The 130,354-nt window shown below is 42.4% G+C and overlaps 5 protein-coding genes across 9 annotated transcripts; 2 read left to right on the forward strand and 3 right to left on the reverse strand.

The window, feature by feature from the left end:
• Positions 1 to 55,249: 55,249 nt before the first annotated feature.
• On the reverse strand, positions 55,250 to 91,132 carry snx19b (sorting nexin 19b). 3 transcript variants are annotated; one of them, XM_052078856.1, is made up of 14 exons: positions 91,020 to 91,132; positions 88,266 to 88,505; positions 85,460 to 85,654; positions 83,559 to 84,764; positions 82,619 to 82,817; positions 82,367 to 82,467; positions 82,142 to 82,261; positions 81,120 to 81,244; positions 80,129 to 80,222; positions 79,854 to 80,013; positions 78,878 to 79,010; positions 61,490 to 61,674; positions 59,075 to 59,162; positions 55,250 to 56,034 (listed from the first exon to the last, which is right to left on the reverse strand). In XM_052078856.1, the coding sequence occupies exons 1-14, from the start codon at positions 91,125 to 91,127 to the stop codon at positions 55,911 to 55,913; spliced, it is 3,078 nt and encodes a 1,025-aa protein (XP_051934816.1). In that variant the 5' UTR covers positions 91,128 to 91,132; the 3' UTR covers positions 55,250 to 55,910. The 3 variants fall into 3 exon arrangements, with proteins under 3 accessions (XP_051934816.1, XP_051934814.1, XP_051934817.1); XM_052078854.1 differs by having other exon boundaries at positions 78,878 to 79,019; XM_052078857.1 differs by lacking the exon at positions 91,020 to 91,132 and adding an exon at positions 89,388 to 89,542 and having other exon boundaries at positions 78,878 to 79,019.
• A 2,096-nt stretch (positions 91,133 to 93,228) lies between these two features.
• il4i1 (interleukin 4 induced 1) lies at positions 93,229 to 98,007 on the forward strand. Its single transcript, XM_052078962.1, has 7 exons — positions 93,229 to 94,530; positions 94,615 to 94,829; positions 94,944 to 95,056; positions 95,648 to 95,849; positions 96,082 to 96,150; positions 96,259 to 96,395; positions 96,575 to 98,007. Exons 1-7 carry the CDS (start codon positions 94,500 to 94,502, stop codon positions 97,344 to 97,346), a joined length of 1,539 nt encoding a protein of 512 aa, XP_051934922.1. The 5' UTR covers positions 93,229 to 94,499; the 3' UTR covers positions 97,347 to 98,007.
• On the reverse strand, positions 97,829 to 99,694 carry timm8b (translocase of inner mitochondrial membrane 8 homolog B (yeast)). The gene is made up of 3 exons (XM_052079126.1): positions 99,555 to 99,694; positions 99,368 to 99,487; positions 97,829 to 98,212 (listed from the first exon to the last, which is right to left on the reverse strand). Exons 1-3 carry the CDS (start codon positions 99,663 to 99,665, stop codon positions 98,045 to 98,047), a joined length of 399 nt encoding a protein of 132 aa, XP_051935086.1. The 5' UTR covers positions 99,666 to 99,694; the 3' UTR covers positions 97,829 to 98,044.
• A 262-nt stretch (positions 99,695 to 99,956) lies between these two features.
• On the forward strand, positions 99,957 to 108,790 carry sdhdb (succinate dehydrogenase complex, subunit D, integral membrane protein b). The gene is made up of 4 exons (XM_052079118.1): positions 99,957 to 100,070; positions 100,766 to 100,876; positions 102,033 to 102,183; positions 108,008 to 108,790. Exons 1-4 carry the CDS (start codon positions 100,022 to 100,024, stop codon positions 108,171 to 108,173), a joined length of 477 nt encoding a protein of 158 aa, XP_051935078.1. The 5' UTR covers positions 99,957 to 100,021; the 3' UTR covers positions 108,174 to 108,790.
• Positions 108,791 to 109,582: 792 nt separating this feature from the next.
• Positions 109,583 to 119,350, reverse strand: LOC127609264 (uncharacterized). 3 transcript variants are annotated; one of them, XM_052079108.1, is made up of 7 exons: positions 119,206 to 119,350; positions 119,067 to 119,113; positions 113,013 to 113,088; positions 112,854 to 112,877; positions 111,594 to 111,740; positions 110,062 to 110,204; positions 109,583 to 109,965 (listed from the first exon to the last, which is right to left on the reverse strand). In XM_052079108.1, exons 2-7 carry the CDS (start codon positions 119,070 to 119,072, stop codon positions 109,753 to 109,755), a joined length of 609 nt encoding a protein of 202 aa, XP_051935068.1. In that variant the 5' UTR covers positions 119,073 to 119,113; positions 119,206 to 119,350; the 3' UTR covers positions 109,583 to 109,752. The 3 variants fall into 3 exon arrangements, with proteins under 3 accessions (XP_051935068.1, XP_051935067.1, XP_051935069.1); XM_052079107.1 differs by lacking the exon at positions 119,067 to 119,113 and having other exon boundaries at positions 119,174 to 119,314; XM_052079109.1 differs by lacking the exons at positions 119,067 to 119,113; positions 119,206 to 119,350 and adding an exon at positions 114,374 to 114,737.
• Between the last annotated feature and the right edge of the window lie 11,004 nt (positions 119,351 to 130,354).

Here is a 130,354-nt window from a genome sequence, read left to right on the forward strand (position 1 = left end):
AAGGAGTACCCGATTGCAAAATATAGATATAAAAACATAATAAAACACAAGGTAAAAAAATTAACTGTTTTGATAATGTGTATGTATGTATGTTGTTGTGCAGTGTCCTTGGGTGTCTTGAAAGGCGCTTATAAATAAAATGTATTATTATTATTATTATTAAAGTGTACCTTTAAGGGGTGTGGCTTAATGAGTGATATCAGCAGCCTGGATGGCCATTATCCACGGTTAATTTGGTGTGGGAGTCTCCTCCAGGCTCTTTGGAAGTGTTTACACCACCGCACCATTCTTTTTCTCCATCAACAGCGGTTTTTCTGTTACCGTCTTTTATTGCAAAGAGTCACCCAGTGAGACATGAGCCAATAAGTGGAAAAAGGTCAACTGGGTTTTGGTTTTTGGTTCTTCATAAAATATGAAAATGAACATGAATGAAAACAAAAGGCACAGGAACCAAAAATAAACATGGGAACAGACTAAAAAATGGCATTTGCCAAATCCCAAAAAAACCTTTTTGATATGGTTGGAACAACCGGTGCAGAAGAATTGGACCCAGAAGCAGACTCGGATAGGTTTTAGAGACAACTTATGGGTTGGGTGATGTGTACTGGAGCTTGTAAAGGAAGGACATGTGAATGTGTTAAGCCCGTCAGTGGTATTGCAGGTTTCACAAAGGTTTACAACTCAAAAATGGCCAATTTACTACTTTGCAAGGCTAACAATCTGGCTGAGTGGACCCCGGATAGTTAACCAGAAGTGGATGATCAGGTGACATTGCAGGTTTGAATGTGCAGGGAGAGAGCTCCAGCCAAAGAGAAGTGAAAAGGCGCAAAGAAGCAAGGATGAAAACAAAACAAGACAAATGTTGTCCCATCACCACAGATGAATCCTGACCAAGCTCTGATGGACCTCCAAACCTCTCTAACACAGCGCAGGTGAACTGCTGAGCGATTTGTGGACATACCGGTATTCCATCAAGGGTAGGAGAAAACAGTAGGAAACAAGCATGGTGATGTGTTGTGCTGTCATGCAGCAAAGAGCTTCTTTGGCACCCTTGTTTGCCTGTTTGGTGTGGATTTTTGTTTTCGTCAGTGCTTTGTCAAGCGCTTTCTACATGTTCGAAGAAAACTGCTCAAGAACAAAATCCATGACAATAACATGCAGTTGGAAGATTTGATGTATCAGCAACTGTGCGTTTTTTGAAGACCGATTGGAATTTGGGTAATAGAACATAGTGATTTTTTTTGAGAGCCGGCCAATATTGATTGTTACTGTCAGAGGGTAGAAATCCACTGCAATGTGAGACCAGGAATGGCTAGCGAGGGATGGGTCGCGGGCGCAGCAAACCAACAGGGAGTTGGTGTGATACCTTACCACTGGTACAGTCATCAACATTGTGATGTGTCTTGTGCATGCTGGCTTCAGGATGACAGGTAATTCTTGAGGAATATCCTCAGTGCGGGCAAACAGTTTGTTGGGATTGCCACTTCAAGTATTTGGTTCAGTCCTGTAGGCCACTTTCCTGTCACAATCGTCTCGATCTTGCAAGAAGCAGAAACAACAAAATAGTTGGCTGGGATAACAACGTAAGGATCCTGTGTACTGGCAGCAAGTGATTCATGAGCCTGGTGTTCTGGTAGCTAAGAGCCTTTTTTTGGGGTGAGGGGGGGGGGCATTTTTGAAGGATTGTGAGGCCCCACTTGCACTGTCTGTATTTATACTGAAACTCAATATGAAGCAGTAATGTTTCCCTCAACAGACACTCTTCTTTCCATCTTAACTTGACACTAGTGCAATTAATGATGTTCTTTTAGCCTTGATACAGCTCTTATGTTTTGCTCGTGTAATTTGTCATGGAGGTTGACATGGGTCATGCACGCTTGTCAGTGAAGGCTCCCTGAATGATGATCTCGTCTTCGGCCATTACAGAAGTGCCACATGAGAACTTCTGAGCAAAAAACAGCTGTGCCTCTTTCACCTCAATGTCAAATATCGCCAGGCTGTTATGATGGACTGCAAGCTGGTACTGGTGAATCATTGTGTGGGGAGCTGCAAAAGCTCAGGCTCTATAGCTGTGGGCTGTATAGCTGAGTATTGCAGATCCAGACCTCTTATAAAAATCCAACCTGAATAGACGTATGCGTCATCTGGCCAAGGCCACGCATCATGCCGTCTTGGGCTGAGGCATGGTTTTCCCCAAAATTATCAGAGCGGTAAATTTCTTGATGTTTATCTTTCACAAACACTTCCAAGCCCATCACCTCAACCTTCATTTTGCTTTTAAAATGTTCCTTCAGGCAGACTCAACCAGTTACACTTGTTGCCAAAAGTGTTCACAATATGGTAGAGTGAGTGAGCACAAAATTTAGTGCTGGCCCTTTGGAATTTTTTGAAAATCACACCCCTATTACATTAGTAAGCCCAAAAGGGCGTCAGAGGGCAATCAAAATCAGTGCTGGTACATGCGTGCTGCCAAGAAAGCGCAACCACCAAGCACAGATTCTTCTCCTTTCATGAATGTCATGGCCAATACGCTGAAAACAGTCCACATCGGTTCCACACGAAGGACAACAAACACCATATAAAACAAAAGACAAAAACAAGACAAGGCAAAGCTCTTGCAAAGTTCTTGCTGACAGCTGCCAACTACAACGCCATCTTGGATGTATTTGGAAGGCAGAACAACCTGGCAGTTTGGTAGAGTCAAACATGGTATTTTGGTGGATTTAATCCAGGTGCAGGCAGGCACATTCTGCGTTCCGCTGATAGGTGAGGTGGATGCAATTGTATTTCATTTAAAAAAATGACATCAGCGAGCATCAAACCTTCTGAATCTTTGGCGAAATCAATGCATTATTATTATTATTTATATCATCTCCAATATGGCAGCACGGGGGTTTACTGGTTAGTATGTCCACCTCACAGTGCAGAGGTCATGGGTTTGAGTGGTATTTGATTGACAGTTGATAGTTCTGCGGGGCATGTTTACAGCACATTCACCGGACCTGCCCACAGGATTTGAGAAAGTAGAGGAAGAGCTTGATTTTCAAAAATGTTGTATGCCTCATTTCAAATACTGTACTGTACTTGAAAACAAATTTTGCAGGTTTTAGAAGACATTTATTTTCTCGCTTCAATGACTTAAAATCAAGGAAGTGCCTGACAAATGTTTCTTCAGGTGAATTGCTATTCACATTCTGAGCTCATCCGCTCCTACACACCTGCCTGGCGCCTCAGGTCTGTGGACCAGACTTTGTTAGAAATACCAAGAACTAAACTGAGGCTCAGAGGGGATCGAGCCTTTTCTGTTTCTGGTCCCTCTCTCTGGAATGACCTCCCACTGAACATTCGGCAAGCCTCCTCGCTGCCCATCTTCAAAGCCCTCCTCAAAACTCACTGGTATTCTTTGGCATTCGACTCAGCATGACTTAGATTTGTTCTTGATTTTACTGTCTGGTGCTTTCTAACGCCTTTTATTACCGATTTGCCTTACTGTTTATTGTGCATGTTAAATTGCTCCATGTCCAGCACTTTGTATGCAGCAATGGCTGTTTGAAAGTGCTCTATAAATACTGTTGACTTGACTTGTTGACATTGTTAAACACATTGAATATATTTAATTGCTACTTGTAAATCTCTTGTAATTAACCTACAAGTAAGTTTGTTGAAATACAGCCCAGACTTGATCCAGCCAGACAGCCTGCCTGCCTGCATATTTGTCATGTACCGGTAATACATCGAGTTCAGCTCTTATTAACTATACTCGATAAGTGGCACACACTCTTATGCAGTCGGGAGAGCACCTGGTCAAGATTGAATGTAGATTTGAACATTTCATGTATAATTAATGAGCGACTCACGTCTGGACTCATCTGCTGTGCGAGTAAACTGCAGGGGGGAGCTTAGCTGTCGACTTTTAAAACTACCACCTGCCCTTGTCCATGACGGAGGTAGACTGCATGTTGTCAGAATAAAAATTCTAGTTTTAGGTTCTGTCAATCTGTCAATCAATCTATCTATTGATCAATCTATCGATCTATCTATCTATCTGCTTGCCTGCCACTAACCATCCATCCATCCATTAGGCTCTCTGCTTGGCTGCCAGTTAGCCTAAACAGAGAAATCAGCTATTCAATGGCAGCGCAAACCAGAAGTCATCGAAATGTACTAGTTAGTGACATACGTTCACAATAACACACACATACACACACACACGTACACGCACACGCACAAGTATAGTGTCATGTCTTGATCTGTTTTTGCGTTTGGTTTTCAGCTCCAGCTGGAGTGGAGGGCGTTCCCTTCAGCGATGCAGCTGTTTTGCATTCTGTAATCAAGCTCTTAGACTACTTAAGGACTGCCTTGCGCTCATGTCACTTGTCAGATTATCCGCCTTGCTCTCATTCTTCATACCAAGTGCAATTCTCTATTTTTGCTATAGTCTTGGTTAGTTATTGTTATTCTTCTATTTTAGGTTCTTATTTACAGTGTAGTTCGTTTTGTGGTTCATTCGCCAATGGATTTACTTGTCCTTTTGACAAGGAATTTACGTTGTTTTTTTTTTTGTTCTTGTCTTGGGCATGTACTTTTTGCTATCCGCCATTTTCCTGGCACTGCTGGCCAGCAATCTCATTTGTACTTTGTGACCTTTGTTGTAAATAACACTTTTTGTCAAAAATGATTTTTTTATCCTTGTCTACATTTTGGGATCCAAACCTTTCTGGATTATTCAGGAAGGTGACGGAGAGAAAATACAGAGCAGTTAAAAATGTCAAAGGTGGTATTTGATGCCCGTCGAACATTTAAAAACAATAACTGTTGTCGATGGTCTGTGGAGTACTAAGGACTTTACCTGCATTTAGATCAAGAGTGGGAAAAATTTTGTGATCACGGGATTTTTTTTAGTTTATATTTAAATGGGAAGATAGGCCACATAATTAATAAATGTGGCAAAAATAATTAGTAAAAACTCAGATTTGTTTGTGAAATTTTATACCCAATAAAAAAAATATATATATATATTCTCTCAAAATTAATTCATTCATTCATTTATTTTCCGAACCGCTTCATCCTCACTCGGGTCGCAGGGGGTGCTGAAGCCTATCCCAGCTGTCATCTGTCAAGTCAGTCATCATAATAAAACTGACAAAAAGTGTTTGCCATCAAAAATAAAGAAATATATATAAGATAAAATAAGATATCCTTTATTTGTCCCACACTGGGGAAATTTACAGTCTACAGCAGCAAAATTGTAAGTAGAAAGAAGAAAAACAAAGTGTTTGCATTCACAAAATAAATGTTAGTTTTATACATATATATATATATATATATATATATATATATAGCGGCTGGATAGCTCAGTTGGTAAGGCATACGGGAGACGGTGGTTCGAATCCCGCTTGGGGCAAAAATGAGCACATAACACCATCCAGTGTGGGTCCTTGGGCAAGATCCTTCACGCTAATGCCTACCTCATACAATGATGAGAGACAATAAAACGAATGACATGCCGGCTCAGACGTCGCCCGGCCAAACAAGGTCTGCATCAGGTGCTGGGGAACCAGAGCACCTTGATGAAAAATGGGCTACTGGAACAAAGCGGAGATGGGCGAGAGGCGATATCATGGCTCTGTTGGAATGCTACTACTCAAGCAACCCTAGTCAGAGGGGTTACATGCAGAGAATGTGGGCTAAATGGTTACTTCGAAACCCACAGTCACAGTTGACCACGAAACAACTAGTATCTCAGTGTTCCAACATCCACAAACGGCAAATGCTGTCACATGAGATTGATGAGGTACAACGCAGGTTCCATGGTGAAGGGCCCCAGGCTGCCAGATCAGAGGAGGAGGTCATACAAGAGATAGGGAGGCAATCCCCAATGAATGCAGATGATGAGATTGGGTGGCCAGCCCCAATGAATGAAATGCTGAGCGAGGCAGCAATTGACCTGAAAGCTAAGATCATGGCGAGAATGAAAGCTGGGCAACCTAGAAACCGATTACAACGGCTATGTGAAGTACCATCTGAAAGTCTCATAGAAAGTGTGAATGCAGCACTGAGGGCGTAACGATCACAGAAACCAATGAGCTGATATACGCTTCAGCATCAGTGATCCTGGAGACTCTGGGCTATAAGAGCAACCATGGAAGCCATGAGATACGTTACCCACCATGGAAAAGACGGTTGGAGGCTAAGATCAAGGCGGCCCGGAAAGATGTGAGTCAATTGACGCAGGCCCAGAGAGGTGTGATGAAAAGGCCTATACCCGAGAGGTACATCCAGATGACCATACCTGAAGCACTCGAAACTGCCAAACAAAGGCTCCAAGCCTTGTCCAGTCGCCTAAAGCGGTACACGAAAGAGAATGAGGCCAGACGAATAAACAGGCTGTTCGCAACACAACCTGCGAAAGTGTACGCTCAGTGGCAGGGTCCTAACAACAGAGCTGACCCACCAAGACTGGAAACTGAAAGGTACTGGAAAGGCATATGGGAGAAGGAGGTTGCACATAATAGCAGTGCACAATGGCTGGTGACCCTGAGAGAGGAGCAAAGCAACCTCCCTGAACAGAACCCAGTTACTATAACAGTGGCAGACATACAGGAAAGAGTCTCAGATATGAAGAACTGGACAGCACCAGGCCCGGACATGGTCCACACCTTCTGGCTAAAGAAACTCACAGCACTCCATGAGCGCCTAGCAGTACAAATGAACCAGCTGCTGAGGGATGGGACTCACCCAGAATGGCTAACCGAAGGGTGAACGATCCTGATTATGAAGGATCCCTCGAAGGGTGCAGCCCCATCCAACTATCGGCCAATAACCTGTCTCTCCACAACATGGAAGCTCATGTCAGGCATCAATGCGGCTAAGATAAGTGGACACATGGATCAATACATGAACGAAGCACAGAAGGGCATTGGTAGAGATACTAGAAACATCAACTCCTGGTTGACAGAACAGTCGCACAAGACTGCAGGTCCCGACGTACCAACCTGTGCACAGCTTGGATTGATTACAAGAAAGCCTATGACTCGATGCCACATACATGGATCACTGAATGCTTGGAGTTGTATAAGGTGAATAGGAAGGACCCTAAGAGCCTTCGTTGCGAACTCGATGAGGATGTGGAAAACCACACTTGAAGCCAATGGCAAGCCACTTACCCAAGTGTCCATCAAATGTGGCATATACCAAGGTGATGCACTCTCCCCACTGGTGTTCTGCATAGGACTGAACCCCCTAAGCCAAGTAATCACCAAGACAGGCTATGGATCCCGCCTCAGAAATGGAGCTACAATCAGTCACCTCCTCTACATGGATGACATAAAGCTGTATGCTAAGAGCGAAAGGGACATAGATTCCCTGATCCACACAACCAGGATATACAGCAGCGACATCGGGATGTCATTCGGGCTTGAGAAATGTAGTCGGATGGTGACTAAGAGAGGAAAGGTAGTCCGCACTGAAGGGGTCTCACTCCCTGAAGGAACAATAGCAGACATTGAGGACAGCTAAAAGTACCTCGGTATACCACAAGCCAATGGCAACCTCGAACTGGCAACAAGGAAAGCGGCTACGGCCAAATACCTCCAGCGAGTGAGGCAAGTCCTAAGAAGCCAGCTCAATGGCAAGAATAAGACCCGGGCAATAAACAGCTATGCCCTGCCAGTGATCAGATACCCTGCAGGAAAGGAAGAGACTCAGACCACGGACGTTCAGACCCGAAAGCTCCTAACCATGCATGGAGGGTTCCATCCCAAATCCAGCACCCTGAGACTGTACGCAAGCCGAAAGGAAGGAGGCCGGGGACTAGTGAGTGTGAGAGCCACTGTCCAGGATGAAACATCCAAGCTCCATGAATACATCAAGGAGAAGGCTCCAACGGATGACGTACTCAGAGAATGTCTCAGACAATGGGGAACAGAAGATGAGGCGCTGGAAGAGGGACCATCATGGGAGGACAAGCCCCTATACGGGATGTACCACCGGACCATAACTGAAGTGGCTGATCTCAAGAAGTCCTATCAGTGGCTAGAGAGGGCTGGCCTGAAGGACAGCACAGAGGCACTCATCCTGGCTGCTCAGGAGCAGGCCTTGAGCACCAGAGCCATCGAGGCCCAGATATACCACACCAGACAAGACCCAAGGTGTAGGTTGTGCAAAGAGGCACTTGAGACGATTCAACACATAACTGCAGGGTGTAAGATGCTGGCAGGGAAAGCCTACATGAAACGCCATAACCAGGTGGCTGGCATAGTCTACCGAAACATCTGTGCGGAGTATGTACTGGAAACCCCAAGGTCAAAATGGGAAACACCTCCGAAGGTGGTGGAGAATGACAGAGCGAAGATCCTGTGGGACTTCCAGATCCAGACTGACAAGATGGTAATGGCGAACCAACCAGATATCGTGATCATAGATAAAGGGCAGAGGAAAGCCGTTGTAGTGGATGTAGCGGTCCCAAGTGATGGAAACATCAGGAAGAAGGAACATGAGAAACTCGAGAAATACCAAGGGCTCAGAGAGGAGCTGGAGAGAGCCTGGACGGTAGAGGTGACAGTCGTGCCTGTGGTGATCGGAGCACTCGGGGCAGTGACCCCCAAACTAGATGAGTGGTTGCAACAGATCCCGGGAACAACATCGGACATCTCAGTCCAGAAATGTGCAGTGCTGGGAACAGCAAGGATACTGCGCAGAACCCTCAAGCCTCAAGCTTCCTGGCCTCTGGTAGAGGACCCGAGCTGAATGAGGGACGGACACCACCCGAGGGGTGAGATGAGGATTTTTTTTTTATATATAATCCATCCATCCATTTTCCGATCCGCTTTATCCTCACAAGGGTCACAGGGGGTGCTGGAGCCTATCCCAGCTGTCTTCGGGCAGGAGGCGGGGGACACCCTGAACCGGTTGCCAGCCAATCGCAGGGCACACAGAAACGAACAATAATACGCGCTCACACTCACATCTAGGGATAATTTAGAGTGTTCAATCAGCCAGGTTGGCCCTCATTTTACAGAGAACGAACCGACTTCGAAGGAAACAAAAAGGTGTTGTATTGCTTGACTTCCTTGCTGTCTATCTAAAGAAAGGCAGCTCTCAACTTGCTCGCTGACTCAACTCGACTGGTGACAATGCAGAGGCCCACTTCAAGCAAACCCTCAACAAGAGATAACATCTTGTATGAAAATAACCTCAGAGAATTGAAAGGATTGTTCTTACATACTGTACAGTCATGTTTCTGGCACATCAATTGCTTTTCTGTTAATATATTTAATTACATATTATTATCTGCTTATACAAAGATTATCTGGCATAGAAAGTAAAACAATTCTTGGAAATGTTACCGAGCGAGCAATATTATTCTAACTCGACCCTTCCAGGAATGAGATTTGCAAAAGGAAGACAGAGGCACATGTTTGATTGGGATTCAAAGATACAATGAAAAACAACATAATATATGTATTTTTCGGATCATTTGAATCAGATATATTGGAGGAGAGAAACATCGAAAACATGCATGAAATGGGTGACGCTTGATCTAGGAACTCTTAGTACACAAAATGTACATTCACACCTTTCAAAATGTACTAATTGTCTCCTAAAAAGGTTGGGCTACGTCATTCATGTTTTTTCACGCAAGAGTGTAAAGCAGGTTCTGACTGAAGGATAGGGATTGACAAGAATGTAAATTATTTAAAAAAAAAAAAAACAGCAGCTGCCAGCTGTGTAAGATCAGGCAGGATCACGTTGCAGACGAAGAAGTAGAAGTGAGCATGGTAAAGTCGCGTGCAGAAGGCGTAAAAGAACATGCAAGCAGTAGAGATGGATAACCTTTTTTTGTTTGTTTTTGTTGCTGTTGTTTTAAAAAAAAAAGAAAAAAAGCTTCCTCGATTGAGTGTCTATGGTGGAGCGAATGACGCCTCGTCTCAGAAAACGCAGTGGGCAGCCATCAAGCGAGGTTGCACGTGACTCGCGCGGCTTCAGTGCATTCTGTCTGAGACTTCTTGGGACGATAGCGAAAGATTAGTCAAAAATCATCTGAAATAGCTGGTGGTGAAGCGGGCTTCTTTTGAAAAACGTCTGGGATTGAAAGATTTTATACTGTCAAATTAAAACGAGACACAGACATGCCATGTTAAGCAATTACCCAGTGATAATGATAATTGGATGACATTTGGAGTTAGCATTAATCAGTTCTAAATTATTTTCTTGTCATTCATGGTACATAGTAACATAACAGTTGTGGTTTTGTTTGGTGATCCGTAATTTAGACAAATGCCAGGTTGAATTTTGAAGTTGAATCATGCAAAAACCATGGGACAGATAATCGAATGGAATGCGCACATCCGAAATATTTGTTGAAAAGCAAAAGATAAATGAAAGAGAGTTGACAGCAACAAATAACTTTTAAGGCCTGTTTTCTTTCCTGTGATGGAATGTGCTGTCAAAACCACAGCTCAATACTTCACGTTGTGTCTTTGAAAGCCTGTAACTATCCTCAATTGAAATGAAAGGGTGGCATGATAAATGATGTCCCAGAGGGATACGTAGCCAAGTGCAAAACCTTTTTGCATGAAGTGGCGGGGTAAACAGTGGAACAGTGGACCAGCTCTACACCCTTAGCAGGGTCCTTGAGGGTATGTGGGAATTCGCCCAACCGGTCTACATGTGTTTTGTGGACTTGGAGAAGGCGTTTGACTTTGTCCCTCGGGGAGTTCTGTGGGGGGTGCTTCGTGGGTATGGGGTACCGAACCCCCTGATACGGGCTGTTCGGTCACTATACCACCGATGTCAGAGTTTGGTTCGCATTGCCGGCAGTAAGTCGGAATCGTTTCCAGTGGAGGTAGGACTCCGCCAAGGCTGCCCTTTGTCGCCGATTCTGTTCATAACCTTTATGGACAGAATTTCTAGGCGCAGCCGAAGCGTTGAGGGGGTCCGTTTTGGGGGCCTCAGTATTTCATCCCTGCTTTTTGCAGATGATGTGGTGCTGTTGGCTCCTTCAAATGGGGCTCTCCAACTCTCACTGGAGCATTTTGCAGCCGAGTGTGAAGCGGTTGGGATGAAAATCAGCACCTCCAAATCTGAAATCATGGTCCTCAGTCGGAAAAGGGTGGAGTGCCCCCTCCGGGTCGGGGAGGAGATCTTACCCCAAGTGGAGGAGTTCAAGTATCTTGAGGTCTTGTTCACGAGTGGGGGTAGGAGGGAGCGGGAGATCGACAGGCGGATCGGTGCAGCGTCTGCTGTGATGCGGACGTTGTATCGGTCTGTCGTGGTGAAGAAGGAGCTGAGCCAAAAGGCGAAGCTCTCAATTTACCGGTCGATCTACGTCCCAACCCTCACCTATGGTCACGAGCTATGGGTCGTGACCGAAAGAACGAGATCCCGGATACAAGCGGCTGAAATGAGTTTTCTCCGCAGGGTGTCCGGGCTCTCCCTTAGAGATAAGGTGAGAAGCTCAGTCATCCGGGAGGGGCTCAGAGTCGAGCCGCTTCTCCTCCACATCGAGAGGAGCCAGATGAGGTGGCTTGGGCATCTGATTCGGATGCCTCCTGAGCGCCTCCCCGGTGAGGTGTTCCGGTCATGTCCCACCGGGAGGAGACCCAGAGGAAGACCCAGGACACGCTGGAGAGACTATGTCACCCAGCTGGCCTGGGAACGACTCGGGATCCCCCGGGGAGAGCTGGAAGAAGTAGCTAGGGAGAGGGAAGTCTGGGCTTCCCTGCTAAAGCTGTTGCCCCCGCGACCCGGCCCCGGATAAGCGGTAGATGATGGATGGATGGATGGATGGATGGCGGGGTAAATGATATGAGGTCATTGCGCTCTGAGCAAAATAGCTCAACACTGATGGAACTGAGTAAAACTAACCCTACTGTGTCGATTGATGCTATCTGTCGGAGGGTTTGAGCAAAGTGGTCTGTTGTTTTGAATCTCCATTCAGATCTTGCTCTTTGGAGTTCTCTTTGTGTCTGGGGCACTCCAGGGCTTCTGCGACAGTCCAAAAGCATGCATGTTCATTGCAGATAGTTATTTTGCTGTGTTTTGGTTCAAGTGTGTATGTGGTTTGCTTCTGGTATTTAGAAACTGTCAGCGCACATCACGTATTTACGTTTTAAGTCATTTTCGTGGCTGGCCCATGCTGTCACACAGTATGAGGCCAACGTTGCTCGCGGCACAATCCTATAGTAGCAAATGGTGATTTTGGAGATTTTTACGACATTGTACATTATGTAATGTGATGTGTGGTTTATTTCTGTCACAAATTACAGTTTTAAGTTTTCTATTTATTCCTTTGCATGTTTAAAGAACCTGCAGCAGACGAGTGGGCTTAATACCGACCACAGAAGTGCAACCATAACCCAATTCAGCTATTACAGTATGTTCCGTCAAATTTAATGACATCACTGTTTTGTCAGTTTTAAACGTGTATATGTGTGTAATGAGCACAAGTTCCATGGTTCTCCTTGGTGCGTGGTCAGCTGTTGGCTTGCTCAGACTGCATGATTGATGGCTTGCAGAGGGATTGGCAGAGGTTTCCACAGCTGCAGTACACAGTGCCTCACTTCTGCCAAGGCAGGCACTTGATATTGCTCCCAGAAAGGGAGAAATGAAGTTGTATGCTTCTGAAGACTCACGCAATAAAGTGGCTATATGTTGACATGAACTTTCACGTGATTGTCAATCTCACACACCCATGTACAGTATATTACATACTTTTTTCTGATGAACTAATTAGCAAAATGCTCACATTATATCTGGATTATTTTGAGAAAAAAAATACGTGTACTGGACCTGCACATTTCCCCTGGACAGAACAGGACTACACTTATGTTTTAAAACACTCCATTGGGTCAGTTTTCTTTTCTGTTGCTTGTCCCTCTCTCTGGAATGACCTCCCACTGAACATTCGGCAAGCCTCCTTGCTGCCCATCCTCAGAGCCCTCCTCAAAACTCACTTGTATTCTTTGGCGTTCGACTCAGCATGACTTAGATTTGTTCTTGATTTTACTGTTTGGTGCTTTCTACCGCCTTTATTACCGATTTGTCTTACTGTTTATTGTGCATGTTGAATTGCTCCATGTACAGCACTTTGTATGCAGTGATGGCTGTTTGAAAGTGCTCTATAAATACTGTTGACTTGACTTCTTCCGAACCGCTTGATCCTCACTAGGGTCGCGGGGGGTGCTGGAGCCTATCCCAGCTGTCTCCGGGCAGTAGGCGGGGGACACCCTGAATTGTTTGCCAGCCAATCGCAAGGCACACAGAGACGAACAACCATCCACGCTCACACTCACACCTTGGCACAGTTCAATCAGCCTGCCACGCATGTTTTTGGAATGTGGGAGGAAACCGGAGCACCCGGAGAAAACCCACGCAGGCCGGGGGAGAACATGCAAACTCCACACAGGGAGGCCGGAGCTTGAATCGAACCCGGTACCTCTGCACTGTGAAGCCGACGTGCTAACCACTGGACTACCGGGCCGCCTCAGTTTGAACCTTTCTCTTATATATCAATAATGGCTATGGAAAAACAGCAGAAAAAGGTTTATTTTCCTCCCCTCAAAGGACGACATGTATATCTGTTTTCAAATTGTTTATCAAAATGCAATCCTGTACATCACTGTTTTTTTCTTATAAATCAAGACATGTTTTTAAATGTGTTTGTATTTGCTTGTATACGAATAGTTGGACCCCTGGAGTGCCTGCCCTATGAATCAGATGGGAAATTACCATACCAAATTTTGAATTTGGGGTGTGATCATTCTGTTTTTGTGTTTCTCCAGCAGGTGGCAGAGGAGGGCCTTTCCCTCCGGCTTGCACAACTGCTGCCAATCATAATCCACTTTGTATTTAAGGACTTCCAAGATGCCATGACTTCGTCGGATTATTCACCTTGCTCACGACTCTGTCATCAAGTTTGAATCTTCTAGACGTCTCATGTTTTTGCGCACAACACTCTTGTCTCGTCGGCCATTGTACCGCAATCAGGCCATTGTCGATTATCCGCGACGCACAGCGCCGGCATACCAAGTAGGACAAAAGGTGCGGCTGTCAACCGCCAGGTTTGAGGAAGTCTTCATGATCTTAAAGGTGTAGCTAATGGATATGGAGGTGTGGTTACATGTGGTCTGCAGTTGATTTACTGTTGGATTTACAGTCCTGCCAAATTCTCTAAAACGCTTTTTTGAGATGTTTTACATTAGATAACTCGACATTCAATTCACAGGCAATAGCTCATATTGACATCCCTGCAATCAGCATGCAAAGTTCAGATTCCCTCAAAACTTGAAACACCTGTAACATTGCACTATGTGATAAAACTTCACATTTTAGAGTGGCCTTTAATTGTGGACACACCTACGCAATAATCATGCTGTATAAATCAGCATCCTTATATGCCCCACCCGCAGGGCTCCACTAGCTACATCGTGTACATGCCAGATGCTTAGTGGGCCGGTGTCTTTTGAGTGTAAGCTGAGCTATTTCATTTTCATTTTACTACATTTTACAACAAGAGACCATCCCACAATTTGGAGAGAGCAACTGATAAATCAATTTACAGTCTCACCATAAAACTGAACCAATCAGCATTAGTGGCAGAGCAACGTGGTATCCAGAGGGGGGCAGAAGTCGAAACAGTGAGTCTCAGTCAAAATGCCAGGGCTGATTTTTTTTGTTGTTCTGTCAGTCCAACCATGCTGAGCTGTAAGGTGGATGGACTCTCTCAGAAAAGGATAAGTGCTCATTAAAACAAATGCAGAAAGATTTTTGAAGAATCTATTCTTCCATTCGTCCATTCTCTGGATCGCATGTCCTTAATGGGATTGCAGATTCAAACCCCCAACCTCAGAACTGTGAGTGAGGCAGATATGCTGGCCAGTCAGCAACCGTGCCTCTGTGTGAGCAATATTTGAGGAAATATAGGCATATTGCTCGCATAGAAAAAATCGTAGGCCTTTGCGTTATCATAAGAAATCTTTTCGTTCCGCTGTATGATGCGCTTTTGAATGACTTCACAGAACAGCTACAGAATACATGTAGCTTTCGATTAAAACCTCTCTGACCGAGTCGATCAAAGCTGACCAATTTTGAGGTTCGTAAAGCTCTTTTGTATTCAATTTCAGGAGAATTTGCAAGTGGTCATAATCTTGTGGCTGGCCATTGTGAGTCGGAGGTTAATGTAAGCCAAAGATTTAAGTGGGGTATTGAGCTAGTGGGACGAGGTCTTTTCCAACAAGTTCCTAATACATACTAATCTTGCCAGTTCAGTGAGTCAGTGGAACATTTATTACATAAGTACAGTATATGGCTTTGAAAGTCAAACCATATATGGCTCCAGTAAATCAGATTAGGATTTCATATCCAGCATGTGAAGGTTCCAAAGTGTCCTTTTCAACTTGATGTGTATGCAGTCGAAATTGTGAGCGGTTATCACCACACAGAATAAATCCTTCTTCTGCTGTTACATTAAATATTTCAACTAATGGAGTCATGAGAGCCCCTCTAAGAATCAACTTCACTGTTTGCATCGACCATTCGGGGTATATTATTTCAGGATTGTGAATTGTGACTCACAGATGTTCGGTTTACATTTCACAGAGAATTTTTCTCGATGTGCTTTGCTCTCAGTTCATTGTTGATGGATCTGACAGATGAATCTTTGAGTTGCACTCAAATAAACTTGATCCATCCATCCAATTTCTCATCCGTTTATCCTCACTAGGATGGCGGGTGTGCTGGAGCCCAACCTGTCTGTCTTCGGGCAGTAGGCGGGGTACACCCTAAACTGGTTGCCAGCCCCAATCGTAAGGCATATTTCGATGAACAACCATTTGCACTTCCAATCACATCTGGGGATAATTGTGTGTGTTCCATTATCTTGCTATGGATGATTTTTGGAATGTGGGAGGAAACCGGTGTACCCCGAGAATACCCACGCAGGCAAGGAAGAACATGCAAACTCCACACAGGCTCGCCGCAGCCGGATTCAAACCCTGCAATTCTGGCATATTTATATTATATTATTTCACTTGTTGTATGTTGTCTTGTGAGGGAAGAAATGTCATTTGTGCTGCAGATACAGCACATTTGACAATAAAGTTGTACTTGATACCAAAGCAATATGCATGTTGCGCTTCTCCCAGACTTATTGGTACGTACTCAGTGGCACTTTGGCCGTAGAGACAGAAAATAACATGAAAACGCCGTGGAGAAATCAACGTATTCAAGTTAGGTCAGCTTCACCAGTAAGGTATGGTAAGGTAAGGTAAGGTAAGGTAAGTTAAGATGGACGCCTTAATGGAGACATCTGCTATAGATGACGTCACATCATTGTTGGACCTGGTAAATAAAGTGTATGCGTGGCTGAATTACTTAGGTTTTAGGTGGGATTAAATTTAAGTCAAATGTCTAGACAACAAATGTAACTTTGTAGATTCACAAACGATGTAAGTGGTCTACCAAGCAGCTACTATCCCGCCCTCACGGAGGAAATATTGGCCTTTTCATGGTGTATAGGTATATTTGTGCGGATGAGTTTCCATACTGCTGACACATGGCATACATGTCCATTTTATATCCACATACAAAAGAGGTCTAGGTCAAATTTGAAAAACAAAATCTAAATTTTACAGTTCACACTTCATGAAAAAAGTGTGTTGCATACATTTGCAACCCCCACCGCCACAAAAACAACCTTAATTGGGCTGCAATGTGAGCGTAGCTTTAGGCTTCAAGCTTTGCACAACCCTTATTGCAAAAAAATAATAAATTTTAAAAAGATGGATGATTTCATGGAAGAAGCAACATTTCGAATTGACAAAATCAAACCCTATACTTAACCAGAAAATAAAAACACATTGAGACAGAGGTCTCTTTCTAGCGTCATCTGGCCAAGAAGGTGAAGCAACTGGAACTGGAAGATGGTAGACATTTTCTTTTGTTGAAAAGTTAGTAACAAATGTTGAATGCGCATTAATCAACTACATACGTCAAAGCCACCACTTAAAAGACTGGCCTGGAAGACTAGTTGATTAACAACAGGAAGAAAGAATGACAAAGGGCTACTGTCATCTGCATTGCGCAAGAAGAGTCAAACAGCTCCTATTTCGACAACGTGACTCTTTCTGATTAATGATTATTATGTCAGTGTTTATGTAATCTCACATTCATTCGGATGTCTTTTTCTTCATGATTCTTCTGTCCATTTCATACACCTGTTCCCCCCCAAAAATCTATCAAAATTCACATTGAAATGCGATGATGTTTTCTTTCATGTGGTTCCTTTTCACAGACTTAATACAGATTCAATTACTATTAGGAAAACCCAGTCAACCAACGTTTTTACTAAAATAGGAGCAAGCATCGTAGCATTCTGAGTCATTGCTAGCACATGAAAGCTCTTTTTCACGTTATGAATCAATTTTACTAGGCTTGAAAAAATATATATATATTTACCCACACCTCTAACAGCTCCAGTTTTAGCATTAAAAAATCCACGGGATCGGTCAGAACATGTTCAACAAAAGATAATACAGTGATCTCTCGCTATTTTGCGGTTCGTTTATCGCGGCTTCAGTGCATCGCTGATTTTTTTCAAACAAATTCTAGAAGAAAAAAAATACATATATATATATATATATTATATATTTTTTTTTAATCATATACATGCCGTACAGTACTGTATATGTTGCTCTATGTGACTCCCTGTTGTTTTAATGACTTTTGCAGCTTATCGCGGACATAAAAAAGGGGGTTTTGTTACTATGTTAATTGGTCGCTTCATCGCGGATTTTCGTTTTTTCGCGGATGGTTTTGGTCCCCATTCACAGTGATAAACGAGGAATTACTGTAGTGTCTGTACACAATGAATGAGACATGGCGAACGGATTGACTGGGCTTTCATTGTGTTTTACACAAGAATATACAATCAGTTTATTAATCAAAGATGACTAAAAGGTCGCACGTAAGAACAGAGAGGAGGGACAAGGTCGTGTGACACACATGCAACAGGAAGCTGCACGTGTTTGGAAACTGTCATTCAAAACACACACAAATACACACACAAATGCACGTGAACACATACATGCTCCACAAACACACACACACACACACACACAAAAGGATCTCAGCTATAATAATAAATAGAACCATTTTCTGGGAAATTACTAAACCTCTGAATAGTAACCAGGTGTGCCCGCAAGGAGCGTAAGCTTTTGATTTTAAAGATCAGCACAAATTCATTTTTCCTAGCTGATATGAATTCTGAATAGAAATGATCAAGGTTTGAAATAGTGAAACTTGAGTTAAGAAATGTGTCACAGTGCTTACAACTGTTTTTTTTAAACTCTATTTTAATCCAGTGCGTGTGGCTCAGTATTGTATTCAAAACTTTGGTATTGGAATAAAAACATAAATTTCACCAAGCATGGTGGAGGGGCGGGTGAGGATTACATTGGCCAAGATGGAGTCCGGAACATTTTGGGGCAGAAGATCAATTTTGTCTCATAAAACAAAGCTTGCCTTGAGTTCTCCATCCCCCTTTTCATGTTTATGGAAGTTAAACCTGTCCAAGTGGAACTCCCAGTGAAGACCTTGGGACAATTGTGACTCACAACCTCCAGTCAAAGACAGCACGAGCATCTTTTTTAGACAAAGATCAGCCAATTTCTGAGAATGTCTGAAGTCGGTTGGTTTCGGCGTCGCGAGCATGAAGTAACTCAATTTGGCTCACTGTGGTGCATCCAGGAAACGTTGCCATCATTTTTCTTTTTTTTCCCACAAAGGTGCTACGAAGTGGACTTGTTGGCATAGTGTCATGTCAGCTTACTGCACAGCGGTGGACAATCATGAAGGACTGAGTCATGTGTATGTGTGGGGTAAAAACATGTCCTGGCATGCAACGTATGTCAGTTTCAAGGTAACTCTCAAGTGGATTGATTTTTCTGTCCTTGGCGCTCCATCAAAATGTGTTTGGGTTTTGTTTTTTTGTTTTTTTGTTTTTTTAACCTGTCAGTCTGTTAGGTACTCGGGTAAACCGAGTTAGGGAGGGGGATCCAAAAAACGTAGACAAAAACAAGGTCTCCGAAGTAAGACAATTTAATGTCCAAACCGAACCGAAAAAAAGCGGGAACATAAAGCGCTGGTCCACAATGAGGACCAGGAGGTAAATCAAAAACGACTAACAAAAGGTGCTTGCACAAAAGAGCAAGAAAAGGAAAGTAAAGCCCACAAACTACGAACGAAAAACAATGTAACACTTTGTACACGCAAGAAAAGCCAGATCATCAAAACAAAATGGTACTTACACACAAACTTGGTACCGAGACTACACGCGAAAACACGACGAGGTCAAAAGCCACTAGTCAATGAGCAATGAGGTAAGCAATGCCAAAAACAATACTCCCACAACAAGTGTAGAACGTAGGAGTCCTTAAATAGTGTCTCTATGATTAATGATTGCCAGCAGGTGTGCTAGAGAGAGCGCTCCTGCCACCTGCTGGCCAGACCGAAAAACCGAAATGTGACACAGTCTTGAAATATTTTGCATTTGTTTGAAACCTTTTTGAAACTCAAACCCCAAACATCAAGTTATTTTCAGTGAAGAATGTCTTCCTGTCCGGGATAAACTGTTATTAATTATTATTTTTTCTTTTTGTTTTGTTTTGGGTGGGGGGGCACTAAGTTATGTTTTTAACTTTTAAATTCTGAAGGATTCCTAAAATATGTAAAAAATGATTTTACGTTTTTTTTCATGAAACTTTCTTTTTCCAACAATGATTCAACAAAACTGTTTGCTGGTGGCAATACACTGATTTATTTGCATTTTTACTCCTAAAAAAATCAACAACAACAAAAACACTATTTCAGTTTATGGTCGACAAAGATTCTAAAGATCTGCTCTTATTAAATGCTTTCTTGATTACAGTAGACCAACAGAATAGTGATTCGTATTTTTTAACCCTCATGCCACACGGGGGTCCTTTGATGAGCACAGCATCAACAATATATCACCTGGCATGTCGTGCCACAGTCTACCTCTTGCATGTTAAGCAAGCGCGAGCGTGATGAGCTTGATGTTGATTAAATTACAAAGTCACACACATTGTAATGACTCTGCTGTAAATGTTACAAGCTGTGTGTGCCATGCCCATTGGATTTGTAATTCAAATAACCTTGGAGATGCAAGCTATGTTTGATGCATGGAATGGTGGGTGACTAAGCACGCTGAGCCCGCCCTGGAGTTTGTTATGGTGATGTTATACGGAGAGTGGCCAGCTCTGACTGTAGGGAGTTCACAGCAGCAATCCAGTGCATGTTCAACTCTTTATTATTTTGCAACCTAATCAATGGGAGATGAGTTTCTCTCTCATGTTACCAGTTTGCTACTTTGTTTTACCGTGTATGCCTTATTGCAGCTACATGGTATATATCCCAAGTGTCTTTATATCAAGTGCAAGGTGTTGATCATCATCCATTTCAACACCGATTATCCTGAAAAGGGTCGCAGGGAGTTGCTGGAGCCTATCACAGCTGACTTCGGGCAGAAGGCGGACTACATCCTGAACTAGTCACAGCCAGTCACAAACGACCATTCACACCCAGATCCACACCGTCACTTAGCGGGAACTGATCCCACGCTGCCCTGGCACAAGTTAGGTGAGTGTACCACTACACCATCAGCGGCAGATCATCAACAGGAACTGAAATACTAAACAGACGACAGTATAAGCAGGTCTATTTTTTTGCCCATGCATGTGAAATTTTGAAATTTGAAGAAAGTGAAGGCTCATAACTCATTGTGGGTAATCACTGCTGCATTAAGTTTTTACTAATGTTTTCAGTGAAAAAAAATAAATAAAAGTTGTCACTCACAGGATTGGCTGGCAACTGATTCAGGGTGTACCCCGCCTACTGCCCGAAGACTGCTGGGATAGGCTCAGGCACCCCCTCGCAACACTAGTGAGGATCAAGCGGCTCGGAAGATGAATGAATGAATGAATGTCAGTCACAGTGGCAACGTAAGATGGCCGGCCTCTGGTTTTGGCCATGCAAGGGGCCGATTGATATGCTGCATTTGAGGAAGGTGGGAAGTCTAACTTTTCCGACCTCTGGCCAGGACAAGTGCACTTGAAGGCCCCTTTGAACTGGGAGCTCGGAGTTGCGAAGTCAGGAGGAAAAAAAGGACGCCAACTTCACAGAACGGTTTCAATATGATGTCACTCAAGAATGGCGAGAATCGTGGAGACACAGATTGTGGCTGTGTCCAAATTCACAGGCTACAACCTCCACAGGCCGAATGTTTGGCCAGATGACATCATTCCGGCACCACTCGAGAGCACGTGGTTTCAAAATTCACATTAAGCTTATCCAAAATCACCACGGTTTATGCGGTCCACGGAGACTACTTAGGGAGGATCCTTTGAAAATGTCAAAGGATCCAGCCCGCGAATTGTCTTTCTTGAATTTAAAAACAACTGCGGCCAATCTGTGACATCATGCATAAAAATAAATAAACAAATAAATGCAGCCTGTGAATTTGGATACAGCCTGTGAATGGCAAAACATAATTTACCCGACTATAAATGAAGGAAATGCTTTCAAGATAAGATTTTTTATTATATATATATATATATATATAATGTCGGTCATGGCAGTATAACTGTGAAGGACTTTGATCAAAATTTGATTGAGACAAATACAGCTGAGTGATAGCAGATTGTGAATTGTGGCTTTTCTTTTTTCCCTCTTCTCACTATTATATAATATATAATAATAATACATTATTGACTCAGTTAATTCCCTGTCGTAGTGCTTCATGGAATGTACAAACATGACATTATGACGAAGACAACGACACTGTTTCTCCTCAGTGTATCTCAGTACCATGGTAACTCCTTGCATGGGGGCAAGACGACTACGTCCCTGGCGGAGAAAAAGGTTTTCTGTCTGCTGACGGATACTGTCTGGCAAAGGTGGTGGTTTCTGTGGTGAGTCCAATATGTGCGAGACATCAGCACATGTATGCACACATGCACCTGCCCACTTACTCACTGCTTCAGAGGAAAAATAATCCTTTATCTCCCGATGACATCAACAAGGAATTCCCCCTCACCCTTTTTTTTAAGTTTATCTCATCTACATGACTGTTAAGCCACATTGACTCTTGAGAACTTTATTCAGCAGACTGTGAAATACGTTGTTTCATGCCAAGTTCGCGTCATGTTCTCATGGGGTCAAACACAGTTGTTGGTTCAATGTGTTCAGGTACACTCCATGCATGGACAAATATATTGGCACATGTACACAAACTATAAATAGAAGAAAATGAGAGTTGCGCGCCTTTTGCTACAGTTCCAGTAAAGTTGGGATGTTGTGCAAAACGTTAATAAAAAACAGACTGATATCATTTCTCAATGAACAATTCCAAGGAATTCATTATCTACAGTCCAAAAGATTCCGACAATCTGACAAACCCTCCGCACGTAAACGCCAAATCTGGAAACTAACATTGAATACCCGTGACCTTTGATCCCTCAGGAGGCACTGCATTGAACCGCTTCCCGCGGCATTTCAGACACTAATTGATTCTTTTTGGTTTCATGCAGATAATAGACAAGATCATCACCATGACGGCAATCAAGCTACAACAGTCGGAATATTAGTTCTATTTAGTCAGAGTTTAAGGGCCCACCAATCTATTGTAACGGCTTCTCAAGGTTTCTCATTTTCCACTGATGTTTTTTTTTTTTTTTTTTTTTTACTTTTTCCTTGCCCTCTGGGGAGTTAAGGTCTGGGGATTTAGTGAATACTTGTCAACTGTGGGCATGTGAAAGCTCTTTGAGAGTGAAGGGCGATATATATAAAGTGACTTGACTTGAGTTTACAAATGACTATCAACCTGTGATAATTGCCTCCTGACACGATCATGGGCAGAACATTAAAAATGTCTTGACCTACCTAAAAACGTCAGTGCTGTACACATCCGTGATTTAGTTCAAACATTTTTAAATAATCTAAACGGGCGTAAACGATGAAGATGTATAAGCTACATACAAATGGTGCCAAATTGGTGCAGGCAAAACGAGTGGTGCGGAAGACCTCATGCAATTTTTGAAACTCCAAAACAAACACAATAAAAATGATCACATCGTCTCTTCACAAATGTATTTTTTTTTCCACTTCTGAATGAGTGCTGACACATTGACATTTGGTACTGGCTTCTCCCAGAGCAGTTTTGTGGTTTGTGCAATCCCAAAAATGTATTTTATGCTTCCTCAAAAAGTAATCGAAGTGATCAATTTATGGTCATTAACTCAGAAAACGTTTTTTTTTATCTTCCATTAACATTTCCAATTCCATCACTTGAATATGGCGTTCGCCACCTTTTCCACACTTCTGTTGGCAATCTGTTGGAGTGAATGAAATCGGGCCCTTTGTGTCCATAGATATCATCGTTCATCATCATGTGTCTTTGGGCTAATCATGCAAAAATATATCATCACATGAGAGCGACAAACTTGTGTTCTTTCTTTGCTATGCTTTGTGGAAAACAAAGCATAGCCAGAAGCATTTTTTTTCTTGAACTGACATCACCCATCTGGCATGTTTTTAATGAGATGTAGAACTTGAGAGGCCACCTCAGTTCAACATATGGCTGAAATTCTCTCTTCATGTCATACCCCATGAAACACTGTGTAATCTTTAGCAGAAATGTTAACCGGCGGGCAAACATGTCACTGGAAAAGACAACATTCCACTAATAGCGTTATGTCATAGGGTGCATGGGTATATGTTGGATGGAGTGAACGAAAACACACTAAAACAGAATGTATTGTTTGAGCTGTAATGTCACACTAAGCCATCAAATAGCTAATCAGAAAATTTGCCAAAATTTAGGTCGAAAGAAAACAGCATCGTATGTCTGTATAAAGTCCGACTGTCTCATTAGCATTGTATTGTAGCTGCGTGCAGGTGGCTCCCTCCCTTGAAGCAACGTCAAGCAAATGATATTATAACTAATCAAGATGACCAAATATGACAAGTTCAAGACTTTATGTTGCACTCATGACTTGTAAACTGTTTGGATAGTCAGCCTACTCTCTATAAGAGGACATATATATATACTGTATATACAAATACAAATTCAAAAAGATATACTGTAGCTGGGACTATGAGTGGCTGCCCAGCCATTACATATGAAAACAAATAACCATATAATTATTGATCTGAAAATGGGTGTGTGAGGGAGATGATTATCAGGTTTCTCCACCCATTACATGACCACTGAAGCAAAGATCCAGAACAACTTTTAAGCGGCTGTCTGAAAAACGATCATGCTGAAGCAACGTCATGCAGAAACAAGCATACTCGGGGTGTGCATAAAAGACAAATTGATATGTATCTAAGTACATGGAGTAAGACAAGATTCAAGAACTGTATTTTTTTTCAAGTGAAACAATACCGTTTGGTTTGATTCAGTGGAATTATGATTCAATTTGATATGGTACATGTCATGATTCAGTTTGGGACCAACAGGTGGCACTGTAGAGCTCTCCCTGCAGCTGCACACCCTTTGGTCATTATGTAATTAGTGCTTTAAAAGGACTCCCAGCCCGAACACTCAGTGTCGGGTCATTGTTTGTTCTTGGCTAGTGTCATGTTTGTTTGTTGCTTTTTGCTTGCTGCTGTCATGTTTTTGTTCCTGTAAGTTTTTTGTTTGATACTTTGGACTTTGTTTGTTTAGGATTTAGTTTTCTCTGTTTTAATACAATCCGTCACCCTGCTCCTCTCTCCTGCCTGCTTTTTGAGTCTACCACAATCACGCAACGTGACAGTACAGATGTAATTTTTGTCACCTTTTTTTAATATGTGACCTGTAAAAGCATTCCAAAGCCCAAACTATTTTCTGAACCGCTTTATCCTTACAAGGGTCGCAGGGCGTGCTGGAGCCTATCCCAGCCGTCTTCGAGCAATAAGTACCTGAACCAGTTGCCAGCCAATCACAGGGCACACACAGACGAACAACCATCCGCGCTCACACTCACACCTAGGGACAATTTAGAGTGTTCAATCAGCCTGGAATGCATGTTTTGGGAATATGGGTGGAAACCAGAGTACACGGAGAAAACCCACGCAGGCGCAGGGAGAACGTGCAAACACCACAGAGGGAGGTTGGAGCTGGAATACCTCTGCACCGTGAGGTCCACGCGCTAACCACTGGACCGCCGGGCCGCCACCCCAAACTATTCAAGTTAATTAGATTCAAAGAACCAAGTCATCATCAATATCAAACTGATTTATATCGACTTATACCTGGTGTGCATCTCTCATAGAAGATGATTCGATACATATCTTGATAAGTGAGGTGCAATACGATTCATGGACGATACTTTTGAAAATTGGCTTGGTTTTCGGATTTTTGTTACACTCCAAAAGGCCTTGTCAAAATACAAAACTTTTTTTGTCATTGCGATTGTGAATTGTCCCAGATGCCTCATGACCAATCGTTGATTATGTCATACTACACGGGCTATAACGCATCAAGGCAACTTAAAATCAGCGATGAGACACTACAAACGTCTGTGACATGTCTGTCGGCTCCAAATCGGGCTACATTCATGCTCAGTGCATGAATGTAGCCCGATCAGTATAACCCATACCTTACTGAGTGCAATACAGTATACCTGCTCTCTCATATCAAAACCGAAAGGTAAGCAAAGCTGCATTTAATTTTCTTGGACGTGGATAGAAGCATTAGCCGACAGTGTTAGAATCTAATTCCAGTTTGCCAAAGGAAGTTATCGACACAGCAGTGCCATGTGCACTCAGTGTTATTTATGAAGTGCTCTCTCTACAAGTATTGTAAAATGCTTTAATGGTGTTATAGGCACTTAAGCCTCTAACAGAGAGTCATTGTGTTAGTCACTAAAAGAACTCCAGACACAACATGAACCAATATGTTCATAATTAGAGAAGAGTGGTCCTTAAATGCCCGGCCGGGTCTGTACCTGAAAACACAGCCCAGCTGTTAACAGTCTGAACTATTTATGTATGTGGACACTTTGTTACATGTGTTCATTTTTAGGTGATAGGTCTGTAGATGTTCATGAAACATGAAAATCTCATTTTATATGAACGTTTTTTAAAAAACTCTATCTGGTATGTCATGAAGTTAGCCTGCCTTTTCTGAAGTTGCTTAGTTCTGTAAACACGATAAAATAACGTGAGACAGTGCATTCATTCATTCATTCATTCATCTTCCGAGCCGCTCGATCCTCACTAGGGTCGCGGGGGGTGCTGGAGCCTATCCCAGCTGTCTTCGGACAGTCGGCGGGGGACACCCTGAATCGGTTGCCAGCCAATCGCAGGGCACACAGAAACGAACAACCATTCGCACTCACACTCACACCTAGGGACAATTTAGAGTGTTCAATCAGCCTGCCATGCATGTTTTTGGAATGTGGGAGGAAACCGGAGCACCCGGAGAAAACCCACGCAGGCCCGGGGAGAACATGCAGACTCCACACAGGGAGGCCGAAGCTGGAATTAAACCCGGTACCTCTGCACTGTGAAGCCGACGTGCTAACCACTGGACTACCGGGCCGCCCGTGAGACAGTGCACACGGCTATAAATGTTGTTTAATACAACATACACCCCCGCCTGCTGCCCGAAGACAGCTGGGATAGGCTCCAGCACCCCCCGCGACCCTAGTGAGGATCAAGCGGCTCGGAAGATGAATGAATGAATGAATGAATACAACATACAGACTTAGTTAGATGGTAATTTGTCCATTCAAAGGGATGATGTAATTTAAAACAGGTTAGGTTCTGGTAAGACTGGGAAAAATGTTCTCATAAATGTATCAATGCAATGTACTAGCAAACATGCCTAACACTCTTTAATGAGTCATCATTCTGTGGTGCGGTTATTGTAGCTGGACTGGGAATATCACTGACACCTTTAATACAACAGAATAGCTCTGGAACAAAAAAGCGCACACAAACGTGCAGAACACAATCTGCCATCGGCATGATGTCATGCAGAAGGGGAGAGAAAAAGCTGAAAAACATATCGCGTGTCTATCAAGGTGTGGATGCGTGAGGGAGGGGCCGGTGTGTGACTTTCATCTCCTCGGAGACAAAAAAAAAAAAAAAAGAACCATTGATGAAAGACAGTGGGCCCTATTTTGATAGACTGGCGTTGTGTGCTCAGCATCAAAATGGGTCAAGTCTAACATGTGTGGGGTCGTGTAGCACCTCTCTGGGAGTTCTGGCACATGGGGTTGCCTCGCCACTGACTCAGCTGATAATTTGGTAACAGTAAGTAGTCTGTGTACTGCATAAAAGCAGGCACATTGTCATTTTCGTGCCAGGGCAAGGGCCTAGTTCAGCATGCTTTTGGTAAAAGCGCTACCAATCACTGCCGGTTCCTACCACGCCACCCCGGCGCATCTGCAAATTTGGTTCCAAAAAGTAGACTTGATTCTTGATTCAGGATTTTAGATTCTCACTCTCCCTCTTGCTCTCTTACTATCCTTTTTTTTCGTGATGAAGTCGGCTGCTCCGTCACAAAATTTTGTGAAAACATTTATCCTTATCCTGCAGATCGTATTTTATGCTTCGTTATCATAACCAGACAATGTGATCAGAAATTTCCATACACGTGTGCTACAAACTCAAAAGGTTTTTCGAGCGATTTATAAGTCCTTCAACCAGTGATGCATTAATGTGCAAGCTCGGATGAGTTTGATGTAAAGCAGGGGTGTCAAACCCATTTTTGTCACGGGCCTCGTTGTCGTTACCGTTTCTCTTGGAGCACCATTATGACTGTGAAACCATATAAAGAAGTCAAGAATAATCATTTCCTCAACGATTAAAGTTACTGTAATGAGTGGTTTGGTCAAAAGAAAATGCCTACAAACATTTCTGTCATCTATTACATATGAGAATTGGAAATTTTGGTCCAGATATTAGGAAGCATGATGGAAGTTGTTTGATTTGCTTTTGCGGACCACATAAAATGATTTGGCGGGCCAGATTTCTTGCCCGGGCCTTGAGTTTGACACCTGTGATGTAGATGAACTTTACACATTACATTGCTAAATTCATTGTGTCTGAGCCTTGACACCATGGTGTCAAACTCAAGGCCTATGGGCCAGATTCGGCTTGGGTACATTTTTTCATGTGTCCCCCAAAGGCAAATTTCATGTGCATTAGTTTCATGTTTCTTGCTAAGTGCAAAATTGCAAAGTGTCATCACCTTTAATAATGTTAAGGTATTGCAAACATTTTTTGTTACCAATCCCCCTTTTGAAATAAATTGAACATTTTTATTTGTATTTTTTTACTGCCATCAGATTTAAAAATTAGTTATTGTGAATATGTAATATGAGGCGATCATAGATTCATTTTGGGTCGCAGACATAAAGGCCCTCTGAGGGAAACTACAATCTGATCAATTTTGACAAACATGAGTTTGACGCAATTCACTTTGGGCTGCTAAATGTGGTTGAGGTCCTCAGATGAACACAGCAAAAATGAAAAACACTCTAATAAAGTCAAGTCAAGTAAAGTACAACTTTATTGTCAAATCTTTTTGGCTTTTAAGATTTTAAGACCAAACATGACCTTCATTTTGGAATGTTTTGACTGAATTTTCTGATGCGTGGATATTCATGATTAAAATGTTGTCAATGTTTATCACGTGCCTGGCCCGAGTCATTTTCCGATGGGTTACCATTTAGATGTTGCCTTTTTTCACCTCCACATATCAACACTTTGCTCTGTGTGTGGTTTTGTGCGATGCGATCTCGTGTTCATCTCAGAATTAAAAAGGAAATGAGTGACAGAGAACCAGAGAAATCCCCTCCCCTTGACGCCAGAACCAGCACACTTGTTACTAGCCACGCAGCATGTTGGCCAGCGCTAACAGCTGCATCGCTTCAATGATTTTGATGATCACACACCATCATCCAACCACCACACCCAAAGTCGCCCAAAAATCCCCTTTCACTCCCCCTCCCTTTCCTTGTCATTCTTTCTCACTCCATCTCAATCCAATTCTTGTGATTCACGTTCCAAAAACACAAGACTAACAAGACACACATGGACTGCAGCAAGGCGATCATTTTGCTGCCCCGTCACTCAGCACAAACTCTATCATTCTCATTTTCTGTCACAGCTTTGACATTTGGCCTTCCAAATATAGGTGCTCTTTGCGCTCTTTTGTTTTCACAAAGTTAATTACATGATGTGTTTTGTTTGTTTGTTTGTTTGTTTGTTTTTAATGATCAATTTTGAGCTGACCGCATGACCTGGACAAATTATAACAACTGGGTGGACTTGGTGGATGCGCTGTGCGATGAACATCGCTCATTATGTTTCACTGATGCTTCTTTGGCAGTCTTCCGTTATATTACATACTGTAACTGTTGGGATTACATCGACCCACTTTTTCTGCTCAATATGAATGCCTTTAATAATTCATAAGACATATCACGCAGACAAACACTGTTACATAATATTCATGTTTCTTCACAAATAAATACAGCTGGCAATTTGCTGTATGGCCCGGACGTCTTCTCCTGCTTTGACAAGTCTTTGCTCTTTAGATGTCTTATTGATCAGAATCTCTGGGGACAATCAAGTGAGACAGAAAAGGAATGTTAATCTCAAGTAAAGTCAATGACCGACAATGACCAATCAGATAATCGGATTAATAGGGGCCAGGAGAGTGTTGCCTTGCATTAGTCGTATCAGTTTGAGCATGAACAAATGTTTGGCGGTTCTTGTCAAAATCATATGCCTCCTCTGCCTTGTTGTCATGTGGCTTGAGCACAAGCATTAGTCAGACCTTCAACGTGTGGCATGGGGAGGGGTTTTTTTTTTGGGGGGGGGGGGCAACTTCGAAACTATAGACCTTTAGAAAATGAGCCGAAGCTATGGTAAGCATGTGTTGAAACTGGGCTGCAGCACAGATTTAAGCACTAACTTCTTCCAAATGTGCAGTGACACAGTGGAAGGTGACATCATCGATGCATAAACCATTTTTGCGTTGAGCTCCGCAGTGGAAAGTCCCTGTGTTTCTGTTTCGAGTGAGATGTGAAAGAAATAAAAACAACGCGACAAAAAAGACTGCTCTGTGACCTTGACCACCTCAAGAGAGGCTGACCAAACATACGGGCAGGTTCCCACCATCCACTGCTGTCTGTGTGGTTAAGTGCGTGCATGTGTGAGAGAGAGGGAGAGAGAGAGAGAGAGAGAGACAGAGACAGAGAGAGAAAATGCGTGTGTGTGTGTGCGTGTGTGTGTGTGTGTGTGTGTGTGTGTGTGTGTGTGTGTGTGTGTGTGTGTGTGTGTGCGTGTGTGTGTGTGTGTGTGTGTGTGTGTGAGCACGCGCACGCGCAAATGCCTACGTGACGTGTTCCCACCGAGCGGTCCCAGTGACTGCAACAGGTGCCACTGATTAACAAATGCCCCTCTCTTCGAGGAATTTTGCGAGGGGGGAAAAAAAACTCGACTCTGCTCCCCTCCCAGTGGGAACATTTGTTTTTAGTCTGTTTGGCAGCAGTCCAGGTGGAATAAAGAGATCGTAGTTCTTTCTGCAAAGACGAGTGTCACGTCAGGCTCAGGCTCTTAAACAGACCCTTACGAAATGGCGAAAATCAAATGAGTACATTTCCCCAAAGCTCAATACATATCTAGGCAATGGCTGTCTATCTTTGCGACGGATGAACACTAATTTGCGACGATAGACAAGCCATGTCTCATGCAAATTGTTACCTCGCTCACCACGCCCTCTTCTACCATACTGTATGCCAACGCGAGTACAGTATAACCTTTTTTCCCATGAGCAAGGTGCAGAGTTAATGGTGGGGTGACTTGCAAGCTCAAAGAAATTATTTGTTGGGTGAACATAATAAAATTACAGATAGGATTTAGCGAGATACAGTTTTGTTGAACCAACTAATTATAAATATGTAGTGGATTTGATGTATAACATGACAGATTTGCAATGTTTGAATCCAATTTAGGGCAGCCCGTTGGATGACTGGTTAGTTCGTCGGCTACACATTGCAGAGGTGCAGGGTTCGATTCTGGCTTCAACCTTCCTGTATGGAATTTGAATGTTCTCACCCAAGCCTGCGTGGGTTTTCTCCGGGGACTCCGGTTTTCTCCCACATTCCAAAAACATGCGTGGCAGGTTCATGCAACACTCTAAATTGTCATGATTCGGTTTAGGGACCAACAGGTGGCACTGTAGGGCTCCCCCGGCAGCTGCACACCTGTTGGTCATTTGGTAATTAGTTGTATAAAAGGACTCCTGCCCAAAAACTCAGTGTCGGGTCATTGTTGCTTCTCGCTACTGTCATGTGTGTTGCTGTTTGCGCTTGTTTTCTGTCATGTTTAGTTCATTGTCAATAGTCAATATGTTTTAGATTTAGTCATGGTTTTTGTTTGATACTTTGGACTTTTGTTTGTTTTGGATTTAGTTTTCTTTGTTTTAAATAGTATTTAAAACCATGAGGCCTCATGAGGCGTGTCGACACACTGACACACTGTGTTGATACTGTGCTGATACTGTGTCACTGACCACTGCCACCTGCTGGACCTTCAAGATCCCTGCAGCCAACCCACTTAACAGACTGAACTGACTGATAAATTTATTTGTATATTGAACATATAAACATACAATTCGGTAATGAATTGGCAAAAAGTGAAGGTAAGATATAAAAAAAGGAAAAGAAAATAGTCATCATCACAAATATGTGTTCAAAGGAGTAGAAAGAAGTAAAAAACCTACCCCGAGTCCTACCCCTTCTTATATATGAATTGATCATTTTTCAAAATAGGAAAGAAAGTCTACATATCAACAAATGATTTTGCCCTTATGTATGCTGTACTTATACATTTTATTTGAAGAATTGTATTTAATAAATACAATTCTTCAAATACACCCCGCTCCTGCCTGTCACGTTCTGCCCGAAGCGATAACAGATCGCTCCGTGCAGAACAAGGAAGTAAAGGGTTGGATCCCCGGAAAGCAGACAACGAAAAAATCTTGTCAAAGAAAAGGGTGTCTTTAATGACAAAAAATCAGAAAGAGCCCGACAGGGAAAAAACGGTAACACAAAACGCTGGTCAAATAAGGACCAGGAATAACAAAGAAGGAAACAACAACTGAAAACGTAGGCGGAAAACAAAAAACGCGAGGAGGGCCTGAATTGGCGGAAATACGAATAATACAAAATCTTAGAGGCTAAACGCGAATAACAAGAGTATCGGCCGTAAGGCAAAAAGGCAACGAGTCAAATAACAAATAGCGAAATAGAGCGCGAGAGCAATATGGCACGGCGTGGAATTCTCCGGCAGTGAGTAAACTGCCGGAGTCTCCTAATAAAGGAAGCATAATCATCCCGAAATGAACAACAGGTGTGCAGTCGGCGGGGAGAAAGCCCGCCCCCTGCAGGCAGGCACGGAACGTGACACTGCCTGCTTTTTGGGGTCCACCACCACCTTGCTACGTGACAGAAATTGTCCCTAGGTGTGAGTGGATGGCTGGTGTGCCCTGTGATTGGCTGGCAACCAGTTCAGGGTGTCCCCCGCCTACTGCCCGAAGACAGCTGGAATAGGCGTGAGCACCCCCCGTGAGGATAAGATGTTCACGTGTTTGTTTGTTTTTAAGATGTACAGGGTTCACACACTATTTTTTACCATGAGCAAATCAGGTATTTTTGTTTTTAAAGAGAGGGGAAAAAAGCAAAAGGAGAAAAGCCCCCATAAGTCTTTAAATGGTGAGTTGGTAAGATGGAAGACAAACTGACACACTGTGATGATCAATCCAATCAAACTAATTGTTTTTAGACTGAACTGCAATAATTGATTCAAACACACCCGCACCTTTGGAGTTTTTGATGAAAAAGAATTGACTGAAATTACAGAGGTGTAGTAATGGGATTCATTGGAGGTACCGGTACATTCAATTTTAATTTATATTATGTCCAAGTGATTTGACACCTGAAGTCACTAAGCAGAGGATACATTCAAGCGATTCAGTTCAACCAGATGCATTTCTATGCTATGTGAAACATCTGGAAGAAAGTTGGTTAGGTTTGTTTTAAAAATAAGCTTCGAGAGGGCTAGCACATTGTTTTACTTGTTAGCTTGCCAGTCTCACAGTTAAAATGTTCTATGAGTTTTCCCTGCACTTGCATGGTTTAATTCTGACTTCTTCCACCATCTCCCTAACATGCAAAGATGATTAATCACTCCGAATTGTCCACTGGTGTGAATGAGAGTGTGGATGATTGTTTAGTGTGTGATGAGTGTGGATATATGTCCTGCAATTGGCAGGCGACCAGTCCGGGGTGTAACCCACCTTTTGCCCAAATTCATCTGGGATAGGCTTCAGCTCACAAGTTCTGGTGAGAACACACAGGATACAAAATGGATGGATGGACTCTGTGCTTCAACTAAAGTCTTTCTGAGAGGCCATTATGGAAGCTTTTAGCAGAGACCAAAGGCTGAGGCCAGCCATTAAGCAGGAGAGGAAACTCTCTGACTTCCAATGATATTCATCATTTCAACTGCCCTTAAAAAACACAGCAGTGCGTGCATGGCAACCGACCATAAATTCTACAGTTGGTGAATAATATTACAACATGACATTCCTTAACAAATATGTGATGTACATGGAAGGAAGTGAATGACGGCTGATAAGCATGAGTCTGGGAAAGACCAGACAAGCTGGGTGCCTGAACATACAACTGGCTGTTAAATTAACCTTCAGACCTGTCATTCATCATGGAAGTTTTGGAGGAGGGTTCCGTTTGTGTTCGCTCCAGCGTCTCCCATCTCCATTCTCCTTCCCCTTTTTTTACAGTCTTCTTTACTCCCTTGGCCGTCCCTTCCTCCCACATCTTTGCAGCTATTACCAGTGGTGATGAAATACCTGACACCAGCTGTGGCTTGTTGTTCCTGACAAAATTGAAATATAATCCACATTGTCCTCTGTGCTTCAGTATTCACATCCGTCTTGTTAAAGCATGTGCCATCTGCCATTCTTCCATTCAAAAAACAGCTTGACAGCAAGCCATCTCGATCGTTTAAAATGATTTGCAGCTTCTTCTTGGGTGTCTTGCTGGTCAAACAAATTGAAAAAAAAAGAAAGATTTTTCAGAAAAGCTCTTGTAAAGTCTGAAAAAGAATATCTACAGTCCAGATGTCACGAGGCGAGATTCCGTCCCCTGCATCATGGCCCATTAAAGCAATGTTGACTTTATGTCCACACTGCACACTTTTTTTTTTCAAATTCGCCATCTTTCGGATGTGGCTATAAAATGGATATGTATGCAATGACTTTGTAGTATGAACACTATGCGTCATCAAATTCAAAAGCGGGAGGGAGAGAGTACTCAGGAGACGACTGACATTGCCCATGAATCTGAAAAATTGCTTTGAGTAACTGTTGCTGTCTTTACATGTGACTTTAATTTAATCCCACTTGAAACATGAAGCATAAAGTGCACATTTGTGGTGAGAGTAGTAATTCTGCCATGCAGACGGTTCATTTATTATGTGACGTCATTTTTAGTAGATGTATCCGTTAAAAGAGGAGTTGGAGGAGCATTGCTGTTTCTGCAACCTCCCGCCGAGCTATTCGGGCGATATAGGATGACCCCCCCCCGACGCACTTGACCCTATTTATTTCCGCAAACACTGCACCACGTTATGTCCTTTTTTCGGTGCAATTGACGTACCAGTACTATCTGCACATGCATGTCACATCACAGACACATGTTTACATTGGAAGTCACATTTACTTTTGTCACGTCTACATAAAATGATGAGATCCATCCATCCATCCATCTTCTACCGCTTATCCGGGACCGGGTCGCAGGGGCAACAGCTTTAGCAGGGAAGCCCAGACGTCCCTCTCCCTAGCTACTTCTTCCAGCTCTCCCCGGGGGATCCCGAGACGTTCCCAGGCCAGCTGGGTGACATAGTCTCTCCAGCGTGTCCTGGGTCTTCCTCGGGGTCTCCTCCCGGTGGGACATGCCCGGAACACCTCACCAGGGAGGCGCTCAGGAGGCATCCGAATCAGATGCCCAAGCCACCTCATCTGGCTCCTCTCGATGTGGAGGAGAAGCGGCTCGACTCTGAGCCCCTCCCGGATGACCGAGCTTCTCACCTTATCTCTAAGGGAGAGCCCGGACACCCTGCGGAGAAAACTCATTTCGGCCGCTTGTATCCGGGATCTCGTTCTTTCGGTCACGACCCATAGCTCGTGACCATAGATGAGGGTTGGAACGTAGATCGACCGGTAAATTGAGAGCTTCGCCCTTTGGCTCAGCTCCTTCTTCACCACGACAGACCGATACAACGTCCGCATCACAGCAGACGCTGCACCGATCCGCCTGTCGATCTCTCGCTCCCTCCTGCCCTCACTCGTGAACAAGACCCCAAGATACTTAAACTCCTCCACTTGGGGCAAGATCTCCCCCCCGACCCGGAGGGGGCACTCCACCCTTTTCCGACTGAGGACCATGGTTTCAGATTTGGAGGTGCTGATTTTCATCCCAACCGCTTCACACTCGGCTGCGAAACGCTCCAGTGAGAGTTGGAGAGCCCTGTTTGAAGGAGCCAACAGCACCACATCATCTGCAAAAAGCAGGGATGCAATACTGAGGCCACCAAAACGGACCCCCTCAACGCTTCGGCTGCGCCTAGCGATTCTGTCCATGAAGGTTATGAACAGAATCGGTGACAAAGGGCAGCCTTGGCGGAGTCCTACCCTCACTGGAAACGATTCCGACTTACTGCCGGCAATGCGAACCAAACTCTGACATCGGTGGTATAGTGACCGAACAGCCCGTATCAGGGGGTTCGGGACTCCATACCCACGAAGCACCCCCCACAGAACTCCCCGAGGGACACGGTCAAACGCCTTCTCCAAGTCCACAAAACACATGTAGACTGGTTGGGCGAATTCCCACATACCCTCGAGAACCCTGCTAAGGGTGTAGAGCTGGTCCACTGTTCCACGGCCGGGACGAAAACCACACTGCTCCTCCTCAATCTGAGGCTCGACTTCCTGACGGACCCTCCTCTCCAGCACCCCTGAATAGACCTTACCAGGGAGGCTGAGGAGTGTGATCCCTCTATAGTTGGAACACACCCTCCGGTCCCCCTTTTTAAAAAGAGGGACTACCACCCCGGTCTGCCAATCCAGAGGCACTCTCCCCGTTGACCACGCGATGTTGCAGAGGCGTGTCAACCAGGACAGCCCCACAACATCCAGAACCTTGAGGAACTCTGGGCGGATCTCATCCACCCCTGGGGCCTTGCCACCGAGGAGCTTTTTAACCACATCGGTGACTTCAACCACAGAGATAGGAGAGCCCACCTCAGAGTCCTCAGGCTCTGCTTCCTCCAAGGAAGGCGTGTTGGTGGCGTTGAGGAGGTCTTCGAAGTACTCTGCCCACCGGTTCACAACGTCCCGAGTCGAAGTCAGCAGCGCCCCATCCCCACTGTATACAGTGTTCGTGGTGCACTGCTTCCCCCTCCTGAGATGTCGGATGGTGGACCAGAATTTCCTCGAAGCCGTCCGGAAGTCGGCTTCCATGGCCTCACCGAACTCTTCCCATGCTCGGGTTTTTGCCTCGGCGACCACCGAAGCTGCGTTCCGCTTGGCCAGTCGGTACCCGTCAGCTGCCTCTGGGGTCCCACAGGCCATAAAGGCTCGATAAGACTCCTTCTTCAGCTTGACGGCATCCCTTACTGCTGGTGTCCACCAGCGAGTACGAGGGTTGCCGCCACGACAGGCACCAACCACCTTACGGCCACAACTCAGATTGGCCGCCTCAACAATAGAGGCACGGAACATGGTCCACTCAGACTCAATGTCCCCCGTCTCCCCCGGAACATGGGAAAAGCTCTGTCGGAGGTGGGAGTTGAAACTCCTTCTGACAGGGGATTCCGCCAGACGCTCCCAACAAACCCTCACAATACGTTTGGGTCTGCCAGGACGGACCGGCATCTTCCCCCACCATCGGAGCCTACTCACCACCAGGTGGTGATCAGTTGACAGCTCCGCCCCTCTCTTCACCCGAGTGTCCAGAACATGCGGCCGCAAATCCGATGACACGACCACAAGGTCGATCATTGAACTACGGCCTAGGGTGTCCTGGTGCCAAGTGCACATGTGGACACCCTTATGTTTGAACAAGGTGTTCGTTATGGACAGTCCGTGACGAGCACAGAAGTCCAATAACAAAACACCACTCGAGTTCTGATCGGGGGGGCCGTTCCTCCCAATCACGCCCCTCCAGGTCTCACTGTCATTGCCCACGTGAGCATTGAAGTCCCCCAGTAGAACAAGGGACTCCCCAGCAGGAGTACTCTCCAGCACACCCTCCAAGGACTCCAAAAACGGTGGGTATGCTGAGCTGCTGTCTGGTGCATATGCACAAACAACAGTCAGGACCCGTCCCCCCACCCGCAGGCGGAGGGATGCAACCCTCTCGTCCACCGGTGTGAACCCCAATGTACAGGCACTGAGCCGGGGGGCAATAAGTATGCCCACACCTGCTCTGCGCCTCTCACCGTGAGCAACTCCAGAGTGAAAGAGAGTCCAATCCCTCTCGAGAGGACTGGTACCAGAACCTAGGCTGTGTGTGGAGGCAAGTCCAACTATATCCAGTCGGAACTTCTCTGCCTCACACACCAGTTCAGGCTCCTTCCCTGCCAGAGAGGTGACATTCCATGTCCCAAGAGCTAGCTTCTGCAGCCGAGGATCGGACCGCCAGGGTCCCCGCCTTTGGCTGCCGCCCAGCTCGCATTGCACCCGACCCCTTTGACCCCTCCCACGGGTGGTGAGACCATGAGAAGGGGGACCCACGTTGTCTCTTCGGGCTGAGCCCGGCCGGGCCCCATGGGTGTAGGCCCGGCCACCAGGCGCTTGCCAACGAGCCCCACCTCCAGGCCTGGCTCCAGAGGGGGGCCCCGGTGACCCGCGTCCGGGCAAGGGAAACTGAGTACCATCGATTTTATTTTTCATAAGGGGCTTTTGTGAGCCGTGCTTTGTCTGGTCCCTCACCTAGGACCTGTTTGCCATGGGTGACCCTGCCAGGGGCATTAAGCCCCAGACAACTTAGCTCCTAGGATCATTGGGACACACAAACCCCTCCACCACGGTAAGGTGATGGCTCACGGAGAGGTAAAATGATGATGATGAGATTTCACATAAAATCTGAAGTGGGCATTATGACCTGCGGTGTGAACATAGCCTGTGTTTCTTGCTATTTAGATTTGTGGCAGAATATCTGTTAGGATATAGAACATTTGCTTCACTTTGAAAAGGTACAATGAATGTTTTTCCCCTCAGCAAGTCACAAAATTGATCTACTTAACATTTGCGCTCCATAATGTTCTATAGCTTGTGATGTGATATTCATTTTGATGTAAACAATATTCAACATTGTATAATAATCATTTGCAAGGGCAATCATGTATATGGCCCAGGCATAACCACCCTGTGAAGGAAACCATAACTCCAACATGGTTCTCGGGTTTGACTGTCGTGCTCGAAAGGATTAACGAAAGCCAGTTACACATATTTTGAAAATCGAGCAGATTTCAAGCCTGATTCTCTCCTTTTGAGCAAAAGCAAAGGCCCAATTATCATACATTTCTAAAAGATCGTCCTGATCAATTATTCTCTGGTGTGGGATATGCAGAGTTCTTTTTGACACCTAAACTGGCATTTATAAATGTTAAACATGTTCAATATTTACAATTCAAAATCCCTTCATATGTTACGTAGTTAGTCAACACCAGACGGTGTGATTGTGATGTCTGAACACTGGTTTGTTAAGAAGCAACTTTACAAACGGAGGAGTAAACGGCCATTTTAAGTGTTTATCCTCACAAGGGTCACAGTGGGTGCTGGAGGCTATCCCAGCTTTCTTCGGATAGTAGGCGGCGGACACCCTGAACGGATTGCCAGCCAATTGTACGGCACACCAAGACAAACAACTATCCGCGCTCACACTCACACCTAGGGACAATTTGGAGTGTTCAATCAGCCTGCTATGCATGTTTTTAGAATGTGGGAGGAAACCAGAGTACCCGGAGAAAACCCACGCAGGGCCCGAGAGAACATGCAAACTCCACACAGGGTGGCCGGAGCCGGGATGGAACCCACGACCTCTGCACTGTGAGGTCGACGCACTAATAATATATATATCCCTCTTCCTCAACTGGCGGACCGCGATCCACGACCGGACCGCCGACCTCCTCAGTCCGGACCGCCGACCTCCTCTGTCAGGACCTCCTCTGTCCGGACCCTCGGCAAATTGTATAAAATAATAATTTATAAAGTGATTTTTAAGTTATACCTTTTATATTTGTGGACTATAATCTGCGCATTACCACGATCGCTTGTTAAAATTATCCGTTGTAGTCTTTGCGTGCACTAACAGATGTAATGCAGAGGACCGCGGCAGCTCGACTTTGTGTGTTATGTTTGACTGACTGGAGACCCTGGTTGAGCAGGGCATGTCGGCGATAACGATGCGCTGATTGGCTCCTCTGAACTGAAGGTGTGTCCATACATAAGCGTCAGCATATACGAGGCGCTGATTGGCTCCTCTAAATTTAAGGTCTGCCCATACATAAGCGTCAGCATGCGTCTATCGACCAGACGAACTGAGGTCCTTGCTGCTGATTTGTCTGGCCAGCTTTGTGATGCAATACAAAATGCAAATTGGGATTGATTTGTTTTGTTAAAGGAAATTGATATTTTGATGTATCTTCTTAGCAGGCACAACTTAACAAAATAAAAGAGTTCCTGTGCCTCAACAAAATACCTCTCATTATTTGCTGTGTACTGGCAGAGTGAATAATTGTTATTTTATATACGGTATGCCCATACTAAATGGGCATATAGCCCTGCTCCCTTTGACCGCCATGCATGGGACCGGAGCTTGGTCTTAATAAAAAAAAAAGTGGACCTCCGGCATTTCTAGTTGAGGACCACTGATATATATATTCCTATAAACAGAACAGACAAAGAAACAGTGAGCTGAGCTTCTTTTAATCCTTTTTCTACTCTTGTCTTTTTTTTCCCCCCATCTGGATGCCCTGTGGCTCCATCCTGCCCTCCACATGGTGCCAATTTGGTACTGTATTATGTCAGAAATCTGGATTGGGAGAGGAGCCTCACAATTGTCTGTGGTGATATTGTTGTGTTTGTGGTGTGCTGGGCTGGTTTGAAGGACTCCATATACTGTAGGAACAGTCAGCACATTGCTGATTTTTTTTTTTTTTTGCTTGCCGTGTGTGGGGTCTGTCACATTTTATAGATCTATTTAGGTGTTAAAACTGTAAATAATAATAAAACATGGCAAAAAGCACTTTTTTCTTTCAGGCAAGGCAATGGCTATGGTTGGGAATGATAAGCCATTCTTGTAAAAATAATCAGTAGCAGACTCAATCGATACAAAGCTCACTAGGAATTCTAAGATACATTGATTTAGAGTTGTGGATCGACTTTTGCAGGCTGGTAATCAGTTGCGTGAGGGATTACAGTTCAAGAGTTCTTGCGTTGTACTCTGTATCTAAGGCCATGCCTGCAAATGACAAATCACATTTTTTCTCCACTGCATCAAATGTAATTGTATCCCTCGCAAACTGAACCACTTTATATTGAATCATTTTGCCCCTAAAGAAATTGTTTATGAACCTACTCTCAATTTGCATATGTATCGAATCAGCCAAATAACAGAAATTCCCAACCCGTGAAATAAAATGACTCAGTGAAGCTCCCACTCATTTCAACATTGTTCTTTGGCCCAAAAAAGTCACATGATGGTGCCAAAGCAACATTTCTAGTCAGACATGGCTTTGACACAAGAAAATAGCACATGGGCCATCTCACCAAATCTATCAATGCCTGCCTTTTTTCAACTCTCCATCTGGTAATACATATTATGAATGACTCACAATGTGCACTGGCCCATCTCAGGGGGCTATAATGTTTTTATTTTCTTGTCCTGAAATTCCTGTTTTGAGTAACAGGACAGGAAGTTAATGGTGTGGGTGTACTGTATCGCACAGAATTAGAAAATGCTTGAAATATAGCTACATTACATTTATGCTAACAGCATGTTAACAAAATGTCATTCAACAAAAATTTAAAAATAAACAAATTACCACCCTGGGACGTGACTTAATGCCCCCCTAGCCTCATCCTCCACTGCTTTGGCCTTCCCAAGGCCTGCAGCTGATTTGAATGATGCAACTTCCTGAGGACCATGTGATTTGTAGACAAATCCAAATTGTTCAGATGTTCTAGGGGAACAGGACTAAGTGAAAATCCAGGGACAGTGCGTATTTCTACTAAGCTGCTTTTTGTTATTTAAAAAACCCAAAAAACTCAAAGTGTAGTTGTATGGAGGAGTAACACAAATAATCCATCCATCAATTTTCCGATCCGCTTCATCCTCACTCGGGTCTCGGGAGGTTGAGAGCCGTCCTCGGGCAATCGGCGGGGGACACCCTGAACTGGTTGCTAGCCAATCGCATGGTACACAGAGACAAACAACCATCCGCGCTCACACTCACACCAAACTCCACGCATATTATTTTGTTATGTTAAGAAACCTGCCTTGGGACGACAGCTGAAAACTAGCATTTATGCTACATCTGGCGCATTTGCATTGTCGCGTTGATTAATGTGCACTGTCCCAAAGAAATCAATGAATAAATAACTAAAATTATATGACTGTGGACACTAGAAGAAAACAGCTTTACATTGAACATTAAAGGAATACTCAAAATTAAAAAGTTGCCCTGTGGAAGAAGAACCATTTATTTTGCATTTAAAGAGGAAGTCAAGCAAAAACATCTCTTTGCTTTAATATATTCGATGTACCACCCTCCTCCCCCAATTGTCTAAAAATGGTATTCTGATTAACATTGTGTGTGTGAAATATTGTAAAAGATTTTATTTTGAATTACGCAGCAAAATCCACCCGTTTTTAATCCGACTCAGGGGGCGGCCATTTTGTCACTCCTCAACTGAAAATGACATCACAGTTGCTCAGTTCTCAGGTCACGATCAATCACTGCTCACTTGTTTTCTGAGTTTGGTCTATGATGTTCGCAAGCTGAACTGGGTTGACTACTCCGATACAGTTGTTTTTGTTTTGTTTTTTAAACATTGAATAACATTAGGGGTTAAATAGACCTCTTGACTCGTGGACTTTACAAGTCCATTACAATGTGTGCAGCATGACTAATCACTTATTTTAGGCTTAAGGAGACCACAAGCAGCTACAAATGAGTCCAATGAATGTAATTCAGGGGTGCCCAAACTTTTTGGATCGAAGATCTACAATTGATCAACTAGCCTCACGGGATCTACCCTTACCGGCGCGCGCACACACACACACACAAATTTAAGATTTACCTGCTTTATTTTATTTTTTAAATATTTTTTTTTGTGAAAATGAGACTGATTAGTGTGCAGTGTATATTAACACAAAAAATATATTACTAACATGTACAAAGACACACAAATGGTTGTTTGTTTTTTTTCTTCTCGACACTCCTCGGATCTACCGTATTTTCACGACTATAAGGCGCCATTAAAAGTCTTAAAGAACTCAGTTCTGCTTTCGTTGCCTTTTTAAAAACGTGTTTTTATCTTATTTGTATGTTTTGGCATGCTACCGTATGCTTCAAGCTAACGTGTTAGAGTGCGCGCATGCATGCCGTATGTTTAAGCTGGCGTATGTTTTACCACTGTAAAACTGCGGCTATTCGTACGATGCGTCCTGTGTATGTGTAAAATACAGAAATGTCACGCATTAATGAGACTGCGGCCATTAGTACGATGCGTCGAATAGTCGTGAAAATACGGTACTTGGGACCTGTCTTAGATCTACCGGTAGATCAGGATCTACCTAATGGGCACCCCTGATGTCAAGTCAAGTCAACAGTATTTATAGAGCACTTTCAAACAGCCATCGCTGCATACAAAGTGCTGTACATGGAGCGATTTAACATATACAATAAACAGTAAGACAAATCAGTAATAAGTAATAAGTAATAAGGCGGTAGAAAGCACCAAGCAGTAAAACCAATAGCAAATCTAAGTCATGCTGAGTCAAACGCCAAAGAATACAAGTGAGTTTTGAGGAGGGCTTTAAAGATGGGCAGCGAGGATGTAATTATTCTGTCAACTTACTTGATTCAAATTGACTTCTATTCGGATGTGTGCCTTTGATGAGTGAAGGAGAACCAGTAGAGAGGAACAAAGCCAGCAGGATTTGAAAAATGATTAGCCCGCACTAATAAAGTGAACGGAGAGCAGGGAATTATCCCACCGCACACAACACCACAATTTCCCACCATTGCTGTGGTGCGTCCAGAACCAGGACAGGTTGCTCTGTTTGGCTCGGTTGTACAAACGTTACCTTGGTTTTCCCAGCAGCACGGACTGTGAGCAAGCACACTACTTCGGAGGAGCCTTGACCCGTTCTTGTGTTCTAACATGTAGCGGGTCGACCTCACAGTGTAGAGGTACCGGGTTCGATTCCAGCTCCTGCCTTCTGTGCAGTTTGCATGTTCTCCCCAAGATTGCGTGGGGTTTCTCTGGGTACTCCGGTTTCCTCCCACCTTCCCAAAACATGCATGTCTGGCTGATTGAATGCTCTAAATCAGGGGTGTCCAAACTTTTTGCTAGGGGGGCCAGATTTTATGTGGTAAAATGTCGGGGGGCCGACCTTGGCTGACATTCTTTACATTGAACAACAATATTGTTCAACAAATTTTAGTAAGTCAGTCTGTTTCACGTTTCCATTTTTATTTTAATTTCAACAATCTTAAGAATTTCTTTTGGTTCATTTGAAACAGGTATATCACATGCAACTGCTTATTCACTTGACTTTTTCTTAAACAGAAGTCTCCTGAGTGCAAATTGATTGATTTGAAACATAAAATGTATCACCATGACTTTTCAATAGTCACAAAACCTTTGACTCGAACAACAGGGAAATGAACAAGCAATACACATATCCACAACTGCAAGGATCATTTGAAATATGACATATCAGTCAATATGTAAGTTGAAGGGTTCGCAGGTTTTAAATGGATTGCTCTACGTTTAGAATGGGCAAAAAGGAGAGGACGACTTCGTTTGAACACAACTCTTTCTCTTTTATTTTTCTCTCCTCAACCGCTCCCCGCTAACGCTCCAACCAACACTCCCCCTTCCGGTAACGACCCGCCTTCCTGTTTTTCTTCTCCAATCACATGTAAGCAACCTAAGAATATTTCAGGACGTATTAAACAGAGTATAATTAAGGTAACTAACATAAAAGAATATAATGCATGAATATAAAATGATAATAATTAACAATTTAACAAAAGCTTACAAATATAAACACGGAGTGATGTCTTGTTAACTCGTGAGTGATGCCCTCTAGTGTCTAAATTCTATTACTCATTTAGTGAATGCTATTACTCATTTAGCCACTAGAGGGAAGCAGTACTCAATGAAACATCACTCACCAGTCTACGAGACCTCAGTCAATGCAACACGTGTTCCATTGCGCCCAACCTGCGGGCCAGACGGCACTGATTTTATGACAGGGGCCGAGGGCCGGATGAAATTCGACCGCGGGCCGGATTTGGCCCCCGGGCCGGACTTTGGACATGCCTGCTCTAAATTGTTCCAATTATGATTGTGTACAAGAATGGTTGTTTGTCTATCTGTGCCCTGCGATTGGCTGGCAACCAGTTCAGGGTGTCCCCGCCTACTGCTCGATGACAGCTGGGACAGGCTCCAGCACGCCCCGCCTTCTGATTATAAAGCGGATCAGAAAATGGATGGATGGATGGATGTTGTGTAATGACTGAGTTGCTTGCTGCATGTTTTTGATTTAGTTGCTCTATGCGTACATTCAGCGCATGAGCTGTCAATGGTGACGAATGGCTTGCTCATAACTGTCTCAAAGTGGTGAATTCTTAAGACCAGGGATGACCCATCAGTAGATCGCGATGAGCCGCTACCCACGGGCTGTTCCGGAGTTGAGGGGCCAAGGGGGAAATGATTTGTGTGTTTCACTTTCACAGAAAAAAAAAAATATTTGAAACATAAATATTATTCGACTGCTTCAACACAACCAGGTGGGAACTCTTCAGCGAGGTTCATGGAACAAATAAACGATATCTTAAATCTTATCTTAAATTAAAAAAAGCAGTGTGACTAAAGAAGCCTTAAAAGAAAGCCTGAATGTATGTTTGTGTGAAGCAAAAACAGAGAATCAGGTTTGCTGTCTATTTATCTCCCAAAATGAATAAAATGTTAGAGAAATCGTTTTGAGGATGATGTACCAAACTTGTTTTGATGTCATATTTGGAAAGGGCGCCGGCACACTAATTGACTCTGAAGACTTCTATTATCAATCCCATGTGTGTCTTGTCATGCTCAGTATTTTTTTGTGATCTGTGCCATGGCCAAGCTGTGTCATACTTAACAGTCGTTTTCTTTTGGCAGTCCTTGATGTTTTGTACATTTCCCCATTTCAGCATGCTGACATTTGATGTGAATCGAACAAAAAATCTCGCAGTCCAAATCAGATTATAAGGAACAAAATGTTTTTTGCTCCGGGTGAAATTCACGTCGTAAACTGTACATTTAATTCCATGCCAAATATCTGAAGCTAAGACCATAAATGAAAATATAAACACAATGTCTCTGCATTTGCTGGACTCTGTTTGGTTTAGAAGGGTTTGAAGGGAGCGGCATACTGATCGACTGGTTCGCACTTGGGCCTCACAGTGCAGAGGTGCAGGGTTCGATTCCGGGCTCCAGCCTTCCTGTGTGGAGTTTGGATGTTCTCCCCGTGCCTGCGGGCGTTTTCTCCGGGTACTCTGGGGACTCCCACAATTACAAAAGTATGCATCGCAGGTTAATGGAACACTCGAAATTGTCCCTAGGTGTGAGTGTGAGCGCGGACGGTTGTTCGTCTATGTGTGCCCTGCAATTGGCTGGGAACCAGGTCGGGGTGTCCCGTGGCCTTTGTGAGGATAAGCGGATGTTTGAAGGGAAAAAAAACGGATGTCCGAAATTCACTGTGCAGATTTTTACGTTCAAATTCTCTTGCAATCCCACATCATTGGACCAACACACCATCGATTTACGCAAAATGGATTAAGGAGGCGCTCCACTTTCTGAAAGTGGTAAAAACTAGGCTCACCGTAGCAGGTAATGCTACAGCATTTGCTAAGCTGTGGAATCTCTTTTTGTCTATTTTAACACCACAAACTGTTGGATCACGTCAAAGTGATACATCTTGATGTTTCCAAATCTTTTCTTTCGTTCTTTCTTCACCCAATTTCCTCATGTACCGGTACTTAAATCCATTCAAACATTGTCAAACTGTATTTTTTTTTCATTGAATTATTCCTTCTACTCGTCTCATGGTGCCCGGTGCAGAGGTGAATATTTGATTGTTGAAGCTACAGTAATCAGAGAAAAATCACACAAGAATATGTAAACTTCACACAAGAAAGCCTCAAATCACCAAAATGTGAGGCAGACTTTGAACTTCCTTACACACGCCCCCAAAAAACTGTACAGTTGCAGTCATGCCCACTAAGGTCTATGAATGCTTTTGCCAATGGTGCGCTGGCATTGGACAGACAAGCGTCAGGAAAAGAAATCAGAAGACAGACAATGGTACCGGTACCTCCAAAGTCAACCATAAAAAATGTGACAGGATGCAAATTTTCACAGATGAAGGAAAATAATGTGTAGTTGCTTTTCGATACATTCAGAGTGATGGCAGAAATACACAGCCCATATGTTAATCAAGTCAAGTTTATTTATATAGCGCTTTCACAACAACCGCAGCTGTAACATGGTTAGAAATAACCAAACAAAATCTTCTCCAGTTACAATGTACTGGATATGGCATTCTTTTTTTATGATCAGAATTGCTGACTTATTCTTGTGGAAACGACATTACATTGAGCAATACTGCAAAGATGTGCGCATAAATTATGGCCTGTTACCAATTATTGGAACTACAGGGCATTCAAAATTGGACGCTCTTCTGTACTCCAAAACAGCCCTGTCAGAACAATAATCATAATTATTGAATGGTAATTTATTTATACACATTAATTTTACAATTATGAACTACTCTGTAGAGACTACAAAACAACTCTTTGTAGCTATTATATGGAGGGGGGAGGGGACTAGACCCCCAGACCAAATACTTGACTGGAACTGCAGAAAATAGTGTGTGCTCCTTAAATCCTCACACACGCACTACATAAACAGATGTTGCGAGTTAGATTGTTGCCTGCATGTGTAAACCTATGTGTTAACCTGCTGCTCCGCTTGTTTCATTCTTGTCTTGATACCATCAACCCCATTTGAGCAGTCACATTAAAGTCACCATCTTTCGAACTGGTATAGCTTGACAAATGGAGACTAATTTCCCAGGCAGATAAATACAATACATACAGCAGAAGTAAATTGTGGCGGGCAGTTAAAGGAGACAGGTTGTGGTTCCAAATAAAAGCTAGCGCACATTGTGTTGAATGTTTAGTTGTATATCTGCACTGGGGACTGTTTTTCATGGGACTCTTTTGACGCAGGACGGAAATTACTACGTATTGAAATTCCAAGATGTGGACATGTTAATAAGGTCTCTAATTTAATTTACCGGTAATCGATTATCAAAAATTATCAATTAATTTGATAACCAATTAGTTGCTGATTAATTGTTGCACATCTATACACTTGCAATTGCTCCAACCAGGACCAAGTTAGGAATCACCTGATTCACCTTGCAAATGCTTAATCCTTGGTCATGCGGAAAAAAATTGTGAGGGATTACATAATTTTGACCTCAGAAAAGTTGTTTTTTTTCCTCAATACTTTTTTTAATGATTACATAGCCTACTTTGTAGTTGAACTCATTAAACGTTTATTATCATGTTGATCGTGTGTCCCTTTTCCCCATATTTTATTGAGTTAGTGGTAATGTTTTAAGTGATAGCATTAAGAGAAGATAGCTATTTTCTCCGGGTACTCCGGTTTCCTCCCACATTCCAAAAACATGCGTGGCAGGCTGAGTGGACGCTCTAAATTGTCCCTAGGTGTGAGTGTGGGCGTGGATGGTTGTTCGTCTCTGTGTGCCCTGCGATTGGCTGGCAACCGGTTCAGGGTGTCCCTCGCCTACTGCCCGAAGACAGCTGGGATAGGCTCCAGTACCCTTGTGAGGATAAAGAGGATCGGAAAATGAACGAATGAATTATTATCATGGCTTTTTTTTTTAATCATAAGTTCAATTTCACCCCAAGGTATTTCACAACTGACCCAGCTTTTTGTGTTGCACGGGCATTTTCCATGCCATTTATTAGTAGACACTTGAAAACAAGTTTGCATCCATCCATCCATTTTCCAAACCGCTGATCTGGAGCTCAAAGTGAAAAACAAATGTCAAACGTCCCCCCTATGTAAAGTCGTTCAAATCAATCAGAAGGGGCAGCGTGAAACGTTTGCACTCCCATTATGACTGATAAATGTAACGGTAAATGTCGCGTCGACGACATTGTGTGGGACTGCGCTGCATCATGCCGTGCCACCGCTGTTTTGATCGTCGACAGCCTCCTTGCGGTGTGAGGGAGAAAGAGCACTGAATCAGCACTTAGGTCGTGTTGCCATCTCGCGGTGGAACGATTCACGTCTCAACCCCCCCCCCCCCCACACACACACACGGAACCCTAATACTAATACTCTATGAGTCTTTAAAATAGTTTTAAATATATTATTTCAGTGTTTTTGCCAAACGATATACTCACATGGGCGATGAGGTGAGCTGTATAATGGCCTATTGCAATATATTTAAAAAGAATGCTGCCTTTCAAGGACAGTAAGTCTCAATTATGAACTTTCATAATTTATCCCAATGTTTATATATATATATATATTTTTTTTTTTTTTGGTTGAAGTATTGCCACTAGTCATTAAACCAAGAGCTGTTTATAATATTTTGGTATAACTATAAGAAACTCCTCAGCATATAAAACTCTCATGATGATCCGAAGCAATGCAAACTACTAATCTCAGAAATATAATGCAGGTTTGGGGTGTAAAGTGTGTATTCCTAGTACAGTAGTTACCTGTAATGAAGTATGATTTCGCAATTCGGTCATTCAGTGAAATCATATTCTCTTTGTCGCCACGCGAGCGCACAGTGGTGAAAAACATGAACCGGACTGTCGTCATGCAATGCATACGCTGTATCGAAGATTTGTATGCAGCACTCAGTGTGTTTGAGGAGAGACACCATCTTCACGACTTGGTTACACATCTCATGTAAATATGTATTGAAATGTAAGCATGTATTTTGAAGAATTTACAGACTCTTTTCCAAGGCCTTGAGTGGAGAATAGTTGAAAAGCTGAAAAACTATTTGTTTTTGTTTTTTTTATATTGAGCCTGGTAGTCATTGACAAGGCGTCTTGCGTCTCGCCATTTGCAGATTCAATTCTGTAATTTCCCTTCTCGGAGACATCAGGAAACACTTTTTAAAGGCTTTCTGCCCAAAGCGTTGTCCTCAAAGGGCAATGCGCACAAACATGCACGTCGTCTGAGGTGCGAGCCAGGAAAAGAGAATGAATTGTTGTGTGTCTTCAGAAAACTATCAGACAGCAAGGCATGTCACACAGACAGTGTGTGCGCAGAGGGCAGCACAAGACGTGTGGAGATTGCATAACCCGTTGAGGATGAAGAACATGTGGTTTCCATATAAATCCCCCAGTGCAGACGGATGCTTGTGTAAAAACAAAACTTTGAAAGCATTTACTTCACACTGTGCAAATGATGTAATGACGCTGATCAGAATTAGGCTTTATTTGAAAGTAACAACTCATCTTATTTGGCTCATAAAATAAAACCCAGGCTCATTTCAAAACTAGCAGTCCCAAAAAGCACAGTGGGTTTTTTGTTTTAGTATTTAGTACCTTCTAATTCCATTTCATCATCTTTGTGAACATGCCTTTGACAATAGCTCCAAAAATATTACAGTTAGCTATAGAATATAAATAATTGCACATAAACATTTTTGTTTGACAGCTCAACAGTATGATGCCGTGACCCCAATCAGACTACCTTCTGAAAGATGACCTTTCGCTTGAATTGGGTCTTCACCACAGGAACATGGCTTTGGCTCGACAGCAGCAGGTGAACGCAGCTCCTCAATTTAATGAACCATTATGACACTCATGCTTACATGTTCCTCACCCCTCATCAAGGTGCAGTTGCTACAGTGACACGGAAAGCCGGGACGTCACTAAGTCTGGCTTGGACCTAAAAGGGCTCCAAACCACTCGGCTGAGTCGCTCATGGGTATAGTGCAGCCCTACCCCACCCCACCCCCACAACCACACAGAAAAAACAAAAAAAAACAATGGGTGTCAGGGACAAAAAGTGCAAGACTGGAACAACTATTAAAATAGCATCTCTGTCAAAAAAGTCTGCGAGAGTGTGCCAGACAGTGTAGGTCATTAATGAATGTACCGTCAGTGACATCAGTCAGGGCCGTTAAGTTCCAGCAGCCCTGACAGAAAACAATAATTCCCTTGTGGATCACGGTGCGGCGACAGACCTCCTGACCTGACAGACACAACGCCATGAATAGTCTTCCTGGAATGGGAGCCTATCACATGCACACCGAGAAACTTTTACCGGCACTGTTGCTCTTTTCAGCTCTCTCTTCTCTATATTAGGCCCACTTGAAGTACTTCCTAATATATAACCATCAGAGCAGATGAAGTAAATCAGCATGCCTGCCAAATAAAACTTAGGTCCTCTGTGAAGATGATCATATTGAACGTGCAAGATATATAATATGTTGCTCTGTCTGATTGTTTTGATTCTCTGCAAGAAATTACTTTTCACGCTCACAGATCAGATCAAAACACTTGGGGCCCTGTTTTGGTTTCCAGTTGAGGTCTTGTGCATAATGTGCGCGTGGGTGGAGTTATCCTTCTTTTGGTATTTTGTTAGACTTTGACCAGGTAGAATTGGACGTAAGGGGACATTTGCACCAATGTGCGTCGTCCGTCGTCAGATGGAAGTAGACTTTTTTTACGGCCAATCCTTGCAGCATCCCTCATTTGCATAAAAATCAGAGCAGTCAGAGCGCAGCACGCCCGACGACACCTGCTTGACATTACGGAAAGAGAAATAGACACCGCCGGGTCTGTCCGTGACATTGGACAATTTGCAAGATCAGTGGTGCCGCCAGAAATTCTTCAGTGGCTGGCCAATGTTGACACAACACCAGGAATGACTGTGTGTGTGTGTGTGTGTGTGTGTGTGTGTGTGTGTGTGTGTGCGCACGCGCATGCGAGAAATGGTATGATGTGGCTCTTTGCAGTAACACGGTAAAAAAATTGTCTCTTCGTCTCTGACTGGTTGGCCACCCCTGGTAAAGAATGATGGACACACACACGCACACACGCACCCGCTTGCACACATGCACACGTGCACACACTAGGGCACCCGCGCACATATCCACGCACATTAAGATGAGCAACAGTCGGAATGAACAAAATCTAAAGATACAAACAAACTGGGACAATTTTCGCGTGTTGAATCAGCCTGCCATGCATGTTTTTGGAATGTTGGAGGAAACCGGAGTACTCGGAGAAACACCACGCAGGCCCAGGGAGAACATGCAAACTCCACACAGGGAGGCCGGAGCTGGAATTGAACCCGGTAACTCTGCACTGTGAAGTCGACGTGCTAACCCCTGGACTACCGGGCCGCCCCCCCCCTCCCTCTCATATATATATATATATATATATATATATATATATATATATATATATATATACACACACACACTCTTGTTACGGATTGTTACAACTTTTACTTCCTCTAGATCAGGCACGTCCAAAGTCCGGCCCGCGGGCCAAATCCGGCCCGCGGTCGAATTTCGTCCGGCCCTCGGCCCCTGTCATAAAATCAGTGCCGTCTGGCCCGCAGGTTGGGCGCAATGGAACACGTGTTGCATTGACTGAGGTCTCGTAGACTGGTGAGTGATGTTTCATAGAGTACTACTTCCCTCTAGTGGCTAAATGAGTAATAGCATTCACTAAATGAGTAATAGCATTTAGACACTAGAGGGCATCACTCACGAGTTAACAAGACATCACTCCGTGTTTATATTGACTGATATGTCATATTTCAAATGATCCTTGCAGTTGTGGATATGTGTATTGCTTGTTCATTTCCCTGTTGTTAGAGTCAAAGTTTTTGTGACTATTGAAAAGTCATTCTGATACATTTTATGTTTCAAATCAATCAATAGGCACTCAGGAGACTTCTGTTTAAGAAAAAGTCAAGTGAATAAGCAGTTGCATGTGATATACCTGTTTCAAATGAACCAAAAGAAATTCTTAAGATTGTTGAAATTAAAATAAAAATGGAAATGTGAAACAGACTGGCTTACTAAAATTTGTTGAACAATATTGTTGTTCAATGTAAAGAATGTCAGCCAAGGTCGGCCCCCCGACATTTTACCACATAAAATCTGGCCCCCTTGGCAAAAAGTTTGGACACCCCTGCTCTAGATAGTCAAGTTTGATCGTCTTCTCGGCGCGCCGCTGCCGGCCCCGGCGGGGCCCATTCGAGGACCTCACTAAACCATCCAATCGGTAGTAGCGACGGGCGGTGTGTACAAAGGGCAGGGACTTAATGCGGGCTTATGACCCGCGCTTACTGGGAATTCTTCGTTGGTGGGAAATAATTGCAGTCCCCAGTCCCTATCACGAGCGGGGTTCAGAGGGTTACCCGCGCCTCTCGGCGCAGGGGAAGGCACACGCTGGTCCGCTCAGTGTGGCGCGCGTGCAGCCCCGGACATCTAAGGGCATCACAGACCTGTTTAATTCCGGTTTAAACAGTAGTGTGTGTGCGTGTTCAATCAGCCTGCCATGCATGTTTTTGGAATGTTGGAGGAGGCATATGTGTGTGTGTGTGTGTGTGTGTGTGTGTGTGTGTGTGTGTGTGTGTGTGTGTGTGTGTGTGTGTGTTCCAAGCAGTAACCAACCAATATTTTTACTGTGTTACTGGAAAGAGCCACACATACGCACGCACGCACACACTCACACACACACACGAGGTAATATCTGAAGAGCCCGACCCGACCTAAAATGTCAATCATTGCTTTGGGTCGGGTCGGGTCACAAATAAAATATGACATTTCGGGTTTGCTTCGGACTCGGTCCTGCAAATCAAGTTTATTGGTCGGGCTTGGGTCGGGTCGGGTCGGGCTATAATACCCGCGGGCCGGGTCGAGTTGGGCAGGATTTTTTGTCCCAATCTTACCTCTAACACACACACACACGACCATGTACTCGGGCTCATATGCATGCACGCCACGACGAGCTACAGCCGGAGTGCCCAAACATAAATAAAACCTAAAGACACAAACCTTTTTTTTTTTGCCCCCCTTTCCTCCTTCCACCACTCGTGGTCGACTTGGGACCAGTCTGCTGTCTCTTGGTTGATTGCGATCGACGTATTGGGCACTCCTGCCCTAAAAACAGAGGTAATTCGCTGACTAGCTTAGCACTTAGCGCCATTGTCTGCGCAGGAGCGGTGATTCAGTCACCTGATTGGTTGCCCTCTATGTCAATCAAGTAACAGGATTGATGATAGGCTGACGTAGTATGTTCTGTGTATTAAGCACATTGTTTGTATGGCAGCACCATCGCCGAGGCCTTTTCGCCAATTGTTGTGTGAAAGTACGGGAGCCGCATGGAACCAGCCAAATAGCCACTTGCGGCTCGCGAGCCGCCGGTTGGCCACCCCTGATATATATACTGGGCCCTTACACTGTTGGATATTATGGACACGTACTGTTGTTGGACATGAGCCATGAGTGCGTGAGGATACAACATGTCATTGCGATGCTCAGAGTGCAGCTATTACTGCAAAGTTACTGGGTAACTTTGTTGTTTTGCTAAATTAAAAATATGCTGCAAAGAAAGCAAACAAGCATACACTGTATTTTAAAACAGTTCACAACATGCAAGCCATACATGATGACACATTTATTTGTATCGTTGAGAAAAAGGGAAGATGGGTTTCAGCTGTATACTGGCATGTCGTTAGCATGGCAACCACGTGCCACAAACATTAACGTTAGGTTTAAGACTCGAAATTTGTCCAAAGTTGTGAATGTGAGTGTGGTTGAAAATTAAGAAGAAAAGAAAAGACAGGTGTGACTTGTACATATCATAGCATCTGAGACAGTTTAACTTTCCATTACATGCTGCACGAGACAAAGTGGCATAAATACATTAAAGCAGGGGTGTCCAAACTTTTTGCCAAGGGGGCCAAATTTTATGTGGTAAAATGTCGGGGGGCCGTCCTTGGCTGACATTCTTTGAACAACAATATTGTTCAGCAAATTTTAGTAAGCCAGTCTGTTTCACATTTCCATTTTTATTTTAATTTCAACAATCTTAAGAATTTCTTTTGGTTCATTTGAAACAGGTATATCACATGCAACTGCTTATTCACTTGACTTTTTCTTAAACAGAAGTCTCCTGAGTGCAAATTGATTGATTTGAAACATAAAAAGTATCACCATGACTTTTCAATAGTCACAAAACCTTTGACTCGAACAACAGGGAAATGAACAACAATATACATATCCACAACTGCAAGGATCATTTGAAATATGACATAACAGTCAATATAAACACGGAGTGATGTCTTGTTAACTCGTGAGTGATGCCCTCTAGTGTCTAAATGCTATTACTCATTTAGCCACTAGAGGGAAGCAGTACTCTATGAAACATCACTCACCAGTCTACGAGACCTCAGTCAATGCAACACGTGTTCCATTGCGCCCAACCTGCGGGCCAGACGGCACTGATTTTATGACAGGGACCGAGGGCCGGATGAAATTCGACCGCGGGCCGGATTTGGCCCGCGGGCCGGACTTTGGACATGACTGCATTAAAGTGTCATGGCATACAACGGCGTGCAATTTGGCATTCAAAAAATGACATCACCTGAGCCAAAACTATGACAAAAAAGGTGTCCACGCCTGTATAGTTCAGGTAGACCTAGACAAACATTTTCTGACAACATAACTACATATACTATTATGATAATCATAATCAGGGTGCCCCATGTTGGTCTTACTTCCTTTGGCTTGAGATGAAACATTTATCACAACAAAATATGCATGAACATAACGTAACATTTTTCATGTCAATCTGTAAACAAGACAATCAGTCACCTTATAACACATTATTAGCAAACACATGATTAGTAGTCACTGGATGAATATGGGCACTTGATGTTTCACCTAAATTAGGGGTTTGCACATGGTTTTAAGGCAAAAAAGGAGGGGGGAAAAAAGCACTTCATCGTGGAAAACATCCAATTCGACATTACTGGCACATTGTAAACTATTTTTCAACCAGTGTTCTAGTGAGCTGTCATGCTTTATCCTTGGGTATTTTCACTAAATGTCAGAGACCATTTTAAGACCCCTGAAAACTGTTTGGTTCATTCATCAAAATATGGTTTATTTTATTTATTTATTTTTGCAGCAGCTTTCAGTGTGTAAAAATCTGTGAACTGTATCACCGATTGTCAAGCAGACACACGTTTGGCAAAATACATTTAGCTAAAGCTTGCTGGATCATTTATTAACTGTTTAAGTACCGTATGTTGACGTTAGGGCAGAACATGATGTTCAGAGCGGTGAAACAAACTTTAAGTGCTCGTCTTGAAATCAGAAGGTTTGAGACACCATGACGGAGGGCATCAATTGTAACAGTTCATTTGGGTCGTCTCCTCAGGCCAAGAGTTTTTCTGGATTCTTGGAGAGGCTCTGCAGCAAACTCCTTTGAAAGCTTTGCTCAGGTAATTCAGGAACCAGGAACTCCAATAAAAGGTCACAAATGCTGTAAACCAGGTGTCTAATAGAAGGGAACATGGGAGTTTAATTCGTGATGGGAACAAAAGCTCGAGTGACTGTACCAAATCACCAGAATCTAGATTGTTAAGCTTAAAAATTCGTTCAACAAACCAATCGGCATTTCATCACGAGAGTCATGATGAGGTCCACGTTTACGTCATGGTCCATAGTGCACAATCACTGGCGAGTTTACTTTGAGTGGTACACATGCAATGAAATCACTTGAGGTGAGTCCTTGTCCTTTATATTTGAAGTTTCAAATATTGTGAACTAGGAAATCACAGCTATAAGTGCAGTAGAGGCACAGAGTTTATAATATTGCAGGTACAAGTACAGTATACGTATTCACTATCCATCCATTTTCTTGCACTTATCAGGGGTCATTTCGAAGGGGCAGCAGCTGCTCTACCAGGGAACCCCAGACTTCCCTCACGCAAGCAACTCTTCCTTCCAGGGAAGGAAGAGTTGCTTTTCCAAGGTGTTCTGTTCGCAGTCCAATCAGGAGACATAAGCCCTCTCTCAACTTGCGTTCTTGTAATACTGCGGAACGTCATCAGTCGTGGCCCAAGTACGATTGCAATTCAAAGCACAAATAAACCTAAAACGCACGGAACACCCGGACGTTGTTCTTGTCAGCTAGCATAAACCAAGGATATATTGGTTGGATACCCGTGAAGGCATGGTGAAGAAAATATCCCACGATGCCTTTCCTCTTGGTATCATGGAAATCAGTCAGTTGGGGGGGAAGCTAACAAGTAGTTAACAAGTACGCAGTCGTTCCAATATCCAAAATACTCACGATCTTATGAAGAACGATCTCGTGTAAATTTTTAAGAAGACATTACTTGGCGAGTTCACAAAACCGTACTCTACGTTCTTCAAATTGAAAAATGGCCATACTCCTCCAGCGTCTTCTCGGACATCACGGGCCCGATCTGGTATCTTGTTCTTTTGGTCAGGGCCCACAGCTCGTGAACACAGGAGAGGGTGGGGACATAGATCGACTGATAAATTGAGAGTCTGCGACACTGATCAACCTGTCAACCTCCCACTCCCATCTTGCCCTGACTTGTAATCAAGACCTCAAGATTCTTGAACGACTTCAATTGGGGCAGGACCTGACCTGGAAAGGGCAGAGCAACCTTTTCTGACTGAGGACCATGGTCTCAGATTTGAAGGTTTTCATTGCAACCGCTTCACACTTGGATATGAACTGCTGCTGTTAAGAGTTGGGGATCGTGGCTGCATGTAGCCAAAAATACCACATCATCTGGAAAAAGCAGAGTTGTAATTCTAAGAAAACCAAACCAGAGCCCCATACTCCTCAGCTGCACCTTGACATTCTGTCCATGAAGGTTATGAACAGAATCGATGACGATCGAGTCCAACCCTCACTGGAAATAAATCTGACTTATTGCCAGCAATGTGGTCCAAACTCTGATACCAGTCGCACAGGGACCAAAAAGACTGTCTTAGGGGGTTTGGTGCCCCATATACTCACAAAGCAACCCCCACAGGATTCCCCAAGGGATACAGTCAAACGCCTTATCCAAGTCCACAAAACTAATGAATGTAAACCACACCGCTCCTCCTGGATCTGAGAGTCACCTTCCCGACTAACCCTCTTTTCAAACTCCCCTGAATAGACATGACTAGGGAGGCTGAGGAGTGTAACCCCCCTGTAGTTGGAACGCACCGATCAGGTCTCTCTTTTTGAGAGGGGGGTTGCAGAGGCTGCCAACCTGAAGGCACTGTCTCAGATGATCATGCAAAGTAGCAGAGGCATCTCTGATGATCTCAATCAGGACAACTCCACAACATCTAGACCAGGGGTACGTCGATCCTGATCTACCGGTAGATCAAAGACAGGTTCCAAGTAGATCCGAGTAGTGTCGAGGAGAAAAACAAACAACCATTTGTGTGTCTTTGTACATATTAGTAATATATATTTTTTGTGTTAATGTACGCTGCACCCTAAAAATCCTATCAGTCTCATTTTAACCCCCCAAAAAAATAAAAAATTAAAAATTAAAAATAAAATAAAGCAGGTAAATCTTGAATTTACAGTGGCACGTGATTACATCACCGGAAGTTGTTTGCGCTCAGCAGTCTGCAATTGTAGCTTGTAATCAGAGCTGTTGCGCTCTATCTTTTATCATCATTATTCTCATTCAGAGTTTGCTTCGTGCACAATTCACCGAGGGCACGGGCAAAGAATAGGAATCTTGGAGGGCCCAGGGAAGCACTTTAAAATGGTACGTGTGAGCTACGATATTTAACAGGCTGCAAAAGTACATCGCATGCATCCGTTTCAGGCTGTTTCTCATCATGGCGTTTGTGTGTGTGTGTGTGTGTGTGTGTGTGTGCGTGTGTGCGTGTGTGTGTGTGTGTGTGTGTGTGTGTGTGTGTGTGTGTGTGTGTGTGTGTGTGTGTGTGTGTGTGTGTGTGTGTGTGTGTGTGTGTGTGTGTGTGTGTGTGCGTGTGTGTGTGCGCGCGCGTGCTCGCGCGTGCCAGTAAGGGTAGATCCCGGGAGGTTAGTTGATTGAAAGGTAGATCTTCGGTCCAAAAAGTTTGGGCACCCCTGATCTAGACCATTAGGAACTCAAGGTGGATCTCATCCACCCCTCGGACCCTGTCACAGAGCAGCTCTTAGACCACCTTGGTCACCTCAAACACAGCTTTTTTGGAATGTGTACCATCCGTAAAATTCAAAGTGCATGATGATTTGCTGAAGCCAATAATGTTTATTCAATATCTTGTCTTTGTCGTGTATTAAATTAAACAGACTGCACATGACGTGCAAATTATTGTATTGTTTTTATTTATGTTTAATCCTTTCAGGGAGAGCGGTTACCACAGTGGACAGCTTATCATCTTATCCCAACTTCATTGGAATTGGTTTTGGATAAACACTTTTTGAAAATGATGTTCTGAGACTGAATAGGCCAGCAGTTGTTTTGTTTTTTTTTAACTGGGGTCTAATCGAAATGTATGCATCTTGAGGGGTAAGAAAAAGAGTGCACAATCGTGGTATGACTTACCTGTTAATGTAGGGGTTTTGGAAGGAATCAAGGACAATCTCCCAACTGAGTTTGTACTTTTCTGAGCTGAGAAAATCAGTGACTACATCTGTGGACACAAAGGCAAGAAAGGCATTTACTGACTAAATCATTTTCACATCAGAGTATGGGAGCACTGTGGTATAAAAGAGTTCCTTATAAACTGGCATTTCAACTTTAACTGTCCTCAACAAAACCCTTAAGAAGAATATTGAGACCTATATTCCCTCTAAGCTGAGCACGTGCACTGTTCACGCCCCATCAGCTCATGGCGCATGTAGCCAGCCAAGTGCAATTTGCGCCAAACGTTACGCCTGCAAAACATCTTAAAAACCACCTCATGAGAGACCAAATATTTTTTGCGATATTGGAGAGGTTTTCAAAATGTGTGTTTCCATCACCAGTGTGCATTTTGTGCATTCCAGAAGGCAATGGAAACACAGCTACAGACAGGCAAACAACCTACATTTGGAGAGGGTTGTGTCCCGCTTTAACGATGTTATAACCTGACCCCTTCTATTTTTAGGTGAGGAAAAGCTGTGTGGTTCTCAAGGGTTTGCGAAGAAAACAGTGGCCAAGACCATTTCAGAGGCTTATTCGTTATGCCAAACTGTCTTCGCCACCACACTGTTTTGGCAGGAGCCACAGTGCTTTTAGTGCTGAAGGTAATGCTGTTCTGACAGGTAGAGATCAGCTTTCTGCTGTTGTCTAACATGACCCCAATACGCTCATCGATGGAGGCTTTCACTGAAATTCCACATGTGCATGCCACAAAGTTAAAAAGTAGTTGGTCTGACACTCTCAGGCCGTTGGAGGCCAAGGGAGCTTGGGTGCAGTTTTTGTCGTGTTCCAAATGATGTCTGAGTAGGAGACAGATTTTATCATGGTGCATGTGAGGGCACCCAGCTGTGCCTGATTCATTGCCGTCAGCTTTTCTATCGAATAAGGGGGAACGAGAAAGAGGAGGCGGCAGCAACTTCATAAAGGATCTCCTCAGTTGTTAGATCAGCAACATATCAAACTACTACGGTATGAAAATGTAGTCAAAGCTGATTTTCATTCGCAGTCTCTTTGCAAACCAAAGTAATCCACATCACATAATGACGATGTAGCATTTAGCATGACACCAAGCCTGAGTCTTAAAGGTAAAATCTCTGCAATCTTCTGCCACAGCACACCCTATGGTGCCAAGGTGAATTTCATCTGTTGTGTTCCACATGAAGCGTGCTTCACTTTGTCCCACTCCGTTTTGGATGTGTAATGAAACAGTTTTATATTTCATGTGGGGTTTTTGTCTATTATTGTACTTATTTTAAAAATGATTGTGAACATGTTCATCGCAAAAATTGATATTGCTGTCTGTGAAGGGGTTTATGGGACAATCCTTTTCCAAAACAGACATAAAACAGCACTCCATTTCTGTGGTAGACTCTAGCAAACAAAATTTGAAGAGGAATGTCGTCTGTCAATGTTTCTTTGTAGTCCGCTTTTCTGTGACATGATATACACTCGTCAGGAGATTGGCAGGTTAAAAAAAAATAAAGAATTCACCCACCAAATCTGAAAAAGACTGATGTCAAAATGTTACTTTAGAAATGTGACAATGTCTGTATGGTGTGACTTTGAATATGAAATTACTAATTATCAACTCCAACAGGGCATTTTAAAGTTAAACATTTGATCCAACCCCGGAGTATCTCACCCGGCGACCGCTAAACAAGAAAAAAAAAATTGAGGCGGGTCATTGTCTAACAACTACAGCGCTATCAAGGAACTTCAGACTCTGAGCATAGCTGCCCACTCTGTTTTCCAGATCTGCCGCTGTTGTGAAAGCGCTATATAAATCAGCATGTATTGTATTGTATTGTATTGTATAAATTAAAAATATGCAAGAGCGCCAATAATTCTTGTTTCATCTGTTTCAAAATGAAGTGCTGGGGATAGTCTAAATACCGTCCGTTCCACATTATAAAGAGCGCCTAGAAGCATTCATTTTTTTCAAAAGTGCGCTTTATAATCCGATTTGCCTTATATATGGATCTTATATTCTGATTTCGTGGACATAGACTTTTAAATGTTCTGAAAAGCATTTTGTTACAGCTGCGGCGGTTGTGAAAGCTCAATATAAATCAAGTGTTGTATTGTATTCCCTTTAGCGTAGCTTCATCTTGTTCATAACACAACCACAGCCACTATTGTAGCTGCGTCTTATAATGTGGTGCGCCCTATGTATGAAAACCATTTTAAAATAGGGCCATTCATTGAAGGTGTGCCTTCTAGTCCAAAAGGCCTTATTGTGCTGTACATGAACAGGGTCAACCACCTACTTGTAGTCCTTGGACAGATTGTGTTGGTCCTTAGAGCTTCCACAACTGCAGTATAAGTCAAATTGTGTACCTGGCAGAAGACTCATCAGACAATGTAAGGCTTGTTTCTTTGTGTCGTCCTTCTGCTGCTGGCTTCGTTCTATTTGCGGTGAAGTGGGCAAAACTCCTCCTGGCCACACAGACTCCTGGATGACCTGAAGGTAATGGACCCAGTATCTGGTACATGTCAGATTGGCCACACTCACATCCAGCCATCTGAAATTTGAAAATAAAAACAGTTTCAGGTTTGAACCATTGAAGAAAAATGGGGTTCCCGGTAATCAGATTTTGTCCATCGATCCATCCATTTTCCGAACCGCTTGATCCTCACTAGGGTCACGGGGGGTGCTGGAGGCTATCCCAGCCGTCTTCGGGCAGTAGGCGGGGGACACCCTGAATCAGTTGCCAGCCAACCGCAGGGTACACAGAGACGAACAACCATCCACGCCCACTCTCACACCTAGGGACAATTTTTAGAGCATCCAATCAGCCTGCCATGCAGGCCTGGGGAGAACATGCAAACACCACACAGGGAGGCCGGAGCTGGAATCGAACCCGGTACCACTGCACTGTGAAGCCGACGTGCTAACCTCTGGACTACCGGGCCGCCTCAGATTTTGTCATAAAAGTTAATATATATTTTCTTCACGTTTTTTTCAGGCTAAGAAAACCAACTCGTTCTTACAAAATGATGTAATATCATAAAAGCGCACATAGACAGTCTGTTGAACCTGCGGTTTCGACAGGTTTACAAAACGGTCATTGAGTTCACAGTATTGTGACCTTGACATTGTACCTGACTTGACTGACACTAAGAAATCATGGCAGACCAGTCAGTTGGTTTTTTTCATCTATTTAATGAAAATGACAATTGGGCTTATTAGAAATTCCAAAACTTTGGGAAAACGAGACAGGTTAATGCTCAGTGATCTTTCTACCGAGCTGCGCACATTATTTGTTTTATTTTATTTTATTTTGCATGTGAGGTCAAACCATTCCATGTAGAATGGCTTGAACCAAATATAAAAAGCCAGAAAATGTCAAATGACAAATATTCAATTTTACACTGTAAAAAATAAACAGAAATTGTAAATATTCTTTCCAATATATTCAATGCAGCTCCGTGACTCTAAACACGGTATTCTGATTAATATTGTGTTTGTGTAATATAAATTAAGCGGCAAATACACCCGTTTTAATCCATCTCAAGCAGTGGCCATTTTGCCACTTGCCGTTGCCTTAAAAGGGCATCAGAGTCGCTCACGGCTCGGGTCACAACCAATCACAGCTCACTCACCCGTTGGTCATGTGACATTCGCTAGCTGAGCCGTGATGGTCGGTACCTGAGCCCCTGAGCGATTGTGATGTCATTTTCAGTCGAAAAGTAAGTGGCAAAATGGCTGGCCCCTGAGATGGATCAAAAAGGGTGGATTTTGCTGCGTAATATACAGTATATTCACTCATGCAATATTAATAAGAATACTGCTACTGGGACTTGCGGGCCTGCATTGAACAGATTGCAAAGACATATTTTTTGGTTGACTTCCCCTTTAATGTAGGAGACTGCACAGTCACACCAAAGCAAATGGGACAACAGTTTGTTATGCTCGTGTACCACACAAGTGTTGAGCTGGGACTTAATCCTGACCTAATTTCTGTAGAATGCATTGTTAGTCCTGGTTCCACTTAAGAGCCTCTTCGTCAGTAAACTTGATTACATCAGAGATAATTGTGAGGACAACAGGAACATCCTGAAAACAGTTTACATTCCCACAGATGAAATCATTCATTTATAGCCTGTGAGCAAAAAGGAAGAAATCCCCAGTCATTATGTGGATGTGGCAGGACCATGACCAAACAACTCCAGGGGAAAAGGAGTTTCTTTTTAAGATCAAAGCCTATTGTTAGAGAGGAGGCACATCAACCTAGAGAACGGCAACCGCTTGGATAGAATGAGAAAAGTCAAGTTGTCCGGCAAAGATTCACTTAAGCAAGTCAAGCAAGATATTTTTGAACATCAACATCCCGAAGAGATAAAAATTGTCTTGAGTAGATAATGATTTTGTACTACCTCGTAGGCCAGAAAGGGGGCAGATGTTTCTTCACTGATTAATATTTGACACAAAACCAAACAAACTTGTAAGGAAAGAGAAGATTGAATGTACGTGTTCTTAAAAACCTGTCCCGTCACAAAATTATCCGAAAAACCCTTGGAATAACATTCCATATCTGCAAGGCATCAAGTCACTTTGGGAACAGTCAGATGTGCTGCAATTTAGTCAGATTTAGTGACTTTCCAGATTCAAAGACATGGGGAGTCATTGTGTGGAAAAATGAAAAAGTGACCCTGTTGATCCAGACTTGTAACTGCTAAAAATAGCCTAAATCTGACATGGTGAATGACGTCACGTCACGTGAGTTGCTACGCATTGCCGAGCGGAAAGAAGGAGCAGCAACAGTAAAGTCAACATTTCTCTCGTGTGAAGCTTTCCTACATTTGAAAGTAAAGAACAGAGCGAAACACGGTGGCAGCGCGTGTGTAGAAATTGGCGACGTGAAGAGGGGGCTGGACGAAACGCTAGCTCGTTAGCACGGAAGCTAACCGCGGACGTTAGCACGGAAGCTAACTGCGAAAAGTCGCTACGCAGCTGGAACCCACGACCAGAGACCAACCAACCAAATGCCAGCGAGCGTGAGGGAGCCGGTAAACCCACTTGCCACGTTAGAAACACCCAGCAGCAAGCCTACTGGACACGTCACAAACTAGCATACAACCGGCTAGCAACGAGACCCGAGAAAATGCCACCCAAACAGAAGCAAGACACAAAGCAGGAAGAGGATTCCCTGACCCTCACTCAAGTAAATGAATTACTCCAGCAACAAAAAGAACTTTTTACGGCACTCTTGCAACAACAACAGGAAAATTTCAAAGGATTTGTCAAGATGATAATAGACTCAACAAACTCACGACTTGACACTTTTACCAGGGAAGTCCAAGAAATAAAAACCAGCATCAACTTTACCCAAAAAGAGGTAGACGACATTAAAAAAAATCTAATCAGTCAAACTGGCCATTCCAAAGACATGCAAACGGAATTCTACAAAGTATGTGACGGCATGCTTGTATTAACAGACAAGGTGGACTACTTGGAAGGACAGTCAAGAAGAAACAACTTAGTAATTGATGGAATTGAGGAAAAACCAGGGGGAAACGTGGACTGAAACAGAGGAAAAAGTTCAAAAAATCCTTAAGGCGAAACTGCTGATACAGGGGCAAATTGAGGTGGAGAGAGCTCACCGCACAGGAAGACAAAACCCTGGAAGACCTCGACCAAGATTCAAGGACAGATCAAGGATCCCACAAAAAGCAAAATACTTAAAAGGCTCCAACATCTACATTAACGAAGACTTTACAGATGCCGTACGACAAAAAAGAAAAGAGCTCCTCCCAAAATTAAAAGCTGCACGTGACAGAGGGGAAACTACCTACTTAAGACATAACAAACTTATTGTCCACCCCCGCACCAGTACTCCAAAACAACAGGCTCGAGTTCAACACCATCAAGCAGCATACTGAGAATTTTTCACCACCCGACAATAAAAACTCTGACCCTACTGAAGCAGGAAATTCACATACCAAAAAACATGGACTTTGAATCCTTTGATGACCCTTCCAACCCTTTGATGACTTCCAACCCTACTGACCACAAGACGTTTGACCCTGAGAACAACTTGGACCCAGACAATAACTTTTTCAAGACCGACAGACCGCGAGGCAGCCAGCGACGACCGACCGTGAGGGAGCCAGTGATGACCGCGAGGAAGCTAGCGACGACTGCAGGGAAGCCAGCGACGGTGAGGAAGCCTGGAGACAACCAGCCTGCGACCACCGTGAGGGAGCCAACGACGACCGCAAGGGAGCCAGAGACGACCGAGAGGAAACCAGCGACGACTGCAAGGGAGCCAGTGACCGCGAGGGAGCCGGGAGACGGCGAGCCTGAGGCAGCCGGGAGACAACCAGCCAGCGCGCGTGAGAGAGCCGGGAGGCAGCCAGCCGGCGAGCGTGAGGGAGTCGGCGACGACCGCATGGGAGCCAGTGACCACGAGGGACCCAGTGATGACGGCGAGAGAGCGAGCAAAGACAGCGAGGGAACCAACGACGGCCGTGAGGGAGCCATCGACGACCGTGTGGGAGCGGAAAATTCACATCCCAAAAACATGAACTTCCAACCCTTTGAAGATATTGACTATAAGTCATTTGATCCCGAGAACAATTTGGACCCAGACAATAACTTCTTCAACAACAAACAAAGGGTAACAAACTCTGACTATTACCTGGATGAACAATTCAACACTAATATAAAATTGGAAAATGCACTTTCGGTAATACACTTAAACAGTAGAAGTCTCTATAAAAACGTCACAAAAATTAAAGAATACCTGACTAAATTCAATAAATTTAAAATAATTGCCATATCAGAAACTTGGCTTAATGAAGATAAAACAACTGAAATGGAAATAGAAGGTTATGAAATGTTTGCAACTAATAGAGAAAACAAAAAAGGAGGGGGGGGGTTGCAATATATGTAGACAAAGCACTTAAATGCAGTAAAATCGAGAGATTGACAAACACAATAGAAAACCTAATGGAATGTCTAACCATTGAAATACACAATAAAAAGGCATCAAATATCATCATAAGTTGCATCTATAGGACACCAGGAACATTTATTGACACATTCAATAAAAAACTAACAGATATGCTCAGTTTCTACAACGATAAGAAAACACGAATAATATGTGGTGACTTTAACATTGACTTATTAAACCTAAATAGACACAAAAAAACAACTGACTTCATAAATACTATGTACAGCAACAGCTTTTTCCCAGTAATCCTGAAACCTGGCAGAATAACAGTTGACACGGCCACATTAATAGATAACATATTTATAAATAAGATTGATCATAAAATGGAAAGTGGACTTCTCATTAATGACATAAGTGACCACCTGCCTGTTTTTGCAGTTTATAAAAATAAACTAGTAAATATTATAAGAACCAGTAAAAGAGATCATTATCATGCACTATTAGAGCAGAATAAAGGTAACACACAAGAAATATGGAAAATACTTAACCAAGTAATCAGAAATAGTCCTAAAAAAATTGATTATCCAGAGTATTTTATCAAAGGCAAAAATACTATTTTGGAAAGAACTGCAGAAATAGCAACTGAATTTAATGAGTATTTTGTCAACATCGGCAGTAACCTAGCAAAACAAATTCCTGATCCAACAAACCTGTTTGAAATAGATAGATACGTAGAAAAAAACTCCTCCATGATGTTCCTTACTGTAGTAAAACAAGAAGAAGTATCAAATATTATAAAAACCTTTAAAAATAAAAAGTCAACTGATTGCTTTAATATTGATATGACAATAATCAAGCAGATTATAGAATATGTAGTGCGACCTTTCACGCACATATGCAACCTGTCATTCAAAGCTGGTATCTTTCCATCAAAAATGAAAATTGCTAAAGTTATTCCAATCTATAAAAGTGGAGAAAAACATCTGTTTACAAATTATAGACCAATATCACTACTACCACAAATTTCAAAAATATTAGAAAAACTATTTTCTAGCAGACTTGATAGTTTTATACAAAAGCATGCGCTGTTAAGTGAGAATCAATATGGCTTCAGGGAAAAACGGACCACCTCAATGGCAGTTATGGAGTTTGTGGAAGCAATAGCCACTAATATAGACAACAAAGAATTTACTGTTGGGGTTTTCCTAGATCTAAAAAAAGCTTTTGACACAATAGATCACAGTATATTTTTGAAAAAAATAGAAAGATATGGCATTAGAGGTGTAGCTTATAAATGGATAAAAAGTTATTTAGAAAACAGATATCAGTACGTGCAATTCAACAATAAAAAAACGAATCAACTGAAAATCACTCACGGAGTTCCTCAGGGGTCAGTGCTTGGTCCAAAACTATTCATCTTATATATAAATGATATCTGCAAGGTCTCAAAACTATTTAAATGTGTCCTATTTGCTGATGATACAACTTTCTACTGTTCTGGAATAAATCTGAAACAGCTCCTGACAACCGTAGAAAACGAATTAAACAAATTAAAAAACTGGTTCGACAGAAATAAATTGTCACTTAACCGGAAAAAATCGAAGTCAATTGTTTTTGGCACAAGACCAATCAAACACCAAGCTAAAATTATGGTAAACTCAATTGAAATAGAAAGAGCGTATGAAACCAAGTTTCTCGGATTAGTAATAGACTCAAAACTATGTTGGAAACCACATATCGATAACATAAAAAGAAAAATAGCCAAGACCGTAGGGATCCTCTACAAAACCAAGGAAGTGCTAAATAAGAGATCTTTGTACACATTATACACTTCATTATTATTACCATACATGACCTACTGTGTGGAAATATGGGGAAATGCCTGCAAAACAAACACACTCCCTATTCTCAAACTACAAAAAAAAGCAATTCAAATTATTAATAGATCAAAATATACGGAACCCACAAATCCACTATTTATCAAATTAAATACGATGAAATTTTATGACCTGGTTGACTTTAAAATCGCCCAATTAATTTACAAAGCACACAATAACCTGCTCTGCCAAAACATTCAGAAGTTTTTTGAAATTCGAGAAAGCAACTATGAATTAAGAGGTACCAACTTATTCAAAAAACTCAAAACAAGAACAAACATCAAGCAAAGAAGTGTATCTAGCAAAGGTGTTAATATGTGGAATAATCTCGAAACGGACCTAAAAATGAGTAAATCGCTTGCTGATTTCAAAAACAAATTCAAAAAAATAGTACAAACAACCTACATCAATCAGAGTTAAAATGATAAATTCTAAACATTAAATATAATGATAAATCAGAACTAAGTTGATAAATAGAGAAAGGTATTGAAATATCCATTATGAATACAAGAGAAAATTGACACAAGAGTGCCAGGGTGAGGATGTATATAATCCCGATACAAACCAAAAGTTGTGAAAATATCACGGTTAAGGGTAAAGTATGAGCCTTAATGGAGACTTCTTCTTACTTTTTCTTTTCTGATTGATATAAAAATGATTTAGTAGATATAAACACATAACGGGGTAGGACTAGATAAGTTTTTTTACTTCATCCTACTCCCTTGAACATAATAACTGTGTTGAATGAAGACTGATTTCTTTCTTTTTACTTTTTTATCTACCTTATTTCTGGCACTTCATGCGGCAGAGAGGAAAATATCACAAAGGCATACACTATCAAACTCAACGATACAGCTGTGAATAATCTACTTGCTTCCAATGCTTCACTTACCATCTTGGCAACAAAAGTAATTGAGCACCAGGTGCTGGGTAAAAACAGCTCGACTCGGAATGAGAGCCAAAAACATAATTCGGAATCGGTCAAGAAGACCAAGTGTTAATTTCCCCACTGTAAAAGTCAGTTAAGTGATGGCGATGGACAACGCTGCAGACTTTCAATACATCTCCAATCTTCCACTTTTGACAGAAAAGGTGTATGCGCGCACACTGTCCATAATATTAGGCATGTGTTTAACCCTTTCGGGCACCCTGTAACCTGATAACATGATAAGCTGTCCATGTGGTAACCGCTGTCCCGAAAGGGTTCAAATCAAATAAGATCGAATATCTGTCTAAAATAAATAAATAAATAAATACATAAAATAGCGCCGCGTGAGTGGCTGCCTTTCCAGCAGCTCTTATATTTTGTTGTTCTACTTCTTCCTTTCATAACTTTGCTGCTGTGAATTGGGAATTTCTCCATTGCGAGACTAATAAAGGTTTTCTAAATTCTAATCTGACTTTAATGCCCTAATAATAATAATACTCAGTTTGGTTTGACAAATGATTACATTCTTTTATAAACCACATTGCATCATATTTCGAGATACAGTGATCTCTCGCTACTTCGTGGTTCACTTATCGCGGTTTCAGTGCATCGCGGATTTTTCAAAGATATTCCGAATTTTTTTTTTTTTCAAATCACGAAAATGCCCCAAAAGGTCGGCGAGAGACCGCGAAAGTCAGCAAAACAACAGCGAGTCACATAGAGCAACATATACAGGACTACATGTTTATATTTACTGTATTTTGTTATTCATACACTAACCTAACAAACAACAAAGCGTATGAGGGAAAAGTGTTGTGTTTATTTTTTACTTTATGTTAACTGTTTTGTAAAGCACTTTGTTACAGCTGCAGCTGTTGTGAAAGCGCTATATAAATCAGGATGTATTGTATTGTATTGTATTGTATTGTATTGTATTGTATTGTATCTCAGTGCATAGCAGGCCTGAGCTCATATGTTATATATATATATATATATATATATATATATATTAGAGCTGTCAAACGATTAAATTACTTAATAACGATTAGATTACTCACACATTTTTTATCGTTTCTGAATTTCCTTTTACATTTTTTGTCCTATTTTTCCCCCATTTTAATGCTCTAATCAACATGGAATCATGAATCAGTTTTCTATGTGCCAAATGCAAATATTTACTGAAATAACAATTTCGATTTTCAATTTTACATAAACATTTTTCACTTGGTGCAGTTATTCACACATAATCTCTCACACAATATTACTGTCCATCAATAACGGTGAAAAGAATATTTTGTCACACAACAGCTGCTTTAACAGTTTTTTTATGAAATCAAAACAGAGCAATATAACATTGTAAAGTGCACATCTAAGGTACACTAGTACTCAGCCTATAGTGGATTTAAACCATTAAGATTAAGATTAAGAAAACCTTTATTAGTCTCGCAATGGAGAAATGGTTGCATACTTAATTTTTCTCAAGTTTGCTTTGAACACAGCAGTCAGTTTCTGTATGTTTGTTGAAGAATAATGAGACACCGGACACCAGTGTTCATTTAAGGGCTGTTCACACGGCAAGATTTGGTCCAGTGCTGCACCGGGGCTGCCCCAGTAGAGCGTTCACACGTGCAAATTAGCTCCGGCGTAGCCCCGGAAAAGAGCTTATACCGGACCAAATTTGACCCACCTTTGCTCCGCAGCAAATGCTCGTTTGCGAAGCAGCAGCGGTGTAAATTTGCATGTGTGCACGCAACTGGGTTAAATTAGCTCCAGAGCAAATGCTTGTGAAGAGTACGTATGGCGAGAATGCGTTGCTTTCGTGCTCTGTCGGACTTCCGTAATGTGTTGATTCATAACGACACAAGACTTGGCTAGTAACATCTTTGCTTTTGTAGGAGACTGGACTGTATCGGAGTTGTTTGTTCCTTTGTTGTTTGTTCACAACCCCCCGCACCCCATGGAATTTATTTTGTGATTTCCTCTCTTGATTTTCTGTTTGGCGCATTAGTGTTAGCTTTTCTGAGTGTCATTGAAGTCATCGTTCATTTACGTTTTCTTGGGCGGTCACTCTCGAGCAGAAGGCACGGAAACCGAGAAGGAGAAGGACGTGCCGGTCCAGTAGTCGCTTGAGTTGTGTATATACAGTACGTTTTAAAAAGAACCAACACGACAGCTCGTTTGTTTTCTGTCGTTTTGCTCCGTTGCAGAAACTGCCGTGTGAACGCAAGTGGGGCAGCCCCGCTCACTGTACCGGGGCTGCCCCGCTCAGCGGCTTTGTACGTGTGAACGCTCCACACAATTTGCTGCGGTTCAAAATATCCCGCAACAAAATATCTCGGTGCAGCACCGGACCAAATGTTATGTGCCGCTGTATTGGAAACTGCCGGCCCTACAAACAAGCACACGCACTTCCCCCGTGCTGCAGGGGCAAACCATTCTGAAAGGGGGGGGGGGGGGGGTCACTCCCCCTAACACAGTCAGGCTATGTTGATTGTATTGGTCCTTCTTGCGCGGAAGTCTCTCTACGGTTTTGTGTAGACCTCATTTCGAATGACTATGACTATATTTGGTTCGATGACAACACTGGAGACATTTCACTTTCGCTAGGTCGCTACCACTGTAGCGCACTGTCACTGTCAGGCGAACACAGAGAAGCTCCACCCGCTCTATTTACATGGACACAGAACACTGTAACATTCCACACAAAATAGTTCCAAACAAGTAACAATCACGTCAGTGGCATACATCGTATACCTGTATGATACAGAGAGAGAGAGAAGAACAGATAACTTTGGTCTTGTCAGTGGAGCAATATGGCAACTTTTTAAAAGTAAACTTTCCATTCATAAACTCATTAAGTATCCGTTTTCGGTGTCTCGTGCTGCCGTGGCTGGCAAAACAGACATGGGCGTGGACTTCTGCAGCGCGCTTGTTGTTTTGTTCTGGTGTATTTATAGAGCAACGTAACATCCGCTTGTGACGTGTGCTGCGTTAATCTCGCGAGAAAAAATGTAATCCCATTAAAATTCATTTAAATTAATGCCAATAAAAACGTGCTAAACTGACAGCTCTAATAGATGGATGGATGGATGGATGGATGGATGGATGGATGGATGGATGGATGGATGGATGGATGGATGGATGGATGGATGGATGGATAGATGGATAGATGGATAGATGGATAGATAGATAGATAGATAGATAGATAGACATAGACATACATACATATACTTATATTATATTATACTTATATTATATATACTCATACACCTATTAACCGCGATAAGTGAGGGATCACTGTACCAGTACTATCTCTTGTACAAGCATTCAAATGTGCAGGTGTACCGAATAAAGTGTCCACTCAACGTACCAGCCAATGCAATTGAAAGTCATTTCTAACAAGCCACTATTGATGTCAGCCATGAGCAAAGTTGTTTTCACTTCGCTGTTGTGACATGTCTACTCCCAGTGAGGCATTCAGCCCGGTCGAGCAATCTGGTTCACGATTATCACTTCACCCGCTTCTAATCAGGACGTGTTGCAAAGTCTGATAGTCGTATACACGTCCGTTCCATTTCAAGATGGCATTTGAATGTGGACACATGCAGTTTGATTGCGACAGTCTCGGACGGCGTCTTGATTCATGCCAAAGTTAAAAAATAAATATGACATCTGATCCATGGCTCAGAATATCACATATAGTACACAGAAGTTTATATGAACACTGTCTTGGTTCAGAACACGTCACATTAATAGTATATAGACTATAAATACCCAGTTGCTACTGGAGCTCTGCCTTTACTACAATAACATTCATCAAATGAAGTTTCTGCTGTCATCACCACTCGAGTCTTATGGCAATCACTGTGGGGATTGATTTCCCACTGGCCCAGGCAAAACCACATGCAATTTTTAGCCAATTAAAGCGAACGGATGCCAAGTAATACTATTTCAGATGTTTCGGTCTGGTGGAGTCTTAAGTCTCGAATGCGTTAGGGCTACGGTAAAAGCCACAAGAGTGGTTTTCCAGCTCAACTGTCAAATAAATATTTGTAAGACGGGAAAAATAAAGAGGAAAATACCACAGGGCCGTCTGTCTTGTCCGTCAACTTGCACAACGGCACAAATAAGTGATTTTTTTTTTCAGTAAAACATCAGAACAGGTTAATCAACTTCTAAGCCGCCCAGTTACAAACAGAGAAGACAAAAAGAACATGCATGTCTTGATTCACCGACAAGCCTGAGGTCCATGCTCCAATCAGCCACAATATAAGGCCCTCCTGGCAGCTGTTTTGATCTGCCAAGCTGTCCAACAACTGTACAAAGTTCCTTTGATTTCTGCTACCATTTAAGGTAAAACCAGTGGCCCCGCTTGAGCTAAAATAAGCCTACAGGTTTTTCAACAGACATGATGTCATTGCACAAGTATGTCTCTGGAGACAGAGGATGAACCGTTACTTTGGAGGCACAGCTCAGGGCCCGGACTCAGGTAAGTGGTCAAAAACAGAAAACAGAAACGTGAGGGCGCTCAGGGGCTGCTGGATGACTTCATCCTGCTACTGTCTTTATTTACAACACAGCATTTAGCCCTCATCAAGGTGATTTCGCAAGCATCCAAGTGGTGTGCCATTACGTCCTACTTGCTTTTCGTGGAACTGAATTAACAGAGTCGATAATTAGCTGTCATACTTACATGTTGCGACATGTTGTGAGTGCAGTGTGTACCTCATAACCTCAACAACTTCACTTACTGGCATATAAATTTTACTTTTCCTTAAATATTTATCACTGTGATCATTTGTATGAAATATGTACTGCGTTCCCAAGGCCGAAAATATTCCAGCTGTTAGCTTTATTGAAAATAAGACATTAGGTGTATATAATTAGTTACTCATTGAATTTGCACATTCAATAATAATAATATGTTGCAGGATTAAGGAATGACTCAGGAGATGTATTCATATAATGACCAACAAGTCAAACAAAGAATCTACATGCACGTGATCTGGTTTTGTCTGGACAACAATCTGGAGCTTATAAAGTATGATTTAAAAAAAAAAAACTCAACAAAGTGACTAAGATTGGGAACCTCACCTTAGCAGGCCTTTTTAAATTATTGTTTTAACTTTGGCCTTCACCGATAAGACACAAACCATCGGACTACAGAAATGTTGCCCGAATTTGAGCCGAGAGAAGTGTCGCAGACAAACGAAGTCATAGCCCGTATAGTGTGAGATACTCAAACTTGGTCGCGAGGCGCCTGGGACGCTTCGCTACTCAAAGACATCGAAAGTCTGGCATGTCAGAATTTTTTGGTTCGTCTTGCCGTATTGGGTGGCATGTCCATTGATCAGTTCTTTGACATTGATTAATATGAAGACGTTGCATTTCAACGCATGCTCTGTTTGCTAACTGCAAATCTTGGGGGTGATTTACAAACGTGGTGTCATTAAACAAACTTGTCACCTCCAGTTTTCTGGGGAAAATAGCTCCCTCCCCATCATCCAGGAACGGGTCCATACTCTCTCTTACTCTCTTTGTCTTTTCTGAGCAGAAAACAAACGCGCATGTCTATATTGCCTCCGTCGACATGACTTTGACAGCTGCTTGTCCCGCCTCCCCGACAAACTTGCACCGGTGGACCGAATCATGACGGAAGCATATGATGATTAGGTGCGGCCTAGTCTGTGACGGACTTTTGAGGTTTCGCCCGATTCAAGACACAAAAATATATTTAATTAGTAGTCTGACAGTGCGAACGTCGTGAACGACAAAAAAGTTCCATCGTTTGAGAGAGCTAGAAAACAGCCTGCTTCACTTTGGGAAGTGTGTCAAGTTATCACCGAGGAACAGCATGTGCAGAGATGTCACACCTCCTCCAGTCTCAGAAAGCTTCGAGATTACACGTCTCATTACGTAACAAGCATCTTTTTATCCAATTCTCCCCTTGTTTCTTCTCATCATTTGCAAATCTGTCACGCATAGCCCACTGGTCAAACAAACCGACATGGAGAGAATTGCTGCTGACAGAAGCATTGAGCTTCCAGCAGTGACTTTATACGCCTCAAAACCGTGTGACGAATCAATATGAGTCAGTCAATACCTTCTTTCCATTATCTGGGCCGTTTATCCAAAAACTAAATATATATTTTTTTAAACTGGCATCAGAATTTACAGTAATAATTACCAAACAATTTCAAATAATAAACATTTTAAACATTTAAAGGGGAACTTACCATTTTACTGAAGGCGGCCAAATGTTGTGTTACCGCATGATGAAAAAAAACCCCAAAAAGAAAGTAGTCTGTCAAGAAGACCATTCCATTTCAAATGCAGTGTCCAAAATAATAAACTCTCAGAACCACTGCTGTTAAATCCCATCTGGAAGAAAGTGAGGCTCTTGAAATTTAACAAATCAGAGGCAATCAAGCCTAAAAACAAATGGCTACTAATCCTGCTAATAAATCAAAACAGATACCTGAGAATAAATATTTTTTGCATGTGGGGAAATTAGTTAAATCTAGATTTTTCCTCAAGTTTTCCAAGTCTGCAGCTGGCTAAACAGTAAAAGATCTGTTCCTGCAAACTGATCTGGTCAACATATGACATTAGCACAGGCCCAGTTGTGTCGAAACTCATTAATATCACACCGTCCTAAAAAAATATATACATATTTATTTTAAAAACAATATTATGGTCATCGACTAACTAATGCAGCAAGACGTCACTTTCATTTAAGCCAACTGAAAATCAAGCAAACACTCAATGCCAGAGAAAGATCCCTCGAATAGTGAAGCAGAAACAGCAACACACACACCAAAAAAACACACTGAAGTAGTGAGGTCATTACCAAAAGGCAGCTGCTGACAGTCTTTGAATCCTCAACTCATCCTCACCTCGAACATCAAGTTGTCATCGAGGACTTGCAGTGCCACTGGAATTGTTTATGTGAGCATTAATATGCTATTTTAGAAAGTAAAAATAAAGAATCACTCAGTCATTGAGAGACAGGTGTAAAAGAGGAGTGTGGGGGCGGGGGGGGGGGGGGGTGTAGCAGCTCCGTTTGGATTTTGGAGGGGAGAATTATGTTGTACTGAGGATAAGCAGTTTGGATAATGGATGGATGTAAAAGAAGCTCACTCGCATCCCAACACAAAGCCAAAGAAGGGTAAATAAATATGCGTCATACGTTCACACCGAAACACTGCATTAGTCCACGATGCAAAAACTAGATCATTGATTGGGCCGTTATGAATGTGGAGGGGAGGGTGTGTGTATGTGTACTGTATCGTGGGGGACTGCAAGAATCTCTACAGTAGGTTGAGACCAAGAGAACTACTTTTAGGTAAGGTAGGTTTGTGCCAGGATTGATCATAACATTTAGGCAAGTGTATCATGTAACCGCAGTCCATACCAAAGTGGGTGCTCTAAAAATCGCCTTGTGAAATTATGATCAGAACAACAACAACCCAGGCTGACTACACAGCTGCAGTCTTCCAAAGCAAGTAAGGGACTTGGGCATGACGCAGTGCCAAGGAACACCATTAGTTGCAAGCTAAAAAATGTTGTTTATGTCTTGAAATGTCTGTCTACTTTAAAAGCAAGTACACAACAGCAATATAATTCCAGTTGCTTTTGACTCCCAAATAGCATTCTGGAGAGGGGAAGATGCTCGTTTGTGCTGCACAAAGATATGACAAATGAGAGGAAAAACTTGCCACACAGAGCTGCCACTGCAATGCTGACAGAATGCTGCCTAATATAGACGAGGTCAAACAAAAGCACAAGGCCTGTCATACTTGGCCGTTGGAACTATTTCAAATAGCAGACGCCTTTGCAAAATGAAGCAACAATATTTTTGCACCGACACCCGAGGGAGCATCGGGTCGCACAACTCGACTTGAAGGCCAGAAGTGGACATCACTGTCGGCATATTAGTTTACTGGCAGCTATTTGACATACCTGTCAGAAGCAAATGTTTGGGTAGTTTATGACGGGACTACTTCTTCAGGGTCACTGGAGTTGTAATGTACAGTATTTCTGCAGTTGGTAGAAGTGTTGTTTTTCAATGTTTTCATTGTATTTTATAACAAATCCATCCAAAATTCAAACCACTTTATATTCACGAGGCTCACGGGCATGATGGAGTTATCCCAGCTGTCGGCCAACATGCGGGGTATACCCTGAACTGGTTGCGAGCCAGTCGCAGGGCCACACGTAGACGAACAACCATCCGCTCTCACACTCACCTAGGGACAATTTCGAGCGTTCAATCAACCTACCATGCATATTTTTAGAATGCGGGAGGAAACGGAGTCGCAGGAGAATACTCCACACAGGAAGGCCGGGGCCCGATTTGAACCTACTACCTCTGCACTGTGAGGCGGATGTGCTAACCAGTCGATCACCGTGCCAGCCTTTCATAACAAACCGAAAACAGAAAATCATCAAACATTTCAAAAATAGAATCAAGCTCCTCTAAAATGGCTTAACTTCGGAAAAACATTGGAGGGCCCAGTTATTCCATTTTCATCAACTGTAAAAATTGCCTCCCAGGTGCAATGTCAAAATCTTCAATGTATTCATATTAAGTCTTGAGAATTGTTGTACTGTATTTTAAAACGTACGCTACATTTGCTGAGGTTTTTTTCTCTGGGTCAAACCATCCTCCCATTGAGGAGAATGGTTGGAGTCCGTTTTTTTTTTCCTACTCTTCCAGATAGATATTGAGGCGCAGTGACCGATCAAGCTTCTCGTTCTGACCCCCCACCCCCACCAGTTATTGCTGTCTTGTCTTTATTCCTCTGAACGGGTTATAACTGGGAAGTAAATTCCTTCTGTGTTTCTTGCATACTTGGCCAATAAATCTGATTTGGATCCTGACGTCTCTTTGGCTCATGAACATCTTCCCTCTCTGTGGAATCTCCACTAGCAAAAACGTGTCTTCATATCCCAAACTGGCCAATTCTACCATCTGAGTTCTAATATGGCTTGCAGCATTTCTTTCTGAAAAAAAAACAACAACTTTAAAAAGCACCTATATAAGTCAAGAGTGATCCAACATATAAGTAAAGTCTAAATACTAGCTGGAATCCGCTATCGCAGGGAAGGGCAACCCCCCCCCCCAAAAAAAACTATTGTGACGAATGGCGGATGCCTCTTTACTGTTCAGGTGTTTTGTTTTGTTTTGTATTTTATATACAGTATACATTTGAAAATTAATATCTAACAGAATAATCTTCTGTATGTTGATTCAATTTAAAAACATGCATATACGCACAATTTGTCCCGATTGAAATAGCATTTTTATCATATGTGTGGTTAGGAAGTTGGCGGTCCTCTTTGGTAGCCCAAATGTGGAACCTTCCAACATTTAAGTTGCTCATGCCAGCTCTTTTAAATGTGTTCTGTTCTCGTATCATGCTGTTAATCTCTAAAAAAGTAACCATTACCACAAGCCATAATAACATTTATGTCCATTTGTATAACAAGCATGACCCTTAATGCATTTTGCTTAAAGTACTTAACCTTAATTGCAACGTGGAAGTTGCTATTAATGTAGCAGATGACCAGTTAAAATCATTACCAGTACATAAATATATGTAAATATGACCCCTGTGAGTTATGACTGTAATCAACTTTCCAGTATTTTAATATACTTTCACCTTGAAATTATGCTGTTGGGTTTTTTTTTGTTTTATTTTGTTTTTAATCCAATTTACTAGCCAAAAATTAAGCAAGAGGAACACTTTAGCTCTTAGCTTTTCTTGCTATCATCAATTGAATTTTCCCTCCTGTGGCATTTTTGGGGATTTACTGGAACTGTGATGTCAAAGATTAGGCGATTTATCAATGCCACTAAATTATATGTAAAAATATATATATAATTATACAGACACTATTATGACACTATGCTGGTAAAGACTCATTTGTCTATTCTACAGTATAATTATAAAATCTGCTTGTTACTCAGTTTGTTTATTGTCTTGATAGCGGCACCTCAACATGCCGATTTTCACATTACCTGTTAATAAGGGTTCCAAAGAGCAGCCTGATGGTCCTTTGAATGTTCTCAGTGCACAGCCAGCTCCACTGCTCTCTCATGAGCAGACACATGATGTTCAAAGCAACATCCGCCAATGCCATCTCAGCTGTACCTGTGCCCGCTGCATAGAAATCATATTGTCACCTTCCTAAATAATGGCACTTTTTTTCCCCACAAAACACAAACAACTGAACAAAATACAGATCACATCATATTTATTTTGGATTTCACACAACTGACTACTGGCACTTTGTTTAACGAAGGAGGGAGACGATTTTAGCATAGGTGGCCAGCACCATGAGATGTTGAAGGCAATAAATATTTCGCATTAAAATATGACTCAGGCCATTATTTTAAGGTAGTGATGATGATGATGTCTGGCATTATTAGTATTATTGCAGTCAAATATAAAAATACTGCTCCGGATATTGAGCATGCCATGAAAACTTAGTATGTACTGTTCAGTGGAGCCATGGTTTCTCCACTTCATCTATTTACTAACACTGCCCTCATGTGCACAAATTCCAAGACTGCATCTCTTTAAGGTTTATCAACGGAATGTGTGGCATAACTCAGGGATCTGTGGAATCTGCTCTGGAATAGTCTATATTAGGGGTGCCCAAGTCCAGTTCTCGAGAGCCCCCATCCAGCCGGTTTAAGACATCTCCATCTTCCGACACACCTCATTCAAATGATCAGCATCATTATCAGGATTCTCAGAGCTTACTGATCATTTGAATCTATCTGGTGTGTTGGAAGGGGAAGACATCTAAAAAAGGTTGGAAAGGGAATCTTGAGGACCGGACTTTGGTAACCCCAGTCTATATTGACAAATGAAGCCCAAATTAGCTAGGAGAATTAGCTAGGACTGGCATGTGCCTGTTAGTGTCCTACTGTGGTCTATTTTATGCACGGTTGTCTGAAGTCTTTCTGAGAACAAAAAAACACGCCTTACCATGTCCGAGTATTTGCTTTCTGACGGCAGAGTCATGCTGGCAATTTCCATCTTGTATAACAATCGTGTCGTTCCCGCACTTTGGCAGTGATGTGAGGGACAGATTCTCTTCTTTATCGATAAAATTTTGCAGGTCCTCCAAAGACATTCCATTAAACACCTGTGAGTGTACAGCCAAGAAAGACGAATACATTACCAAAGACTAAACAGGTTTTGTGGTGTACCAAAACAATGAAACGCCATTGGGGACCAGTCAGAATGGATCAAAAACTTACTGTATGAGTTTGGTCCGAGCTAAACAAGACAGTTGGTCTGACATCAGAGCCATTCATAAATGGAATGCTTTTGCTGGAGAATTTCAGACGTGACCTGAGAGAACGGGGAAAGAAAATCTTTTGTCTTCATGTTTAAAATATCGACAGGTCCACCAAACAGCTAACAGTAAATTAATCCAACGTAAATATAATTTTGACAGTGTCCTGAAAATAAAAAGTGAAGTAAAGTTCACATCTTTGAATGAAAATTGGACGACTTTAACCCATTCATGCACAAATAATAAGAACCTACATCAGGATTTTTTTCTCAAGTGTTTTTATTAGTCTTTGGGCATGGAAAAAAAATAATGGCAAGTGGATGGCAACACACATAAGCGTCCATTGGAGTGGTCGGTTCAAAACTGTGACATTAAAATTCATGAATATAAAAAGAAAACAGCATGTGAATAGCTGTCCACTCTAGTAACCGCTGTCCCCAAAAAGGTAAAATATAGAGTGCAAGCGGCGGTATGCGCAGACTTGAAATAATGTGAGTAGATAACACCGATTCCCAGTCTCTCAATAAAAATAGTCTCTCAACCAAACCAGACTGACAAATCTCTGTCTTCTCATTACTTTTTCTGTTCGTGGCTTTGTCTGTAACTGATGGAGAGGAATAACTCACTTGTGGCCAGGAAGCCACATCTTTTGGATCAAATCCCTTCAAAAATGGGGGTTACTATCATTTGGCATGAAAACCTCAACCACATTTTTTCAGTGCAAAATAACATTTGGGTTATTGCTTGACTCTAACCATACAGACATAGATGACCTGTTGAATTACCCCTTGAGAGATGATAAATAATAGATTACATCTAAAAATCAGACAAATTCAAAAATATGTTTTTCAATCCTCAGCAGTGCAAGGAGGCTGCAAATCTTATGGTACACTTCTCTCCAAAGTGACATTTGTTACGTTGTTGGTCTTAGCCTTCACACCGCAATCACATACCTGCTCTTTTTGTCAGTATCAAGTTTGCCACCGTCCATCTCGCCCTCATTTTCATCAGTTGGGCTCTGAGGCTCTGAACGAGGAAAGGCTGTCTTCAGAGTGTCCACGATTGCATTCACCACAATCTGCGTAAGTATACAATCTTAAAAATTGGCAAATGATGTAGCATGTGCATTCATCCAGCTCTTGATATTGCATTTATGACAATTCACTCGAGTGACAATTAACGTATTGGCCCGAATATAAGATGGCCCTTATTATAAGACAACCCCCTCTTTTTCAAGACTCAAGTTTGAAAAAAGACTTTTTGAACACCAAATTAATCTTTATACAGAAAATAATTACAGTACGTCTGAAACAAATGATTATAACAATATATTTGAGACAAAAAGCATGTTATTTTGCCTCATTCAAATCTCAATATCTGAACATTTAAATGTGTAAACTAAAGTGTAAATTACATAATAACTTCTCCTCAGCTGCTTGACCTAGCCGATCTTAAACCCACTTTTCTCCAGATTGTCGCTACGTTTCTCCATTTTCTGTTATCTCTTCTATTATTTTTTTTCTCTTTTCTTTCTTACCGCTATTTTTTATTTTTCTTCTTCGTGCCACCGCTATTTTTATTTTTATTCTTCGTGACAGGGGTTAATTTTGGCCTAGGGAGTCGAGTTCAGCATTCGCTTAAATGATATCTGGCGCCATCTAGCGTCGTGAATGGATACAATGTCTAAACCACCACTTTGTCAGTCTTATTTCAATTAAAAAAACACCGTCTTATATTCAGGCCAATACAGCATTTCAATGGAAAAAGGCAAAACAAGGCATCTTAATAGCATTTGTCTCATCATGCGGCCATAACAACTACTGTTCAATCTTGTGCATCTATGTCTAGTCAAACTAAAGAACATGAAATAATAATAATAACAATAAAGTTAAAAGAGTACAGAGTCTGTATTATTCATAGTGTGTATATCAACTCTTCAGCTATGGCCACTGCAATGAAATGGCCACCAACAAACCTTGTCAATGCGTGAAACAATAAAAGGTTTCTTGACAAAGGCAATCCGGGCATCTGTATTAAGAGCCAGAAACTCCTGCATCTGTTCACTGTTGGCTATTTCAGGGATCGCACAAAGATGCTGAGGGAAATTTGAAAATAGGTGTTAATGATGAAATACTAGTCGTCATTACATTGGGCCCCAAAATACTTTGGGATTTTAATCCAATTAAACTGTATTACAGACCTTTAGAAATGTCTCCAGCATTCCTTTCCTGGCCTCGATCTTGTCACTGTCCATGTTTCCAAAGGGCATGTCTGGGAATATTTTTTTGGGGCCTTTTACACCTTCAAAAGGTAATAGGACAATTAGGAAATGGTTTATACATACCGACACCATTATCATATTTGCATGATATTTGGAAAGCCGCTGTGCATGTGCACAAACATTTTAAACAACAGCCATTTTTTTCAAAATTGAATACGCTTCGTAACCAACCTTTGATGAGTTTCTTTAATTCTGTTCTCTCTTCAACGCGCGCTTGTAGGTTAAGAAATTCGCTGTATCGTCTGTTGACCATGTGGTAGGCCACTGGGTGAACGGAAGATGGACTTTCAAAACCTAGGTGTGGCGTGTCCCCGTCCTCCGAGCATGGATGGCCGCGCCCAGGGTTCTCACAATCCATTGCCGTCTCATACTGAAAGACAAATAGAGAGTTTAGCATCAACTTGTTTCACACTGTTTCGTCAATGTTCCTCCACATAAGTCACCACAAAATCAGGCGATGAGAAGGCAATTTGTATACTGTAGTTCATTCTGCCCAACTTGTTCAAGCAGCTTATGATCACAAATAAGGTGAGGCAGTCCCTTTTTATGATAATGTGGTGTGCGGCTCATAGTGTCATCTTGTTTATTGCAATTCAGCTACCATTACTTTGTAGTTATTTTGATAGTCTTTTCAGAAAGCTTCTCACAAGAAAAATCTATATCTATATAGATATTTGTTTCTTTTTTTCGCATGTCTTTTCTTTTTTTTTTAATCTGTAAAAAAGATTTAAGATAGCAAATAAATTCAGTTCGACTTCACGATGGTGTTCCACCTGGTGTTGATTCTTCACGAAAAAAAAACTCAATTAGTTCAAGTGGGGGGGCAAATACTTTTGCAAGGCACCATACATACATTCAGTGTGTGTGTGTGAGAGAGAGAGAGAGAGAGAGAGAGAGAGAGAGAGAGAGAGAGAGAGAGAGAGAGAGAGAGCATATGTAGGACAGTGAGCAAAGAAAGTGAGCAAATTAAAAAAAAAACATTCAAACTTTCAAACTTTTAATGTTATAATTGAGCCATACATACGACACATTGTATTTATTCACATCCTATGAACACTGAATATTGAATAGAATAAATGATTTAAAATAATTAAGTAAGTCCAGTTCTTACCTTGATAGTGTAAAGAGTGTAAGGGTGTGAGCCGGTCCCACGGTGTTCCTTCGCTGTGATCGTGCCAGTGATACGAAGATTTTGGATTATTATTGGTCCATCGGGACTACTTAGAGGTTCAAAACTGAATGTAGGCAAGGGGGAAGAACCATGCAATGGGCTGATGACAGTCACTTCGTTGGTGTTCCCAACTGGTTCAACAACCAGAGGAAGCTCCCTTGCTTGGTTTGCTAAAGAGAAACTACTTTCACTCTCCAGGTTCTGAAGGCTGCCGATGGGAGTATTCTCTGTTGTTCTTTCCAATAAGCCATTTGGGTGCTGGGATGTCTCTGAATTCATCGAGACTGTCGGGCAGAAGACATCTAATTGATTGGAACACAGAGCCTCCAAATCTTGACCATTACTACTTTTAATTCCACATTCTTTCTCTTGGTCATCCATACCGTCCTCTTGCCCTCCCATGTCCAAGGAGTCAATGGAATTCAGTTTGTAATCAGCTAACGAAGAGTCCAAGTCAGAATCATTTTCTTGATAAAAGGGATTTGAGTTCATTCCACTCAAAGAGTTTATCACGGTCTGACTTTCCTCTTCTTTAACGTTATTCTGTTGACAATAGACCTCCTCCGAATCTGCTCCATCATGCATAGAGAGTTCCGGCAAGACCATGGCTCCAAAAATGTCCCTTTCTGTTAGAGGTTTTGGAGAAGGGACATCTGCATTACTTTGGTAGGCGTAAGTGGTTTCTTGTGGTAGAGTGAGCTGTAATTTTGCAGAGGGAAGTGGTACTGACAAATCCAGTGTCTTGTCTCCGATCATCTCCCTTGATTTACTACAACTGCCAAATATGTCTATCATGAAAAGGTTTAACCAGTCAGGGTCAGACAATTTCGCAAAAAGGGGGAGCAGGACATTGCAGGTGATGAGTTCTCCAACAACATATCGTCCAGTGCCTGTTTCCAAGTGAGGTGGGGGCACCAAAACATGCAGCAATAAGTCCACTAGAGCTCTTGTGTAATTGATTTGCACTGACTCGCTGGTCATAACACAGTGAGGTGCGCTAACCCTGGAATATGCTTGCCACAACTTTTCCCTGTCATTATTCGCTTTTGTAGGTGGAGACATCTGCTGCTGGGCAACCAGCTCCTTGGCTTGAAGGTAGTCCTGCAGATGGCAGCCAAATATTTCCAAGATCCTCTGGGTCAGCCTCTACAGCAATACAAAAAGCCAATAAATGTGGATGGCAAATTCATGTATCCAAACATTTTCAAAACCACTTATCAGCCAGGGTGTGAGCACTTAAAAAATAATTATAATAAATGAATAATCTGAAAATTTGTCTCCCCAATGTATTGGTATACTTGGCCCTGGCTCTTTCAAATGAGGGTTTTTAACCAATTGTAGATATTAAAGATTTGTACAGTTCAGCCAATAAGGAGGTCACAGTTCAAAATAAACAAAAGACACACATCAGTTTCATAGCCATCAATTTTACTTTCACAGTATTCCATCCATCCATCCATTTTCTGATCCGCTTAATCCTCACAAGGGTCACGGGGGGTGCTGGAGCCTATCCAGTTGTCTTCGGGCAGCAGGCGGGGCACACCCTGAACCGGTTGCGAGCCAATCACAGGGCACCCAGAGACGAACAATCCATGCTCACTCACACCTCGGGACAATTTAGAGTGTTCAATCAGCCTGCCTTGCATGTTTTGGGAATGTGGGAGGAAACCGGAGGACCCAGAGAAAACCCACGCAGACCCGGGGAGAACATGCAAACTCCACACAGGAAGGCCGGAGATAGAATTGAACCCGGTACCTCTGTACTGTGAGGTCGACACGCAAACCACTGGGACCAACGGGCCGCCCTTCACAGAATTCAGGTGTTGAATTAGAAATTGTACCTTTCTGTCGAGTTGCTTTGCACGCATCTTCAGCTCCATGCCCATAGAAATCATGGCCTCTTGAACCTCCTTTTCAAAGGCACTCTCAGAGGACACAGTCTTGTACCAAGAACAAACAAAGTCCCTGATAATCTTCCTCACCGAATTGTGGATTTCTTGGTCCAAGTGATGTTCATCCTCCACAGTGGACGGAATCTGAAAATGTTCAACAAGGAAAGTGCAATTAGGGGTCAAGTATAGAATGCTTGAGTTCAAGATAATCAGTCAACTTTGTGTCAAATTGTGTATACTGTATAAATTGTGTAAATCTGTATACTGTACTGTACTTACTAGTCACAGCATTAAAGTGGGTATAAAAAGTTACCATACCCCTATTCAAATGGTTGGTTTTTGTGACATAAAAAAAAAAAAAAAAAACACAGGACCAAAATTAAAGTGGATACGAAAGTAGACACACACCACTTTCTAATTCCCATGTTGTTTACCTGAGGTTGTGGCTGTGTTGACAATGAGTCACATACATTACTTTTAAACTCAAGTTAAAAGGGAGTCAGCACACAACTGCCATAATTTAACCATTTCACAGCACTTACTACAGTGGACAGCTTATCGTTTGATCACGTTACTGGCTGCCCGAAAGGGTTAATGTGCCAGTGATTCATCGCAAATAAAGTTCAGATGTTATCATGTTAGTTTCGAGCATTTTTGTGGTCGTATATTGCAGCACGAGCCAAGAGAACTTCGTAGTATCAGAGGTATTTTATTGGCGAAAGGAAACACTCGCGTGAAAGATACAAAACCCTTTCCAAGACATTACCGGTAAATATTAAATGAACACAATGGAGACAGTCATCATCAAGTGGAGAAAACAAGGGCACAATAATGCCTAGCGGTCTCTACAAAGTTGATTAAAAGACAGATAAAACTGGTTAGGGAGGCCCCCAAGAGGCCAACAGCAACATTGAAGAAGTTGCAGGAATTTCTGCCAAGTACTGTACTAGCTGTTTAGTGCAAGTGACAACAATCTCACGTCGCCTTCATATGTCTCATATGTCTGGGCTGTTAAGTAAGGTGACAAAACAGAAGCTTTGTCTTACAAAGAAAAGCATCCATGTCTCGCTATATTTGACCAAAACACTCTTGAAATTTCCCCAACCAATGTGGGTAAAATGTGTCAATTGGTCTGATGACACCAACGACTTATATTTTTGTCAGATGAATGCATGATTGAAAATTCAGCAAAAATGGTGTGTGTTCACATCTGACAAATGATTTCTGTCATTTAAGTCAAGATTAAAATGATGCCGACTAAGTAATGTAATTTACCAACATCTTTGTCAGGGTTCTGCGTTAAGCTATTAGCCATGTTGTGGTGGCCCTGCCAAAACTGGCATTGCCCCTCTATATACATGATAGAATACAATAAGCTGCAATGATTATATATTGAGCATCTTTATACGGTGTTTTTTAAGCCTTTCAGAAAATATTTCTTTTGTGTAGTTCTTTTCTGGGTATGTTTTTTTTTGTATCAAATCTAAATCTAATTGATTTTTTAACAATTTCCAATGCCTCTGCCTTATATCTTGCTCAAGCCATTGTTAAGGTAAGGAAGTGCAAAAAATGTTTGCAGAACGGTAAAAGGCACATGATGATCAATCACTTTATTAATAAAACGTAAATTTAACATTTAAAAAAATCAAGAAAGCGTTGATTTATCCATACATTTTCTGATCCGCTGATAGAGAAATCTATGAACAAAATTGTATCATGTTTAAAGTTTCGGTTAATTTGGGCATGTTTGGACATACTCAACGCAGAGGTGTCGGCCGTTTGGGCAGAGGGCCTGTTCTTGAGTAAATACGTCAAAGCAAGGAGGTGGGAATAAATAAATTGGGAACAAAGAGTTGTTGAATACCAAAAGACAGTTTGGGAACAGCTGTCGCGCCCAGGTCGACATTTGTCATCAGCAAAGTCTGTGACTTGTGTATTCGGGTAGATCAGATCACTACCGAGGGGCCGGATCGAGGGGCCAGACCGGGGGGCGCGGCATGCAAATCTCGGGGCAGTGTCTTTCTTGTATTTTGCAATAAAAGTTCGAACCTGCGGAGAGGGAGCCGAGTGTGTGATCATCGGAGCAACTACCGTCGTTCGCTCTCAGAGATCCGCTCGCGCCGATACTGAAGACAATTTTCCTGTGTGCCGAGTCATTTCTTTAACTTTGTCCGAGAAAATCTCTGACATCCGCTTATCCTGACAAAGGTCCCGGGTTATGCTGGAGCCTATCCCAGCTTTCTTTGGGCAGTAGGCGGGGGACACCCTCAACTGGTTGCCTTGCAATTGCAGAGCACACAGAGACGAACAATGGACGCTCACACTCACACCCAGGGACAATTTAGAGTGTTCAATTAACCTGTCATGCATTTTTTGTGGGAGGAAACTTGATTACCTGAAGAAACGCCACGCAGGCACAGGGAGAACATGCAAACTCCACACGGGAAGGGCGAAGCTGGACTTGCACCCTGCACCTCTGCACTGTGAGGCCGACAAGCTAAGCACTGGACCACTGACACTGTTACGCCTTGGCCCCGGGCCACTGTTAATATAGAACCGTGCTCATAGAGTACACTGTAAATTGTGCTTTTATGAATTTGTTCTGTAATCCATGAGTGAGAAAATCCAAAAGAGGGACAGTGGAATATATTGGGGAAATGTCATTTTTAAATGATTGAGGTGAACCACATAAAATGTCTACTCAGTGAATATACCACGATGGCTACTTATTTTAAGTGTGGAAGTGGTGATTTACCTGTTCCAGAGTGATAAACCTCTCTAGGTGAATCACACTGTTGGATTCCAAAATAGCCTGCGACCCCAGCCAGCCCCCAAGTACCACGAGCAGGCTGGTGAACACGCACAGCAGCCAGATATTAACAAGCAGATGGAAAAGAACGAGCCAAGTAAACAGCACGCAAAGGCCCAGCAAGCATTTCTGTCCCAGCACCTCTGCCATGACACCGAGGGGGTGCTTGTCACACCTGCACCAGACCTAGAAAACAAAATAGAGAGTATGAGTTTGGTACATTATTCAAAAGCTAGACTCGTGTGAATATAGCGAAGCTATCAATATGTAAGGATTGTTGGAATTTGGGTGGAAGCATGCATATAATATCCATCCATCCATCCATCCATTTTCTGAACCGCTTAATTCTCACTAGGGTCGCGGGGGGTGCTGGAGCCTATGCATATAATAAGTATGTACAAATAATGAAAATAGGTTTACACTGAAAAGAAAAAAAAAACATCAGCTCAAGTTATATGAGAAGAATCGTATGAGAAGAACACTGACAAATTGTGAAAAAATACATATTAGTAAGATAAATTCACTTCTTGTAGTGCAACTTCTTTCTCACACCCTTTGTACATCTAGTAGGAGTTTTAAGGAACTTGAGCATGAATATGAATTCCAACCATTTTTAGTTCCACTGGAGTTATTTGATTAACTGAATTTAGCTGTTTGACGCCGAACAACACCGTTTGCAAAGTATTACCCACATTTAGGATCATTCTTTGCTTGGACGCTCCTTGGTACTTGAATAAAGTGTCACCGACTAGAAACGTGTTTTGCTCATTTTTAACGTTTTAATATACAAAGGCAAGTCGTCGAAGCAGTTGTGGTAGTGTCCCAAAGAAAATAAAAAATGCGACATATTTGTGCAGACGTTTGGAAACTGTACTTTGCATTTGAAATTCGTTATGTATCTACTTGTCACATGTTTCTAAATGCAATGTTTACATACATGTGTTTATATTTCCTTTATGGCTTGACGCTAGCGAAGAACAAAAATGACGATATCCTGAGGGTGGGGGGGTCGAAAGATAAAATAATGGCAGTTATTGGATGGGTGGGACCGACACAAAGATAGCTTACCTTAGCGCATGGTTACCATCGTTAAAATAATATAAAACATGCAAATCGTTTGGAGCTGATCATCAACGAGACATCTCGTGAGCTGTTTACTTCCTGTATCATGACGTCATCATATGGTTGAAACGCCCACTAAAAAATCCCCAGTAATCGGTGTTTTGATTTAGTGATGGGAATTCCGGCTCCTTTTAGAGAGCCGGCTCATTTATATCGGCTCCCTAAAAAGAGCCGGCTCTTTCGGCTCCCAAATGGCTCCTCAGTTTTTTTGTTGTTTAAATTAATTTAATACCAAAAATAACGTAATATTATGTGTAAAACGAAGTACTAATGCAAAAAAAGACATTATATCAAATATTTATTATTTATATGGCTTTATTTATATTCTTCTGAACATACGCAACATGGAGTGCTACAAAAATAAAAACAAAGTACAAAGACCCATCTCAAAACAAGGTCGTCAAAAAGTTCCAATCTCTGAATGTGTATATTTATAAGCGTTTAACTATTTACAGTAAAACAACATAAGTAAGCTTTGAATAACACACAACAAATTATACATTAAAATTTGTAAAACAAAAAGAAAAAAGCAGCATCCAGGTAAAGGTTTTTGCTTGTCTTTAGCGAAGATTGGCATGAAGAAAAACCAAGTGCCTCAGCTTTGAGGGGTTGATCCTGTTTCTCCTCTCTGTTAATATTTGCCCTGTTTTGGAGAAGATTCTCTCTGAGGGGACAGATGTTGCGACAACACACAGCCAACACAAAATGGATGAAAATCCCTTGCAATCATTTTACCCAGTTCCTCGTCAATTGTGTTCTGTTTTGTTGGTTTTATAGCTTTTTGCATAAAGTGGCTCATAGAGCTCTGGGTTGTACATCTAGGCAGTTGTGACATTGCAGCAGCAGCAACAGTTGCAGACACACTGGCACCTTCATTAATAGCTGGTTCCCTTGCTTGTCTTTTCTCTTCAAATTGTACTGATGGGTGGACATTTCTGATGTGCCTGTGCAGGTTATTTGTGGAGCCTGATCTATGGGATATTTTAACCTTGCACAGTCTACACGCTGCCTTTGAACTATCAATTAAATTGAAATGAGTCCATATTACACTGCGTTTCCTATCCATTTTCTCACCTTTCCACTTTCCACCGGGTTGGTTTTTTTTCACTAACTAGCTCTCTCGTCTCCTCGTCTGTCTTGTTCGCGTGCTGCTCAGTGTGCTGCTGTGTGTGTCTCTTCTCTAACAACCCCCCTTCTCTAAACTGCATCGCGCGCAGTTGTGTGTGCGTGTGTGTGTGCGTGTGTGTGTCCGTGTGTGTGTGTGTGTGCGTGTGTGTGTGTGCGTGTGTGTGTGTGCGTGTGTGCGTGTGCGTGTGTGCGTGTGTGTGTGTGTGCGTGTGTGTGCGTGTGTGTGTGTGTGTGTGTGAGCGTGTGTGTGCGTGTGTGTACGTGTGTGTGTGTGCGTGTGTGTGTGAGTGTGTAACCCGCCCCTTCCGGCTCCCATCGTTCACTTCAAAGAGCCGGCACTGGCAGCCGGCTCGTTCCCGAACGACACATCACTATTTTGATTGTACAGTACCCTAAACTACACCATGGTAACGAAAGACAATGAAACTGAGCAAACACACTCATAGTCACATTCAAAAGAGCCTCCATCAAGGACGCAGCCATCCATTTCCAACACCGTTTATGCACTGCTGTCAAGCCAACCTTCACACACGTAAAGATGAAGTTGAGTACGATCATGAGCCGCCAGCGAGCGGCATTGACCGCCTTCAAAATAAAGTCTTTCTAATTAATGCATGCCCGTCAGTGGTTTGGTTTTAAAATAATGTTATCAAGTAACTTCTCTGCGGTTAGGCAACGATTGGTTCACGCAGGGAGAATGCTAACTGTCTCAGAGTCGCACCAAGAAAGATTCTTAAGTTGAGATGGAAACAGGACTGAATGTTAACTCTGCATCAGTAATTAAAATTACACTTGATTTAAAAAAAAACATTAAAAACTCAATTTTTGTTATGCCGCGACCAGACGAGCTCGAGGGAAACACGATGCCACATCAGGTAACCAACCAGAGTACTTTCATTAGGATCCGATGTTGCATTTAAAAATAAAAATCCTCTTAAATCTGCAATTTTGACCTTTACACCTGGTTTTAAAAAAATCATTACAATTTTCATTTTTGTTATCCCACAACCAGGTATACTGTAGACTAGACTATTGAAGGTATTGAACCTAAGCACATTCATTATGATAAGATGTTATATTTCAAAATGAAAGACCTCTGAAATTTACAATTTTGAACATTACACCTGAATGAAAAAAAATAATTGGTGGTTCAAAATGCAGTGGCACTAAACCTGGATTTACTGAGCTGCAGAACCAGAAGATTTCCTCATACGCATGGAGCAAGAACATGCAAGTGTATTTTCACATTGCCTGTTATTGTTTTTCACTTTTTCATGGACGTTTTTGGAACATGGTAGGAAGCCCAAGCAGGTACAGGAAGAACATGCAAACTCCACACAGGAAGGCCGAAGCCTGAATCGAACCTACAACCTCTGCACTGTGAGGTCGGCGCGCTAAGCAGCCGACCACGTTGCCGCCTCCTATTGTCAGGTAGCAAGGTGGTGGTGGTGGACCCGAAAAAGCAGGCAGGAGGGAGGGAGGAGGAGGGTGAACTTGACGTATTATATTTAATAAAACAGAGAAAACTGAATCCAAAACAAACAAAGTGCTAACAACCAAAACTAATCCAAAGTAGCAAAACAATACCATGACTGTGGCAAAAAAACTAACAGGAACAGAACCATGACAGTTGCAAGAGAACAAACAAAACGCAACGCACAAACATGACAGTAGCCAAGAGCAACAATGACCCGACGATGAGTGATCGGGCTGGGAATCCTTTTAAAGCACTAATTACCTAATGACCAACAGGTGTGCAGCTGCAGGGGGAGCCCTCCAGTGCCACCTGTTGGTCCCAAAACGAATCCTGACACCTATCAGAAAAACCATAATAATCAAACCATTAGTTTTCAAAGTGTTAATAGCATTTACTGTCAACATCAAAACAAACGCATCTCAATACATAACCCCCAACCAGTGTTTTTTTTTTTTACATTTGCATGATATTCTCATCCTCAAGGTGAGAAGCTCGGTCAACCGGGAGGGGCTCAGAGTCGAGCCGCTTCTCCTCCATATCGAGAGGAGCCAGATGAGGTGGCTTGGGCATCTGATTTGGATGCCTCCTGAGCGCCTCCCCGGTGAGGTGTTCCGGTCATGCCCCACCGGGAGGAGACCCCGAGGAAGACCCAGGACACGCTGGAGAGACTATGTCACCCAGCTTGCCTGGGAACGACTCGGGATCCCCCGGGGAGAGCTGGACGAAGTAGCTAGGGAGAGGGAAGTCTGGGCTTCCCTGCTAAAGCTGTTGCCCCCGCGACCCGGCCCCGGATAAGCAGTAGATGATGGATGGATGGATGGATGGATGGATGATATTTGCTCAGCCTGAATTGTCCCTAGGTGTGAATGTGAGCGCAAATGGTTGTTCGTCTAACTGTGCCCTGCGATTTGGCTGGCAACCAATTAAGGGTGTCCTCCGCCTACTGCCCAAAGACAGCTGGGATAAGCTCCAGCACCCCCTGCGACCACTTGTGAGGATAAGTGGATCGGAAAATGAATGAATGAATGAATGATATTTGCTTTATAAAGTAGACACAACACATTCAGAGGCAACAGTTATCTTAAGAACAGTTATTTATTTTTTCTTATCCTCTCATGGTGCGTTCATTTCAAGCTTTCCAAGACCTCAACGCCTCACACACACGACTGTCCATCACAGTGTTGTGGCAAAATGCTACAGACTAGAAAATGTTCCACCCATGTGTTTGTACTGTAACTCACAGCATCTCTACCCAGCGAAAAGGGATTATTTCTTAGACTTGAAATGAACATTATCACTTTTTGGCCGAATAGCAAACTCTCGGCTTCTTACAACATGTCATTGTTTGCGATCAGAAAAAGTGATGCACATTATACATTAACAAAGGATGTGCCCACTCTTCAACGTGCTCTTTTTTTATTGACAACATTGCTCAGTAAAAATATGCCTTTGACCTCAAACTATGCTCTGTTCAGCACCGGATCCACCATACATTGTAAGATAATTTCATAACCTACCGGTACAGTGAAATGTATCATCCACACCACCATAGGCATGTAAAAAATATACTGCAAGTCCCTGTGTAGAGTTTGTTCTGCACCAGCAACGAAGGAGTCCAGGTGCGTAAACTTCAGAATTTCTCTTTGTTATGTATAAAAAAGCAGAGTATGTAATATTTAACTTCACAAAAATCAATTGTGTAGTTGTATTGTACAAGGTATGCTAATGCTTTTTAATCCACACAGCAAGGGCAAGTATAGGATTAAAAAGATTACCTCTCGATACTTATAATAATTCTAAACATAAAGTTTCCAGCTAAAATATGATGTTAAGATGAAATACTGACTTAAAGAAAGCTTGGAAATTGTTGTTAATGTGGTTGGTGCATGTGCGCGCTAAACACTGCTGTCGGACCTGCCAGTATGGAGTGCTTTTAAATCATACCGAATGAGCAGAGTCAAGTATTAAAATGAGTGAAGATGGAGGAAATGGGCTGTGCTGACTAGTATACCCTCACTAATCTTATTTGTTCAGTGTGGTTGACTCTTGAGCTGGTGTGGGAAAATGTTTCTGGAAGACCTTTGAAGCCACAAAGTCCCTCATTAATATACGCAAATTCATACATACCAAACATCCAGGATTTCCAAGGTGCCTTCTTTTAGAGAGCAAAAGTGTTCAGAGTTTAGCTCAGAAGGGACACTTGCACCCTCAGCTATGAATAGGCTGATGACAACTTATGAGACATTACCTTTGTCCAAGGTAAGTGAAATGCACGCTTGGTCTTCACACACAGTTTGATTTTTGTGTCTGTATGTCAAGGACAACTTTGGAACTTACCATCATTTGGATCCATGAACTCAAAATCGATTATATGTTTGCCTTTATAGGCTTCAGTTCCCTCTCACAGTATTCACCAAACAAGGAAATCCAGACTGTGGACATCCATTGCCAAGATGATCACTCACATGTCACTGTGCAAATTTTGTAAGTATTAATCTGTGTCCTAAAGTAAAATGGGTGCTTTATGTATGGGCAAGTGAAAGTGACATGTTCTTTGCCTCTGTCAAGTTCCTTTATTTCTATTGGGAGTTGTGGTGTTTGTAATGAGCGGGATCGCCGGAGACCCCCTGTATGAATGCCTTCAAGACGCCGACTATAGTGAGCTCCTAGATATTGTGGATAAAGGACTCCCCTCCACAAAGACACCTCAACACGTAGCGATTATTGGTGGGGGCATTGCTGGAATAACCGCAGCCAAGATTTTGCAAGATGCCGGCCATAAGGTAGAATGACTCAGCTCTCTTTTGTTTAAATAAATAAATAAATAAATAAATAAAGCTCTCGTGCTTCATGAAAATGTGAGAAAACCGATAATGTGACCTGTTGGACAAAAAAAGGTGACCATAATAGAAGCCAGTCACCGTATTGGAGGACGCATTGAGACCTTTAGGAATACAAGAGAAGGCTGGTACGCAGAGGTGGGCGCCATGCGCATCCCCAGCTTTCATAAGTGAGTACAGTGTCTTTTGACACCATTTTAATTTATTCATTTGTTGTAAATGTTTTTTTGGAAAAAAAAGTCTGAAGCTGAAAAGAAAGAATACATGCTCAGTTCTCTTTGACTGAATTTATTGATGACATGCAGCAACAGCACGGTGAATAGTGGTTAGCATGTCTGCCTCGCAGCCGGAGATTCTCGGGTCCTTCTTTGTGGAGTTGGTGAAGTGAGACCAGAGGAAAGACCGCGAATTTTCCTGAGCTGTTGGATGTGAGCGTGAATTGCTGTTCGTCTGTATTTGCTCTACAATTGACTGGCGACCAGTCCAAAGTCTCCCGCTGTCTCTCTCTGAGAGTCTGCTGGGATTTGCGCCCTTATAAGAACAATCACACTGAACAATGGAGTCGAATTACATCGCTAAAAATTGGTGTTGTTGTTGAAAAACTCATCACAGAGATGAAGAGACGAAAAATCGAGAATTAAAATAACTAATTTTGTACTTCAATTCAAGTGTGAATGTTTGCCTGATTCAACTGCATGCATTTCGTCAAATGTAACTTCTGGTAGACGTTATTTGCAATAACATGCTATATTTTCCCACAGGATTCTGCTCTCCTTTGTCTCCAAATTAAAAATCCCCTTGAACCATTTTGTCCAAGATGACATGAACACCTACTTTTTGCTAAATGGGCAACTTCATAAAAACTTGGCTGTGGCAAACAACCATGATGTGCTGAATTACACCCTGAATGAGGGAGAGAGGGGGAAATCAGCTGCGCAGCTCTTCAGTGAGACTCTGTGGAAGGTTTGTAGACATTCCGGGTTCTCTTCGAGTCAATCTCACTATCCATGTTCTCCTGCACATGATGTGTGGGAAGTTGAAGCCTGTGCGATCTGAGTGATCGCAGTCCATCAATGAGCTGATCAATTGAAATGACCAATCCTGAAGACTCACACTGTATTCATACCCTGCTCTATTTTTCATGTTGAGAATGAGAATATTTTTTTCTATACTAAATATTTCCATCTCTGAGCAGGTGAGAGATGATCTTCAGACAAGTGGCTGTAGTGCAATGTTGGGAAAGTATGACGCCTACACAGTGAAAGTAAGGAAAACACACTACATATCGACTAGGATAGTCTAGGTTGATTGTGACCAAAGAAAGTTTAGAATTACTGTTTCTGATTAGAATTATTGATATGTTTGTCAAAAGGAATACTTGGTGAAAGAGGGCAATCTGAGTCGTGGTGCATTGCGGATGATTGGAGACATCCTGAATGAAAACAGCCTCTTTTACACATCCATGCTAGAGATGCTTTACGTCCAGTCCGACATCAATGATGACACAGAGTGAGAAAATATTGACATACTGTACATGAGTGACATTTTATGTGGAAATGTTTTCTGTTTTCAAATAGACTTAATATAGTCAATATTGTATTCATATCATCATTTTATATATACCTATATATATGTGTGTACACATTCCGGTATATAAAACAAACAAACTCTGGATGCTTTTCTTCCAGGTACTATGAGGTCACCGATGGCTTTGACCACCTCACAACGGCTTTCTACGGCATGTTGAACGCCACAACCCTCCTCAACTCCAGGGTCAAACTCATTAACCAATCAGGAGGCAGAAACGTGACTGTGACATACCAGGACGTGCGTACTCCAGGTTTGATGACGAACCTGACGGTGGACCAGGCACTGGTTACAGCCACAGCCAAGGCAACCCTCCTGATTGACTTCCAGCCAGCACTTTCTGCGGACAAGATGGAAGCCCTGCGCTCAGTTCACTACGCGAGTTCCACCAAAGTGATACTGAGCTTCATGGAGCGCTTTTGGGAGAAAGAGGGCATCAGGGGAGGGAAGAGCATCACAGACCGACCATCACGCTTCATTTATTACCCCAGCCACAGTTTCCCAGGAACAGACGCAGGGGCTCTGCTCGCATCGTACACTTGCTCTGACGATTCCACCCTCTTTCAAGGTGTGAGTGAAGATGAGCTGATGGCTGTGGTCCTGGACGACTTGGTTAGGATCCATGGAGAGGATATCAGGTCTCTATTTACTGGTGGACTGGTGAAGAAGTGGGGCTTGGACCCCTACAGCTTGGGCGCATTTGCCCTTTTCACACCCTACCAGGGCCTTTATGCCAGAGAACTATTCCAGAGCGAGGGACGTGTGCACTTTGCTGGGGAACACACCGCTTTACCTCACGGCTGGATAGAAACTTCCATGAAATCTGCCCTCAGAGCGGCCAAAAATATTAATAGCCTCACAATTCAACCCTAATCAGTTGGGGGTAGAAAATAATTTAAAATCATCACATTTTGTATGTCACAGTCAATTGTATTCCATAGGTATTTAAAGTTGTAATATTTAAACAAGCAATTATATTTAAATATACTAGTGATCACTTTTTAAGTGAATTTGTTATAATGACTCTTTGCCCCATCTTTCTGTTTCAGAAATCTGAGGATTCAATCAACTGGAATATTTCAGCATACAGAATCACATGTTCATTATCGCTTGCGAAGATAAGCGGTTTAGATAATTGCTTGATGTTCTTGCATTTTGCAATTGGGTAACTATTGGTTGCTACTTTCAGTTCAAAATCAACTGAGATAATAATATGAGCTCTACGAATTTACTCAACTCTGATATACTGCATTGTTTATGTTTACGCAAGTATAATTGAATTGTTGAAGCAAACACATTCCACAAGCAAATTAATGTGTTAAAGTGTTCGAAAGAAATCCTAATGAAATCCACACTCCACCAATAACAGCCAGTTTACTTGTGTTCCAATTCGATGATCACACCATTCAAACATGAAATGCTAACAAACATGCTGATCACAGTCGTATATCACAGTAATATTGTCACTCTTCATATCCCTAACCCCAAACATGTTAGGAATCCAAAACAGTTGTGTATAGATATTTTTAATCTGCTAATAAAGTCCAACAAAGGTCTATGCAGTCCATTGTTCAATGAGTGCCTTTCTGCACCATTTGAGTGAAGCGGTTGGTGATGGTCAAGGTGGTGTCAATGAATCGCTCCACACAGCTGACGAGACAAGTTTCTGTCCGGTAGTCAAATTTCGAACCTGGACTGTCCACACACTTGTCCCAGCACACGTCTGTGAAGTTGTGCACCTAGAAATAAGCAGACATGATGGGAATGGAAATGGTATCATGACTAAAATACAGAGATTTCAATCATTTTAACTGCATGTTTTATAGATATTAATAATACTGCATATACAGTATATATATTTTTCTCTCTCCGTGTTTTGTAACTGTGATTTGCTTGTTAATGTTTTCAAATTATGTTGGTAAGAGCGTCATTTCAGTAAATGTTACAGTTTATGTTTACACAGTAGCCTTTTTCATTCAAACCACAGTCAAAAACGGCGAGTGCGGTCAAACTACAGCCCGGGGGCCATTTCAGCGGCCCACAACATGCCATACAGACATATAGTACATACATAAATAAGTAAATGATATTTGACATGGGCAGCAAGGTTAGTTACAAAAGGTCAAGGCGGGCAGAGTGAGAAGTGTGCCAGAAAAATATGTGCCGTTTATACTGAAACATTTGTTTATATACTGTTGAACTTTTCCAGATATTTGAAGATACAAATAAACCATTTATGATGAAAAGAATAACACAATTTATCTTCAAAACACCGTAGCGAATAAAGATAATTACATTTTTAGAGGCAAAAATAGTTTCTTCCACTTTGTGCTCGATGGCTGATTTATGAAGACACCACTTAATGATCCTCAAGAAACTGAAACATGGTCACCTAATTATTTTTTAATAATATTATTATTATTATTAATTATTTTTGTTGTTTTGGTTATGAATGTGGAGCTGGATCTATTCTGTTCGATAGAGGACTGTTGGCCACCCCACAAAATTGGACAAATCCTCAAATATTTGCCCTTAACACCTTAACAGAAAGCTGATGAAATTAATGAGACAATACAAAAAACATATAATTACTGTCTTTACTGACTTTAGCGTCTTTCAAAAAGTTGAAGAATTTTAAAGTGGCCCTTTCATTCAGCCAGTTTTATGGATGTGGCCCTCAAACAAAAAAGTTTGGACTCCTCTGATGTACAGTATTTCAAACTATTTCTCCTTGCAACAAGATCTATCGTTGGATTAACATTGTTTCTGCGTATGTTCCAAACACCATCTTAATGCATTCCATTTGGTATCATTCAAGTGATCAGTCATCAGTCGGCGTGTACAGTACAGTATTAGAATACTCTATGCTGTACGGTCCACGTTGGGGTACAAACCTGGGCCTGAAACTGAGCCTTTTGCTGTTCTATGGCAATCAACCGCTGAAGCTCTGTAGCTTCCGCCTTCTCCGACGCACTGAGATTGTCAAAACCGTCCATTGCGTCTCTTAAACGGATCTTAAATAGACAGAATTGTTTTTTAGTATCAACGGTGATGTGTAGCAGTAAGCGTCGATTAAGTGACCTTCGGTAAAACTGCTTGTGCGAGCGACCGGTGCTTCACGAGTCCGCGTAGACCACCGCGGATATACAAATTATGGGATGTGTGGCTATACATCACTGGCGGCTGTGACATTCGGTTATTCACGTTTGTAAATCAGTTCACTTGTGATGACGTAATAGTGACGCTTTCAAAAGTCATAATGTTTCAAGAAGAAGCGTTGTCGCAAAACAACTTGATATTTCATTATTATAAAGTACATATTTTAAGAAGCACATTAAAAAAATAAAAAAATCATGATTTTTTTCTGTGACCTATATTAATCCGTTTACGGTTGTGGCTTTCGTTGTCATTGATATTTTATTCTGAATAGCGTTTGGTACCATAACATTCGGAGAACTTCATCTTCTCTTAATTAAAAGATCTTTGTAACGGGATGTTTCAGTAACAACTTCCGGGTAAATCGTGACGACCTTGGTTAGTTGACCAACATGGCGGCTATCGTGCGCTTGACTTCTGTTTGTCGCAGAGGAGTCCACCGTAAGAATACAAAACTTTCTCACCGCTTTCTTGTTTTGAATTTGCTCGCAAATTAGGCAGATCATTTGAGAGCTACACCGAGTGTCTTGTTACTGTGTGTGTAAGGCATGCTACGCAGAAAACAGTGGTGCTCATTTGAAGTTAATGACTTTAATCAATAAAGCTAATTTGATTTAATTTGAATTGCTCTAAAAGACAGTTTCCTTGTATAGCAAATGAATGGAATCAACAGTAATCCACTATTATAAGTGATGCGTATGTAGAGGAAGATTCTGGAGAGGAGGCTCCATTGTAAATCTGTCAGGATTGCATATTAGTAAATCCTTATCATGGGTCCCGTTTTAATAGGTCAACATACGCTTTTCAATTCGGCTCATATCGTCGAATCAAATTAACTATACGTTTCTTTGCAAGTGTTGTGTGGTGAGTGTTTAATTAAAAAACCATGGTATACTTGAGGAAACGATTCACAGAATTTCACCTGCTACAGATTATTCTTGAGTACATATTTATCTAACGAGGGAATATTTCCATTTCAGCTTTTGATTCAGGAAATGATAAACTCATTCATATCTGTAGTAGAATATATTTCTGTTCTTTTTTTTTTTTTTTTAGAAGAAGACGATTGTCTCAACAATGTTCACTTTTAATATTGTGATTCTGATATCTGCATGTTGTTGTTTTCTCCCCCCCAGCTCTATTCTACCAAAGCACCTTGCTGGCAAGGCCGTTGATTCTACCACACAAACATCAGGAGCAGACTTACATGCTCACTGCAAGGATTCATGCTTCCCAAGCCCTAAGTGGTCAGTGTTGTCTGTACAGTGAAGCCTTGATTTAATGAACTAAATAGGAAGGAGTAGGTTGTCCATTAAAAGCAGTAGTCGGTTAAATGGAAGTGTGTTTTTCATGGCCCAAAAACCCCCAATACATGACAAAATTGTATTTTACTTTACCTTTTGACTCAGAGCGTGAATAGAGTGCACACGTTTTGGAAATAAAGCGGTTTGAAACGTTTAAAAGTTTACCCAAACTTACAATGCTGGTGCTTGAGGGCCATGCAGCTGGTTGTTTACAAGACCTGCTTTATTTTATTATTTCCACTTTGATTAGCTGCCAAGAGGGGCTTGACAAGAAATAACTGGATACTATACCAAAATCTGTACGGTACAGAATGTTTGCTAGATGCGTACATGACAAGTGCCTGAGTAAACTACAGAGCTGATCATTTGAATCAGGTATGTTGAAGTAGAGAGGAATCTAAAACAGCCAGGATACGGCTTTCGAGGAACCGTAATTTTGAATGCACCTCCCTTCTCATGATCATCGTGAGACATCAGTGTTTACACTCCCGTTCGCGGCTCGCTGTATCTTACAAAGACAGTGTAATCAACTGACAATGTCTTAGCATCCTTAATTAGAGATTGAATATGATTTTGTGATGGCATTGTTGATATTGGTCACAATGTGATGAAATAGCAATAAAAACCTTGTTCAAGGCAAGCTTAGAAAGTTGAAGGGACGAGTCAAGCCAGCTGCTCTCCGCTTCCGCTAAACATGATTTCCGCTAACGCTTTACTATTGCAGTGTTGATTGAACACGCTCTCTAAATTTGAATGCACGCAATTTTTTTTTCCACCCGTCAAACTGCAGACCATGTGTGACCTGAACCGTTGCACATGAACCATACGGATCACAGATGAAAGATGATCCTTTGAACCACAAATTAAAATATGTACTCACGTTCGTGCAATCAAATTTTTACCAGGACACACGATATTCGATCACATTGTACTCACCGTTTTGAGCCCCGATAACCCCAAATCATTATACAGTGAGATTTATACAAATTTCTATAGTTCTACATTTTGCCTCCCTGCAACCCACCCATGATTCTTTGTGGCCACCCATGTTGTCTTGTCCAAGTTAATGTATGTATTGCCTATATCTTATATTTTAAAGCGAGCTCCGGCTCCAAAGCTGCCTCTCTGCACTGGACAGCTGAGCGAGTGTTGAGCATCCTGCTGCTAGCCATGGGGCCTGTTGCCTATTTTCACCCCGGCCCTGCTATCGATTACTCTCTGGCTGCTGCACTCACCCTCCATGGACACTGGTAAGATGCGAGGAGCTGAACGGTCAAAGGTTGACAATTGGGGGTGGGAATCAAATGTTAACTTACAGTGGATATACAGTACTATTAGCAACTGTTTTTTTAGTTTGTTACAAACCTCAAAGAATCCTCAAAAAACAGTGATAAACATTGAAGATGTTTCCCTCAAAAAACCTGTGGAAATTGGGATGAAAATAACTCTGAAATAAATACTGGGGGGGAAAATCTAATAATATGCGACTGCTGGTGCCAAACTGCAAATGTGCAGCAGTTCACTCTTGTTTTAAGTTGTAATATTACCATTCACCATCAGATGGCTTAGTTAGTTATGATCTCCTGTCCTGTACCGCACCGCAACGTGAGTAGGCTCAATACAACTTTGTGGATTTGGAAATGCAGGACATCGTTCCTTAATAATAAATAAATAAATAAATAAATAGTGTTTATTTTGTGACATCCTTAATTGTATTTTTTTGCAAGAAAGCCCTTTGCACTGAGAAAAAAAAATCCAGTATGTGGTTATTTTGTTGAATGCTTCAAACCCTTTTTGTTGGGTTCGAACAGTGTAGCTTTTATTCATGCATTGAATAATATCAAAAGTGAAGTATATTGGGCATGCATTTTGCACATATTTTTTTTGTCCATATTTAAAATAGCATTTTTCTCATTCATCTGGTTCGGAAGTGCGTGGTCTTGTGCGGATCCGAGTTGCATTGATGGGAATATGATGACCTCCCTCCAGCGTTTAAGTTGCCCATCACTGGCATAAATGGAATGCGCGTTTGACTCAAGTAAGGAGTTTAGCACGAGAAAATCATCTCAAGACCTCACCTTCAAATAAGAAACAATACTGCATATTTTTGGGATTGGTAGTTTAAAAGCCACAGCACTCGGTGAGCTGCGCTTTTCTCCCTCCCCCAAGTGTCAGGGAAGACTGAGAGTAAAAGTTCTCGCTCTCCAGCTGGGCATCCGTTATCCACAGCCAGTAGAATAAGGATCTTGAAAGTATTTTGCATACATAGCCGCACATAGACACAATAAAGCAAAGCTTGCTACTCAGGCCAGAAGAAGGAACCCTTTTACTATGGACAAACACATGTCTGACAGTCATCTCGAATTTAATCCCAAATTTGAAGAGTAACAAGCCTGCCTGTGATACATTTAAATGACTGTGATTTATTTCGTGACAAACTTGTTCTTGACGGGTGGTATTTGATGAGCAATTAAAAAAATCTTTTAGTAGATGAGTAGAGTAGAACATATGGCCCAGAGCGGTTGCATAATCACTGCCAATGTCTCTATCAACATAAAGGAATTTGAGAGTTATTACATGATACCGTGTTTTGGCCTTGACCTTTCTGGCAAGACATTCGGCCAGGATCGTGTTTCAGCGTGCTTGGTGAGTGAGGCTCCAGACTCTGTCTGCCTTTTCTAGGTCAAACAAAATGATGAGTAATTAAAGGGGAAACAGAAAAATAGTCTTCTTTGCTGCTTTATATGAAATGAAAAAATTTAAAGAGTTAAGACGTAAATAAGCAGATTGTTGGACAGTCTCCTGAGCGCTGCAACCTTCTTGGACCCACTATGTAAGGGAAACGGTTTTGTTACCGAGGATGAACAGGGTTCCTGCAGATGCTTAAAAAGTATTAAAAGGCATTTCATCCGTGAATTTCATTAAAAAAAATAAGAATTTCAGAAGTCTTTAAATATGTTAACCTAAGGGTCAAAGTAAGCAGTTTTAAATCACAGTTTGCAGGTCAAAATTTTTATTTTGCGCCTCATTGGTACACATTGAAAAGCAAAACTTCGAATCGCAGAGACAATTCTCAAAAGAAGGTAGGAGAAGAATCACTGAAATGGTTCCCAAAAAGCTTGGGCCTACGTGATCTACCGCAGATAGTTGGAGGGCAACACTCTTTAGCGCTATCTAATGGCTCCCTGGAGCTTTATAAAAATGTTTGAAAGTGGAAAAAGATGTGGGAGGAAAATTCATTTTTTTGGTTTTAAATAAGGTTTATGTAGGAGTAAAAACATGACGCAAACATTCTTAATATTTCCTAATGCTGTAAAAATGTGTCGAATAATTATTACATTTCAACGTTTCTGTCAAAGAAGATTTGCATCACAGCCTGCGACACACGTTTCTATTAGCAGTGTGGGATGCAAGGCAGGTGCCTGTTGCAAAAAAATAAAAAATAAAAATAGAATAATTAAAAATAAAACAGAAACGGGGCTTCATGTACAATTACCGAGGGTACTGGCAAAGAGAATCTGGAGGGCCGTGAAAATCATTTTTAAAACGATACAGGTGATCTATGATAGTCAAAAACGCTGCAAAAGTGCGTCCCATGCCTCCGCGTCAGAGCTCCACGAAAGTAGGTAGGCATGCGTCTGTAATTAAGTGTGTTGTGTATGCCCGGGTTGATCGCGGTAGGTTAGTTGAACGAAAAGTAGATCTTCAGTCAAAAAACGTTGGACACCCCTGCTCTACAGAATGCACTGCCCGGAAATAAAAAAAAAAACAATCAATTTAATCATGAAGGCTCATAATAATCGTAATTGCAGATCAAACAATGCAGCTTTGAATGAGAATAAATACCCCTCCTCCCCCGCACATATCTAAACGGCTCGAGCTGCAAGTGACTGCTGACCACGAACAACTTCCTGTGATGCAGGTTATGCACCGCCGTAAGTTAAGTGTGACCTACTTTTTCTTTTTTTTTTTTTACTTTTCATTACTCTTTGTGAGCGTGAGACCTACATGGTGTGTAGGCTGCGGTGTACACTAAAAATGTATTACAAACACACACACACACACACACGCACGCACACCATGATGAGAAACAGCCTGAAAGTGAGGCATGCGATGCACTTTTGCAGCCTGTTGACTATCGTAGCTCACACGTACCGTTTTAAAGTACTTCCCTTGGCCCTCGAGATTCATATTCTTTGCCCGTGCCCTCGGTGAATTGTACACGAAACAAACTCTGATTGAGAATTATGATAAAAGATAGAGCGCAACAGCTCTGATCACAGGCTGGAATTGCAGACTGCTGACCGCTAACAACTTCCGGTGACGTAATCACGCGACATCGTAAATTCAAGAATTACCTGCTTTATTTTATTTTTAAAATTTTTTTTTTTTTTTGTGAAAATGAGACTGATAGGATGATTAGGGTGCAGCGTACATTTAACACAAAAAAAATACTAAAATGTACAAAGACACAAATGTTTGTTTGTTTTTTTTCTCCTCGGATCTACTTGGGACCTGTCTTAGATCTACTGGTAGATCAGGATCGACGTAATGGGCACCCCTGCCCTACACTCTTTGCAGTCGACTTGTGACAAGTCAGCAGTCTGTCAGCCCCGTTGAGCACGCAGTTGTAAATATTCTCAAATCTCAAAATAAAATCCAACGTGACTCTCTTGCTAGCATCACACAATCACAACAGCAGAGCCAACAAAACAGTAATGTGGTTTAAGTTGGGACTCTTAAGAGCAGATGAACGAAATGTACATACTCTTTGGACACTGTGTGCACCTTCTGGGAGTAATGCTGCAAAAGTATTTACTAACCACATTGAAAAAAAAATCTATACGATTCGGGTACGGGGAGTTTGGGTGCCCGTCTGAGCTTGAATTTTAATACACACAATTCGCATCTGAGTAGAAATCGCGGGACCAGCCAAATTATGGAGGAAAAAAAGTGTGACTTAAAGTCTGAAAATGCGGTCTATCCTTTTTAAGAGTAATTCGCTTTCTATGCTCTTGAAATATGTAGAGCTATCACTACAGTGATCACCCAGCTAAAACACAAGCGCACCAACGGTAAGTAGCAGTTGATCCGTGTCATTTATGTTTAATTCATGTCGTGCTGTATATTTTTGGGGTTTGTTTTTTTGTAATGAACCGTGACTGAGGTTGCGTGTTCATAGCACCATCCAATTGAATTTCTTGGACAATTTGCATTGTTTTAAAATGAAGAATTTCTGATGCCGGTGCTTGTGAACTAAAAATTGTTGTTGTTCTAATTAAAATTTGCACAATCTATTGATTGGCTCCGTGAAATAAAACATCGGGGCAAACACAAGCTCGTTCACTCCGGGGTTCTTTGCTGCCATGATGTATTTGTGAGCCCGGAAGCTAATCTATTTTTAGCCTTTTTGTGCGTCTTGTGAGCGGTTGTGTAGTTTTTTATTTTTTGGGGGGGAGAGGGGGGGGGTGGTTTACACCTTTAAAAAGTAAGAACCATTTATGTGAAAAAACAACGATCCACCGTGTGTGTTTTAATGAATTTGAACATCCATTTGATTCAAAATAGGTTTCTTCATTCAACATCAGTTGGTTGACCTTCCGGCCAAGAACGTTCAGCCACTCATAGATGCAACCTGCAGGCAAGCGCGTTGTTTGAACAAATCGCTCCGTTGTTGACGAGACGCGCTAAACTTTTGCAAAACAAGAAGGACATGTTGTAAAACTTGTATGTCACACATGCTATATTTTGTTCCAAATTTTTTGTGGGGACGTCAAAATAATTTTTTCCAATGCATTTTCGCTATGCTCTAGCTTAAATATACAAGTTCTTTAATTACAGGAGATGTATTGCCCCATCTTATGATCAAATAAGCGATTGAGTATTGTTTTTTTGCGTTTATTTTTTTCCTCCAAATTTACTCAACGACCCCAAAAACCTTGATCGTGTCAAGTTAGCCCTATCAAGCTAATGAAAAAAGGGGCAGCCAGCCATTGCACAGCTGTCAGCAGAAATCGGCTAAGTCCAGGTTAGTTCCGGCTGGTTGCAACCTCGTCAAGGTGGCTTGAGCTTTATGTCTGAGCAGTGTGCTGGTCGTTCAGTTAGAACAAACACTAGACAGCCTGGCAGGCGCAGGGCACAAATCTCAGTCATGAGTGGTGATAAATCCTCCTAAGCTGAGGCCTCCAGGCCAGGTGGCTATCTCAGGAGGTCGGGTTGCGTCCTCTTTGACCACAACTGGTGAGACAAATATCCTGATGTCATTTGGGTGGCGGCAGCAGTGCAATGAGGTGGAAAATGAAGTCTAGAAAGTTTCTTGCCATGTGGTCTGTGCCTGATAGGATTAGGAACCTTCAAGCGCCCAAGAATGTTGGCACTGAGCGAGCCCAGTTAAGCTCACTCACTTGGATGGCAGAGGTGTCAAAGTGAGAAGAGTTTAGCCGCTACAACAACTCAGTAATTTCCATTGTCCAAGTCTGATATTGTGACATAGACTGTAACAGAACATTCAAAGTAATCCATCGGCAGCTTTGGGGGAAGATGTACGGAGCCATTATTAAACTTTGCTCTCTTCAAATGCAAGCACCGTATGCATACATTTCGAATACATGGTCTTGGAGATGATCACGATGTTCTCCAACAAAGATTTTTTTGGGGGGGCATGCATTCTCATACACAAAATGGACAAAACCACACAAGTGGCTTTGCCGAGTGATGTTCCCCACATCCTGTTCAGAGTCATCGGTGGAGTTTGAATAAATAGGCTATTTTACGCACTATATGGCGCTTCGGAGTATAAGGTGCACTATCTATTTTAAAACGGTTACATCGATCTCTTCATATCTAGGGTTCATTGCATTATAAGGCGCATGGGACAGAAGCTCCAATAATGGCTGTGGTTGGGCAATGCATCCACTAGATGAAGCTACTCGATACTTTTAGGTGCGCCTTAGAGTGCAGAAAATGCGGTAAACTAACATTTGCTCAGTCCCATATAACAGTCAAATGTTAATGAGATCTGATTACTTTGCAAGTTTAGTTCTAAAATCCCATTTCATATTTTTTGTCTTGCAGGGGTCTAGGGCAGGTTTTGACAGATTATGTTCATGGGGAGACCAAGATCAAGATCGCCAATGCGGGCCTCTTCCTTCTGTCCACGGTCACGTTCGCAGGCCTTAGCTACTTCAACTACAACGATGTGGGCATATGCAAAGCCATTGCCCTGCTTTGGAGCAAATGAACCTGAATGTGAGCTCGGAAGAATGACCTCAATGTGTTTCAGAGAAGTTCTTAGAAATACACGGTCGGCTTTGACAATATTTCCAGTGATTCACGTGTGCGTAATTGTACTTTATATTCATCAGTTGTGCTCAATTTGGTCAGTTGAGTTACTGATGGGCAATTTCCTGGGGGGTGGGGATAAACTTGTCAAAGCTCAGTGTGGGCTGGAATTTAGGATGAAGTAGGCCAATGTCTTTTATAGTCTGTACCATATCATGTTAGTGACTCATCGTAGTTCATTTCGCCATAAAACATTTGTCACATTGTACAGACCAGAATAGTCTTATTTGACCTGTAATTATTATTTTTTGTTGTTTTTTCCACGAGGATTCGAGTTGTTGGATGGATTTTCTTTCACTTATACATACCTTTGATCTTCAATCCATCTGATGTAAGATGTGCTCCATTGGTGTGTTTAAATGTTGCATTTGAGACGCTTCATCTCGGTCAAAGGTTGATAGCTGCCCTCTTGACAACCAAACAGCATGTACTTGTACCTGTCCTTTACTGTATGTCACTCAGCTTTACTGTAACGACCACTTCAGAGTATAAAGTATAAAGAGTATAAGCATTTTACTTCTCCCCGTGCAAGGCAATACCATATATTTTACGGTCTTCGGGTGAGCCCAGCGCAAGCCCCCTCTGCCTGTATTCATTATTTTGTCATTGTTGGTGCGCTTTGTCAGCTTGTTGAAGACAAATCTTGTCGTCATCACGCATAACATCAACAAAGTGAATGGAGGCGCAGACCCTTTGAAATAATTCATCTGAGCTTCACCTGACTTTCAAAACATACGGGTGTCACTTTTTGGAAATGACTGGGGGAAGTCCCTTTTGAGCTCCAGCACGAGTGCTAAGTCTGGCAATGCACAAAGCAAGCAAGGTACATCATTTTGTGCTTGACTGAGTCTGGTGTGGAGAAACTTTGATTTGACAGCCCCCATCAAACAGCCTTGGGACAAACTAGAACAGCGAATGTGAGTCGATCTGTGACTTCACAATTTCAATCGCCAGATTTTTCCACAGACACTCCGGCAGCTTGTAGAACGTCTTATCTGGGAGTGTCAATTCTGCTGCTGCTGAAAAAAACAACAACTTGTCCTTCTCTCTCTGTTTATTTGTACCATGCATCCAGAAAACCTTCACAGCATTTCACTTTTTCCACATTTTATGTGATAGCCAAAACAGATCCCTTTTTATCCTCAGAAGTCTGCAAGTAGCACCCCACGATGAATACAAATTAGAAGTTGGGGAAACAACCACATTCCGGATTTGCCGTAGCATATCAATCCTTTTGTTTTTGAAGAGGTCATTTGCTTTCAACACGCATCAGCCATCCACACACGCACAAAGATGAATCGTGTCAACTTTGAGCTTTTAGATGATCTATAGGTTGAATGTTTATTTCAGTTCAGACAGAAACAAGCAATTGGTCTGTTTCTGATGAGTTTTTACCAATTTCACACATTAAATATGGTTGCACTGAACAAGTGTAATTTAGCTTAATGTGACAAGTTTATATTATAAAACGTGAACATTTAGGAAAGGGTGATCTGACAGCGTTCATCCACTTCGTCAACTTTACGATGCAAGACCAAGGTGAGTTGACAATTATTTTTTGCTGGCTCAAAACCCAAAAATTCATACGGGTAAAGGGAGGACTCTAACATGTATTTTTTTGTTCCTTCAGTTACTGGAGTCATGTAGAATACAGCTTCATGTTTCGTTGCTTCGATCTTCTCTGGAATATCCTGTGGTTGGAAAAAAAATAAAGTGGGTTCCAACTGAACCCATGGAAAATTGTAGAAAGTAGAAATTGTGGAGCTTTACAAATTAGTATGACTCACCATCTCCTTTGGCTGAATTTTTCGCTTGTCATTACAGCAAACCACCATCTTGCGATCATTTTTAATAGCATACAGTATGACAGCAGAGCCCTTCCTGACCTTATGGCCAGATTCATCGTAAAACTGAAAGTTGAATTTGCAATCTGGAGACAAAAAGATCATTGTTTTCGAAATCGCTTTTTGACATGACAGCATCTTTAACCAATACGTGTGGTTGAAATCTGAGATTTGGTGTCTTGTTTTCTTGGAGAGTTTTTTTGTTTTGCTCTTAAGGCTGAAATATTGTATATCTTGGTTTTCGACTCAGTCTCCAGTGTACAGAGTGCTTGAACTGCAAGAAAGGCAATCAGAATCCTTGGCTCTGAAAAGCTTCAGCAGTTTGAAGGGGGCTGGATGTTTGTTTTTTGTGGATGACTCACTGCACCTCTTCAACTGAGTAATAAAAGCCAAAATGACTCTCTTGCAGATAATTTACACTCACATTTGGGATCATTTTTATACTTCAGTGACTTTCTATGTTACAAAAAAAGGATACGACCTTGTACAAAAGTGTATTGCTGCCACACACAACCACAAAAAAATAACACGTAATAAACGTAGCATGATAAATATCACATTTTACTTGGAAAACTTTCACTTTCTAACATGTTACGTTTCACGTAATAACGTGACAAGTTTCATGTTTTTAAGTGATAAATTTGAGTTTCATTTTCAATTTTTTTTAGCGGCTGTAGGCGTTCGTCATGTTGCATTACTGCCATCTGTGGTTTCCTTTGCACTCTTTTTTGAATTTTAATGTTGTCCAATTCATGACGCAAGTTAAATCTTATTTCACGGTATATTGTGTTAAGAGATCTACTTCGCTTGCTGCTCTTTACGTTTTTTCTCAATGTTTTCCAGTTCAGGTCACTGCTGGAAGAGCTTGATGTGCATCTTCATTTTAAATCCTTTTTTTTTTTTTAACGTTTGGCCTTAAAATGTTTTTTTTAAATAATAAAAATATTATCGAAGACCAATGTAGTCACAGAGTAGCGACTTTGATTTATAAGACACAAAAAGGACTTTGCCAGTGAGCTGAACCAGAGAGAATTGCTTTGTTGTTTTTAATACTACAAACGTCTTGAACAAACTCGTATGCAGCAACACACTTGTGTTCTCATCATGATATTGTAGGGAAGAAAATGTTTGAGGGATTACTAGCGCTTACACTCTGACAATGACTTTACATTTAACCCGTTCAGGGACAGCGGTTACTCCAGTGGACAATTTTTCATGTTATCAGGTTGTAGGGGGCATAAAGGTTTCATGATGTCGGCACTTTGAAAGCTGGAACACATTATTTAAATTTCCATTTTTTCATTTGGAATACTTGAAATGTGTTTTAGAAGTAGAACAAATCAAATTAAGTCACAGAATGAATTGCAGCCCCGTTTGAAGGTTCCACTGTTAAAGCCATTTCAAAACAAGAACTTGAAAACTGAAAATCTAAACATCAGAAAGCCACCAATGCAACAAAAAATGTGACTTCTTACCAGGCAAGCATATCTGTTGGATAGTCAAGTTTTGGACTTCAAATTGGCTGTTATCCCCCAAAATCAGATATTTGTTGTCTTTATTATGAATCAAACCACTGTAGCACTGTGGAGTCTTCCTGAAAGAGTCCCCCCTCACAGGTCCATCTGAAAATGGGGGGAAAAAAAAACACTTGAATACTGGATACACACACACACATACCGGTACTTTATACATGTATACACACACACACGCACACACACACACACACATACATTAGAGCTGTCAAACGATTAAAATATTTAATCGAATTAAAAACACAACTGTCAATTAACTCAAAATAACTCATAATCTTGATTACTCACGCATTTTTTTTATCGTTTCTGAATTTCCTTTTATTTTTTTGTCCTATTTTTTCTTGTTTCAATTCTCTCATCAACATGGAATTTTGGATCAGTTTTCTATGTGCAAAATGCAAATACAAGAATGGTTTGCCCCTGCAGCACGGGGGGAAGTACGTGTGCTTGTTTGTACGGCCGGCAGTTTCGAATACAGCGGCACATAATGAACACTGGTGTCCGGTGTGTCGTTATTCTTCAACAAACATACAGAAACAGTCTGCTGTGTTGAAAGCAAACTTGAGAAAAACTAAGTATGCAACCATGGTTTAAATCCACTATAGGCTGAGTACTAATGTACCTTAGATGTGCACTTTATAATGTTGTATTGCTCTTTGTTTTGATTCCATTAAAAAAAGCTGTTAAAGCAGCTGTTGTGTGACAAAATATTTTTTTCACCGTTATTGATGGACAGTAATATTGTGTGAGAGATTGTGTGAATAACTGCACCAAATGAAAAATGTTCATGTAAAATTGAAAATCTAAATTGTTATTTCAGTAAATATTTGCATTTGGCACATAGAAAACTGATTCATGATTCCATGTTGATGAGAGAATTAAAATGGTGAAAAAATAGGACAAAAAATGTAAAAGGAAATTCAGAAACGATAAAAAATGTGTGAGTAATCACGATTAATTTTTTAGTTCATTTGAGTTAATTGTGACAGTTGCATTTTTAATTAAATATTTTAATCGTTTGACAGCTAGCTCTAATATATATATATATATATATATATATATACACACACAGTACGTACATATATGTATATAGTATATTTATTTAAATATACTGTATATTTACATACACACAAATTTTGTATTGAAGGAAATATTTAAACAATACTCATCCATGTATTGTACTATCAATATCAATTTATTTACCTATGTCGTCCACGTCAATGAGGGCTGTAAGACAGATGAAAACGAGAATTCAGACTTCCCATTTCAAAGATGGACAAAAACATTCCAAAAACAACACTAATCGACCGACAGCTAATGTTTTTTTTCATATTTACAGTTGCAATCAGGAATTTAACCAACCTTGGAAATTGAAGCCGTCATCATAGACATCAAGAAACTCAACAGGGAACATGTCATTGGTACACATCAAGTTGACCTATTGTGAAAAAAAAAATTCATTGTTATATTATTATGAGCTCTCCATTTTCTATGGTGCTTGTAATCACATTAGCATAATTTCCACATATCTGCACAAAAAATACCTGCTCACATTTTAGACCACCACATACCCAATTATTATTCTTTCTATATAAAAAAAATTGTCCCTCTCCCACCCATCACATTCTCATTCCATGCATGGTTGAGAATCCATCGACGTATTGATCTATTAATTTAAATGATTCATATTACTCGCTCATGCGAATTAGTGGAACCTTTTCAACTCCTCGGAATATAAAATCAAGCTGACAAACCTGCCAGCGTACAGTACAGAAAAAGGTGAAGGCAGGATCGCCCGTGTATGCTTATGATGGGCATAATCACATGCTAGCGAGACCGTGACCACTTTGTCTAAGCATCACTGCAACTAACAGGGATTTTAATGTTTTGCACACTTGCCACGGTGTTGTGTTATGTCATATTAACAATGGGCAACTTAGTAATGTGACATTTAATTAAGACACACATTCAACAAACACACTTAAACGATAATGATAAACAACCTTATGACTCAGGATGCGTATCTTTCCATTGATCAGTTCTGTTCAGATTCTCTGTACATGGGAATCAATACCGGTATTCAACAGTATCAATTTCAGGTACATTTCTTTTTTTGGGTGGTAATAAATGTTAATTTATTTAACAATCCAAATTTAAAAAAAAAACAATCAAAAGGTTTTTTTCCCCCAATATATAAAGTTTGCCAAAAAAAACATCAAAATAAAGTTCCAACTTTACAATGAATTAAGTATAAAGGAGACAAACGAATCAATGTTCCGAAATATACTGGCGACAAACTTTTGCTCTTTTACCTATGACAAATTATAAACATGGTCACCACGGTGTGAATTGCTGTAAAACACATTCTGTATGTACTGTAAATATGGTAATGCCGCACATCTCCCAGCTTGATTCAATTTGGTAGGGGGAAGACGGACCTCTCGGTGTCAGGCAGATGCAGGGGACTTTTACTACTCTGACTTTTTTTTCTCTATAAACTGCAATCCTCACAACCGAGGTCTTTCCCAAAAAAGCGTTCACATAGACGGAGCGCTTGTTTGTACCCTCACATGCCAACAAAAAGGTTTACCCGTTTCGACCATTTATGTACGTTTTCTAACTATAAACAGTACTGACCTGTAGCTAGGGTTGTAATTGTGAATTCTACAGGATACATTACAAAAATGTGTACCTTGGAGAACAAAAATGGGCTTCTACAGTACCTTTATTTCTGAGAGTGTCCGGTATAAACGAGAAAGCAATGCTTGTTCCTAAAAACACCAAGTGCGAGTAGAAAGCATTTATCTCCCCAGAAGAGCATGCATTTATTTCCGGCCACAGGACGTACAGTGTCAGACGCTTTTGTTTTCACAGTACTCAAAAAAATGTGGTCACACCCGGCCTGAACAGCTCTGACGTTGCCAATACAGTATCTTGAGTTTGCACTCACTAGTAATAGGATTCCTCTGATGCATATGAATAGCTTGTCGAATACAACCCCTTGCCTGAACGTCATGTTAAATTTGTAAGACACATTGGTGTGTAGCTTTTTTCATTCACTTATTTTGGGCGTGGCGAGGTTAAAGGTTCAGCGTGAGCTGAACTTGGCCAACCATTTTTTGAGTAATACTTACCGTTAGGTATTCAGGTTTCATGAGCTTTTTTAATGCAACCCACCCAGGATCAGAGTTAGACCCATAGCAGTGCGCTGAACAACGAAAAGGCTTTCTTTCAACAATAGCCGGCATTTACAGAATGCAGAGTCGCCGGTCAGCCATTGTAATGCATTGTTGACTGTCCCGTAAACTGCCATTTTTATCGAGTTAGTTAGCGAAATGCCTCGGCGTTGTATGGCGATGCACTGTTCACATTCAGGCAAATTTGTTTGAGTGGCCAAAAGAAAAGAATAGGGCACCTCAATGGACCAGAAAACATGGACCGACACATCATCGAAATGCAAACAATAACGCGAGGCGAATAACCGCAGCCTATAAAGTTTACTGTCCTTACAATCCCGATAGGTCTCGTCTGCACTCCATGTCATTCTGGCACAAAATTTTCTGCAGCCGGAGCATATGGCTCGTACACGGATCGTCCAACATACATCTTGCCAACAACCTCCTCTTCTTCCAATTCTTCAAACACACGGATCTCCTCAGATAAGTTTGAACCGTCGCTTTCCAAATCAATTTCTGACTGGCTTCGTACACTTTCCGTAGTGAGCCCTATACTCTAAGTGATGTCACTCTTCCGCGTTTGTCGCTCGTCAGGATGTTACTTTGGGAAAATGATTACTTTGTCAAATTTACGAAATATAAATTATTTTGTCATGTTTTGTTCAATGCATTTTGTTTAATTACTTGTGACATGAAAATACAGTCAAACCTCGGTTTTCGACGTCTCGGTTCTCGACCATTTCGGTTTTCGACCAAAAATTTAAATTTTTTTTAATGCCTCGCATGATGAACCGTTTCGGTTCTCGAACAAACTGAGCGCACATGAATGCACTACTTGACTCCTCTCGCCTTCCTTACACGAGGAAATGACGCTTCCTCGGGTAGACGAGGAAGTGACGCTTCCTCGTATCGCTTTCCATTGTGAGCACACGTGTTCAATCAACCTTTTTATTTTTTTAAAAGAGCGTGGTTTCGGTTTTCGAGCAATTTCGGTTTTTGAACAGCCTTCTGGAATGGATTATGGACGAAAACTGAGGTTTGACTGTATTTCATCTGGGATTTTCTAAAATTACTTCACACTTGGCCATTTTAAATTACTGTCTTCCATAAGATGGATCGTGCAATGGATGATATCATGCAAGACGTCTCCATACTTCACAAGACATTATTAATTGAGCAATTTTGAAGGATGAACTTCAGAGGTGACAAATCCAGGTAAACGGGCTCTCAGTGAGCTATAGCCAAACTGTGGCAAGGTGATAACTTTCTGGACCTGGATTCGACACCTAGTCTTTTTTGCAACACCCAAGCCAGAACACACTAAGCAAGAAAAGAGAAATGTGTTTTCTCTCTCACCGGGCTGTGAAAAAAGAATGACAGATTGGGGAGATGTATCAAGCATCATTACTAAGACGAACTTTGTTCGACTCCTTGTCACCTCATATAGATTGGTCATTCGAATAAATAGATAGATAGATAGAAAGATTGATTGATTAATGGGCATGCTGGAGCCAATGCGGTGGGGGGGGGGGGGGTCACCCTGAACTGGTCGGCAACCACTTGCAGGGTACATATTGACAAACAAACATTCACAATCGCACCCGTGGACAATTTCGAGCAGGGGTCCCCAAACTTTTTCCTGTGAGAGCCACATAACTTTCCCTTCTCTGATGGGGTGTCATCAGTTTGTAACATTAACGATCGTGGGGGAGCTTAAAAGATTTATTGTTTCCCAGAAATCCACACATAACCAAATAACTCTTTCCAGGTTCTTTACAGAAAAAAAGTCAGGAAACAAATAATAACACTATTAATGAAATAAATAATAACTAAACAAGTCTCTCTCTTTATAGCCCCTTGAAATCCACAAAAAAAGAGTTCTGCCATCTACGAGAACGCCACCTACCTTGTCTTGTTTGTCTGCTACCGTCTTGTTTCAAATGTTCTACTAATTGATCTGAGACATAACTAAAACACTGAAACATTCTATGGTGTGTAAATAACTTTATGACCTTGATTTCAACCCTATTTGCGTCATGGGTCATTTTGCCCCGAAGACCACCTTTGTACTTTTTTTTGTACAGCTTCCGTGGAAATGTGAATAAAAACATTTCAAATTTTCTGCAGTTGGGGACAATCGAGGAAAAGTCATAAAATTTCAAGTTAAAAAATGATCATTTAGGGGGGTTTTGGGGCGTTTTTAACACAGTGATGGGTCATTTTGACCCGAGGACAACAGGAGGGTTAGAGGGGCCGGGTCAAATGTGCCCGTGGGCCGTAGTTTCGGGACCCCTGATTTAGAGTGTTCAATTTATCTACCAAACCAGAATATGGTGGGAAACTGGAGTACCCGGAGAAAACCCACACATGCAAACACCACCACACAGGAAAGTTGGGGCCCGGGGCTCAGCATTGTGAGGCGGATATTGTACCGTATTGTTTTGTGTTTTTTGTTATTGTAAAGTGTCCTTGGGTGTCTTGAAAGGCGCTTATAAATAAAATGTATTATTATTATTAGTATTATTATTATATGGTAACCAGTCAACCACTGTGCTGCCCTGGATAGATAGCTCATAAAAATAAAAAGTATGCACAGGCCTGCTGCAACTTATCAAAGATAAGGTCCAATTAGTTTTTGTTCCAGTGGTTATTATCTTTTTAATGATCCAAAATCCAGAGACCAAAGGTTTCCTCTAAAAGTGCAACAGGAGCAATAAAATGTGTTAAGCACTCTAAAAAAAAAGAACATTTCCCCACTTTGTTAAAGATCATTAAAAAAAGTTAATATCAGACAAAGGTAACCCAAGTAAACTTGTAATGCAGATTTGAAATGGTGATTTAATTTTAGCATTTAGTTCAATGCTACCCGGTGCCGTGTTGAAAAAAGTACTTCCCGTTTAAAAAAATAAATCTGAAATTTAATTCCACTGTAAAGGTCAAGTTCATTGTGGAAAAGTGTGTGTGTGTGTGTGTGTGTGTGTGTGTGTGTGTGTGTGTGTGTGTGTGTGTGTGTGTGTGTGTGTGTGTGTGTGCACTCGCCAGTGACGTGTGCTTATCTTTGTCTAAGCTTATCTTTATGATCCGCTTTATCCTCTGAAGGATCGCGGGGTGTGCTCGAGCCTACCCCAGCTGTCTTCGGGCAGTCGTGGGGGACACACTGAACCAGTTGCCAGCCAATTGCAGGGCACACAGAGGCGAACAAACATCCAACAGTACTCAATCAGCCTGCCATTGATGTTTTTGGAATACAGGAGGAACCCGGAGTACCCGGAGAAAACCTACGCAGGCACGGGGAGAACATGCAAACTCCACACATGGGTGCTGTCAAAAGGAGTCTATCCCAGCCATCTTCGGGCAGCAGGCGGGGTGCACCCGGAACTGGTTTCCAGCCACTTGCCACCCAACCACCCACGCTCACGCTCACGCATGTCTTTGGACAGCGGGACGAACCCGGAGAAACCACACGCAGGCACGGGGAGAACATGCAATCTCCACACAGGAAGGCCGGAGCTGGAATTGAACCTCTGCACTGTGAGGTCGCCGCACTAACAACTCGACCAAAGGGCCGGCCTGACTGAGTATTATCCTCACTAAAATCATTGCATTACATTAATTGCATTACAATTACAGAAATGATTATTTATGCTTAAAACAACAAATCAATCACAAATTTATTCAACAATTTACTGAGCAGTGGCACCGAAAAGAGGCAATAAAATCGATGGCTTATCAAAAACAGACACTAAACTGTGTAATAACACATGACAGTGACTCATCAATAACTTCAAAGGTCCAAAATGGTCGCAAGAGTACACCCAGACTGCAGTCCCATCGGAGACATCTCCGATTTATGTACACACACACTCATACACGCACACACGCACACACACACACACGCACACACACACACACACACACACACACACACACACACACACACACACACACACACACACACACACACACACACACACACACACACACACACACACGTGTTATTTCAGCGGCAATAGCAACATTAAATATACATTGTGGAAGCCTTACACCGTAAGGTGTTCCACCCACCCCGGACCCTTTTTACCTTTGAACACCTGCAAACTGTATAATAATAATAATAATAATGATCATATGCTAATGCAGTCACTATTTCTAGTCGAATGAGAGTGTGCTTTATTTGATTTAACACTGCAACAAGTTGAAACTGCCGATCGAGTGTCGAGTGATACAATGCTTAACATACCGACATGACTGCCGTAGCTCGTCCCGGTGCCTCTTGACCAACGATTGCTGAAGGGGGTAAAGGAGTTAAGGATTAATTTTAATCAATAAACGAGAAATTATTCAAACCTGATGCGTGTTTTGCATGCGGTAAGCCACACCTCGTCTCACAAGTGCGATTCGACTCACCTCAAGAGAGCGTGGAGACGTTTCCCGGATAAAATGTACGCGGAAGTGGAAAGTGCAACATGGTTTTCAGAGCGGGAATTCTCATTCATTCGACTGCATATGAGAAAAAAAAATATTGACGAGTGTGCTGAGTCCTTACTGCCACTAGAGGGCCCACGTGTAATGCAGAGATTTGTTTATTTATTTTTTACACTCCAGAAATCATTTCTTGTACGCTCCCCCCAGTTCAATCGAAAGGAGGGTGGGGGGACACCACAAAACAGTCATTACAGAGAAAAAAGGGGGGAAACTATCAGATTATAGAGCAGTAGAAATAAAATGTACTGTTCCCCCCCAAAAGAAATCTCAAAACAAAATATGGTTTCATGGTCATAACGGCCCTCTGAGAGAAGACGGAATTAAAATGCGCGACAACAACGACTTTGACACCCGTGGTTTTGGTTAAGACTCACGCGTGTTCATGCCAACACAATAAAGTGTGTGCGCGTGCAAGCGTGCGCATGGTGGTGGTGGTGGCGGGGGCGGGGGGGGGGGGGCATATGCCCCACCTCCTTAAATACGACATTCCACAAGAACTCAGTTCAAAGATTTTTATTCTCCATTTGAGTCAGTACTTCATATGCGTCAATCATTACACATCTTAGGGCACAATACTGTATTTTATATCATTTTCAAGTGAATGCTCCCCATAATAAGGGCAATAATAAAAGGAAATTAAAATAAAAAGGAAATGCTTCATCGTCATCATGATGTTAACACATTTCTTGAATGTAAGGATTTTTTTTTTGTTCGCTTCAACAAACATTTCATTCATTTCTACACAAGAGGGAGTGGCAACACTCGACACAAATAATCTCTCTGGGTTTGAACATTGCCTTCATTACTTTGACAACTGGAAACAAAAGGTTTCATCGCGGACATTGTCTCGACACATTCATCGTCACCTGATAGCTGCTCAGTTGAGTCTTGCAGACAGACTCTTGAGCCACTTTAAAAAAATCCCACGGCACAAAACATTTACCAGTACATTCTCAAATCCATTTACAGGTTTATGCATCTCATTACTCATAGTTGATGATGTCTTGTCTTGCAGCTTAATTAATGAAGAATGTGATAATTCCGGAAGTTACAGGTGTGTTATCGTTTTATGGGAGCCTGACAGTATGTGTGTGTTCGTGTGCGTGCGTGTACGTGTGTGTTCAGGATCTAATGATTATCATGATATTGTGGGGGTGTTGCTAATATTAAAAGCTCACCATAATGCATAAAAATCATATTATAAACAAAAAAAATCGTTACTGTAAAAAAAAAAAAAGAATGTTGTGTTTTTGTTCATAATAGCATCACTGACAAAGAAGGGTTGGCCAGTTATTTTATTGTCATGTTCCTATGGGCTCAGCTGCGCAAGGTATCATGGTCTATGTAGTTCATAATAAGATAGAGAATGAGTCATACAGAGGTGTTGAAGCTATCCGGGTTGCTCAAACCTTTTGTACCAAAGATCGACTTTTCGATCAAACAACCTCTTGCGATCGACCTGTTACCGCCCACACGCACGCACATACACACGCACGCCATAATGAGCAACAGCCTGACACGGAAGCATGTGACGCACTTTTGCAGCCTGTTCACTATCGTAGCTCACACATACTGTATTAAAGTGATTCCCTTGGCCCTCTGGATTCCTATTCTTTGCCCCTGGTCTCGGTGAATTGTACATGAAACAAACTCTGAATGAGAATGATGACAACGATAAAAGATATAGCGCAACAGCTCTGATCTCTGATACACTGGTGAAAGGACACTTTGATCCTCTCCTCTTTGATCTATAACTGCTTCAGACAACAAAGTGTATGCAGAAAAGTGGTGAAGATTGCACGACTGTCTGTGTCCTATGTGTTGTGTTGTGTTATTTTGACTTCAAAAATGGCGCCGCATGAGTGGCTGCCTTTCCAGCAGCTCCTATATTTTGTTGTTCTACTTCTTCCTTTCATAACTTTGCTGCTGTGAATCGCGAATTTCTCCATTGCGAGACTAATAAAGGTTTTCTTATCTTATCTTATCACAAGCTGCAATTGCAGACTGCTGAGCGCTAACAATTTCCGGTAACGCAGGTCACGCACCACCGTAGGTTAAAGATTTACCTGCTTCATTTTATTTTAGTTTTTAAATATTTTTTTGTGGAAATTAGACTCATAGGACTCATAGAGTGCAGTGTACATGAACACAAAAAATATATGACTAACATGCACAAAGACACAAATGTTTGTTTGTTTGTTTTTCCCTCCTCTACACCCTTCGCGATCGACATGGGACCAGTCCGCGATCTACCGGGCGATCGCGATCAACGTAGTGGGCACCCTTGAGCTAGATGAAAAGGACACGGTGACAGCATTGGGAGGGTTAAATGTGTTCTGATACGGGTACTCGTTACTTGTTAAAAATATAGTTACGTAATTCAAGCACCATATTATTGAAGTAATGTAACCTTTATTTACGTTTGTCCGACCCATTACCACATTTGCTAATGATGTCTAAAAATATATACATTACAATTTATTTGAACGTTATGTTCCTAAGAATATTGATATGCGTGGTTTTGGCTTAGCAGTTTGGATAATGGATGGATGAACGGCTTTGGAATGAAACAGGAAACCAAAGCACGCATAATCAAAATTGTAAATATCAGATTTTTTTTGGCAGTCACATTCATCACTTGTTCATGATGCTGTGGAAGGAAGGCTGGATGTACAGACAGACAGACAGACAGACAGACAGACAGACAGTCAGACAGACAGACAGACAGACAGACAGATAGATAGATAGATAGATAGATAGATAGATAGATAGATAGATAGATAGATAGATAGATAGATAGATAGATAGATAGATAGATAGATAGATAGATAGATAGATAGATAGATAGATAGATAGATAGATAGATAGATAGATAGATAGATAGATAGATAGATAGTGTTCAGGAATTTATTCATCACTGTGATTTTCTAGCCCCTCTCTGTTCGTTGGATCTGTTCAAACAATGTAGCATGCTGTTGAAGGCATTTCCTGCTTACTGTGATTAGGACCCCTCCAGAAGACATGTTTAACATCAAAAGAGGAACTGTTATCTCAAGTACTGTATCTGTGTTGCTGCCATCACATCAAAGCTCAGACCGAAGACAATGGTGGGTAGGGGGTGGTCTGGTCTCACCTCACCCACCTTTTCCCAGCCACACCAGGTCAGATGACATGTTCATTTCTTTGTTTCCGGGATTTGCATGAAGGCGTAACTCCAGGCCTGTCATTATCATATTGCCTCTATATATTCTCATTTATTCTGAGCTGCCTGATGAAATCGGAAAGTCTCAGGAGCCCGAATCGATTCGTATGTAACCTAATTACGTGCTTTTGTCCCCCCTGTAACTGTACAGAATACATTTGCATTTTTTTTCTATCCTGAATATGTTATGCTGGTTTATGTATTCCGTTAATCCCCACTCCTGGACGAGAAAGTGTAGAAGCAAGAGGTAGAAAACGAGTAGTACAAAGAGGTAAAGAAGCAAGGAGAGTGAAAATAAAATCACTGATGAGATCAGAGCTTCAATATTAGATCATGTAATGAACCATGGCATGACTGAAGGAAGCTGGTCATTGGGTTCAGTCTAACTTGAGCCACTATTGTACACTCTTAGGATTAAAGGTGCTGGCCAGAACCATACAGGTTTCGTCGGCTTTTCCTCGGAGGAGAATCTTTTTTGCTTCTTGTTGGAACCCTTTATAAAGGTTGCACATGGAACCCTTCCTGAGGGTTCTGTCAAGAACCCAACACAAAGGATTTGACCTCGAACCATTTGTGAAAGGTGCCAATCAGAACGGTTTTACAGAGAACCCTTTCACACTCTGAGGGTAACATCGAGATCCCATACAAGGAGTTCCACTGAGAACCCTTTTATATTTTAAGGACTTGATCTGGAACAAGCGCAGGCGTGGAGTCACCATCAGGAATTTCTGGAAACTATGTGAATTTTCCTGAACGGCCGGTGTATTTTCGGGCCGGTCCTGGTGGGTTAGGGCTGTTAATTTGAACATTTCGCAAAATGTATTCTTTATCTGTAATATTCTGTTTATCTGCTCAGTGTTAGGTTCAGCGGGAACACAACCTTATACCATTCAACGCAATTATCTCTGGAATGTTGCCAAAAAACAGATAAAATCCATATGACTTTGCTTACATGTGATAAACATCTTCATGCCAGTCTGCAAAAACGCTACACAAGTGGCAATCAGCAAAGTCAAAAAGAGTTCAACCGAATAATAAAGAATGAGAACAATAAACTCAATCTTTGCAAGCTTTACATTCAGCGTGTGAGCAGATGATTACAAGATGGTGCTACTGTTAAAAGTACATTTAGCTGAAAACGTATTTAGACAACGGACAAAGAGTTTTCATGTTTTTTGCCTATGGTACACAACTTTATAGTGGATTTGAAATAAAACAATCAGGGTGCAGTTGAAGTACTGTATAGACTTTCTGCTTGACAAAAGTATGACATGAATGAAATTATGACCATTGGATTTAGAGGAATCGTCAGGTCGGCCTACAGAACACAAGCCAGTTGCTATTACATAGCTTTTTGCTTTGGCTTCAGGAGGCAGAGTACAATGGACACAATTGACGTGTGGACAGAATAGTCCCTGAAACAGATGCACACGTGGGCATAGCCAAAATCATCCTTTGAGGTTGCGGTGGCGGGTAAGTCTCCTTTGACCGACCAGAGAAGTGGGACAAAGTGGTAGGGTCAATGTTGCTCCACTGATTAAGTTAACTGGCAAGTTACTGCTCAACTCTGGTGAGGCTTTTGCCGGGGCTTTGATTGAGTCGATCTTAGTCATTTTATCATTAACCTCATCTTGCCAAATGTTGTCATTTCTTTTTTGCGCACTCCACGTCAATTCATCGAGACATCGTGAATGACAGGTTATTGGACAAATGATCCATGGTCTTCTGGAACAGTGTTTTTCAATCTTTTTCGAGCCAAGGCACATTTCTTTCGTTGAAAAACAATCCTGCGGTACACCACTTGCTGAACATGTGAAAAAAGCTTATTTTAACAATTAAGTGTTTTATTGTTATCATAAGTGTTTTTTAACATTGAAAAATAACGCTATATTAGAGCACCTTGAATAGGAATAAAATCAACATCAATCCAATATTTTATAATCTTTCATATTTGTTCTCACTCAGTGCGACAAATGGTTTGGATGAACACAGATCTGATATACTGGCAGCAATCGATGAAAGTCACAAAGCTCTTCTTCCACAGCTTTCATTCTTTCGATGTTTTTAGTTTTTACATCAGTCAGGCTATAGCCGCTTTGGGTCCGAACATCTCATTTACAATGGCTTTGCAGGCGGCAAGTATGAAGAGATCCCGGATACAAGCGGCCGAAACGAGTTTTCTCCGCAGGGTGTCCGGGCTCTCCCTTAGAGATAAGGTGAGAAGCTCGGTCATCCGGGAGGGGCTCTGAGTCGAGCCGCTTCTCCTCCACATCGAGAGGAGCCAGATGAGGTGGCTTGGGCATCTGATTCGGATGCCTCCTGAGCGCCTCCCTTGTGAGGTGTTCCGGGCATGTCCCACCGGGAGGAGACTCCGAGGAAGACCCAGGACACGCTGGAGAGACTATGTCACCCAGCTGGCCTGGGAACGCCTCAGGATCCCCCGGGGAGAGCTGGAAGAAGTAGCTAGGGAGAGGGAAGTCTGGGCTTTCCTGCTAAAGCTATTGCCCCCGCGACCCGGCCCCGGATAAGCGGTAGAAGATGGATGGATGGGACAACAGTGCTGTTGGACAGTTGCTTTTCACCACATATCAAGCACAACGGAGTCGGTGAGGCAATTCGCTAGCTGCTGCTGCTCCCTATCGGTATGGAAGAGTACTTACACGATTACTCTGCTGGGCGATAGACCACACAGACATACATGTATTGGATAATTTCCCACGGTGTGCTGCGGCACAGGGTTTGAAAAACACTGTTCTGGAAGTGAGCCGTCACCTTACCGTGGTGGAGGGGTTTGCGTGTTCCAATGATCCTAGGAGCTAAGTTGTCTGGGGCTTTATGCCCCTGGCAGGGTCACCCATGGCAAACAGGTTCTAGGTGAGGGGCCAGACAAAGCACGGCTCATAGACCCTAATGATGAATACAATAGATGGACCAAGGTTTCCCTTGCCCGGACGCGGGTCACCGGGGCCCCACTCTGGAGCCAGGCCTGGAGGTGGGGCTCGTTGGCAAGCGCCTGGTGGCCGGGCCTACACCCATGGGGCCCGGCCGGGCACAGCCCGAAGAGGCAACGTGGGTCCCCCTTCCCATGGGCTCACCACCCATGAGAGGGGCCAAAGGGGTCGGGTGCAATGTGAGCTGGGCGGCAGCCAAAGGCGGGGACCCTGGCGGTCCGATCCTCGGCTGCAGAAGCTAGCTCTTGGGACATGGAGTGTCACCTCTCTGGCAGGGAAGGAGCCCGAGCTGGTGTGTGAGGCAGAGAATTTCCGACTGGATATAGTCGGACTTGCCTCCACACACAGCCTGGGTTCTGGTACCATTTCTCTCGAGAGGGGCTGGACTCTCTTCCACTCTGGAGTTGCTCACGGTGAGAGGCGCAGAGCAGGTGTGGGCATACTCATTGCCCCCCGGCTCAGTGCCTGTACATTGGGGTTCACACTAGTAGACGAGAGGGTTGCCTCCCTCCGCCTTCGGGTGGGTGGACGGGCCTTGACTGTTGTTTGTGCATATGCACCAAACAGCAGCTCAGCATACCCACCATTTTTGGAGTCCTTGGAGGGTGTGCTGGAGAGTACTTCTGCTGGGGACTACCTTGTTCTGCTGGGGGACTTCAATGCTCACGTGGGCAACGACAGTGAGACGTGGAGGGGCGTGATTGGGAGGAACGGCCACCCCGATCAGAACTCGAGTGGTGTTTTGTTATTGGACTTCTGTGCTCGCCACAGATTGTCCATAACGAACACCTTGTTCAAACATAACGGTGTCCATATGTGCACTTGGCACCAGGACACCCTTGGCCGCAGTTCGATGATCGACTTTGTAGTTGTATCATCGGATTTGCGGCCGCATGTTCTGGACACTCGGGTGAAGAGAGGGGCGGAGCTGTCAACTGATCACCACCTGGTGGTGAGTAGGCTCCGATGGTGGGGGAAGATGCCGGTCCGTCCTGGCAGACCCAAACGTATTGTGAGGGTTTGTTGGGAGCGTCTGGCGGAATCCCCTGTCAGAAAGAGTTTCAACTCCCACCTTCGACAGAGCTTTTCCCATGTTCCGGGGGAGGCGGGGGACATTGAGCCCGAGTGGACCATGTTCCGTGCCTCTATTGTTGAGGCGGCCAATCTGAGTTGTGGCCGTAAGGTGGTTGGTGCCTGTCGTGGCGGCAACCCCCGTACTCGCTGGTGGACACCAGCAGTAAGGGATGCCGTCAAGCTGAAGGAGTCCTATCAAGCCTTTATGGCCTGTGGGACCCCAGAGGCAGCTGACGGGTATCGACTGGCCAAGCGGAACGCGGCTTCGGTGGTCGCCGAGGCAAAAACCCGAGCATGGGAAGAGTTCGGTGAGGCCATGGAAGCCGACTTCCGGACGGCTTCGAGGAAATTCTGGTCCACCATACGACGACTCAGGAGGGGAAAGCAGTGCACCACTAACACTGTGTACAGTGGGGATGGGGCGCTGCTGACTTCGACTCGGGACGTTGTGAACTTCGAAGACCTCCTCAACTCCACCAACACGTCTTCCTTGGAGGAAGCAGAGCCCGGGGACTCTGAGGTGGGCTCTCCTATCTCTGTGGCTAAAGTCACCGATGTGGTTAAAAAGCTCCTCGGTGGCAAGGCCCCAGGGGTGGATGAGATCCGCCCGGAGTTCCTCAAAGCTCTGGATGTTGTGGGGCTGTCCTGGTTGACACGCCTCTGCAACATCGCGTGGTCAACAGGGAGAGTGCCTCTGGATTGGCAGACCGGGGTGGTAGTCCCTCTTTTTAAGAAGGGGGACCGGAGGGTGTGTTCCAACTATAGAGGGATCACACTCCTCAGCCTCCCTGGTAAGGTCTATTCAGGGGTGCTGGAGAGGAGGGTCCGTCAGGAAGTCGAGCCTCAGATTGAGGAGGAGCAGTGTGGTTTTCCTCCCGGCCGTGGAACAGTGGACCAGCTCTACACCCTTAGCAGGGTCCTCGAGGGTATGTGGGAATTCGCTCAACCAGTCTACATGTGTTTTGTGGACTTGGAGAAGGCGTTTGACCGTGTCCCTCGGGGAGTTCTGTGGGGGGTGCTTCGAGGGTATGGGGTACCGAACCCCCTGATACGGGCTGTTCGGTCACGATACCACCGATGTCAGAGTTTGGTTCGCATTGCCGGCAGTAAGTCGGAATCGTTTCCAGTGGGTGTAGGACTCCGCCAAGGCTGCCCTTTGTCACCGATTCTGTTCATAACCTTTATGGACAGAATTTCTAGGCGCAGCCGAAGCGTTGAGGGGGTCCGTTTTGGGGGCCTCAGTATTGCATCCCTGCTTTTTGCAGATGATGTAGTGCTGTTGGCTCCTTCAAACGGGGCTCTCCAACTCTCACTGGAGCGTTTCGCAGCCGAGTGTGAAGCGGTTGGGATGAAGATCATCACCTCCAAATCTGAAACCATGGTCCTCAGTCGAAAAAGGGTGGAGTGCCCCCTCCGGGTCGGGGATGAGATCTTGCCCCAAGTGGAGGAGTTCAAGTATCTTGGGGTCTTGTTCACGAGGGGGGCAGAAGGGAGCGGGAGATCGACAGGCGGATCGGTGCAGCATCTGCTGTGATGCGGACGTTGTATCGGTCTGTCGTGGCGAAGAAGGAGTTGAGCCAAAGGGCGAAGCTCTCAATTTACCGGTCGATCTACGTTCCAACCCTCATCTATGGTCACGAGCTATGGGTCGTGACCGAAAGAACGAGATCCCGGTTACAAGCGGCCGAAATGAGTTTTCTCCGCAGGGTGTCCGGGCTCTCCCTTAGAGATAAGGTGAGAAGCTCGGTCATCCGGGAGGGGCTCAGAGTCGAGCCGCTTCTCCTCCATATCGAGAGGAGCCAGATGAGGTGGCTTGGGCATCTTATTCGGATGCCTCCTGAGCGCCTCCCCGGTGAGGTGTTCCGGTCATGCCCCACCGGGAGGAGACCCCGAGGAAGACCCAGGACACGCTGGAGAGACTATGTCACCCAGCTTGTCTGGGAACGACTCGGGATCCCCCGGGGAGAGCTGGACGAAGTAGCTAGGGAGAGGGAAGTCTGGGCTTCCCTGCTAAAGCTGTTGCCCCCGCGACCCGGCCCCGGATAAGCGGTAGATGATGGATGGATGGATGGATGGATGGATGGATGGATGGATGGATGGATGGATGTTCTGGAAGATGTCGGTGCCCACCAACGGCCTGTCTTAGCTCGCACAATACTCCTTTGTTTCCACCACATCGTTCTCTGCTCTGTCATCTTAATCTTCCTCACCACCACTACCAAAGTCATTTTCCACAATACCCGGTTATTCTGTCTAGCTACTGCCACCACTTTACATTCACTTATTTCCTTCGCATGACATTTTCTGTCCAAGATGTTACACAACTTTGTTTTGAGTTTGTCATAGTGTCCCAAATAAACACGCTCCAGGGATAGTATTGCTTTGCCCGGAAAAAGGAAACCCACAAAATAATTTTGTTTGGTCCTAAAAATGTAACTTGGTTAACCTCGTTTTCATATAGCTGATTTTACAGAATCACCGTGGTGAATATTTCACTCTTGAATAATGCCCTTGTATATTCGGTTTCGCAGATAATATCACATGTGGAAAGTAACCACTAATCCAGAATTTTACATACCAGGGGCTTATGCTGCTTTTCCATTAGCTCCAACCAGCACAACAGCGCGCGTGTGAACTTGCATATATGAATGGACTAACAGATGCCGCTTACTTGTGAACGAGAAGCGAAGTCACCGGCGGCCATCTTACATTGTCACTCGCAAAACTCAGCTAACTTGAATTAATTGATTTCTCCATGGCATTTCACATTGTCTCTATGACAAAAATACCAGTGTATAGAGGACAGTACAAACGTTCATAAAGCACTTCTCATATAATATTATATGACAGCCGACATGACGCTCGAAGTCAGACGGACACATTTTTTTCTAATAATCAGTGTGTTTTCCGTATTGCCCAAACATATATTTTTATTCGAGCGAGTGTGAGGTCTGGCTTGTTTCGGCAATCGTCATCGTGTCGCCAGACGCACTTCCTTAGGATACACTGTGCGGGCTTTTGCTGCGTCAACGACCCCTGCACTGAGTCGACGCCCCCTGGACTAAGTGGCGCAGCTTGGACTGTGCCAAGCAGCCGATGCAGTCTAAACTGCGCCGGTGCAGTTCACGTGTCAATTAGCAGCCTGGACTGTGTCAACGCAGCCGATGCAGTCTAAACTGCGCCGGTGCAGTTCACGTGTCAGTCACGTGACGTAATGAAGCAGCACATGCACTGACACGTGGTTTGCTCTGTGAGCCCGGAGCATGCGTCAACGCATCGGTGTCGCTGGACCCATCACTAGTATTCATAGTATTTTGCCTAATCTTTCTCCTTGCCATTTTTTCGCAAGCGTTTTCTGTTGTCTCGTTATAATTATTTCCTGGTTCTCTTTTTAACCAGCGTTTTCTGTTGTCCGTTTAGACTGGGGTTTTTTTTTGTTGTAATAAATATTATTTTCGTGACAAAGTTCTTTTCTGTGTCTGCTACTTCGGGGATCCACTTATTTCTAGTTTGTTGCGCACGAAATTACTCTGTCGCTTCAAGCGCAACGTGAAAACCTAAAAGCATTGAATTTTCTTAAAATCCGACAGTGCTCGTTATCATCCAATGCACCTTCTATGTGGATCAATATTTGATTTATTGGATGTACCGGTAGTATTTTAAACTGCAAAGTGCTTGATTATACACAGCTTACACGATTGTGGAAGCTCTGTATAAATAAAGCTGTGTTGTATTGTATTCCCTTTAGCATAGCTCCATTTATTAGATGCATAACGCAACCGCTGCCACGATTGTATCTTCTATTCTATGCGCTTT

This window comes from Hippocampus zosterae, chromosome 10 (genome assembly GCF_025434085.1).
Source record: "Hippocampus zosterae strain Florida chromosome 10, ASM2543408v3, whole genome shotgun sequence".
NCBI lineage: Eukaryota > Metazoa > Chordata > Actinopteri > Syngnathiformes > Syngnathidae > Hippocampus > Hippocampus zosterae.

What these genes read in the sequence shown, in the direction of transcription:
- sdhdb (XM_052079118.1), top strand. Translation starts at nt 100,022, where the DNA reads ATGGCGGCTATCGTGCGCTTGACTTCTGTTTGTCGCAGAGGAGTCCAC. An exon ending in TTGTCGCAGAGGAGTCCACC is followed by an intron (nt 100,071 to 100,765) that starts GTAAGAATACAA and finishes TCTCCCCCCCAG; the next exon opens with CTCTATTCTACCAAAGCACC. An exon ending in TGCTTCCCAAGCCCTAAGTG is followed by an intron (nt 100,877 to 102,032) that starts GTCAGTGTTGTC and finishes TATATTTTAAAG; the next exon opens with CGAGCTCCGGCTCCAAAGCT.
- timm8b (XM_052079126.1), bottom strand. Translation starts at nt 99,665, where the DNA reads ATGTCACAGCCGCCAGTGATGTATAGCCACACATCCCATAATTTGTAT. An exon ending in CACAAGCAGTTTTACCGAAG is followed by an intron (nt 99,488 to 99,554) that starts GTCACTTAATCG and finishes TGTCTATTTAAG; the next exon opens with ATCCGTTTAAGAGACGCAAT. An exon ending in AGGCTCAGTTTCAGGCCCAG is followed by an intron (nt 98,213 to 99,367) that starts GTTTGTACCCCA and finishes GCTTATTTCTAG; the next exon opens with GTGCACAACTTCACAGACGT.
- snx19b (XM_052078854.1), bottom strand. Translation starts at nt 91,127, where the DNA reads ATGATCGTACTCAACTTCATCTTTACGTGTGTGAAGGTTGGCTTGACA. An exon ending in TGATGGAGGCTCTTTTGAAT is followed by an intron (nt 88,506 to 91,019) that starts GTGACTATGAGT and finishes TTTGTTTTCTAG; the next exon opens with GTCTGGTGCAGGTGTGACAA. An exon ending in GATACTGACAAAAAGAGCAG is followed by an intron (nt 80,223 to 81,119) that starts GTATGTGATTGC and finishes CCGTTCTCTCAG; the next exon opens with GTCACGTCTGAAATTCTCCA.
- il4i1 (XM_052078962.1), top strand. Translation starts at nt 94,500, where the DNA reads ATGATCACTCACATGTCACTGTGCAAATTTT. An exon ending in TCAGTGAGACTCTGTGGAAG is followed by an intron (nt 95,850 to 96,081) that starts GTTTGTAGACAT and finishes ATCTCTGAGCAG; the next exon opens with GTGAGAGATGATCTTCAGAC. An exon ending in ATGACGCCTACACAGTGAAA is followed by an intron (nt 96,151 to 96,258) that starts GTAAGGAAAACA and finishes GTTTGTCAAAAG; the next exon opens with GAATACTTGGTGAAAGAGGG.
- LOC127609264 (XM_052079107.1), bottom strand. An exon ending in CATTGACGTGGACGACATAG is followed by an intron (nt 111,741 to 112,853) that starts GTAAATAAATTG and finishes CCCCATTTTCAG; the next exon opens with ATGGACCTGTGAGGGGGGAC. An exon ending in CCAACAGATATGCTTGCCTG is followed by an intron (nt 110,205 to 111,593) that starts GTAAGAAGTCAC and finishes TTTTGTCTCCAG; the next exon opens with ATTGCAAATTCAACTTTCAG.